Source organism: Salvelinus alpinus, chromosome 30 (assembly GCF_045679555.1).
Source record: "Salvelinus alpinus chromosome 30, SLU_Salpinus.1, whole genome shotgun sequence".
In the NCBI taxonomy this organism is placed as follows: domain Eukaryota; kingdom Metazoa; phylum Chordata; class Actinopteri; order Salmoniformes; family Salmonidae; genus Salvelinus; species Salvelinus alpinus.
Window position 1 is genome coordinate 10924988 of NC_092115.1, and position 120022 is coordinate 11045009.

The 120022-nt window shown below is 43.9% G+C and overlaps 3 protein-coding genes across 5 annotated transcripts in view; 2 read left to right on the top strand and 1 right to left on the bottom strand.

Moving 5' to 3' along the window:
* LOC139560173 (uncharacterized) overlaps positions 1 to 676 on the top strand; it is a 3742-nt gene extending 3066 nt beyond the window's left edge. The window contains exon 10 of the mRNA XM_071376721.1: positions 1 to 676. This exon is cut by the window's left edge and continues 97 nt beyond it. The gene's annotated coding sequence lies outside the window, so the exon portion shown is untranslated.
* Positions 677 to 9187: 8511 nt separating this feature from the next.
* On the top strand, positions 9188 to 44553 carry LOC139559662 (zinc finger CCCH domain-containing protein 13-like). 2 transcript variants are annotated; one of them, XM_071375857.1, is made up of 6 exons: positions 9188 to 10064; positions 22962 to 23254; positions 28925 to 29992; positions 36774 to 38444; positions 39762 to 39859; positions 39981 to 44553. In XM_071375857.1, exons 2-6 carry the CDS (start codon positions 23002 to 23004, stop codon positions 40221 to 40223), a joined length of 3333 nt encoding a protein of 1110 aa, XP_071231958.1. In that variant the 5' UTR covers positions 9188 to 10064; positions 22962 to 23001; the 3' UTR covers positions 40224 to 44553. The 2 variants fall into 2 exon arrangements, with proteins under 2 accessions (XP_071231958.1, XP_071231959.1); XM_071375858.1 differs by lacking the exon at positions 9188 to 10064 and adding an exon at positions 12233 to 13075.
* A 611-nt stretch (positions 44554 to 45164) lies between these two features.
* Positions 45165 to 113389, bottom strand: LOC139559661 (collagen alpha-4(IV) chain-like). 2 transcript variants are annotated; one of them, XM_071375856.1, is made up of 47 exons: positions 113006 to 113389; positions 112213 to 112302; positions 110377 to 110419; positions 107985 to 108056; positions 106915 to 107049; positions 105989 to 106033; positions 102688 to 102804; positions 101083 to 101148; positions 100967 to 100993; positions 99032 to 99094; positions 98793 to 98828; positions 98524 to 98565; positions 96279 to 96359; positions 95936 to 95980; positions 95780 to 95842; positions 94974 to 95018; positions 94419 to 94472; positions 86456 to 86522; positions 83245 to 83352; positions 78515 to 78661; positions 76767 to 76856; positions 76431 to 76591; positions 75831 to 75903; positions 75052 to 75158; positions 74436 to 74619; positions 74192 to 74260; positions 72198 to 72305; positions 70638 to 70856; positions 69083 to 69241; positions 68572 to 68739; positions 66041 to 66190; positions 65605 to 65712; positions 61591 to 61772; positions 61184 to 61247; positions 57921 to 57995; positions 55925 to 56023; positions 55655 to 55765; positions 54675 to 54746; positions 54423 to 54551; positions 53839 to 53946; positions 50570 to 50725; positions 50328 to 50435; positions 50090 to 50233; positions 49889 to 50005; positions 47099 to 47287; positions 46299 to 46582; positions 45165 to 46208 (listed from the first exon to the last, which is right to left on the bottom strand). In XM_071375856.1, exons 2-47 carry the CDS (start codon positions 112257 to 112259, stop codon positions 45948 to 45950), a joined length of 4998 nt encoding a protein of 1665 aa, XP_071231957.1. In that variant the 5' UTR covers positions 112260 to 112302; positions 113006 to 113389; the 3' UTR covers positions 45165 to 45947. The 2 variants fall into 2 exon arrangements, with proteins under 2 accessions (XP_071231957.1, XP_071231956.1); XM_071375855.1 differs by having other exon boundaries at positions 112213 to 112353.
* Positions 113390 to 120022: the final 6633 nt, after the last annotated feature.

Genomic DNA, 120022 nt, shown 5'->3' on the forward strand with positions numbered 1-120022 from the left:
CAACCATGCCCATGCCAGGACCAGGGCCAGAGTTGAAATGACCTTTGGCCTCCTGAAGGCACGCTTTCACTGCCTTCACAAATTAAGGGTCAGCCCTGTTAGGGCATGTGATATTACTGTGGCTTGTGCTGTCCTCCACAATGTGGCCTGCCTGAGGAAGGAGAGGGCCCCCAGAGTGCCACTAGCCATGGACTGGGACAATCCGGCAATCTTCCCTGATGACGACAGTGGTCGGCTGCTGAGGGACCAATATGTGTTGAATTATTTTAGTTAGTATGTGTGCTTTCAATTTTGGTTAAATATGTCCTGCGGTGGCAGAGGAATTTGGGTTTTTTTGGGTTCGTTTTTTGACGAATTTGGCCTCTTATGATGATTGTGCGGTATACTGTGTGTAATACAAGGCTGCAGGGAGGCTACTGCATCCATTCATTTGTCTGTTCAGTTGATGTGTATGGATTTGTCCTGCATTTATTTTAGTGTGCAGACATGCAGGGTGTGTTATATACAGACCTTTGAATGTGTATGTATCATTTTGTATAATATGCTTGGATTCTGTGCTTTCCATCTTGTAGAGTCACTGTGACTTCAGTTTCGAAAGGAGCTGATGGTTTACCTGCTTTGTTTTGTCCTTATTCAATAAAGGAACATAATGTTACACATTGTGTTTTTATATTCATATGGAATGTGTATTTGTTTATATGACAGAGTACTAGGGCCACACTGAAGAAAAAGGATAAAGTCATAAATTTATGAGGCTGGTTCTTTCTGCAGAAAAGCTACATATTGTTTTGATACTTATGACAATGTGATACTTAATATTCTGGCACATCAGCATGTCTTTGTTTATGAAACCATACTGAAGTACAATTTCACGAAATGCCCCACATCTGTCATTTTAACAACTGTCCTCCTTTAAAACAACTGGTTACAATATTATGACTTGTGTTTTTTTCCCCTCTGTGGCCCTAATATTCTATCATTTTATATATAGCCTTATAGTCTATGGGAAACTGTAAATTATCTAATGATAGCAACATCATCTAAAAATCATTTTTTATCCAAAATCATTGAAATTAATGATCACAAACGTTTAAATAATAACAGTGGGTCTAGTTATATGTGATAACAATGTATAGTGAGCAGTGAAATAACTATTGGTTTCCATTTGTGGTGACTGCTGACTGACATTAGGGATGAGATTAAATAGATCCTGGAATTTAGCCTGGCCTGGAGCAGGCTAGCTCCACAGAATAAATCTCCATGGTAATTTATACCATAACATATCCTCCTGCCCCCTATCCATCTTTAGTGCAACCGGATTACGGATCAATTGAGCCAGGATCACCAAGATATCCTGGCTTAATCCCTTATCCTAGTTTTGTGCAACAGGCCCCTGGAATGCTGAGAGTCTTTAGAGTGTTGTTGTTGTGACAGATGGAAGCCCCTGGAATGCTGAGAGTCTTTAGAGTGTTGTTGGTGTGACAGATGGAAGCCCCTGGAATGCTGAGGGTCTTTAGAGTGTTGTTTTTGTGACAGATGGAAGCCCCTGGAATGCTGAGAGTCTTTAGAGTGTTGTTGTTGTGACAGATGGAAGCCCCTGGAATGCTGAGAGTCTTTAGAGTGTTGTTGGCGTGACAGATGGAAACCCCTGGAATGCTGAGGGTCTTTAGAGTGTTGTTGTTGTGACAGATATGTACCATATCATTTTGAGGGGGGTCTGATGCAACAGTAAAGAACAGACATCAAAGATAAAACATAGGCGTACATACAGTATTAACATACATATGGATGATATGTTGACTACAGAATGGACTGCTTTGCCTACAAAGGTCTCTAATGGTTTCCAGGAACTGCCTATGTTAGCAGTATGGTAATGTCCTGGCTCTATGGGTGTGTGTGTATGCACAGCATGTGTGTGAGAAGGAGGTCAACTTTGTGCCTATGTGAATTAATTGGAAATGTGTGTGTGTGAGAGAGAGAGAGGTGTGTGTGTATGCATGCATGTGTGTGAGTATTTTTTTGTGAGTGCCTGTGTGTGTGCATGTGTTCCGGTATTTTTGTGCATGTGTTCCGGTATGTTTGTGCATGTGTTCCGGTATGTTTGTAAGTGTGTTCCGGTATGTTTGTATGTGTGTTCCGGTATGTTTGTGCGTGTGTTCCGGTATGTTTGTGCGTGTGTTCCGGTATGTTTGTGCGTGTGTTCCGGTATGTTTGTGCGTGTGTTCCGGTATGTTTGTGTGTGTGTTCCGGTATGTTTGTGCGTGTGTTCCGGTATGTTTGTGCGTGTGTTCCGGTATGTTTGTGCGTGTGTTCCGGTATGTTTGTGTGTGTGTTCCGGTATGTTTGTGTGTGTGTTCCGGTATGTTTGTGTGTGTGTTCCGGTATGTTTGTGTGTGTGTTCCGGTATGTTTGTGCGTGTGTTCCGGTATGTTTGTGCGTGTGTTCCGGTATGTTTGTGCGTGTGTTCCGGTATGTTTGTGCGTGTGTTCCGGTATGTTTGTGCGTGTGTTCCGGTATGTTTGTGCGTGTGTTCCGGTATGTTTGTGCGTGTGTTCCGGTATGTTTGTGCGTGTGTTCCGATATGTCAGACGTTCTGTGGTCTCCTACACACAAACTATTGACGCTAGTTAAGCAGCCTGACACGTCAGCAGGTTTCCACTACATTTTAATAGTCTTGTGTACAAGACAACTTGTGTACCTTAAATGTACATGCAAGTTGATGTTGACGTGTGATGACTGTTCCAAAGGATTTTGCTTCATTCGTTTTTTTGTTATTTGACTGGCTAATTGTCCTATAGCCACATCATTTGCCAATTAGCAGATCAATATTAGTTTAAATCATTACGTGCTTGGCTGAACTGTAAAAACACTAGAGTACTGTAAATTCAATATTGGGGAAACCCCTGATTAGTTGTCCTAACGAGGTCTACTGTAAATCAATGACCCAAATCAACAATGTGCAATGCTTACCTCCTATAACTTAAATCTACACTTCTGTAAGTACATGAACATCTTTGAAGGAGCACTCCTCAATCTCTATATTCCTCGGTTTTGGTAGGGCGGTGGTGACTACAGAATTCAAATAGCCCTACCTCAGTGGCAGTTACATTGACCAAAACCCTGACCTCAGTTTACAGTAAAACAGTTCATTGTTAGGGGCTCAGTGTAGGCAGAAACATAGATTGAGGAGTGCTCCTTTAAACCAGGACTACGCCATTCACGTTTTCACATCTCAAAACACAGTAGCATCATAAAATCCTCTGTGAACTGTTGTGTGCTGCAACACTGTCATTTGGAAGTAGTTTTGACCCTCACCCCCCAGAATCAGTTGAGTTGCACTAATAGAGTTACACAAAACAGACTGTTCTCTTTAGGCTGCATGCATTGACCTTTCGACCCTAACCCTCCGTCAGTCAGTAAATGGTCCCTGAGGCTGGGGGGGGGAAAGGTCAGGCTGATTCTGGATGAAGCGGCTGGCTTTGTGTCTGTCCAGTCAACCACGTCGCCCACAGAGGGCGACACTGTTAACACGGTTGATATTTCCTTTACAGTAAAAAAACAACAACAGTAAAACAAGCTGGTAGTGACTGACTATTTAGTCGTGAAATCGTTGTCATTTAACTGATGGTAACAGTATTATATAATATGGCATCCTGTACCTAATGAGAGAGCACCTGGGATTCCATTCAAAGTTCTTGATTGTTACTACTCAGTACCAGCCCTCGTGGTGGAAGTGCCATTGAAATACAATTAAGAGTGCTTGTTTGATCATCTAAAATAACATTAAACATTAAATGTTTTTGTTTATGCTTTTAAATGTTAGAGTGATCACCAGTAAAACCTTTCTTGTGAATGACCTCATTACTGACCTCATTACTGAGCGCAAAGTGGATTTCATGTTTTACACTGGAACATGGCTGTCTTCATGGCATACTCTGGACCTGGTTATTACCAAGGGGCTTTCTACTGGGCCCACCCATAACCACAGCAATACTCTGGACCTGGTTATTACCAAGGGGCTTTCTACTGGGCCCACCCATAACCACAGCCATACTCTGGACCTGGTTATTACCAAGGGGCTTTCTACTGGGCCCACCCATAACCACAGACATACTCTGGACCTGGTTATTACCAAGGGGCTTTCTACTGGGCCCACCCATAACCACAGCCATACTCTAGACCTGGTTATTACCAAGGGGCTTTCTACTGGGCCCACCCATAACCACAGCCATACTCTGGACCTGGTTATTACCAAGGAGCTTTCTACTGGGCCCACCCATAACCACAGCAATACTCTGGACCTGGTTATTACCAAGGGGCTTTCTACTGGGCCCACCCATAACCACAGCCATACTCTGGACCTGGTTATTACCAAGGGGCTTTCTACTGGGCCCACCCATAACCACAGCCATACTCTGGACCTGGTTATTACCAAGGGGCTTTCTACTGACATATCCTCTATTGTTGATGTTGCTTAATCTGATCACCACTGGGGATTTATACTACCTTGTTGCCCACAGCACAGGGTAATACTGAACACATTATTAATCAACTCTATTACCTCTGAAGATGCTACAGATTTTATTGAGTGAATGAACAATACCTATTTTGCCTTCGTCTTGTGATGATTTAGTTTTAACTTTAATAGTAAATTAAGGGCAACCATTGATGCCATAGCTCCAATAAAGTTGAAAATGACCACATCCAATCAGAGAGCCCCTTGGAGTGAGGAAACTAATAAAATTGCGGAAGTGGAGAAAGTCAGAGTTGCAGGTCCATTATTATATTCTGAGAGAGCAACTTGACATGTATAACAAGGTAATTATGAATGCCAGACGGGCTCATTGTTCTAACATTAATCAGAGTAATTTGAGAGTGCTCTTCAACCACCATTGATGGCCTGATAAATCCTACCCCTGCAAACCTATGTGAACTTTCCTCCACATCTAAATATGATGAGTTTGCGGCAAATCAGAAACATTAGGCTGGGTATCAGTCAAGACCTGATGAGAAGTTTGATATGTGTCCTAGCCTACCACGTTAATGCACTATGGATTTATTTTCCCTGGTTGACACTGACATGATCAGGAAAGTGATATCACAACTTAAGCCTTCTCGATCCTATCCTCAACACCTTCTTCAAAACAGTTTTTGATAGCATATCTGAAGAAGTGCAAGCTATTGTTAATCACTCCCTGTTCTCAGGCACTTTCCCCACTGCACTAAAACCTGCTATGGTGAAACCCCTTCTAAAGAAAAGTAATCTAGATTATACAGCTTTTAGCAATTTTCGGCCAATCTCCAACCTTCCATTCTTAAGCAAAATCCTGGAGAAATTGGTTTACAAACACCTAAATGATTTTTAATTGCCAACTGTATTTAAGAAAAATTTAAATCTGGTTTTCGTGTCCACCACAGTAGACTTGGTTAAAGTGGTAAATTATCTTACAGCCAAACAGCTTTCTGTCCTTGTACTCTTGGATTTAAGTGCTGCATTCCACACTGTTGACCATGATGTCCTTCTGGACAGACTGGAGAGGTGGGTTGGCCTCTCCGGTCCAGTTCTAAATTGGTGTAGGACCTATTTAACCGGTCAAAAGTTTTTTGTCACCCTTGGTGAACATAACTTAGAGAAAAAACATATCACATGTGGCGTTCCACAAGGTTTGATTTTGGGTCCGATGCTGTTCGGCAGCGCTATCAGAAAGCACAGCATTGATTTTCACTGCTACGTAGACAATACACAACTTTACATTTCTGTGTCACCAGAGGATTTAAATTATTGGATGACTCACTACTTCATCCAGCTAAATCAAGACAAGACTGAGGTACTTATTGTTGGAGCCAAAGCACAGAGAGAGAATCTGGCCGCACATTTTAATTCACGTCAATGAAGACAAAACACCAGGTAAAAAAACTACGTGTCATTTTTTTATTCTGAACTCAATTTTGAATCACACATTAGGAATGTTACAAATAGCTTTTTACCACCTGAGGAACATTTCCAAGGTGTGTCCGTTTCTCTCTCAGGCTGATACAGAGAGACTCATCCATGCTTTTATTACAAGCAGGCTTGACTACTGTAATGCTCTCCTGTCTGGTCTACCCAAGAAAGACATTGGTCAACTGCAAAACATACAGAATGCTGCAGCACGGGTACTGACCAAGACCAGACGGAGAGCACACATTACACCGGTTTTAAGGTCTCTGCACTGACTGCCTGTGAGTTTTAGAATACATTTTAAGATTCTTCTATTGGTTTTTAAATCAATCCATGATTGTGCACCCCAATACATGTCAGACATGCTTTTAAGTTATGTACCCAGTAGGTCCCTCAGGTCCTCTGTCACTGGCCTTTTAACTATCCCAAAGCCTAGGACCAAAAGGCATGGAGAGACAGCCTTTAATTATTATGCCCCCTGCGTCTGGAATAGCCTGCCAGAGAACCTGAGGGGGGCTGAAACTGTGGACATATTTAAAAGAGATGTTAAAACACATCTCTATAGATTTGCTTTTCCTTAGGGTGCATAATTAATTGCCTAGTTAATTAAAGGTAAAATAAATAAAATCTTCAACAGATGATCAGGTCTATATAATTATCAAACGTATATATATTTGTAGTAGAAAGGAAACACACACTCTATGTTTAAGTATCAATACAATTGTAGGCAGAAGTTGGTACAGAGTACAGTATATGATAGCTCTCCCCAGGTTCTGCAAAGTGTCTAAGACATCTTGTAACTTATAGCATCCCCAGTTCCCCTTGCGTGACTTTCCCTGGCAACAACATTTTAATAAATCTAACCTCCCCCTGACAGCAGCAACCATCTTGTCAGCAATTGAAAGCTTAGAAGTGAGTTTGACCGAAACTTGACCTTTCATCACAAGTATAGGGTCATAAGGTGAACGAGTCCAAGCATCTTCTAACAGGTGGCTGTTTTCATCAGGCCTGCGGCAGCCTTGTGTTCTCAGGAAACCAGTCGTATTGTCAGAACCTCAGACAGCCACGGTGGGGCCCAGACAGGAGGAGTATGAGTGTAGCCTTCTGATAGAGTCTGCAGGGCACAACACTCAAAACAGGTGTTAACACACACACACAGAGGTCTCCTAAAGAGGAGACCTTACCGTTTATCATAACACCGTGTATAAACCCTTTAAAAGTTACGAGGCCTCGGTTTAACTCCTTCAGTAGAAAATATTTAAGTTTCTTTATTTTAATTGTTTTTTATTTGTTTTTTTCCTGTGAAGCACATTGCATTGCCTTCCATGTCTGAAATGTGCTGTATAAATAAATCTCTATTTGATTACATCCACTAGTAATAATACGAGTCTGGAGCTATAGGATGTTATTTACAAATGATGTGTTGAGAGAGTAACCAGTGTCATCTGTACCACAAAGTACTTAGCCCTCAAATATGACTGCTTTCTAAGTAGTGCTGGGTACTAAACCATACTGTACCTACAAAAGCTAGTCCCTATATACACATCTTTCCACATTTACTCTGGCTCCTTTTTGTAGGGCTAAAAGGGTACTTAAACTAAACTTACTCTCAACTGCTGACTTACTTTCTCATGTTCTGTATAGATCTTTAACATGCAACCTGGTGCGGCAGGTAGCCTAGTGTTTAGAGTGTTGGGCCAACAACACCTATAAGTAGCCTACTAATGAAAGCAGTCAAAAGGTTGTTGGATCGAATCCCCGAGCTGACAAGATGAAAATCTGTCGTTCTGCCCCTGAACAAGGCAGTTAACCCACTGCTCCCCAGGTGCTGAAGATGTGGATGTCAATTAAGGCAGCCCCCCCCAGCACCTCTCTGATTCAGAGGGGGTTGGGTTAAATGCAGAAGACACATTTCAGTTGAATGTATTCAGTTGTACTAACTCAATTGTAACACTGATCTCTAACTCACTATTGTGACATTTAACCCTGACTCTCTCCCCTACTGCTCCCTACCTGCTCTGCTGTCCCTAATTCACTGCTAATCCAACCTAAATTCCACCACCGCCTGCTTCTGTCAACTCATTTTTGGTCCCGACGCAGTTTCCCTCCACCTCCTTGTTCCTGCAGCCGAGTGTTTAGACCAAGGGAGGGAGAGAGGGGGAAAGTTAGGGGAGGGGCGAGGGGGCGGAGGGTAGGATTGATGAAAACAACAGATCGCTACTCCCCTAATCCCTTTGTGTCCACAGTGTTAATCCAGCCGTACAAGCCCCCTGTACCCGCGCCTCGTACCCAGCCCTCCCACCACACAAACAACTAGATAGTATTCCCTTCGGGAAAGCAATGTCTGATAGTCATACTGTAAACACAGCGCTAGCAGCAGTAGCATCCCATAACAAACACACAACAACACTAACTCTAACTGTTTTGCGTACATTCGTCTGTGTTTCCCCAGGGATGTTTCAGTGTTAACATCGCTTTTTTTTTGTGCAGTGTGCTTAAATTGTTGCATGGTGTGTTCTGTGTGACGGTGTGTTCTGCAAATGTGTTTAGTTTTTTTTTCTGTGCTTTCTGAAATGTTGTCTATGTGCATTTGTTGTTTTTGTTGCGTTTGTGCATACAGAGTTGTTGTTTGGTATGCATGTGTGAACACATGCATGCGAATGTAACTCAGTGAATTCATTGTGCTGTGTTTTTTTGTGTGTATCCCAGTCTTGTTTACAAGCTGAAGGGGGGGTAAAAAGGAGGCTGTGTTTATTGAGGTCACACCCTGGCAATAGTGGAGGAACCGATTTCCCCCCCACCCTCGCCCTCTTCTCCAACCCACCAACCCAGGCTGCTGGTAAGAGAACTCTCCGTGGTGCTGAAAAGAGAAAAACACATTCAGACACACAGTGAGTGCAGTGTGGCCGTATAAAGCAGATAGATGGACAGAAAGACAACAGTGAGGCAGAGGGGATGGAGGGGCAGAAAGATACTAGTAGAGAGAGAGAGAGAGAGAGAGAGTCAGGGAGGCAGAGGGGATGGAGGGGCAGAAAGATACTAGTAGAGAGAGAGAGAGAGAGAGAGAGTCAGGGAGGCAGAGGGGATGGAGGGGCAGAAAGATACTAGTAGAGAGAGAGAGAGAGAGAGAGAGTCAGGGAGGCAGAGGGGATGGGGGGGCAGAAAGATACTAGTAGAGAGAGAGAGAGAGAGAGAGAGAGAGTCAGGGAGGCAGAGGGGATGGAGGGGCAGAAAGATACTAGTAGAGAGAGAGAGAGAGAGAGAGTCAGGGAGGCAGAGGGGATGGAGGGGCAGAAAGATACTAGTAGAGAGAGAGAGAGAGAGAGAGAGAGTCAGGGAGGCAGAGGGGATGGAGGGGCAGAAAGATACTAGTAGAGAGAGAGAGAGTCAGGGAGGCAGGCAGGAGATTTGCTGGGAGGAGGGAAGGTAGAGTAGGCGTGTTCTTTGTGATCCGTGCTCATGAAGCCTGGTCTCATCTGCTGAGTCTAGTGGAGTGGAGTTCTGTGTTGATGAGAGAGACAGTGGAGAGATGCTCCGACTGAACACTCCCTTGACACACACACACACACACACACACACACCGCTCTGCTTCTCAACTACGGATACTAACTGCATCTGAGGGTCACACACAACCGGACAGCCAAGAGTTCATCGGATCGGTTCAGACAGAAACCCACTAGGAGCCGCCGGAGTGTGTGTTCAGTCTGCAGAAAGTGGCTGCATGTCAAAAGGAGTGTGTGATGCTGGTAGGGTCTGTCTATGTGTGTGATGCTGGTAGAGTCTGTCTATGTGTGTGCAGATGAGTGTAAAGCTGGCCCCTGTGTTGGAGTCTAGCATTGTTTGGACAGGGGCCTTGGGTCTCTCTGGCTACCCAGGGGAGGGAGCACTGGCCTGGGCATCCACAGGCCTCGCTATCCCCTGTCACCGCCCTGGCCCTGGAGGACTCCTTTGAGCAAGCCTAACTGTTGGGAGAGTACAATGGCTACTGGGCTTCCCTGTGGATTGAAGTGGCTTTCTGTACACATGCTCCGGGATCTGTCTGAGTTGTTCTGCGGCTCGCACTGGACCCACCTGGAGAACGTTGCTTTGGCCCTCCGCAAGCCAGCAGGGACACAGCTCCACTGTAAGTACCACCACGCATATATTCACACACACACACACACACACACACACATGGGCATGCACACATACATGTATATACACACACCTTTCCCTAGCAGTGCCATTGAGTTAATAGGATTTACCTTTGTTACCTGATCCTCTGTATGACGAGTGCGCCGGCAGTGACATTTTTGACACCGATCGAGAAGATCCCCCTTCTCCCGTGACACCGTTGCCTAGATACGGACATAGTGTGCCACTGTCATTTCTGTTTTGAGAAAATTGCAGCTCGGAGAACCAACAGCTGCAGCCAACAAGAGGAGAGGACGGGAAAGTAAAAAGTGAGAGGTAGTGAGGGAAAGAGGGGATGTGGGTTAGAGTCAGAGCTGCAGAACAACCTTTTAACAGAAGAGACTGAGAGCTTCTCCATCAGATTTATCTGATTTGAAGAGAGGAAAGAAAGAGAAAATATGTGTAAGACCAGAGGAGGACAAACGGCTGCAAGGTTTCACTGAAAAACAATGTGATAAACCAGCTGAGTGCACCGCCTCAGGTTTACAGGGATTACAGAGGCTTAATTCAGCTCCAGTAGTGTTTTGAATCCTGCAAGAGCACTCTGTGCCTGAGCATCAACGATACACTTCAACTATGAGGTACATTTCTGCAGTATTAACTGTAGCGTGTCAGCTACAAGTTGTAATTACATCACTGCCATTTAGATCTGTCTCTTGTCTGTCTGTGACAGTGATTCAAAACTGTGCCCTTTCAAAACGAGTAGTCTCTGTAGCGAACCAGAACCGACTGCTCCACATGCAGTTAAACCCACTCACCCCAACACCGAGGTTATTCCTGGATAGACAGAACCGACTGCTCCACATGCAGTTAAACCCACTCACCCCAACACCGAGGTTATTCCTGGATAGACAGAACCGACTGCTCCACATGCAGTTAAACCCACTGACCCCAACACCGACGCTATTCCTGGATAGACAGAACCGACTGCTCCACATGCAGTTAAACCCACTGACCCCAACACCGAGGTTATTCCTGGATAGACAGAACCGACTGACAATAGAGGTATAGTGATGCAGAAGATGCTGGTCTCTCTGAGTTGGCCATGTAATCTCCATCTGTCTGCTCTCCAACCTCTGACTCTCTCTCACACACACACAAATATATATATATACACATAAACACACAAACACACATACCGGTACACACACACACACACACACACACACACACACACACACACACACACACACACACACACACACACACACACACACACACACACACACACACACACACACACACACACACACACACACACACACACACACACACACACACACACACACATATACAGTATATATATACATACATACACATAAACACACACACATATACATACACATAAACACACATACCGGTACACACACATACCGGTGTACACACACACACACACACACACATACCGGTACACACGCATACCGGTGCACACACACACACACACACCGGTACACACACACATTCACTCCCTCAAACAGCATAGTATACACTCTGCATCTACACACACCTACCGGTACACACACACACATTGAATCCCACAACACATCATTAGATACTCAGTGGTGTGGCTGTAAACAGTTTTATATCAGTGGTGTGTTTGAATGTGGCTATAAACAGTGTTATATTCACTGTCCATTCTCCTCACTTGAGAGCAAGAAATCAAAGGGATCGCAGTTGAACTGACGTCAGGGAAAAGTATTTTTTTCAATGGAGCATTCCAATTCACGCAGCTCGTCTGTGACGCACAAGTGTTTGTGGAGGAATCCTATAAAGAATAATCTTTTAGAGAATCAGATAAAAGCACAAGCCCGATTTATTTGATCAGGAATCGCAGCAGTTCTGCGTGGAAATCCAGGAATGCACATAAATGCAATCAGTACCACAATGCGTGATATCCTGTGTTCATGGTGCATTACCCTAAAGGATTTCTCAGTAATGTTGTTGCCCTAAAGCTACTGGGTCACTCGGTTCTGTGTCACTCGGTTTTCTTCTTTCATCAGTAAGTTCTTGATCAATGGAAGTCCTTTATCAGAGCGTGAGAAAACAGTTAGGACAAAAACCGACTAGTGGACCCCTCCAGAGTTGTTTGTGCGTTTTGAGTGTTTTTACAGGGACAGTGCACATTAATCAACGTTTCAGTAAAAGTGCCGGTTTTAGCCAGTCGGCTCATTTTTAACCGCAGTCCCTGGGTTTGCATTGTACATTTCCCCCCATGCTCCGGGGATAATGAGGAAACTTTGACCAACAACTGCCACAGATACTAACAACCCTTCACAGGCAACGAACCCAGTAGGCCACCAGACACAGCAACCAGAAACCAGACACCAGAAGCGTCACTGAGCCACTATGTCATTAACATTTCTCTATTATGCGTTCCAGAAGGTTGTCGAATCGCTTGTGAAGAATGATGAGCTCCAAACAGGAAGAAACTCTGAGATTTGTCCAGTATGTGGAAGATAGCGGACTAGGAACCTACAGCGGGCTGGTCTCTCAGAACCTGGATGTTGAAGATAGTGGACTAGGAACGTACAGCGGGCTGGTCTCTCAGAACCTGGATGTTGAAGATAGCGGACTAGGAACGTACAGCGGGCTGGTCTCTCAGAACCTGGATGTTGAAGATAGCGGCCTAGGAACCTACAGCGGGCTGGTCTCTCAGAACCTGGATGTGGAAGATAGCGGACTAGGAACCTACAGCGGGCTGGTCTCTCAGAACCTGGATGTTGAAGATAGCGGACTAGGAACGTACAGCGGGCCGGTCTCTCAGAACCTGGATGTTGAAGATAGCGGACTAGGAACCTACAGCGGGCTGGTCTCTCAGAACCTGGATGTTGAAGATAGTGGACTAGGAACCTACAGCGGGCTGGTCTCTCAGAACCTGGCCCACGGCAGGAATGAGAGGAACAGAATTTACCTACAGGAGAAAAAGGACAAGAAGAGAAAACAGGAAGAAGCCATAAAAAGGTAGGAGTCTTAAAATGCATTCATACACCTACAGGACACTTTGAGGAATGATCTTTGAGAAATGATCCACACATACAGACTGGTCATGCTTGTCTATAGATGTGAGATGTTGCGTCATACTCGTGTGAGGTCTTCTCACAATAACGTTCCATGTAACAAAGCATCAGAGACAGACCTGCACCTTATAATACACACCCACACCTCAACACACCAACACACACACACCTATACACACCCACACCTCAACACACACACACCTCAACACACCCACACACACACCTCAACACACCCACACCTCAACACACCCACACCTCAACACACCAACACACACACACCTATACACACCCACACCTCGACACACACACACCTCAACACACCGCATGCTTGTCCAGTTATACCTAGATCCACTAATACATTGCATCCCTGTAAAGTCACAGGTTTAAGTTGTTGTATTGTGGATCTTTTACAATGACATGTAACCCAAGCCTTCGGATTTCCCCTCATTCTGATTTGAAGCGATGGTATGGCTGCGTTGGTCAAATGTCATTATCTGACTTGTTGAGTTGTCATACATACTGCAGAGAGGAAAGAGTGTGTGTAATGTATGTGTTTCTTGTGTGTGTGTGTGTGTGTGTGTGTGTGTGTGTGTGTGTGTGTGTGTGTGTGTGTGTGTGTGTGTGTGTGTGTGTGTGTGTGTGTGTGTGTGTGTGTGTGTTTGTGTGTGTGTGTGTGTGTGTGTGTGTGTGTGTGTGTGTGTGTGTGTGTGTATTAATGGGTTGTGTGTGTGTGTGTCTATGTATCTCTTTGACTATGGCATATTGCCATATGTTGGGGTGCCAGTGGGTCGGCGCAGGCCTCTCTAGGGAGTAGAGTTAGTTTGTCACTTCCTGACTTATTTGGGACTTGTCCTTGGCTAGAGGTTGTCCCTGCCTGCTCTACTTCTGATATGGAGAGTAGTGTTAGGGTAGCCTGGTCTACTTCTGATTCGGAGAGTGGTGTTAGGGTAGCCTGGTCTACTTCTGATATGGAGAGTAGTGTTAGGGTAGCCTGCTCTACTTCTGATATGGAGAGTAGTGTTAGGGTAGCCTGGTCTACTTCTGATATGGAGAGTGGTGTTAGGGTAGCCTGGTCTACTTCTGATATGGAGAGTGGTGTTAGGGTAGCCTGGTCTACTTCTGATATGGAGAGTAGTGTTAGGGTAGCCTGGTCTACTGCTGATTCGGAGAGTGGTGTTAGGGTAGCCTGGTCTACTTCTGATATGGAGAGTGGTGTTAGGGTAGCCTGGTCTACTTCTGATATGGAGAGTGGTGTTAGGGTAGCCTGGTCTACTTCTGATTCGGAGAGTGGTGTTAGGGTAGCCTGGTCTACTGCTGATTCGGAGAGTGGTGTTAGGGTAGCCTGGTCTACTTCTGATATGGAGAGTGGTGTTAGGGTAGCCTGGTCTACTTCTGATATGGAGAGTGGTGTTAGGGTAGCCTGGTCTACTTCTGATTCGGAGAGTGGTGTTAGGGTAGCCTGGTCTACTTCTGATATGGAGAGTAGTGTTAGGGTAGCCTGGTCTACTTCTGATATGGAGAGTGGTGTTAGGGTAGCCTGGTCTACGTCTGATATGGAGAGTGGTGTTAGGGTAGCCTGCTCTACTTCTGATATGGAGAGTGGTGTTAGGGTAGCCTGGTCTCAGGTCTGTTTGTGCCGTCTAGCCATTGGACCAGAGGACTTGGCAAGATAGCAGAAACGGATGACAGCGGCCACAGGAGCACAAACAGATCTGGGACCAGGCTAGAGTTAGGGGGATTGTGATCATAAAATCGATGAATGAGCCCACGGTCACTATTGGATATAAATACACTAAGTGTGTGGTTTGTGTATAGTTGTTTTTAACGTAGGACCTATCAACAGAACTATAGGCAAGGTTACGTGTTAACCGGCTAATGATGGAATGAATATATGTGATCCAAAACTCAAAACCAGCCATACATATTCACTAACTGAAAGTCGGTCATTTCAGTCGTCTGATACATTGTTTAATAAACAGTCCTACAAAACGTTGGAATTAGCATTGGGATAGTCAGTCGTGTCTTGCAAATGTTTTTGTCTTCTTTCGCTCTCTGTCCCGATGAAAGCGAGTCCGAGGAGACCTGAATATGTAGCGGCACCACGTGGGCATCTGCAAGCTCAGCGAATAGGAAGCGGGCGCACAATGTGGGCATCTGCAAGCTCAGCGAATAGGAAGCAGACGCACAATGTGGGCATCTGCAAGCTCAGCGAATAGCAAGCAGACGCACAACGTGGGCATCACGTGGAGACCGCGAGCCTTGGTTGTGTGTCAACAAGTTGGCGCTGTGGAGTCGAAGTGTGTGGTTCGCCCGTGATAGATCATAGCAGACTCAGTGGATATAGTGGCGTCTGCTTGTGTCTGTGTGTGCTTTCTAATGCTACATGCTGACAGTGGAAGGAGAGTTCCTCGACAGATTCCCTTTCTACATGTTGCCAACGTCTCTGCAACATCTGAGAGATATGTTTTCAAAGCTGGAACAGTCATCGCTCATCAGCTGTTGGCATCAATGATGTCTGGTTACCTTGTTATCTTAAACCTTGTAGGGTATTTATTGCTTTCACCTGAGAGCTATACTACAGCGCAAGCTCAGTGAGTTCGCCAGCTAACTTTGATAAATAACCACAAATAACTATTGATTTTCTGGTTCATTAAGAAAGATAAACTTAGATATGTTTTTTTTTGGTTGTTGAGTCAATTAGACCGTACCCATTTCAAGTATATCTTCAATAAATAAATACTAATATTTCAGACTGTTTAGGCATGTTTAGCTGGCTAGCTCGTTGAACCTGCGTTGTAGTGTACCCCACTGGGAAGCTCTGCACATGTTGTTGAGAGTGTTGAGTGTATGCAGTGTCTTAAAGCTTATGGTCATTTAGTCACTTGTTCTGATAGTAAAGCTGACTCCAACTGCAGTTGACTCCTAATAGTATAGAGGAGGTGTCAGCAGTGTCCTTTTTTCTATTCATTATCTGTATACTCACAACACTGTTTATACGAGTATACGTCTAGGAGCAAATTCTATTTGAGCAAGTAATAGTCCACGTTTTCAAGCGCAAAATCCCAAGCTCCTTCAGTCACATGATGAAACTTTGTTTTATGGAATGTAGAACAAACTCGTATAACTTTTCACTCAAAACACATGGCGGCAAAAGTTAACACACCAAACGCGAGTCTGTCATCCTAACTCTGTGTCAATTCCAAGGGAGGTGAAAGTGACATCTAGTGTTTTCCGATATCTCTCTATCCGTCTCTCAGCTCTTGTCAATGTAAAATATGAATACACGGTAGCTAGAGGAAGAATATGAAACGATAGCTGATGATAGCCTTTTTCAAAAGGCCTATTAGTAGGTCAATGAGACAACCCATTTTTACAGTAGCTGATGGAGTGAGAGAGAGAGGCAAAGGGAGAGAGAGAGAGGGGGGGGGAATAGAGAGAGAACGGGAGAGACTGAAAGAGAGGAGAGGGAAGGGGAGAGAAAGGGGGGTAAAGATAGAGAGCGAATGGGAGAGACAGAAAGATAGGAGAGGGAGGGGCAGAGGAAAATAAACCTGTTAGAAGGAGATTAAGTGTGAATTGCTTGCTAGCAGGAGATGTACTCTGCCTGGTGACAGCTGGAACAGCCGCAGGCCAATCAGATCACCACGTCGGTTTGAGTGAGGAGGTTCTTCCTGCATGTACTGCCATCCCATTGGTGTTTTCCTTGTATTTGAAGGAGTAGTTATTCACACACACAGGGATATACACACACAGGGTTGTCGCCGGGCAGTTCTGGTTCTGTGTCAACACTTGAGTCTCTGCTTGAACGCACAATACAACACCAACAAACAAAATAACTGGGTTTGTGTGTGAGGAAAAAGTCTGTGCATATCACTGTGTTTGTTGTCTCACACACACACACACAAACACACACACACACATAAACCCAGTTCTATCATTTGTTGGTGTCGTGTTGTGCGTTCCATGTCCCATAGAGACTCCAGCAGCCTATTTCCACACAACCAGAACTGACCAATGACAACCCTCCATCCAACTGTTCCAAGTGCACCTGTGGTCTGTGGTCCAGCCAATCACTGGTAAATATCCTATATAAAACTCCACCAGTTAAACACCTGACACGCACTACTGTGTTTATATTCATGAGTGTTTTCCTGCAGACAGCTGTGTGTTAGAAGCAGTTTGATTCTTATGACCTATGAATGGTATTATTACCTTATTGTTACCATTTCTACAGAGTATATGAATTAAGTACCACCCTGTTCATGTAAAGCCACATTTCCATATTGCTTTTTTATTTTTTCTAATTCTAATGTTATTACTCAGGTTCATGTTATTACACAGGTTCATGTTATTACATGTTATTACACAGGTTCATGTTATTACACAGGTTCATGTTATTACACAGGTTCATGTTATTACATGTTATTACACAGGTTCATGTTATTACGTAGGTTCATGTTATTACATGTTATTACACAGGTTCATGTTATTACACAGGTTCATGTTATTACGTAGGTTCATGTTATTATGTAGGTTCATGTTATTACGTAGGTTCATGTTATTACGTAGGTTCATGTTATTACATAGGTTCATGTTATTACGTAGGTTCATGTTATTACATAGGTTCATGTTATTATGTAGGTCCATGTTATTACATAGGTCCATGTTATTACATAGGTTCATGTTATTACATAGGTCCATGTTATTACGTAGGTTCATGTTATTACGTAGGTCCATGTTATTACGTAGGTTCATGTTATTACGTAGGTTCATGTTATTACGTAGGTCCATGTTATTATGTAGGTTCATGTTATTACATAGGTTCATGTTATTACGTAGGTTCATGTTATTACGTAGGTCCATGTTATTATGTAGGTTCATGTTATTACGTAGGTTCATGTTATTACGTAGGTTCATGTTATTTCGTAGGTTCATGTTATTACATAGGTTCATGTTATTACATAGGTTCATGTTATTACGTAGGTCCATGTTATTATGTAGGTTCATGTTATTACATAGGTCCATGTTATTACATAGGTCCATGTTATTACATAGGTTCATGTTATTACGTAGGTTCATGTTATTACACAGGTCCATGTTATTATGTAGGTTCATGTTATTACATAGGTTCATGTTATTACGTAGGTTCATGTTATTACATAGGTTAATGTTATTACGTAGGTTCATGTTATTACGTAGGTCCATGTTATTACATAGGTTCATGTTATTATGTAGGTTCATGTTATTACATAGGTCCATGTTATTACATAGGTCCATGTTATTACGTAGGTTCATGTTATTACATAGGTTCATGTTATTACATAGGTCCATGTTATTACGTAGGTTCATGTTATTACGTAGGTCCATGTTATTACGTAGGTTCATGTTATTACATAGGTTCATGTTATTACGTAGGTCCATGTTATTTCGTAGGTTCATGTTATTACATAGGTCCATGTTATTACATAGGTCCATGTTATTACATAGGTTCATGTTATTACGTAGGTTCATGTTATTACACAGGTCCATGTTATTATGTAGGTTCATGTTATTACGTAGGTCCATGTTATTACGTAGGTTCATGTTATTACGTAGGTTCATGTTATTACGTAGGTCCATGTTATTATGTAGGTTCATGTTATTACATAGGTCCATGTTATTACGTAGGTCCATGTTATTACATAGGTTCATGTTATTACGTAGGTCCATGTTATTATGTAGGTTCATGTTATTACATAGGTCCATGTTATTACGTAGGTTCATGTTATTACGTAGGTCCATGTTATTACGTAGGTTCATGTTATTACGTAGGTTCATGTTATTACGTAGGTCCATGTTATTATGTAGGTTCATGTTATTACATAGGTCCATGTTATTACGTAGGTCCATGTTATTACATAGGTTCATGTTATTACGTAGGTCCATGTTATTATGTAGGTTCATGTTATTACATAGGTCCATGTTATTACGTAGGTCCATGTTATTACATAGGTCCATGTTATTACGTAGGTCCATGTTATTACATAGGTTCATGTTATTACGTAGGTTCATGTTATTACGTAGGTTCATGTTATTATGTAGGTTCATGTTATTATGTAGGTAATTATGATCATTTCTGCAGACTTGATTAATTAAAGTGAAAAAGCTAGAACTTGTTACGTGATTTACTACATGGGGAAAACAACAACTCCTGCCATTCAGATACCAGGTTTAGTGTATTTTATGATTTGAAAAAGAACAATACAAAAGTTTGCAAAGAGAGTGTTTTGAAATGTCCACTGTCTGGGACATCAGCTAGAGCAAAGCTCCTCTGGGCACCAGGCTTAAACAGGAATATGAATGTGATTTTTCTTTCTCTTCCTGATCTTGAAAAAAAATGTGAGTTCAATGCCACATCTATCATGGGTATGACTGGCAGCGCTCCACTGTAGTGATTGATGCCCTGAGGTCTTGGGAACCCTCAGGTGTTGTGTGATAGGTTTGATAGCTGGAGGACGGTAGCCGTTATATGTCAATACTCAAGGGAGGTCTGCAGGTTAAGGACTACAGATGGGAGTTTGAGACTTGGGAGTTGTAGTCTCCTGAGTATGTTTGGGGGTGTGCACGTGTGCGTTTGTTATGTGGAGCAGTCCGGAGGCTCGTTTTGTGTCTGGTTTCCGTGGATACCCAGTTGCTAGGCAAAGTTAAGCCTCTGACCAATGACCACCCCCCCCCGCCCAGATCCTGCAGCTGGCTCAGAGTCAGTGGGAGTCAGCAAAGTCTCACACACACCACACCCAAACACCCCCGCACACCCACACCACACCCAAACACCCACTGCAAACCCACAACCACCCATCCAAGCACTTGTGCGCACACATCGTCACTTAAATGTCACAACTGCTTTTTAATTTGGACTAAAGCATTGATTTATTGTATGTCATTACTGGATAAACTCTGGGGACTTAACCCCTCAGGATTGAACTACATGGGGGGTTGAACTCTGAGGGAGTTTGACTTGTACTGAGAAAGATGCACTGAGAAGGAATTACATATTCAACACAGTGTGGACGACGCACAGCAGTTTCAGTGGCCACTATGTGAGTGGGTGTGTGTGTGGGTGTGTGTGTGTGTGTGAATGGGTGTGTGTGTGTGAGTGGGTGTGTGCATATGCAAAAAGGGACATTGTTGTGTTGTTGGAGAGAAAATAGTTGTTCGGCTATTTGTTTTTCTATCGTTCAGTGTAGTGTTGTTTTGTATCTATTGGAAGTGTTGAACAATAAACCTTATTGAACACATTTTCCAATCTGACGATTTAAGAGAAATTAACGAGGTCCAAACGGCCTCGTCATCTCCAAACTGCATTTAAACTAATCCAATTATCTCAGTGACATCTTCTGTTCATTTGCTGGTGATCTTCTAAATAATCCAAAAAAAGAAAAACAAACTATTTTAAATGAAGCTAAAGTCTCCACCATTTGTCAGTAAGAGTCAGAAATGTACTCTGATCTGTCTGGCCAGTACAGTCCTGTGACTGTCAAAAGCCCCACCCTGCCACAACAGCCGCTCTCTTCAGACCAATCATCCATGTTTTTAAAGGGGGATTGATGGAGGCTGGAGTGGGGGACTTCCATCGTGTCTTTGGGTCTCTGGGTTTGGGAGCGCTGAGCTAACCGTGCGCACAGTTAAACACAAATCAATGGTAACCCACAGAGAGATCTTCTCTCGGCTGATTGGCACCAATGTGGTTCTCATTGTTGGTCGCTTCCATCATTTGAGTCTTCACAAAGAGACTAGTGCAAGCAGAAAAACGGACACCCAGACACACACACACACACACACCCAGACACACACACACCCAGACACACACACACACACACACACACACACACACACACACACACACACACACACACACACACACACACACACACACACACACACACACACACACACACACACACACACACACACACCCTGGTAGACTGCTGTGTGCTATTATTTTGGTTCAAGGTCTTGTGAAAGGACAGACTTCCAGAGGTGAGGGAAGGACTGACGTATCGGTGATGTTTGAACTTTTCTTAAGCTCTCTAAAGCTGGAATCCTTCATGGTGAAACAGCCACTTCTGTTAGAGATATTACAAGAACAAAGAAGTTAGTGCAAACAACAAACACAGTGTTTTCCCCTCTGACATCATCGCACATGTGATAGACGAGCCCAATATGTACAGATTGTTGTTTTACCACGCTGCACGACGCTCCTCAGCTCAGCAACTAAAACATTAACCAATATGTACAGATTGTTGTTTTACCACACTGCATGATAAAACAATAACCAATATGTACAGATTGTTGTTTTACCACGCTGCACGACGCTCCTCAGCTCAGCAACTAAAACATTAACCAATATGTACAGATTGTTGTTTTACCACGCTGCACGACGCTCCTCAGCTCAGCAACTAAAACATTAACCAATATGTACAGATTGTTGTTTTACCACGCTGCACGACGCTCCTCAGCTCTGCAACTAAAACAATAACCAATATGTACAGATTGTTGTTTTACCTTGCTGCATGATAAAACAATAACCAATATGTACAGATTGTTGTTTTACCTTGCTGCATGATAAAACAATAACCAATATGTACAGATTGTTGTTTTACCACGCTGCATGATAAAACAATAACGGTGGTGGGGCTACCAGTGGCGCTGTTTCCCCCTACTGCAGATTCCACCTTTAAAGATACATCTTTGTCACAGTAACTAACTACATCTGTTTACTCTTTTGAATGTTATAAAAATAAATAAAGACAGTTACACACTCTATATTTAAGCAATAAGGCCCGAGGAGGTGTGGTATATGGCCAATATACCACGGCTAAGGGCTGTCCAGGCACTCCGCGTTGCGTTGTAAAATAATATACCATAAACCCCCGAGGTGCCTTATTGCTATTATAAACTGATTTACAATGTAATTAGAGCAGTAAAAATACATGTTTTGTCATACAATGTGGTATACGGTCTCATATACCATGGCTGTCAGCCAATCAGCATTGAGGGCTCGAACCACCTGGTTTATAAATATATTTAAAGAAAATAAGAAAAAAAATTGTCCATTAAAATAACATCAAATTGATCAGAAATACAGTGTAGACATTGTTCATGTTGTAAATGACTATTGTAGCTGGACATTTTTTATGGAATATCTACATAGGCGTACAGAGGCCCATTATCAGCAACCATCACTCCTGTGTTCCAATGGCACGTTGCGTTATCTAATCCAAGTTTATAATTTTAAAAGCCTAATTGATCATTAGAAAACCCTTTTGCAATGATGTTAGCACAGCTGAAAACTGTTGTCCTGATTAAAGAAGCAATAAAACTGGCCTTCTTTAGACTAGTTGAGTTTCTGGAGCCGGAAGAAATGGCAGAAGTTTTACGGCGCCCAACCAATTGTGCTATTATGTGTATGATTTTCTTTAAAAACAAGGACTTTTCTAAGTGACCCCAAACCTTTGAATGGTAGTGTATATATAAACTCCCAGTAATTTATTGGGTTAAAACACCAATGTTTCGGCATCACTGTGCCTTCTTCAAGAAGCGTTTATGCCGAAATGTTGGTCCTTCTTCTGACACCACCTGGTATAGAGGTCCTGGATGGCAGGGAGCTCAGCCTCAGTGATGTTCTGGGTCGTACGCACTACCCTCTGTAGCACCTTGCGGTCGGATGCCAAGCAGTTGACATTCCAAGCAGTGATGCAGCCAGTCAAGATGCTGTCAATGGTACAGCCATTCGTCATGTATCATAACAAACATTTCTCTCTCTCTCCCTCTCTCTCTCTCTCTGTCAGGACGGGCGAAGAGGAGGTGACCGAGGAGAAGCACCTGCGTATGGGCTCCATGACCATGCCAGCCCCCCCACAGCTTGCTTGCGGGCCGGGCTTTGCCGTGCGCTCCCAGTCACTACACTCGGTGGGCGGGGGCAGTAACGGCGGTGGAGAGGAGGAGGTGGGCAGCCCCACCTCCCGCAAGCAGCCCCCACCCAAACCCAGGAGGGACCCGGCTACCAAGCTGAGCATTTCCTCTGAGACAGTGGACCACAGCCCCACCTTGGTCTGCAGGGGCTGCAGGGCCAATCCGGATGGTAAGTGTTGAACAACGAGATTAGATACGCAAACATAGCCTGTAACTCAAGTAGCTAGGGGAAGATAGGCCTACTAAACAGCAATGGAAAATGCTACTTAACGCACAACTACGCAAACAAACAAGACCATTATGCAACAGCCAACAATCACGGGAAAATACTACACAACTACAACAAATAATGCTGCGTACCACACAGCTAAGAAAACAAACTACACGACAACACACAACTACTCCAACATTCTACTCAACTACAGAAAAAAACGACCAAATATGCACCGGGAGGTGTACACTGAGTGAACAAAACATTATGAACACCTGCTCTTTCCATGACATAGACTGACCAGGTGAATCCAGGTGAAAGCTGTGATCCCTTATTTTATTTTTTATATTTTTTATTTTACACCCTTTTCTCCCCAATTTTCGTGGTATCCAATCACTAGTAATTTCTATCTTGTCTCATCGCTACAACTCCCGTACGGGCTCGGGAGAGACGAAGGTCGAAAGCCATGCGTCCTCCGAAGCACAACCCAATCAAGCCGCACTGCTTCTTAACACAGCGCGCCTCCAACCCGTGAAACACTGTGCACCTGGCACCCTCGGTGGCCAAAGGGTCTGAATACTTATGTAAATAAGGCATTTCTGTTTTTTTATTTTAATACATTTTCCCAAATTTCTAACAACCTTTTTTGCTTTGTCATTATGGGGTATTGTGTATAGATTGCTCAGGCTTTGTATTTATTTAATCAATTTTAGAATAATGCTGTAACGTAACAAAATGTGGGAAAAGTCAAGGGGTCCGAATACTTTCCGAAGGCACTGTATGCCTAAGGCTGAGACAATAAGAAGACACAATGGCAGAATAAATTCAACCACACCTTTGTTTCATCACAAAACCGGAGAGCAACCCACATGACCTACAGCATGGTCTAACAAGTTAATGTTTCTGACATTTTTGGACCTCAACTATTGATTTAGAACCACATAGAGTCCCAAAGAAAACATTCCAGCACAATTTCAACTTCAACATTTCAACATCATCAAATCACCTCTGCTTAGTCTAATACAGTGACAAGTAAAATATACCAAAAACGATTTAGTCCAATCAACGTAAGCTAAATATGATGCGGCTTTCCATGGTTCTGATGTGTGTGTGTGTGTGTGTGTGTGTGTGTGTGTGTGTGTGTGTGTGTGTGTGTGTAAGTAGAAAAAACATGTTGACTCACTCTACATGTAGAGAAACATCGATGCTATCCTCCTCTCTTTCATGTTGGTGAAACATTCTATGACTCTGTCATACAGTACACACTTTTATTTGTTGTTGTCCTAGGCTACCTGGTTAAAATGCCTGCTCGCTAGCCTGCTCGCTAGCCTAACTTCCTTTCATGGGCAGTATTAGCTAGTTAACATTAGCCTTCTACATCAAGCTACATGTTGAACTTCCATCCTCTCAGTCCCGGGGCACAATTTATGAATTTATGGTTGGATCAGAATCGGCGTTATAGTCATTGGCCAGTACGGAGAATTAAGTAAAACCACAAGGCCAAATCCCTATCTCCATCCATGGCTAATTTAGAAAAGGGACAATTTTTGCTAGCTAGCCACCGGAGGACAACAACACAATAATATGCGAACAATTCAAGTTGTTTCTGTCAATCACGTATTTCTATCGATGCGATGTAATAGGAGTGAAGCCAAATCCAAACTGGCTTCCCTTGACACTTTTTTATGGTGCGCAAGGACCATTCACAATTGAGCTCATTCAGTTTAGCTCATAGATGATTGGGTATTCTTTTATTTTTTTAAATATCAAAGGAGGCCAAATGCTCTCTGTCTTCCCGTGCATTCAATGCTACAGGCGGCAACAATGTCATACTCTTTATGACCAGACAGCATCAGATAGATGGCCTACACATACATAGACAGAGGGGCGCTGTTTTGCTCGCTCTAATGCTTTCTCCAGTGAGATAAATTCATCCTCTTGCGAATTGAAGGAAAATTATGAAACACAGAGAGTTGAAAGATAAATCGTTTGTTCTTGGTACATTTTTGGTGAAGCCTGGCTTCCCTTGGCATCCATGAATACACACCTGGGGGCTGCCTGCAATCATGGGACTGCTGGTTAGCAAGATTTGATTTGGGCCTTCTCCTCTCCACACGGACATGTCGCAGTTCTAGATCCCTCGATGATGTCACAGTGTTAGATCTCTCGATGATGTCGTGTCAAGGATGAGCAGTCCCTAAGTCAAGGTCATTCAGATGTCTCTCACCCCCCACTCCTCATTTTCCTCTGGGATTACACAGTAACACAACCTGACTACTGACTCATTCAGGCTTGAGAAGGTTTGAAAGGTGCGTGCGAAGTGACCGGTCCCATTTGTGACGTGGTGATGAAAGTGAACCACTTGCAAAATGCCTCCCCAGAGTATCTGCGTTCTACAGTATCTGCGTTCTGTGTTCTACAGTATCTGCGTTCTACAGTATCTGCGTTCTGTGTTCTACATTATCTGCGTTCTGTGTTCTACAGTATCTGCATTCTACAGTATCTGCGTTCTGTTTCTACAGTATCTGCGTTCTACAGAATCTGCGTTCTACAGAATCTGTCTTCTACAGTATCTGCGTTCTACAGTATCTGCATTCTACAGTATATGGGTTCTACAGTATCTGCATTCTACAGTATCTGTGTTCTGTGTTCTACAGTATCTGCGTTCTACAGTATCTGTGTTCTACAGTATCTGCGTTCTACAGTATCTGCGTTCTACAGTATCTGTGTTCTGTGTTCTACAGTATCTGCGTTCTACAGTATCTGCGTTCTACAGAATCTGTGTTCTACAGTATCTACGTTCTACAGTATCTGCGTTCTACAGAATCTGTGTTCTACAGTATCTACGTTCTACAGTATCTACGTTCTGCGTTCTACAGTATCTGCATTCTGCAGTATCTACGTTCTACAGTATCTGCTCATCTGTTTTCCTCGTAAGGCTTTTTAAAATCCTGCAAAGACCCTGTTTACATATGGCAAAGGAATTTGCGGTCACATCCGAAGAGATCAGGGTTGGTTTCCTGATAGCTTAGGCTTATGAGTGTTTTAACATGATGCATCTTTCCTACAAACGGACGGAGATGTAAAATACGTTTCCCAAAACACCACGCAGAGAGAACGGTTGCTAAGTGGGTTGTTGGAGCATGTCGATACTGATAGAAAGAAAGGAAGCGCTGCTCTCGGATCAGTTTTCTCCATTCAAATCTTTCCTTAACGTTATAATTATTTCACAATACTGACAACAGATCAGCCCCTAGAGAGAGATTCTCACATACGGCTGCAAATATTGAGGCGGCTTATTCTAATGCTTACCCAATAAAAAACGCACTAATACACCAATTTGGCACACCATTGCACACGTTGTCACACATCATGAAATATGTTGAGACAAATTAGACAGTAGCCTACAAGTAGCAAAATAAACCTCATTTGATTGAACATGAAATGTATTTCAATATGATTGAAATGGGCCTATAGCTTACTGTTTATATTTTAATGCAGTCATCTCAGTTTTAATTTGAACCATCTTTGTTTTATACGTCTCTTGTTTGTATTAATTGCAAAGACATTGGTAACTTTTGTATTTGACTGTCAACTTTGTTCTGATGTTATCGCAGTCACATAGACATGTTTAGCAGAGATCTTCTGTGTATAAAGTGGACAAAAAAAAGCATCTGACGACGCATTTATCTGTTCTACTGGTCTGTGCCGTTAGATTACGAGTGTTTTCAAGTGCAACTTTAATAACGATGATTTTTCGTGAAAAAGCTCAGAGATTTAACGATGCTCCTACGAAGGTTGTAACGATGAACTTAAGCCTTAAAATGCTCTTGGGGAAACTGGGCCCTGATCTTCAAGTCCTGGTGTGAGCCGTTTAGTTTAACTTTTATCCTCACCACGTAGATGAAAGTAATCTTCTCCGCATCTGTTGTGAGGAAAAGTGTAAGAGGACACTGCCAACTGTTACATGTTCACCTGCATTTACTAATAACAGTGGATCTCAAATGAAAACAGAGGAATGAAACGAATGATGGGAGTTGGACACATTGAGGGGGAAAAAAGGATGGTGATAGAAAACGTAAGTAGAAAGTGTAGAGACGAGGTAACGAATGGATGGACATTTGACCATCTCTGATCAGATCCGATTTGTTTTTACTTTATTCAAATAAAATATTACTGGTCACAAAGACATATATTTAGCGGATGTTACTGTGGGCGTAAGGAAATGCTTGTAATGCTGTAAAAGCAGTAGTGTGGCCTTGCGTTTACTGGTTAGGGATGTAAACTAACGGAGCGTAAGCACCTACCTATAAACTCAATCACTGTGCAGCTGTACGCCTATATCATGTAGCGTGTAAACAACAGATACTTTGACAGAACAGAAACCACCTGCTGATCAAGGAAACAACAAGTGCTGCAAAATGATCAAGAAATGAACAGGCTATTGAAAGTAATATAATATAGTAATATAGTCTTAAGGGGCTGTGAGAGACTTAAGGGTGAATATACGGTCGCATTTGACCGCGTTGCAGTTTGACGTGTTGTGACGGTTGGTTAGGGAGTTGCCTTGACTGCCTCAGATTGGAGGGGATCCCCGTGTGCACACAGTTCTTCCCCTGCGCCACGGCAACCATCCCACAGAAACAAGACCCCCGTAGCCCGGCCAATCAGAACGACAGCAGGCAGCGTGTGCCAATGAGGCGGCGGCAACGGTGGCTCTCTAAGGCGTCCAGGCCAATCGCCGTCTGAGTGTGGGGGGTGTCCCTCACCGAGGGGAGGGTTGTTACGTGAGCCAGATTGGGTTCTGAGCGGAGCAGGGGGAGGGACCAGTCAGAGGCAGAATTCATTCAGGAGAAGCGACTGACCTAGATTCCATTTCCCCCAGGATGGAGAGGGGGTGAACACATCCACTACGGGGGAGGGGGAGAGAGAGCCGGGGAGGATGAATTCATCATCAGTGCATGAAACAGATCTCAAGAGCCACCATGCAACCCAGTTAGCATAATGATAGTAATAATAACAAGCCATCCGAGTACAGAGACACAAGTTACACTGAGACGTCTATACACACATTGGACCACAGCTTGCTGAGGTCAAATCTCCTATTGTCACCTCAGGTTGAGATGCATGGCTAAAAAGAGTCTCCCCTTATCGCCTCATTATCCGGTTGAGATGCATGGCATGGTGCTGTGATATAAAGCCCTGTTGCATTGACAAACATGTTTTATCACAGGGAGTGTGCAGCCTGTGTTTTGGTCTTGTTTGCCTGTATGTGTGTATAGTGGAATGCGAGTATATAGTGGTTGGATTAAGGTTGAGGGTGTATTTGAAATATATGAAAGGGATAAATTGTGTGTGTGTGTGTGTGTGTGTGTGTGTGTGTGTGTGTGTGTGTGTGTGTGTGTGTGTGTGTGTGTGTGTGTGTGTGTGTGTGTGTGTGTGTGTGTGTGTGGTGAAGGTCATAGAGGGGAGCCCCTGGGACTGTCTCTGTATGTAGTCATGTATCAAATATATCTGACTCAATGAATGTCGTTCAGCTATTGTGACCTAATGCCATGTAACATTTAGTAATACAACGATGAGGTTTATGCTGATTGGCTGAACGCTTTTTGTTTTCTGTTCCTTCAGCGCCACAAGGCTGCGGCGAAGACTGCAAGAGGGTTCCTCCGCCCAAACCCAGGAGGAACCCCAACACCCAGCTGAGCACCTCCTTCGATGATTCCTGCATCAGGAAGCACATTGGCTCCAAGAGTCACTCCCCCTCTGCCGAGCGCGAGTGCAACCCCTCGCCACCGAGCGACGAGAGCCCCAGCCACCACTCCGACTCGGATGAGCCTGTCTACATCGAGATGGGCGCCAGTGTTGGGGGCGGCGGGCACACAGAGGCACCCAAGAGTGAGGACGAGGAGCCGGGAGAGTCTGTGTACGAGGAGATGAAGTACCCTCTCCTGGATGATATGGACTACTGCTGGGACCCCCCGGGATGCCGCTCTGCCTGCCCCACCCCGGCGCTCCTGGACCCAGAGCCCCTCAACCGCTGCTCCACCCCGCGTAACATCCCCCTCTGCGACATCCCTGCGCCGTTCCCCAACTTGCTCACCCACCGGCCGCCCCTCCTGGTGTTCCCCCCGGCGCCGGCCCAGTGCTCGCCAAACTCGGACGAGTCCCCGCTCACCCCTCTGGATCCCCTGACGAAGCTGTCCATGATGGACAACCCCTGCGCCTACAACAAGTCGCCCACCTCCTCTTCCGAGCCCCCCTTGGCGCACCTCCGCAGGGAGCTGACAGCCACGCCCACCCTGACCGTGTCGGGACGCTCGTCGGCTCCACCCCTGCCCTGCACCCTCTACAAGTCCTCAGCCTCCTCAGCCCACGGCTATCAGCGCAGCCACTCAGCCTGCCCCTCTCCCGTCAGCATGGGCCGCTGCCTCACGCCGCTTAGCCTGATGCGCACACCGCCCTTCGACGCCCCCATGCCCTTCCCGGACAGCGCCTCCACCACGCCCCATGGAAAGGGCTCGCCCCCACAGGACTGCGTGGCTGGGGGCAGACTGCATGGGTCGATGCAGAATGTGTCCACGGGACGCTCACGCACACCGACTAGCCCCCTGGACGAGCTGACCAACCTGTTCACCGCCGGCAGGAACATGATGAAGAAGAACACCGGCGGCAGGAAGTCCAAGGAGCCCAGGGAGAGTGAGTGTCAATCAATCATTCAGTCATTCAATCAGTCAATACATCACATCATCTATTTGTCAATATAGTTACAGAATCAGTCAATACATCACACAATCATCTATTTGTCAATATAGTTACAGAATCAGTCAATACATCACACCATCATCTATTTGTTAATATAGTTACAGAATCAGTCAATACATCACACAATCATCTATTTGTCAATATAGTTACAGAATCAGTCAATACATCACACCATCATCTATTTGTTAATATAGTTACAGAATCAGTCAATACATCACACCATCATCTATTTGTTAATATAGTTACAGAATCAGTCAATACATCACACCATCATCTATTTGTTAATATAGTTACAGAATCAGTCAATACATCACACCATCATCTATTTGTTAATATAGTTACAGAATCAGTCAATAGCTACATAGAGGTGGAGTAACATAATAGTTACTTCATATGTATCCAGTCTGATCCAATATGACTGCCGTGTCGTAACCCACACAGTGTAACATTGACACATTGACTCACAAAATACAGCCATGTTTATTTTTTAATTTATTTAAAATTAGTTGTTAGTGGTCTCATCCACGTCGTATCAACGTAACCCCCTTTTCATCTGGTAAAACAACGTCCAATCCCGCTAAAGTAGGAGATGCTGCTGATAGCAGGCATGCAGGCTATGCCATGGGTGTTTTGTGGCTCTTTGCAAGCATTTCCTCCATTGATACAGATCATATGATTTTAATCTGGCAGGATTAGGGAGTAGAGCGGCCGGCATTAGGACCTCTCAAACCCTGCAGTGGCATTAAGCCACCGCACAGCATTACTGATAAATATGTAAACATCAGGTTTAAACACAGGAAGCCAGTGTGTCCAGTCCAGGACCCAGACAAAATGACATTAATGGTGAATTCAGATAGGTTCCCAACACCGGAGATGAACACATTTCTATATGGCTTCAGAAACGTTTTTTTCCCCTGTTTTATGTCGACCGTCCTATGAGCTGTATTTTCAATCATGAATTCATACTGAATTTGTATGCATAATTCAGCCATTACTTTTCTCCTAATGAACGATCTCTATTGAGACATAGCCTGAAACTTTAATGGGCCTCTAATACAAAGGAATAAAACATGAATTTGTGTTTTAAAACCACGTAGGCTATGCATTGCATATGCACACTGTACTGCAATCCGTAAAGAAGTAACTAATGTGTAGGTATTCAGAATTTACACGTTTGTGTTCCTTAATAATGGGCACAAGAGCAGTGAAGTGTGTGAGTGGGTTTTTATCAGATTGGCAGAAAAGAGCAGCTGATGATTTGGAGAGAGATCTAACATACTGTAGCAACTAGCTCAATAGGGGAATTCCCACCAGTTGAGTGCATTTGAATCCATTTAGTTCAAAAAGGACTGGGCATGTGTCAATCAATCTGCACTTAACTCCCAGAGCTTCATAGCAACCATCAACTCCAAACCAGTCATAGCAACAGAAGGAGCCTCTCTTATTTCCCTCCCTGTGAGGAAGTGGGCCAATCACAGTGCAGGTCACGCCCGGCTTCCAACTGATCTTGTGCAAGGCAGTGGGCTCCTGAGAGACAGCCAAGGCTTTTACACCTGATCAAAGAGTTATATTCCTCTGTTGGCCCAATCAGCTAGTAGAGATTTAACCAATCAGGGAAACATCTTCACAGTCACCAATCAGGAGAGAGAAAGAACAGTTGCTGACTTCTATGACAGTTGCTTGACTTCCTGGAATTATACCACAATCTTCTCTGACTGTTGGAAATCTTAGTGGTTGTGGCAAATGTTTGCATCTTGCCTTTTATGCAATTTATGTGTATTTCTTTGGCTTGTGGAAAAATGTATGCCTATGTAGTAATGTCTGATTGATGCATGGTTCTGATTTGTCCTTTAGCCCCATATGGCTCATAAACCATGTTTACTCACACTATGTAATGCCGGGCAATGCTGTGAAGTCTACAGTTCTTTTAAATCTTATTCGTTTCTATTGTAGCACCTGCGTCCAGCCAGCCTATTGGGGCTCACGTAATGGCAGGTCCGCTGAGCAACGTTCTATGATTGGTCACGTGCAGGCATCCTCTTTCTATCCGGGAGGATAGACGATAGGAACACAGCTGGCTAGCATGACCCACTTTTCCCCTGGTTCGTCACCTCTACGAGACCGTAACAACCAGCACGCGCTGGTGACAGGCAGGCCTTGTGATATTGGACTTCTGTGAAAGCAGTAATGCACCAAAGCGCTCTGCTGGGAATCAACGATGCATGTTCTTTTTTGATTTTTTTTTGCAGAGATTGACCAATGTCTTTTATGGAAGGCAGATGTTAGTCTCTGTAGGCTGTTGCCTTTTGGTTGTCAAAACGTCGAGGAACGCTCTCTGACTTCTAACGTCCTTTACATAGTTTACAAATCTGGACAGAAGAACAGTGCTGCCCATAGACATTTTGGGAATGAGAGATCTAAACGAGAGAGAGAACATTACAATCATCATATAGGCCCACTTTCACCAAATTCGACAGATTAAGGGTTGCGCCACATCGCACCGAATGTGGATCGCTTAAAGATCGTCTGCCGATTTTTATTCGAACTGTGTTAAAGGGACATTTCTAAAATGTTCCAATTTCATATTCATCATCAATGTCATCAACGTTCCATCTAAACTGCGCGTGTGCGCACCACCTCCACGACTGACGCGCAGACACAAGCGATTGAACTTCACTTGAGTTCTCCCCATTAGTTTGCACTTTATAGAATCAACATTATATCACACCCTTTTCAATGCAACAAACCAAAACAAATCTAACTTTGCAAGATTGAGTCTGTGATTTTGTTGTAGGCAGAGCCAGAGCGCAACGGAGTAGAATTCTATTGGTGGAGGTAGTCCACGAGCGGTCGTTCAATTACCCACGAATGAATGAACTGCGCATGTGCCCATTTGTTGACATTCTTTTCTAGTTAGCGAGTTATTTGCCCAGTTAGAGATACCGCTTTCCTACAAGAGCACAAAACGTCTAGGCTATATTTCAAGCAGTCTTTGAAAAACCAGTCAGGTAAAAAGCTTATGTTTTAATTAAAGGGGCAGTGTTGTATTTTGATACAGGCTTGAATATGCAAATAAGCGAATAGGCAGAGGGGTAGCCTACAGTGTCTAATTCTCTGTATGGTAATACTAATAAATACTATTTTCTAAAGTGGTTTCTTGCATCATACAATACAATGCAATTTACAGTCACCTATTTGACCCATGGTGTTAAAGACCAAGTCAAAAATAATGAATTAATATCAAGCCCTTCATAATGTAAAAATTGTATTAAAAGTCTCATGCAATGTAGGTCTGCATTAAACACCACACATATGCCACTGTAGGCTATATCATAGAAATCACAATCTATTTCCATGTGAAAATTGTATGGGATTTGCTCCATTGGTTTTGTTGGTATAGGCCTGCATTATGCTCAAATAGCCACAATAGTATATTGGCTACTATCTAAAACTGTAAGGGTACAGCCTCAGTGTTCACTGTGTTCATTGTTCTTTCTATCAGCATGTTAAATGTGCAACCAGAGGGGAAAAAAACTCTGGACCACCTTTACTCCACACACAGAGACGCATACAAAGCTCTCCCCCGCCCTCCATTTGGCAAATCTGACCATAATTCTATCTTCCAGATTCCTGCTTACAAGCAAAAGATTTAAGCAGGAAGCACCAGTGACTCGGTCTATAAAAAAGTGGTCAGACGAAGCAGATGCTAAGCTACAGGACTGTTTTGCTAGCACAGACTGGAATATGTTCTGGGATTCTAATGGCATTGAGGACTACACCACATCAGTCATTGGCCTCATCAATAAGTGCATCGACGACGTCGTCCCCACAGTGACCGTACGTACATACCCCAACCAGAAGACATGGATTACAGGCAACATCCGCACTGAGCTGAAGGCTAGAGCTGCCGCTTTCAAGGAGCTGGACTCTATATCCCGCTATGCCCTCAGACGAACCATCAAACAGGCAAAGCGTCAATACAGGACTAAGATCGAATCGTACTACACCGGCTCTGACGCTCGTCGGATGTGGCAGGGCTTGCAAACCATTGCAGACTACAAAGGCAAGCACAGCCGAGACCTGCCCAGTGACACGAGCCTACCAGACGAGCTAAACTATTTCTATGCTTGCTTCGAGGCAAATAACACTGAAACATGCATGAGAGCACCAGCTGTTCCGGACGACTGTGTGAACACGCTCTCCGCAGCCGATGTGAGTAAGAGCTTTAAACAGGACAACATTCACAAGGTCGCAGGGCCAGATGGATTACCAGGACGTGTACTGCGAGCATGCACTGACCAACTGGCAAGTGTCTTCACTGACATTTTTAATCTCTCCCTGTCCGAGTCTGTAATACCAACATGTTTCAAGTAGACCACCATAGTGCCTGTGCCACAGAACACTAAGGTAACCTGCCTAAATGACTACCGACTCGTAGCACTCACATCTGTAGCCATAAAGTGCTTTGAAAGGCTGGTCTTTGCTTACATCAACACCATTATCCCAGAAACCCTAGACCCACTCCAATTTGCATACCGCCCCAACAGATCCACAGATGATGCAATCTCTATTGTACTCCACACTACCCTTTCCCACCTGGACAAAAGGAACACCTACAGTATGTGAGAATGCTATTCTTTGACTATAGCTCAGAGTTCAACACCATAGTGCCCTCAAAGCTCATCAATAAGCTAAGGACCCTGGGACTAAACACCTCCCTCTGCAACTGGATCCTGAACAACCTGATGGGCCGCCCCCAGGTGGTAAGGGTAGGTAGCAACACATCTGCCACGCTTATCCTCAACACGGGGGCCCCTCAGGGGTGTGTGCTCAGTCCCCTCCTGTACTCCCTGTTCACTCATGACTGCACGGCCAGGCAAGACTCCAACACCAGCATTAAGTTTGCCGATGACACAACAATGGTAGACCTGATCACCGACAACGACGAGACAGCCTATAGGGAGTAGGTCAGAGACCTGGACGTGTGGTGCAAGGACAACAACCTCTCTCTCAACATGATCAAGACAAAGGAAATGATTGTGGACTACAGGAAAAAGAGGACCGAGCACGCCCCCATTCTCATCGATGGGGCTGCAGTGGAGCAGGTTGAGAGCTTCAAGTTCCTTGGTGTCCACATCACCAACAAACTAACATGGTCCAAGCACACCAAAACAGTTGTGAAGAGGGCACGACAAAACCTATTCCCCCTCAGGAGACTGAAAAGATTTGGCAAGGGTCCTCAGATCCTCAAAAGGTTCTACAACTGCATCATTGAGAGCATCCTGACTGGTTGCATCATTGCTTGGTAGGGCAACTGCTCGGCCATCCGACCGCAAGGCACTACAGAGGGTAGTGCGAACCGCCCAGTTCATCACTGTGACCAAGTTTCCTGCCATCCAGGACCTCTATACCAGGCGGTGTCAGAGGAAGGCCCGAAAAATTGTAAAAGACTCCAGCCACCCTAGCCATAGACTGTTCTCTCTGCTACTGCACAGCAAGCGGTACCAGAGCACCGCCAAGTCTAGGTCCAAGAGGCTTCTAAACAGCTTCTACCCCAAAGACATAAGACTCCTGAACAGCTAATCAAATGGCCACCCAGACTATTTGCATTGCCTCCGCCTCTTTTACACCGCTGCTACTCTCTGTTATTATCATCTATGCATAGTCACTTTAATAACTCTACCTTCATGTATATATTACCTCAACTAAGCGGTGCCCCTGCACATTGACTCTGTATCGGTACCCCCCTGTATATAGTCTCGCTATTGTTATTTTATTGCTGCTCTCTTTTCTTTTCTTTGTTATTCTTATCCGTATTTTTTTAAACTGAATTGTTGGTTAGGGGCTTGTAAGTAAGCATTTCACTGTAAGGTCTACAACCTGTTGTATTCAACGCATGTGACTGACAAAATTTGATTTGATTTGAAATGCGCACCGGAAGTTGCACAAATTTCTCACAACGTTCAAGGTTCCGCTCAAGTCCTAAAATTTGCTCAGTGCCCCAAAAAAATGGAATCTCCAGCACCACCCCAATATCAACATATGTGAAAATGGCAAGTTTCTATGTTTTGTAGTAAAAAAGATAGAGAAAGACAAGTGTTTCCAATGACATCATCAACCAATTAGGAGGCAATTAGTAGGCAATGCCTCCTCATAATTGGTTAAAAATCACACGACTCACAACAATGTCATTGGAAGCACTTATCTATCTCTATATTTTATACTACAGAACATAGAAACCCACCATTTTCACATATGTTGATGTTGGGGTTGGAGCTAGGGATGATGAATATGAAGTTTAAACATTTTGAAATGTCCCTTTTTTAAAGTACTTTCAGCCAGCAAATGCTATTGGTGTGTCTGAGCCCTAACACAGAGAGAAGACATTGAAATAAGAATGTATTCAAAGTGGTTACTGCGCCTTTACCTAACCATTTGATAATAGCATCTATGCAAATCACATCCTGGATGTCTCCATGGCAACTGTGGAACGAAACAGCGTTATATCCCAGCATACCCATAGTTCATAGCTCCCACAGCACATGGGTCACACCAAGTGGCCGTATAGCGGTAGTGCAGTATAAATACATAGATATTACAGATGTACTTAAATTTTTCCTCTTCTTTATGGTATATAGGCTATGTTTACTAGTTATTTTTGTGTGGACATAACTTGGTATTTTTCGGTACGTTGACTGTTTGTCCTCTGTTACAGCCGAATCCAAGAGTAAGTCTCACAGTGAGTCAAAACGTGATGGCAAGGAGCGGCACAGTCACAAGGAGTCCAAACGGGAGAGGAAGGATCGTAGCAAAGAGTCTTCTTCTCACTTACGCAACACCAAGGACAGGAGCTGTAGCAGCGTGGAGCCGCTGCCCAGGCGATATAGCAGAGACCGGGGTTGTAACAGTGTGGAGCCGCTGCCCAGGCGATATAGCAGAGACCGGGGTTGTAACAGTGTGGAGCCCTTGCCTATGAAAATGGACAGTAAAGGCAGAGGATGTAAAAGTGTGGAACTCCCGCCTGTCAGACGGGACAGCAAAGACAGAAGTGTCCACGGCATGGAGCCGTTACTACAACTGGACAACAAAGACTCTCCCCGGAATGATGTGGAGTCCAGACATGACAGCAAAGACTCTCCCCGGAATGGTGTGGAGTCCAGACATGACAGCAAAGACTCTCCCCGGAATGGTGCGGAGTCCAGAAATGACAGCAAAGACTCTCCCCGGAATGGTGTGGAGTCCAGACATGACAGCAAAGACTCTCCCCGGAATGGTGTGGAGTCCAGACATGACAGCAAAGACTCTCCCCGGAATGGTGTGGAGTCCAGACATGACAGCAAAGACTCTCCCCTGAATGGTGTGGAGTCCAGACATGACAGCAAAGACTCTCCCCGGAATGGTGTGGAGTCCAGACATGACAGCAAAGACTCTCCCCGGAATGGTGTGGAGTCCAGACATGACAGCAAAGACTCTCCCCGGAATGGTGTGGAGTCCAGACATGACAGCAAAGACTCTCCCCGGAATGGTGTGGAGTCCAGACATGACAGCAAAGACTCTCCCCTGAATGGTGTGGAGTCCAGACATGACAGCAAAGAAAGGCTCAGCCACCAGAACCCACCGGAACTTCTACCCAGGCAAGATAGCAAAGACCGAACCAGGAACGGAATGGATTCGAGACATGACAACAAAGAACGAATGGATCAGCCACCAGAACTTCTACCCAGGCAAGATAGCAAAGACCGAACCAGGAACGGAATTGATTTGAGACATGACAGCAAAGTACGAATGGATCAGCCACCAGAGCTCCTACCAAGGCAAGATAGCAAAGACCGAACCAGGAACGGAATGGATTCGAGACAAGACAGCAACGAACGAATGGACCAGCCACCAGAGCTCCTACCCAGACAAAAAAGCAAAGATTCACCCAGAAATGGCCTTGAGTGCAGACGTAATAGCAAAGACAGAGACAGGGAGAGCTACGGCCTAGAGTCTAGACATGAGGGCAAAGAACGAAGTTACAATGGAATGGAGCCCTCTACCTTACCCCGACAGGAAATCAAAGAGTCAGACAGAAATGGCCTTGAAGCCAGGCGTGACAGCAAGGACAGAAACTGCAATGGCTCAGAGCTGCCCCCCCAGCGCGACAGCTACGGCAAGAGTGCCAATGGGGTAGATCTTAGGTGCGTCAATAAAGACCGGGTTGGCCATAGCTCAGAGGCCTTGCCCAGGCGTGATGTCAGAGATAGGGGGACCTATAGCGTGGAGCAATCAAAAGCACAAGCGAGGAACGGTGTATCAGGGCAACAACAATCATCGACTGCCACACCAACTCGGCATGGGAGACCTGCTGGCAGTCCGCCAATGGTGTTTGGAAGTGGCAATACAGGTGAGGATAGCCTAAATGAAATTGCAATCCTTCAATACAACCAGACAGACACCATGAAGTGACTATGGTAAATTATTTGCAGACGCTAAACATGTCCTCATCATGCACAATAATCTGCAAAGTTTACTGAGATGCTATACTGTTGATTGCAATTTAACATGCCATTTACCGAGAGCCAGTAGTCTATCCATAATTTTAAAAAACATTTTAAGTGAGCATTCTCTGACTGGGTTGGGTAACTAACATGTATATAACCAAGGTAGTAAGGTTCACACTGGGCAAAAACTGGTTGAATCAACGGTGTTTCCACGTCATTTCCTCACAAAAAAAAATCTATGAATCAACTTGGAAAATTGATTGGATTTGCAAAAAGTTATCAATTTAAGGGAATTTCGTATTTTTTTCCCACACAACTTTTAACCTAAATCCAATGTTGATTTCCCATTTAAATAGTTGACAACTCAATCAAATGTAAATCAAAAATGTGCCCAGTGGGTTATTATTGATTTTTGAAGTTATTGGCATAAAATAAACTTGCTGAAGTAAATTAAATATTTAGGCCTACTAGCTGAAGAAAACCATCCACACATCAGTTTAGCAAGTGTTTGTTAGTTTGGGCAGGCCGGATTGTAGAATCTCATTGCTTTGACGGAATATAGGTTTTCAGCAATAGGTAAATTGGCTATTGAAATTGGTAGCTAAGTTAAGTTAACTATTCAGCGACCCACTGTCGAAGTTAGTTTAAGCAAAGTTGTGAGGACTATGTGTAGCCTTCTGAGTACTATGTGTAGCCTTCTGAGTGAGCTTGTTAGCTAGCTAGCTAGACATTGATAATAGGATATTTCATATTCTACCAGTAAAGTTATAAAGAATAAATAAAAGTGTACACTTTATACATGAAATAAGCAACATACCTAGGCTACTTCACCAACTGTGCTCATCAAGTTGCAGTCTAAAACTCTATTTTTTTTCTATGGTTTTGGTGGGAAGATAATCACACTGTGCACACCCTTCACCAGGTGCAGGTGCTTTTTGAAACATTGTATAGCCGAAAAAAGCTAGTAGCTTAGGCTACATAACATAAAAGTAAATGCGATTCCAAGCGTTATCTTATAGACAAGACAGAAAAACATGGTGAGAGAACAATATTTATTCTGGTCTTAAAAGATGGCAACGGGTATCAATGCACGTGGTGGGTTTGAGATTGTGTTTAGGCTCACAACTGTGTGTTGTTTCACCGTAACCTTTTGTTGTATGTAAACCATTAAAAGAGTGAGCTCAATTAATTAATTGAAATGCATTTGTCCCTCTTTGTAGAGCTGAAACCAGCACTTACGAAGTATGGCCACTCCTCCTCTGGCCCAGTTACACCCTCTCCTTTAGGGACCCCACAGAGGCAAGCATCAGAGGCACAGGTAAGTCGATGAGATAGGCCCCTCCTGCAGACCTGGATGAATATAGATTTAGTTTTCTTTCATTCTTGAGATGTGCTTTACTTTCCCTGGTTGCTTACCGCTCCACTCCGCTTTTCCCCAGGCGTCCCAGATGCCGTGGAAGTGTGGGGACAGCACCATGCTGGAGCAGATCGAGAGGAAACGCTCCCTGTGCATGGAGATCCGCTCCAGGCAGCGGCCAGACAGGAACCCCCCGGACAGGAACCTCTGTAAGCAGGACAGCATGCCTACCCTCCCCATCTGGGGGAAGAGCAACGGGGCCAAAAAGATCCGACCTCCCCCCTACCCAACACAAACCACCGTGTTCTGGGACACAGCCATCTGACAATAACCCGCTTGGCCTCACGCCCATCCTCCTTCTGAACTCTGTGCCTACTGATTGGCCTTCTCCACATCAGAGGTGTCAGGGGCAGCCAATAAGAGCAGGGGGGGGATCGCTGATGTCAAAGGACAATGGTGGTTACCATAGCAATATTTCTGCTTGTTCAGGTTGACATTTTTCTTATCATCACCAGTGATATTTGATATTTTTCTATTTCATGTGACTTCGTATGAATAGATATTTTCTAAACAAAAAGCTATGAAGCAGCAAAAAACGATGTAGTTGTAGATCAATCCGATGTAGTTTTTTAAATGTTTTTTTTGTATTTAACATTTTAAAGCATAGTCTTTCAAGCATAATTCTTTATGCCAAATGCTCAATTCATTTCCAATGCTAGACGTACTTTTTTGAATGGAGAATATTCTGACAGTCAACACGCTGTCACTGTTGTAGGTTGAGGAGTTCAGTTGACATACAATACAGTACCAGTCAAAAGTTTGAACACACCTACTCATTCAAATGTTTTTCTTTAATTCTTACAATTTTCTAGGTTGTAGAATAATAGTGAAGACATCAAAACTATGAAATAACACATATGGAATAAGGTAGTAACCAAAAAAGTATTTTATATTTGAGATTCTTCAAAGTAGCCACCCTTTGCCTTGATGACAGCTTTGCACACTCTTGGCATTCACTCAACCATCTTCACCTGGAATGCTTTTCCAATAGTCTTGAAGGAGTTCCCGCATATGCTGATCACATATTGGCTGCTTTTCCTTCACTTTGCATTCCAACTCATCCCAAACCATCTCAATTGGTTTGAGGTCAGGTGATTGTGGAGACCAGATCATCTGATGCAGCACTCCATCACTCTACTTCTTGGTCAAATAGCCCTTACACAGCCTGGAGGTGTGTTGGGTCATTGTCCTGTTGAAAAACAAATGATAGTCCCACTAAGCGCAAACCAGATGGGATAGCGTATTGCTGCAGAATGCCATGCTAGCCATGCTGGTTAAGTGTGCCTTGAATTCTAAATAAATCACTGACAGTGTCACCAGCAAAGCACCATCACACCTTCTCCATGCTTCACGGTGGGAAGCACACATGCAGAGATCATCCGTTCACCTACTCTGCGTCTCACAAAGACACAGCAGTTGGAACCAAAAATCCCAAATTCAGACTCATCAGACGTAAGGACAGATTTCCACCGGTCTAATGTCCATTGCTAGTGTTTCTTGGCCCAAGCAAGTCTCTTCTTCTTATTGGTGTCCTTTAGCAGTGGTTTCTTTGCAGCAATTCGACCATGAAGGCCTGATTCAAGCAGTCTCCTCTGAACAGTTGATGTTGAGATGCATCTGTTACTTGAACTCTGTAAAGCATTTATTTGGGCTGTAATCTGAGGTGCAGTTAATTGCCGATTTCTGAGGCTGGTAATGAACTTATCCGCTGCAGCAGAGGTAACTCTGGGTCTTCCTTTCCTGTGGCGGTCCTCATGAGAGTCAGTTTCATCATAGCGCTTGATGGTTTTTGCGACAGCACTTGAAGAAACTTTCAAAGTTCTTGAACTTTTCCGGATTGACTGACTTTCATGTCTTAAAGTAATGATTGACTGTCATTTCTCTTTGCTTATCTGAGCTGTTCTTGCCATAATATGGACTTGGACTTTTACCAAATAGGGCTATCTTCTGTATACCACCCAAACCTGATCACAATACAACTGATTGGCTCAAACGCATTAAGAAGGAAAGAAATTCCACAAATTTACTTTTAACAAGGCACACCTGTTAATTGAAATACATTCCAGGTGACTACCTCATGAAGCTGGTTGAGAGAATGCCAAGAGTGTGCAAAGATGTCATCAAGGCAAAGGGTGGCTACTTTGAAGAATCTCAACTATATTTGGATTTGTTTAACACTTTTTTGGTTACTACATGATTCCATATGTGTTATTTCATAGTTGTTTTTCATAGTAGAAAAACCCTTGAATGAGTAGGTGTGTCCAAACTTTTGACTGGTACTATAGGTTTCTATCTGAGCCATAAATGTTGATCTAAATTCCTGGCTCTGGTTGCCATGGGCCAATGTGTTCTAGAATGTATAATACTTAGTTCCAGAACAGGTCAGGAATCTTGTGCCTCAGTTTGTAAGTTCACTAGCTGTGTAGTCAGTCAGAGCCTTTGATGAGGATTAATTAGTGATGAGATGGGTTTGCTGGCATGTAGTACACAAGTGACAATTTTCGATGACATTACACGACATTATCAGCCGGAACAATGATCGCCTGAGATTTTAGACAAATACGTATACTTACATCAGAATATGTGTATATTATGCACTTGCTTGAGAAATATATTTGGAAAATATGCTTATATATTTTTTTGTGAGTAGTAGAGCTGTGCCATGTAATGCGTTTTCATTGGTTGGCTGAGTGGTATGGTCGCGGATGATTGGCTGTCTGTGACATGCCGTCACCCATGACTGGCTGTCTGTGACGCATTACCCCCTGTGATTGTCGGCTGCTTGGTGGCATCCATTTTAGGCATCAGATGATAAGGACCTATAGCGTGGCCGCAGCTCTGCCCAAGTATTAAGAACATAGAACAAGGGTTGCACAAGGACCTACAGATCAAGACTTGTTAATAATTAAAAACTGCACTACCCATAACACTCAATTAGGCTGTATCCATGACCACCTGCCTTTCCTCTATCTCAACCTCCTGCATCGTCTGCAGTGATTCTTTTTAGTACGTAAGAAATGCAATGTCTGCATATAAAAAAAAAAATCTGAATCCCCCTCTGATCTCCTTTTCCTGTCTTGTCCATAGACCTTGCCTGGCTACCCAGACTCCTTGCTCTGGCCAAAAGCTACATTAGTTTCTTCTCCACAATGAGTCTGGATCTGAGTACCCCCCCCCCCCCCCCCCCGACAATTTATAGAATGGAAATCCGTTCTTGACCATCTGATTGGTCCCAGAAACCAATGGGTTGGGCCACAGCCAAAACACACGTGGGTAAAGCGACATTTGACAACTTGTCATTGGCTTTGATACTCTGATTGGTTAGAGATGATCCAATTGCTGATGACTGTTTTGTACGACACCCCTCATTTTGACGTCACCACAAACGACTTCAATGATGTCAGTCTCAGACTGAAGTATGTAGAGATAAATTCAGTTTGAGTCGTCAGGCAAGCATAGACCAGCATGCACCTGAAGTCAAGGGGAGTCAGGAGTTGCCTCTAACTGCTGGTCCAGTGCCATCTTTTTTAATGATCTCCTAATGGTTAAGGTTAGGATTTGGGTAATCTGACCCCAGATCTGTGTTGCGGGCAACTTCTACATGAATCACTTTGAGGATATTTAAGGTGCAATGCACTGTAGTGATGTTGGGCATTGAAATGGGTTCGAGACCCAAATCTGTCCATCCATTGGCAGACATGAGCAGCAGGCCAATAGGAATGGAGGAAAGGAAACCTAGGAGTAGCATGAACAACCTAACTGGTTAAACCAGTGCAGTACCCCTTCCATTGAGAAATCAACACGGCGGTCCGCGCCAAGTCCCTTATACCTGTGCGTGTGTGTTAGTGTGTGCCGAGCTACACTGTATGCAGGTCAACTCAAATGATTGTTTTAAAAACATGAACATGAACAAGTCCGAAATGTATAACGATGTTTAACTATCTTTTTTTTTGTGTGTGTAAATAATGTGCAGTGTGAAAGCTAGAGAAAGAACACAGCACTGACTGTGCTCTTCATTCTAAAAACATGTTTGAGAAAGAAGTACTGTATGCTGATTGGTTCTGTTGTCGAGATAAATAAATATTACCTTCGTCTCACTGTGGAAGAGCTGGGAGTCCCGGTGAAATATGTGATTGTGCTTTTGGTCTTTACATTTTACTCTGATTTACTTGGATACATATATGGTTTTCGATAAGAGTAACCTTAAAAAAAAGTTTATGGAAAAGGTCCCTGTAAATGATGACATGATACACAAGGATTTTTTCATTGTGGATAAAACTTTTAAAAGAATAAAGACATTTGCGTATCTGCAATACAAACATGGCAGAGCTCAATTTGATAAGAAATGCAAAACAATAACAGCACGACTGTAATAATCAGCACCAACATCAACATAATTGATATTCACACCACGACACAAGAAACTAAATTAAACTATTTCATTTGTCATCACATTTTACACAACTGAAAACCGGTATATAAAACAGTTATGATGTATGAAAAAAATGGAACCAGTGCATTTCAAAGCTGTAATAGCTGTAGTGTAAATGATACATTATAAACAGGGGAGGTCCTGGATGCTGATTGGCTGAAACAGCATTCCAGCTGTGCGTATATCAGACAATATACCACTGCGTTGACACAAAAATACTTCTTACTGACAAAAATAGAACAGTAAACACGTTTTTTTTAATAGCAATAAGGCACCTTGGGGGTTTGTGGTATATGGCCAATATATATCCAAGAACAGCCCTTAGCCGTGGTATATTGGCCATATACCACACCCCTCACGCCTTATTGCTTAATTCTAACATTATGACATGGATATTGATACAACAATACTAGATCATTGGTTATTTTAACTACACATGTTAAGATTATTCTGATTAAGGCACACTGTCTTTTGGCCTGTAGTCTTTGTGGGAGTGAATAGCTGGTTTTCCAATGATGAGCGCTCTCTGAGTAATCCAGTGTGTTCACATGGCTTACTCCTTTCCCACTGTGTCCCCTGTCACTTCCTGGTCTGTGAGGTGCTCAGTGCAGGTTGATCAGTGCTGAACCATTGTACCAATAGATGGGTTAGCGGACGTCACGAAAACAATGAGCAAGCTTTAAAATGGGCCAGAACGCTGTGTGTCGTTCTGGTTCTGGACGGCCAAATACTGTAGCTAGCAACAATGACAAAAAGGCTGCCAGGTGGGGAATCGTAGGTGGCTCGTTATTTATCTTGTTCTTGATGTCTTGTTTTGAGGTGTTTTGATTGTCACGTCGATGCTAATATGGCTCAAATTCGCTAGCTAACCAATAACTAACGTATTTGAGAGACAACAAGTGCACATTGAGCACATTCATTTACGTTTTCAATAAACACTGGAGATGAAATATAGTTTCCATGTTGTCAACCATCTAAGCCAACCACGTCTGTTTTGCCCCATAGTTGCACACGCGTCGGTTTTGTTGCTAAACAACCAACCCGTCTATGACCTGGCCAATGGCCTCCATCAGGAAGTCAGTTAAAGGGATAGTTCAGCAAAATGACATCATCCTCCACACTTGATAGATGTTTCCTTCCCTTGAAAGTGGCCTATGGACTAGTATAGACTGCAATCCACACTATGGTTTCGTTAAACTAGCCACCATAGTCAAAATGGTAAATGGTAGATAATGATTGTATGTATTCCTGACAAGTTCACAAGTGGGACTGGGCGCTGACAGGGCTAGCATAGCATAGCATTGGGACAGTGATGTAGTGGGGTCACGGGTAGTTTGGTAATCATATTATGAGGCAACTTGACTTATGGATGAAATAGGAGGTGACGTGGCCTGGGGTGGTCTAGTGGTCTGGAGCCGCTGGCCACTGCCAGTATGGATTGAAATCTGTCCTACTGCCTGTTCAGAACACGCTCTTCTCCGTCAATCCAATAAACATACAAAATTACCAACAAACAAAAACTATTTAAGAAAAGAAATAGGAGGTGACATAAGGTGTTCAGCCCTTGGTGCACACGTGGCAACGGCTGGCCTGCTGGCGCTGTTGATCGGCGGCCTTCAACACGCTAGGGACGGGGCCGTGGCCAAACTGCTCGTCCAGGGAAACGTGGGTCAGCCAGAAGCTGTAGACATTGGCGAAGTAGTGGCATGTGCCCCGCGGGCCCTGGCACTCCACGAAGGGCTGGGCACGGAAGTCTTGCAGGCAGCTGCCGGATGAGGTCAGAGATTGGCCGCCACCATCGTCGCCCGCTCCAGAGTGCTGGAGAGACGAGAGGATAGTGTGAGCGATATACAGTCATATACACACACACACACAGAGATCCCCCCCCCACCACCACCACACACTCACCATGAGGAAGGAGTAGCCAGCCCACAGACTCCTCCACCCAGGGGGGCAGGTGGGGGCGATATAATCCTGGCTGTGCACTGCCACAGCGGGCGAGGGTGTCTCACACACGACACAGCGGCTGATATGGGCGCGGATGTCGTGGCCCGACACGGGCATCATGGGCACGGCAGCGGTGGTGGAAAGCCAGTAGGACTTGTCGTTGCGGCTGGCGTAGTCACAGGTACCTGTGTTGCAGTAGGAGAAGGGCATGGTGCTGAAGATACGCAGACATGAGCCGGCCTGGCCTGGGGGGAGGAGAGAGAAAGAGGGACGGGTGGGGGGAGAGGAGAGAGAAGGCGGGGAGAGAGAGAAGGGCGGGGGGAGAGAGAGACAGAAGGGCAGGGGGAGAGAGAGAAAAAAGGGCAGAGCAAGAGAGAAGGGCGGGGGGAGGAGAGAGAGAGTTGTGTACATGTGAATCAGGGTTGACAGACCTGAACACATTGATGAGCTGACACAAAATGGAGATACCTTATTAGTCAGTATCCTCTCTCACCCCCATACACACACACAAACACACACACACACACACACACACACACACACACACACACACACACACTACCTCTACCCACCCCTCCACCCTCAGCCCATCCCTTCACACCCCTACACTTGGCCCACCCCTCCACACCTCGGCCCACCCCTCCACACCCTCGGCCCACTTCTCCACACCCCTCCACACCTCGGCCCACCCCTCCAACCCCCTACACTCGGCCCACACCCTCGGCCCACCCCTCCACACCCATCTAGGGGTTCGTACGTACCCAGGTCCTGTGTGTGTGTCCTCTCCTGCCCCTCCAGGTAGAACAGGCTGTAGCCGGTCCACAGGGGGCTGCTGCCCTCGGGACACACAGGGACCTCTACCGACTGGCTGTGGATCACCAGCAGGAAGCCTGAACTCACAGAGCCAGTGGAACCGGGGTAGCCACGATCACCCTGAGAACCCGGAGGACCTGTGAGGAGGAGGAGTATACAGTGGGGAGAACAAGTATTTGATACACTGCCGATTTTGCAGGTTTTCCTACTTACAAAGCATGTAGAGGTCTGTAATTTTTATCATAGGTACACTTCAACTGTGAGAGACGGAATCTAAAACAAAAATACAGAAAATCACATTGTATGATTTTTAAATAATTTATTTGCATTTTATTGCATGACATAAGTATTTGATCACCTACCAACCAGTAAGAATTCCGGCTCTCACAGACCTGTTAGTTTTTCTTTAAGAAGCCCTCCTGTTCTCCACTCATTACCTGTATTAACTGCACCTGTTTGAACTCGTTACCTGTATAAAAGACACCTGTCCACACACAATCAAACAGATTCCAACCTCTCCACAATGGCCAAGACCAGAGAGCTGTGTAAGGACATCAGGGATAAAATTGTAGACCTGCACAAGGCTGGGATGGGCTACAGGACAATAGGCAAGCAGCTTGGTGAGAAGGAAACAACTGTTGGCGCAATTATTAGAAAATGGAAGAAGTTCAAGATGACGGTCAATCACCCTCGGTCTGGGGCTCCATGCAAGATTTCACCTTGTGGGGCATCAATGATCATGAGGAAGGTGAGGGATCAGCCCAGAACTACACGGCAGGACCTGGTCAATGACCTGAAGAGAGCTGGGACCACAGTCTCAAAGAAAACCATTAGTAACACACTACGCCGTCATGGATTAAAATCCTGCAGCGCACGCAAGGTCCCCCTGCTTAACCCAGTGCATGTCCAGGCCTGTCTGAAGTTTGCCAATGACCATCTGGATGATCCAGAGGAGGAATGGGAGAAGGTCATGTGGTCTGATGAGACAAAAATAGAGCTTTTTGGTCTAACTCCACTCGCCGTGTTTGGAGGAAGAAGAAGTATGAGTACAACCCCAAGAACACCATCCCAACCGTGAAGCATGGAGGTGGAAACATCATTCTTTGGGGATGCTTTTCTGCAAAGGGGACAGGACGACTGCACCGTATTGAGGGGAGGATGGATGGGGCCATGTATCGCGAGATCTTGGCCAACAACCTCCTTCCCTCAGTAAGAGCATTGAAGATGGGTCGTGGCTGGGTCTTCCAGCATGACAACGACACGAAGCACACAGCCATGGCAACTAAGGAGTGGCTCCGTAAGAAGCATCTCAAGGTCCTGGAGTGGCCTAGCCAGTCTCCAGACCTGAACCCAATAGAAAATCTAGTGGTCTGGAGCCGCTGGCCACTGCCAGTATGGATTGAAATCTGTCCTACTGCCTGTTCAGAACACGCTCTTCTCCGTCAATCCAATAAACATACAAAATTACCAACAAACAAAAACTATTTAAGAAAAGAAATAGGAGGTGACATAAGGTGTTCAGCCCTTGGTGCACACGTGGCAACGGCTGGCCTGCTGGCGCTGTTGATCGGCGGCCTTCAACACGCTAGGGACGGGGCCGTGGCCAAACTGCTCGTCCAGGGAAACGTGGGTCAGCCAGAAGCTGTAGACATTGGCGAAGTAGTGGCATGTGCCCCGCGGGCCCTGGCACTCCACGAAGGGCTGGAGTGCCAGGAATGGGAGAAGGTCATGTGGTCTGATGAGACAAAAATAGAGCTTTTTGGTCTAACTCCACTCGCCGTGTTTGGAGGAAGAAGAAGTATGAGTACAACCCCAAGAACACCATCCCAACCGTGAAGCATGGAGGTGGAAACATCATTCTTTGGGGATGCTTTTCTGCAAAGGGGACAGGACGACTGCACCGTATTGAGGGGAGGATGGATGGGGCCATGTATCGCGAGATCTTGGCCAACAACCTCCTTCCCTCAGTAAGAGCATTGAAGATGGGTCGTGGCTGGGTCTTCCAGCATGACAACGACACGAAGCACACAGCCATGGCAACTAAGGAGTGGCTCCGTAAGAAGCATCTCAAGGTCCTGGAGTGGCCTAGCCAGTCTCCAGACCTGAACCCAATAGAAAATCTTTGGAGGGAGCTGAAAGTCCGTATTGCCCAGCGACAGCCCCGAAACCTGAAGGATCTGGAGAAGATCTGTAGGGAGGAGTGGGCCAAAATCCCTGCTGCAGTGTGTGCAAACCTAGTCAAGAACTACAGGAAACGTATGATCTCTGTAATTGCAAACAAAGGTTTCTGTACCAAATATTAAGTTCTGCTTTTCTGATGTATCAAATACTTATGTCATGCAATAAAATGCAAATTAATTACTTAAAAATCATACAATGTGATTTTCTGGATTTTTGTTTTAGATTCCGTCTCTCATAGTTGAAGTGTACCTATGATAAAAATTACAGACCTCTACATGCTTTGTAAGTAGGAAAACCTGCAAAATCGGCAGTGTATCAAATACTTGTTCTCCCCACTGTATGTGTTTACACCGAAAGACTAATGTATACACGTCAGATACGAGGTTAGTATATTGCATTATGTTGAGGTGCACGGTGAGATGGCTTACTTCTGTTACTATTTGTTATATATTCTGTCTCTGTGTGTGTGTGTGTGTGTGTGTGTGTGTGTGTGTGTGTGTGTGTGTGTGTGTGTGTGTGTGTGTGTATGTGTGCGTGTACACTGTGTGTGTCTTTACCCTGATGTCCCACAAAACCTTGCTGTCCATGATCGCCTGGGTCTCCTAAAGATCCAGGTGGACCTGGAGGTCCGTTTCTCCCTGGGGGCCCTCGTGACCCAGCCGGGCCCTTAGGACCTAGAGAGAATGACACACAAAACACCACCATCAGTCAGTGTGAAAATAACACACATACACATCATGTTTCTGTAGGTCACTTACCGTGAGGCCCAGGGTTCCCACGAGGCCCAGCCTTTCCCGGGTTCCCATTTGGACCTGATGGACCTGAGGGGCCATGGATCCCACGGTGGGGTTCCTGAGTGGTAAAGACATCATCCAAAACCTGACCGGGCAGGCCTTTGGGACCTGCAGGGGGATACAGAGGAACCTCATTGTCAGAAGAACAGGACAGGCTAAACAGATAGAATTATCTGAGTTCTCTATTGGTCTCAGTCCTCACCTGCATCCCCAGGTCTGCCTTTGTCACCTTTGGGCCCCAGGAGGCCGTAGGCGCCTGGACGACCTCTTATTCCGTTGGAGCCCATGTGACCCACAGGGCCTCTGGCACCTATCAGAAAATAACATTAGGCACCAAACAGAGAAAACAGACTGCATCAGGGAGGGACTACCTCGACCATTTTTGTTATCCCATTTTAAATGTTTTACAGTTTTCTGTTTCGGAGTTGTGTGTTATGTGGTTACCTTTGGGTCCTTGTGATCCTGAGTAGTCTGTTGGCCCTAGGGGTCCTGGGGGGCCTCTCTGTCCTTTATGGCCATTGGGCCCTGGTGGCCCTTGGGGGCCTGGGTCTCCTGGAGATGGCTCTGCAGTACCAGCAGGACCCGGTTCACCGGGTAGTCCTGAAAACACTCAAATACTGAGACAAGAAAAACACATAGAAACACCTGACACCTGGTACACACTGACATCTGACACCATAAATGCAATTTATTTTTCTAAGTAGGGGATGGCTGCCGTCTACTTGGCTCTTAACCAACTATGATATTTTGTTTATTTTTTTCGCGTTGTTCGTAACTTGTTTTGTACATAATGTTGTTAATACCGTATCTTATGACAGCAAAGAGCTTCTGGACATCGGAACTATGATTACTCACCTCAAATTGGACAAATATTTTTTCTTCAAATGAGTCAAACGGAAGGGATATACTACAGACACCCGACTAGGCCCAGATCCCTGTGATTCGCTGGAGAAGGAAACTGAGATTTAGTGGGAAAAGATCAGGGTGCCTTGTGAGGATCAGGCGACGAGTGGCTAATCTGCCTTTGCCTTCTGTCCTGCTAGCTAACGTTCAATCGCTGTAAAATAAATGGGATGAACTGAAAGCACGTATATCCTACCAACGGGACATTAAAAACGAATATCTTGTGCTTCACCGAGTCGTGGCTGAACGACGACATTAAAAATATACAGCTGGCGGGTTATACACTCTATAGGCAGGATAGAACAGCAGCCTCTGGTAAGACACGGGGCGGGGGCCTATGCATATATGTAAACAACAGCTGGTGCACGATATCTAAGGAAGTCTCGAGGTTTTGCTCGCCCGAGGTAGAGTATCTCATGATAAGTTGTAGACTACACTGTCTACTTAGGGAGTTTATCTGTATTTTTCATAGCTATCTATATACCACCACAGACTGATGCTGGCACTAAGACCGCACTCAATGAGCTGTATACCTCCATAAGCAAACAGGAAAATGCTCATCCAGAGGCGGCGATCCTAGTGGCCGGGGACTTTAATGCAGGGAAGCTTAAATCAGTTTTACCTCATTTCCATCAGCATGTTAAATGTGCCACCAGAGGGAAAAAAATTCTAGACCACCTTTACTCCACACACAGAGACGCGTACAAAGCTCTCCCTCGCCCTCCATTTGGCAAATAATTCTATCCTCCTGATTCCTGCTTACAAGCAAAAGATTTAAGCAGGAAGCACCAGTGACTCGGTCTATAAAAAAGTGGTCAGACGAAGCAGATGCTAAACTACAGGACTGTTTTGCTAGCACAGACTGGAATATGTTCCCGAATTCTTCCGATGCCATTGAGGAGTACACCACATCAGTCACTGGCTTTATCAATAAGTGCATCGAGGACATTGTCCCCACAGTGACTGTACGTACATACCCCAACCAGAAGCCATGGATCACAGGCAACATCCGCACTGAGCTAAAGGGTAGAGCTGCCGCTTTCAAGGAGCGGGACTCTAACACGGAAGCTTATAAGAAATCCCGCTATGTCCTCCGACGAACCATCAAATAGGCAAAGCGTCAATACAGGACTAAGATCGAATCATACTACACCGCCTCCGATGCTCGTCAGATGTGGCAGGGCTTGCAAACTATTACAGACTACAAAGGGAAGCACAGCCAAGAGCTGCCCAGTGATACGAGCCTACCAGACGAGCTAAACTACTTCTATGCTCGCTTCGTGGCAAGTAACAAACATGCATGAAAGCACCAGCTGTTCTGGACGACTGTGTGATCATGCTCTCCGTAGCCGATGTAAGACCTTTAAACAGGTCAACATTCACAAGGCCGCAGGGCCAGATGGATTACCAGGACGTGTACTGCGAGCATGCGCTGACCAACTGGCAAGTGTCTTCACTGACATTTACAACCTCTCCCTGACCGAGTCTGTAATACCAACATGTTTCAAGCAGACCACCAACAGTTTTGCTTCCGTCCCTCTCCTCGCCCCACCCTTGGCTCGAACCAGGGACCCTCTGCACACATCAACTGCCTCCCACGAAGCATCGTTACCTATCGCTCCACAAAAGCCGCGGCCCTTGCAGAGCAAGGGGAACAACTACTTCAAGGTCTCAGAGCGAGTGACGTCACCAATTGAAACGCTATTAGCGCTCACCCCGCTAACTAGCTAGTCATTTCACACTGGTTACACAAGGACAACAACCTCTCCCTCAACATGATCAAGACAAAAGGAGATGATTGTGGACTACAGGAAAAGGAGGAATGAGCATGCCCCCATTCTCATCGTTGAAGCTGCAGTGGAGCAGGTTGAGAGCTTCAAGTTCCCTGGCGTCCATCACCAACAAACTAACATGGTCCAAGTACACCAAGACAGTTGTGAAGAGGGCTCGACAAAACCAATTCCCCCTCAGGAGACTGAAAAGATTTGGCATGGGTCCTCAGATCCTCAAAAGGTTTTACAGCTGCACCATCGAGAGCATCCTGACTGGTTGCATCACTGCCTGGTATGGGAAGTTCTCGGCCTCCGACTGCAAGGCACTACAGAGGGTAGTGCGAACGGCCCAGTACATCACCGGGGCCAAGCTTCCTGCCATCCAGGACCTCTATACCAGGCGGTGTCAGAGGAAGGCCCGAAAAATTGTAAAAGACTCCAGCCACCCTAGCCATAGACTGTTCTCTCTGCTACCGCACAGCAAGCGGTACCGGAGCGCCAAGTCTAGGTCCAAGATGCTTCTAAACAGCTTCTAACCCCAAGCCATAAAACTCCTGAACAGCTAATCAAATGGATACCCAGTCTATTTGCATTGCCCCACCCCCCTTTTCTACGCTGCTGCTACTCTCTGTTATTATCTATGCATAGTCACTTTCATAACTCTACCTACATGTACATTACCTCAATTACCTCGACACCGGTCCCCTGCACATTGACTCTGTACCGGTAGCCCCGCTATTGTTATTTACTGCTGCTCTTTAATTATTTGTTATTCTTATCTCTTACTTTTTTTCTTGTATTTTCTAAAAACTGCATTGTTGGTTATTAAGGGCTTGTAAGTAAGCATTTCATTATTCGGCACGTGACAAATAAAATTTGATTTGGTACACACTGACAGACTGTTTGACATCTGACACCTGGTGCACAATGACAGACATCTGACACTTGATACACACTGATAGACTAATAGACAGAGATATATACAGATACAGACAGACACAGATACAGACAGACAGACACACATGCACCCACACACACCTGGAGGTCCATGAATGCCTTGGTATCCTGGCTCTCCGTTGGGTCCTCTGTGACATTCTGTGCACTCTCCACCTGAACCACCAGGCTCACCAGTGACTCCTTTTGGTCCTGGGTGACATTACACATTCAATCAACCGTACAGGAGTCATACAGTAGCTAACTTCATGTCAACACCCCATCCACTCAACACTCACATGTACCCCACTCCACCGGGGAACTACGCAGTAATGACACACAATGTACTGTATCTACTGTATAGAAACTTAAAAAGAAAATCACACAGTTAAAATGGTTTTGTTTTTAATACATTTGGAAAAAAAATCAAAAAACCTGTTTTTGCTTTGTCATTATGGGGTATGTGTAGATTCATACATTTTTGAATAAATCTGTAATGTAACAAAATGTGAAAAAAAAGTCCAGGGGTCTGAATACTTTCCGAATGCACTGTATATAAACTTAAAATAAAATCGCACACCAACCTTTTGCTACATTCTGACGCATGATGGTCTCTTACATGGCATATCAATCCATGCAATTACTATCTTGAAAAGCACGTTTTCACTCATGACTGATACAAACATTACCTTGGTAGCCTGGAGGGCCCCTTAGGCCTTTAGGTCCGGGGTAAGAAGTTCCCGGGGGTCCCTGGGAGCCTGTGTGACCTTTGAATCCGGGGAACCCAGATGGCCCTGGTGGGCCCAACACATCTGGTCCTGAGAGAGTGAGATGTGACACATAAGGACTACTGGTACCTGCTTCTATTAGTAACATACTTTACCTGGATTTAGATTTCTATTCAGAGACAGTTACTTATTGATAAGTGTTTGTAATCTCACCTCTTGCTCCCTTCTCTCCTTTCTGGCCTTGTAGCCCGTTCAGACCATGCAAACCTGGGGGTCCTGAGAAACCTGTGGAGAAATTCACATCAAGTCAATCCCATATACATCAAAATGCAACTACACATGGGGACAAAGATCGTACTTTTTGGAGAAATGTCCTCTCGTCTGATGAAACAAAAATAGAACTGTTTGGCCATAATAACCATCGTTATGTTTGGAGGAAAAAGGGGGAAGCTTGCAAGCCGAAGAACACCATCCCAACCATGAAGCATGGGGGGTGGCAGCATCATGTTGTGGGGGTGCTTTGCTACAGGAGGGACTGGTGCACTTCAAAATAGATAACATCATGAAGGAGGAAAATGATGTGGATATATTGAAGCAACATCTCAAGACATCAGTCAGGAAGTTAAAGCTTGGTCACAAATGGGTCTTCCAAATGGACAATGTCCCCAAGCATACTTCCAAAGTTGTGGAAAATGGCTTAAGGACAACAAAGTCAAGGTATTGGAGTGGCCATCACAAAGCCCTGACCTCATCCTATAGAAAATGTATGGGCAGAACTGACAAAGCGTGTGCGAGCAAGGAGGCCTACAAACCTGACTCAGTTACACCAGCTCTGTCAGGAGGAATGGGACAAAATTCACCCAACTTATTGTGGGAAGCTTGTGGAAGGCTACCTGAAACGTTTAACCCAAGTTAAACAATTTAAAGGCAATGCTACCAAATACTAATTGAGTGTATGTAAACTTCTGACCTACTGGGAATGTGATGAAAGAAATAAAAGCTGAAATAAATCATTCTCTCTACTATTATTCTGACATTTCACATTCTTAAAATAAAGTGGTGATCCTAACTGACCTAAGACAGGGGATTTTTATTAAGATTAAATGTCAGGAATTGGGAAAAACTGAGTTTAAATGTATTTGGTTAAGGAGTATGTAAACTTCCGACTTCAACTGTAGGTTGGGTCTTAGTACCTGTAGGACCGGGCAGTCCAGGATTGCCCTTGGGTCCTTGACCTCCGAGAATTCCTCCGGGAGGCCCTGGGGAGCCTGGACGACCCGGCGGACCTGAGGGACCAGGGAAACCTGCACACACACACAAACTTTAGAATCTAATGAATCTAAATGCTTACATATGTAGACACTAAACAAGGACATATACATAAATGAAATGTCTTGTACCCTTTCCTAAGGAGAAAATATGAAATGAGTGACATACAGAAAGGGACTTTAGAGGTCCATTACCTGGGCCACCCAGTGGGCCTCTGGCTCCGTGGACACCAGGCTGTCCTGGTGATCCTCTGGGTCCTGGGCCCCCTGGATCTCCTGGGTCCCCCTTTGAATCTATAGAGGGTGAAAAAGATCAATTAGGGTTGCAGATTTCTAGTCACTTTCCCAGAAATTCCGGTTGGGAGGTTCCCAGAATCAGGAGGAAATAAGAAGGAAATCTGTAATCCTCAAACAAGGATTTCTGGGAAAACTTAACGGAATTTTGCAACCCTAGTACCAATCACACCTGCACATACCTTCTAGGAGTGTGAATCACTCCCCAACACAAACCTTTTTGGAAGTGAACACAAATACAGAAAACAGCAGCAGCCTGACTGACTGACTGACTGACTGAGAGCAGCAGCCTGACTGACTGACTGACTGAGAGCAGCAGCCTGCCTGACTGACTGACTGACTGACTGACTGACTGACTGACTGAGAGCAGCAGCCTGACTGACTGACTGACTGACTGAGAGCAGCAGCCTGACTGACTGACTGACTGACTGACTGACTGACTGACTGGGAACAACAGCAGCAGACTGCCTGACTGACTGACTGACTGACTGAGAACAGCAGCAGCAGCAGCCTGACTGACTGACTGACTGGGAACAGCAGCCTGACTGACTGACTGGGAACAGCAGCCTGACTGACTGACTGACTGACTGACTGACTGACTGACTGACTGACTGACTGAGAACAACAGCAGCAAATTGACTGACAACAACAGCAGCGGATTGGAAAGAGTTAAGAGCTGACCTGGGAAGGCACCTCATCTTCCCCCAGGACATTGTCAGCACAACATTCAGACCAGACCTGCCAGTCTGGTCAAGGAGCACCAACATCTAAATGGCCATGCTAATGACTCCACGGGAGAAAAGCATTAAGGAAGCGTATGAAAGGAAGCTGTTGACGTGCCAGACACTCGTGGATGAATGCACTGACAAGGGATGGAAGGCCAAGTGTCTACCAGTAGAAGGACACTAAGGATTCTATGAGTAAAGGGAGCACAGCGTTAGAAGATCTGTTGCATAGCTAGGCAGGAGGCAGAGAGGGCATGGTAATGGCTGGAGGAGCAGTTGGCAAGCCACCTGGCTCAGATGGGATCAACCCGATCGGCGCACCCTTCAGAAGGTGTAGTGAGCAGTGCCAAAACACCTAATGCATTGGGGACCTCACCTGAGCATAAGCCCTTTTGCAGCTATCCTCTGTTTGCAGGTAAAGTATGGCAAGCTAGCCATAGCATATTCAGTTAATATCTCTGAATATCATATGTGACCTGAAGTTACTCCTATTCTAATGACTCAGCATCACACTCTGGATAAGAGCAGTACCAGGATCAGGATCATGGGAGAACATAAACACAAATGAATAGACAGGAGAGATATGGTCATGATACATACATAGCACACAGTTCTGTCATGCTGCACTCTTAGAAAGGGTTCCAAAAGGGTTCTTCGGCTGTCCCCATAGGAGAACCCTTTTTGGTTCCAGGGAGAACCCTTTTTGGTTCCAGGGAGAACCCTTTTTGGTTCCAGGGAGAACACTTTTTGGTTCCAGGGAGAACACTTTTTGGTCCTACGTGGAAAGGGTTCTACATAGAACCAAAAATGGTTCTTCAAAGGGTTGTCCTATGGGGACAGTCGAATAACCCTTTTAGGTTCTAGATAGCATAGTTTTTCTAAGAGTGTACTGTGCACTGATGTGACTTCTAGACTGTACGGGCCAGAATCCCCATTGGAAGTGAGTGTTTATTTAGTTACTTTTTTGTCTGGTAGGTCCGGGAGTCCTAAACATCCTGTATCCTGTTGTCATCATCTCAAAACTGTAATAGCGTTGTTTGTGATTGTTCACTCCGTTGGAAATGTGTCCAAATGTAGTGCCCTTAGATACTCTGGCTCTAGCCAAGAGGAGTGTAGAGCTCTGTATGGGGAATAAGGCGCCATGTTGTAAGTAGACGTTGTATTGTGATCACCTATGGTTCTGCTTTCTCCTGGAGGACCCGGTGGTCCAGGTAGTCCTGGTTGCCCTATGGAGTCTCCTGGGTCACCTGCAGAATAGGGTCAGGGTTTGAGTTTCAGTTGCTCATGACGGCAGGATACAGAGAAGATATCAGTCGTAATTACAGCACTTTCACTCTGATAATAACCCACGTTTTGTAATCCTCTCCTCCTGTTCCTCTATGACCTCCCCTTTCTCTCCTCCTGTCCCTTTATGACCTCCCCTTCCTCTCCTCCTGTCCCTTTATGACCTCCCCTTCCTCTCCTCCTGTCCCTTTATGACCTCCCCTTCCTCTCCTCCTGTCCCTTTATGACCTCCCCTTCCTCTCCTCCTGTCCCTTTATGACCTCCCCTTCCTCTCCTCCTGTCCCTTTATGACCTCCCCTTCCTCTCCTCCTGTCCCTTTATGACCTCCCCTTCTTCTCCTCCTGTCCCTTTATGACCTCCCCTTCCTCTCCTCCTGTCCCTTTATGACCTCCCCTTCCTCTCCTCCTGTCCCTTTATGACCTCCCCTTTCTCTCCTCCTGTCCCTTTATGACCTCCCCTTCCTCTCCTCCTGTCCCTTTATGACCTCCCCTTCCTCTCCTCCTGTCCCTTTATGACCTCCCCTTCCTCTCCTCCTGTCCCTTTATGACCTCCCCTTCCTCTCCTCCTGTCCCTTTATGACCTGCCCTTCCTCTCCTCCTGTCCCTTTATGACCTCCCCTTCCTCTCCTCCTGTCCCTTTATGACCTGCCCTTCCTCTCCTCCTGTCCCTTTATGACCTGCCCTTCCTCTCCTCCTGTCCCTTTATGACCTCCCCTTTCTCTCCTCCTGTTCCTTTATGACCTCCCCTTCCTCTCCTCCTGTCCCTTTATGACCTCCCCTTCCTCTCCTCCTGTCCCTTTATGACCTGCCCTTCCTCTCCTCCTGTCCCTTTATGACCTGCCCTTCCTCTCCTCCTGTCCCTTTATGACCTCCCCTTCCTCTCCTCCTGTCCCTTTATGACCTGCCCTTCCTCTCCTCCTGTCCCTTTATGACCTCCCCTTTCTCTCCTCCTGTTCCTTTATGACCTCCCCTTCCTCTCCTCCTGTCCCTTTATGACCTGCCCTTCCTCTCCTCCTGTCCCTTTATGACCTGCCCTTCCTCTCCTCCTGTCCCTTTATGACCTTCCCTTCCTCTCCTCCTGTCCCTTTATGACCTGCCCTTCCTCTCCTCCTGTCCCTTTATGACCTCCCCTTTCTCTCCTCCTGTTCCTTTATGACCTCCCCTTCCTCTCCTCCTGTCCCTTTATGACCTCCCCTTCCTCTCCTCCTGTCCCTTTATGACCTCCCCTTTCTCTCCTCCTGTTCCTTTATGACCTCCCCTTCCTCTCCTCCTGTCCCTTTATGACCTCCCCTTCCTCTCCTCCTGTCCCTTTATGACCTCCCCTTCCTCTCCTCCTGTCCCTTTATGACCTCCCCTTCCTCTCCTCCTGTCCCTTTATGACCTCCCCTTCCTCTCCTCCTGTCCCTTTATGACCTCCCCTTCCTCTCCTCCTGTCCCTTTATGACCTCCCCTTCCTCTCCTCCTGTCCCTTTATGACCTCCCCTTCCTCTCCTCCTGTCCCTTTATGACCTCCCCCTCCTGTCCCTTTATGACCTCCCCTTCCTCTCCTCCTGTCCCTTTATGACCTCCCCTTCCTCTCCTCCTGTCCCTTTATGACCTGCCCTTTCTCTCCTCCTGTCCCTTTATGACCTGCCCTTCCTCTCCTCCTGTCCCTTTATGACCTGCCCTTTCTCTCCTCCTGTCCCTTTATGACCTCCCCTTCCTCTCCTCCTGTTCCTTTATGACCTGCCCTTCCTCTCCTCCTGTCCCTTTATGACCTGCCCTTCCTCTCCTCCTGTCCCTCTATGACCTCCCCTTCCTCTCCTCCTGTCCCTTTATGACCTGCCCTTCCTCTCCTCCTGTCCCTCTATGACCTCCCCTTCCTCTCCTCCTGTCCCTTTATGACCTGCCCTTCCTCTCCTCCTGTCCCTCTATGACCTCCCCTTCCTCTCCTCCTGTCCCTTTATGACCTGCCCTTCCTCTCCTCCTGTCCCTTTATGACCTCCCCTTCCTCTCCTCCTGTCCCTTTATGACCTGCCCTTCCTCTCCTCCTGTCCCTCTATGACCTCCCCTTCCTCTCCTCCTGTCCCTTTATGACCTGCCCTTCCTCTCCTCCTGTCCCTTTATGACCTCCCCTTCCTCTCCTCCTGTTCCTTTATGACCTGCCCTTCCTCTCCTCCTGTCCCTTTATGACCTCCCCTTCCTCTCCTCCTGTCCCTTTATGACCTCCCCTTCCTCTCCTCCTGTCCCTTTATGACCTCCCCTTCCTCTCCTCCTGTCCCTTTATGACCTGCCCTTCCTCTCCTCCTGTCCCTTTATGACCTCCCCTTCCTCTCCTCCTGTTCCTTTATGACCTGCCCTTCCTCTCCTCCTGTCCCTTTATGACCTCCCCTTCCTCTCCTCCTGTCCCTTTATGACCTCCCCTTCCTCTCCTCCTGTCCCTTTATGACCTCCCCTTCCTCTCCTCCTGTCCCTTTATGACCTGCCCTTTCTCTCCTCCTGTCCCTTTATGACCTCCCCTTCCTCTCCTCCTGTTCCTTTATGACCTGCCCTTTCTCTCCTCCTGTCCCTTTATGACCTGCCCTTTCTCTCCTCCTGTCCCTTTATGACCTCCCCTTTCTCTCCTCCTGTCCCTTTATGACCTGCCCTTTCTCTCCTCCTGTCCCTTTATGACCTCCCCTTCTTCTCCTCCTGTCCCTCTATGAACTCCCCTTCCTCTCCTCCTGTCCCTTTATGACCTGCCCTTTCTCTCCTCCTGTCCCTCTATGACCTCCCCTTCCTCTCTTCCTGTCCCTTTATGACCTCCCCTTCCTCTCCTCCTGTCCCTTTATGACCTGCCCTTCCTCTCCTCCTGTCCCTTTATGACCTCCCCTTCCTCTCCTCCTGTCCCTTTATGACCTCCCCTTCCTCTCGTCCTGTGCCTTTATGACCCCCCCTTCCTCTCGTCCTGTGCCTTTATGACCTGCCCTTTCTCTCCTCCTGTCCCTTTATGACCTGCCCTTCCTCTCCTCCTGTCCCTTTATGACCTCCCCTTCCTCTCCTCCTGTCCCTTTATGACCTCCCCTTCCTCTCGTCCTGTGCCTTTATGACCCCCCCTTCCTCTCGTCCTGTGCCTTTAAGATCCCCTTATCCTTATCACGTTTGTGTGTATTTTCTGTTGTCTCTCTACTCACCCTTTAAGCCTGTCACTCCTGGAAGGCCTGGGTTCCCAGGAGGTCCCGTGTGCCCAGGGTCCCCCTGCAAGGGGGACAAACCAACAGTCACTGGCATAGCAACATACAGTAACACCCACTGGCATAGCAACACACAGTAACACCCACACACCAAGATACTCACACATAAACATCCTGTGTCTTAACAAAGACATCTGTTCTTACATTACTTCCAAGACCACTAACTTGGGATGGAATATATTCTCAGTTTAATTACACAGACATACTGCACCTCATTTATCAATCTTGAGTGGCATTCATTTGTCTGGAAACCATTCATAATAGCAATTTTTACCAAAGTTTTAGTAGTTGAATGAGGTAAACAAAGAACATCTAAGATGTAGTGATGAGTATCAGTAATGAAGTACCTTATCACCGACTGGTCCAGGGAAACCAACTATACCACTCAAGCCTTTAGCTCCTCGAGGTCCGGGGGGTCCGGGGAGACCAGGTCTGCCAGGTTGTCCTGGGAGCCCTTTCTCATATCCAGGGGGACCATCCTGTCCATTCCCCCCTGGTTTACCTGGTGACCCACTTGAGCCCTTGGAACCTGGGAAGAAAGAACAGTGCATTGTTTATCCATGTATTATCAGAGAATCAATAATACAGTCTCACTGTCTTCCACCTGCTAAAATACAGTCTCACCGTCTTCCACCTGCTAAAATACAGTCTCACCGTCTTCCACCTGCTAAAATACAGTCTCACCGTCTTCCACCTGCTAAAATACAGTCTCACTGTCTTCCACCTGCTAAAATACAGTCTCACCGTCTTCAACCTGCTAAAATACAGTCTCACCGTCTTCCACCTGCTAAAATACAGTCTCACTGTCTTCCACCTGCTAAAATACAGTCTCACCGTCTTCCACCTGCTAAAATACAGTCTCACCGTCTTCCACCTGCTAAAATACAGTCTCACCGTCTTCCACCTGCTAAAATACAGTCTCACTGTCTTCCACCTGCTAAAATACAGTCTCACTGTCTTCCACCTGCTAAAATACAGTCTCATTGTCTTCCACCTGCTAAAATACAGTCTCACTGTCTTCCACCTGCTAAAATACAGTCTCACTGTCTTCCACCTGCTAAAATACAGTCTCACCGTCTTCCACCTGCTAAAATACAGTCTCACTGTCTTCCACCTGCTAAAATACAGTCTCACGGTCTACCCCCTGCTAAAATACGGTCCCACCGTCTACCACCTGCTAAAATAAAGTCCCACCGTCTACCCCCTGCTAAAATACAGTCTCACCGTCTACCACCTGCTAAAATAAAGTCCCACCGTCTACCCCCTGCTAAAATAAAATCCCACCGTCTTCCACCTGCTAAAATACAGTCTCACCGTCTTCCACCTGCTAAAATACAGTCTCACTGTCTTCCACCTGCTAAAATACAGTCTCACTGTCTTCCACCTGCTAAAATACAGTCTCACTGTCTTCCACCTGCTAAAATACAGTCTCACCGTCTTCCACCTGCTAAAATACAGTCTCACCGTCTTCCACCTGCTAAAATACAGTCTCACCGTCTTCCACCTGCTAAAATACAGTCTCACTGTCTTCCACCTGCTAAAATACAGTCTCACTGTCTTCCACCTGCTAAAATACAGTCTCATTGTCTTCCACCTGCTAAAATACAGTCTCACTGTCTTCCACCTGCTAAAATACAGTCTCACTGTCTTCCACCTGCTAAAATACAGTCTCACCGTCTTCCACCTGCTAAAATACAGTCTCACTGTCTTCCACCTGCTAAAATACAGTCTCACGGTCTACCCCCTGCTAAAATACGGTCCCACCGTCTACCACCTGCTAAAATAAAGTCTCACCGTCTACCCCCTGCTAAAATACAGTCTCACCGTCTACCACCTGCTAAAATAAAGTCCCACCGTCTACCCCCTGCTAAAATACAGTCTCACTGTCTTCCACCTGCTAAAATACAGTCTCACCGTCTTCCACCTGCTAAAATACAGTCTCACTGTCTTCCACCTGCTAAAATACAGTCTCACGGTCTACCCCCTGCTAAAATACGGTCCCACCGTCTACCACCTGCTAAAATAAAGTCCCACCGTCTACCCCCTGCTAAAATACAGTCTCACCGTCTTCCACCTGCTAAAATACAGTCTCACCGTCTTCCACCTGCTAAAATACAGTCTCACTGTCTTCCACCTGCTAAAATACAGTCTCACCGTCTTCCACCTGCTAAAATACAGTCTCACCGTCTTCCACCTGCTAAAATACAGTCTCACCGTCTTCCACCTGCTAAAATACAGTCTCACTGTCTTCCACCTGCTAAAATACAGTCTCACTGTCTTCCACCTGCTAAAATACAGTCTCATTGTCTTCCACCTGCTAAAATACAGTCTCACTGTCTTCCACCTGCTAAAATACAGTCTCACTGTCTTCCACCTGCTAAAATACAGTCTCACCGTCTTCCACCTGCTAAAATACAGTCTCACTGTCTTCCACCTGCTAAAATACAGTCTCACGGTCTACCCCCTGCTAAAATACGGTCCCACCGTCTACCACCTGCTAAAATAAAGTCCCACCGTCTACCCCCTGCTAAAATACAGTCTCACCGTCTACCACCTGCTAAAATAAAGTCCCACCGTCTACCCCCTGCTAAAATAAAATCCCACCGTCTTCCACCTGCTAAAATACAGTCTCACCGTCTTCCACCTGCTAAAATACAGTCTCATTGTCTTCCACCTGCTAAAATACAGTCTCACCGTCTACCCCCTGCTAAAATACAGTCTCACTGTCTTCCACCTGCTAAAATACAGTCTCACTGTCTTCCACCTGCTAAAATACAGTCTCACCGTCTTCCACCTGCTAAAATACAGTCTCACCGTCTTCCACCTGCTAAAATACAGTCTCACTGTCTTCCACCTGCTAAAATACAGTCTCATTGTCTTCCACCTGCTAAAATACAGTCTCACTGTCTTCCACCTGCTAAAATACAGTCTCACTGTCTTCCACCTGCTAAAATACAGTCTCACCGTCTTCCACCTGCTAAAATACAGTCTCACTGTCTTCCACCTGCTAAAATACAGTCTCACTGTCTTCCACCTGCTAAAATACAGTCTCACTGTCTTCCACCTGCTAAAATACAGTCTCACTGTCTTCCACCTGCTAAAATACAGTCTCACCGTCTTCCACCTGCTAAAATACAGTCTCACCGTCTTCCACCTGCTAAAATACAGTCTCACCGTCTTCCACCTGCTAAAATACAGTCTCACCGTCTTCCACCTGCTAAAATACAGTCTCACTGTCTTCCACCTGCTAAAATACAGTCTCACTGTCTTCCACTTGCTAAAATACAGTCTCACCGTCTTCCACCTGCTAAAATACAGTCTCACTGTCTTCCACCTGCTAAAATACAGTCTCACCGTCTACCCCCTGCTAAAATACAGTCTCACTGTCTTCCACCTGCTAAAATACAGTCTCACCGTCTTCCACCTGCTAAAATACAGTCTCACCGTCTTCCACCTGCTAAAATACAGTCTCACCGTCTTCCACCTGCTAAAATACAGTCTCACTGTCTTCCACCTGCTAAAATACAGTCTCATTGTCTTCCACCTGCTAAAATACAGTCTCACTGTCTTCCACCTGCTAAAATACAGTCTCACTGTCTTCCACCTGCTAAAATACAGTCTCACCGTCTTCCACCTGCTAAAATACAGTCTCACCGTCTTCCACCTGCTAAAATACAGTCTCACTGTCTTCCACCTGCTAAAATACAGTCTCACTGTCTTCCACCTGCTAAAATACAGTCTCACTGTCTTCCACCTGCTAAAATACAGTCTCACCGTCTTCCACCTGCTAAAATACAGTCTCACCGTCTTCCACCTGCTAAAATACAGTCTCACCGTCTTCCACCTGCTAAAATACAGTCTCACTGTCTTCCACCTGCTAAAATACAGTCTCACTGTCTTCCACCTGCTAAAATACAGTCTCACTGTCTTCCACCTGCTAAAACAAAGTCTCACTGTCTTCCACCTGCTAAAATACAGTCTCACTGTCTTCCACCTGCTAAAATACAGTCTCACCGTCTTCCACCTGCTAAAACAAAGTCCCGCTGTCTACCCCCTGCTAAAATACGGTCCCACCGTCTACCACCTGCTAAAATACAGTCCCACCGTCTACCACCTGCTAAAATACAGTCTCACTGTCTTCAACCTGCTAAAATACAGTCCCACCATCTACCACCTGCATCCTCTTATTTTAATTTGAAGTATTTTTCTAAATAAAACCCCTAGTCCAACATCTATTACCAAAGCAGAACTTATATGGAACTCAAAAGGGTTCTACTTGGAACCAAAACGGGTTCTTCAAAGGGTTTTCCTATGGGGACATCTAAGAGTGTGCAGACGGGGTATTGTTGTGTTTCTCTCACCTCTGGCTCCAGTGAAGCCGTCCTCTCCTGGTGGTCCTTCAGAGCCCTTCTGTCCTTTAATGGTTATGACTCCTACTGGTCCAGGACTTCCGGGGGGACCTCTATGACCTGGGGACATTCTACACTGTCAACATGTAATATACTGAACAATATAATATACTACACTATGTGTACATATAAGTACAACATATATAATACTGTTAATGCAACAACAACGGGTGATATAGCGTTCTATGCAGAAACAGTCTACGATGAGGGACAGCACACTGAAAATGTAATGTTGTGTAAAGTATGCACAGAGAGGAAATCATGCACATAGTCATGAAGATAGATAGGATACTGTAAACAATAGATAAACACAATACTGGGTATCTATTTCATTCTATGGATGCTGCAAAGTGCATACATTATAATGTACAGTATATTCACTTTGTACCTTTGGCTCCTTTGTACCCCTGGTCTCCATCCTGACCGTCACGTCCTGTAAAACCCCTTTCCCCTTGCCTCCCTCGGGATCCTGGGTTTCCAGGCCGACCCGGTGTACCAGGAACAGCCGATCCATCTCTACCAGGATATCCCCTGGGCCCTGGGAAAGATGACATCATTGGGAAGAGTTAGATAGTCCATTGGCTGGGTCATGTTCATTAGGGCACCACATGAAAATGTTTTAAAATATTTTGCAATGGAAAAACAATTTGTGTTTCTTATTGGTGCCTAATGAACACGGTCCTGGTATATTTTGTACTCCAAATGGGATACCAGGGTTGTGAATGTCTATTTTGCAAGCTATCTATTTTGAGGCAGGCGATACCCAAAACATGGCATCCATATTTATATATCCTTATCCCAATTCAAATGAAATAGTTGTGCGAACAGAGAATCACGTAAATGTCATAACACTACAATGCCTTTGGAAAGTATTCAGACCGTTGACTTTTTCCACAATTTGTTACGTTACAGCCTTATTCTAAAATGTATTAAATAAATACAAAGCCTGAGCAATCTACACACAATACCCCATAATGACATCACAATACCTCATAATGACATCACAATACCCCATACTGACATCACAATACCCCATAATGACATCACAATACCCCATAATGACATCACAATACCCCATAATGACATCACAATACCTCATAATGACAAAGTGAAAAAAGGTTGTTAGAAATTTGGGCAAATCTATTCAAATTAATAAACAGAAATACCTTATATACATAAGTATTCAGACCCTTTGCTATAAGACTGTTGCGCTCAGGTGCATCCTGTTTCCATTGATCATCCTTGAGATGTTTCTACAACTTCATTGGAGTCCACCTGTGGTAAATTCAATTGATTGGACATGATTTGGAAAGGCACACACCTGTCTATATAAGGTCCCACAGTTGAAAGTGCATGTCAGAGCAAAAACCAAGCCATGAGGTCGAAGGAATTGTCTGTAGGGCTCTGAGACAGAATTGTGTCGAGGCACAGATCTGGGGAAGGATACGAAAAACATTCTGCCGCATTGAACCAGTGGTGTAAAGTACTTAAGTAAACATACTTTAAAGTACTACTTAAGTGTTTTTGGGGGGTATCTGTACTTTACTATTTATATTTTTGACAACTTTTACTTCACTACATTCCTAAAGAAAATAATGTACTTTTTACTCCATACATTTTCCCTGACACCCAAAAGTACTTGTTGCATTTTGAATGCTTAGCAGGACAGGAAAATGGTCCAATTCACGCACATCAAGATAACATCCCTGGTCATCCCTACTGCCTATGATCTGGTAGACTCAGTAAACATACATGCTTCATTTGTAAATGATGTCTGAGTGTTGGAGTGTGCCCCAGGCTATCTGTAAATTTTGTTTGGTTTGCTTAATATAATGAAAGTGAAATGATGTATACTTGTACTTTTACTTTTGATACTTAAGTATATTTAAAACCAAATACTTTTAGACTTTTACTCAAGGAGTATTTTACTGGGTGACTTTCACTTTTACTTGAGTCATTTTCATTTAAAAGGTATCTTTTATTTTACTCAAGTATGAAAATTGGTTACTTTTTCCACCATTTCCAAGAACACAGTGGCCTCCATCATTCTTAAATGGAAGAAGTTTGGAACCACCAAGACTCTTCATAGGGCTGGCCGCCCGGCCAAACTGAGCAATCGGGGGAGAAGGGCCTTGGTCAGGGAGGTGAACAAGAACCCGATGGTCACTCAGCTCTGGAGTTCCTCTGTGGACATGGGAGAACCTTCCAGAAGGACAACCATCTCTGCAGCACTCCACAAATCAGGCCTTTATGGTAGAGTGGCCGGACGGAAGCCACTCTTAAGTAAAAGGCACATGACAGCGCGCTTGGAGTTTGCCAAAAGGCACCTAAAGACTCTCAGACCACGAGAAACAAGATTATCTGGTCTGATGAAACCAAGATTGAACTACTTCAACAAAGTACTGAGTAACTGAGTAAAGGGTCTGAATACTTATGTAAATGTTATAGTTCAGTTTTTTTTAAATAGATGAATTAGCAACAAAAAAATCCCATCTGTTTTTGCTTTGTCATTATGGGGTATTGTGTGTAGATTGATGAGGGAAAAAAACTATTTTATCAATTTTAGAATAAGGCTGTAGCGTATCAAAATGTGGAAAAAGCCAGTGAGTCTGAATACTTTCCGAAGGCACTGTATTTTAGTCAACCGGGTGGATTTGCTTGCGTGTGTGCTGAGACAAGCTGGAAACAAAAATAGTTTCTGTTTATTAAATATGTAATACAATAGTAAAAGTAACCAGCATATTATTCGACATTGCCTGTTGCTGTGGTATGTTCAGATGATAATAATAACCATCATCATCAAAATTTGAATTAATAGTGATAATAATAATAATATTGATAATAATAATATTGATTTAAAAATAAAAAATAAATGATAAAAATATTGATATTAATAATAATAAATGGGACCTGGCTCACCTTTGGTCCCTGTTACACCAGGGAAGCCCGGGTCACCTGGTGACCCACTGAAACCCTTGGCACCAACGGGGCCCGGGGGACCTGGAGGCCCGGGGATCCCTGCTGGTCCCTTCACTCCACGTCCAGGAGGACCCATCACACCCTTATGTCCTTTATCACCACGGAAACCTAACAAGACACACCACTAAATGACTGAAAGTAGTACATGTCTTTTTAACTAAATGTGAGGTGGAGGACTGTTCAGAGCATATTGTACAGTGGGAAGCTCTGTGCAGTGAGCATTTTATATTTATGTAGTGCTTATGAATACTTTATCGATGCCATATTAATCTTTTATAATTTATAGTTCCCTTAAAGTGTGACTGTTAAAATGACCATGGAAAGATGACATGCTCTGGGGATAGTTCCAAAACCTAATTGATTCCAAATATGGGCCCTGATTTTAGCGGTGTGTCAAACAGATCAAACATGAAAAGAACTGTACCATGTGGTGGCTATTTTAGATCCTCACCCGATGGGCCCCTGACTCCTGGTGGTCCTGAGGCTCCCGGTGGGCCAACAGATCCTTTCTCTCTACATTCTATTGGCCCTGGAGGACCGCTCGGTCCTGGGTCCCCAGTGTCTCCTTCTGACCCCTTGTAACCCACACCTCCATACGGGCCTGGTCCCCCTGTTATGAAATCACCATATGGTTAGAGATGCAATGAGCCCCATCTTAGAGTCACCAAGAACAATGAAAGATTGTAAAGCATTCTTGGCATTCTCTCAACTAGCTTCACGAGGTAGTCACCTGGAATGCATTTCAATTAACAGGTGTGCCTTGTTAAAAGTTAATTTGTGGAATTTCTTTCCTTCTTAATGCATTTGAGCCAATCAGTTGTGACAAGGTAGGGGTGGTATACAGAAGATAGTCGTATTTGGTAAAAGACGAAACTACTACTAAAGGACATCAATAAGAAGAAGAGACTTTCTTGGGCCAAGAAACACGACCCGGCCAAGCTGTCCCTCATACCATCATGTTCACCTAATCAACCCCAGCTTACAATTGGCTCATTCATCCCCCTCCTCTCCCCTGTAACTATTCCCCAGGTCGTTGCTGTAAATGAGAACGTGTTCTCAGTCAATTTACCTGGTAAAATAACGGTAAAAAAATGAATAAATAAAAGACCGGTGGAAATCTGTCCTTTGGTTAGATGAGCCCAAATTTGAGATCTTTGGTTCCAACTGACGTGTCTTTATGAGACGCAGAGTAGGTGAACAGATGATCTCCACATGTGTGGTTCCCACCGTGAAGCATGGAGGAGGAGGTGTGATGGTGTTAGGGTGCTTTGCTGGTGACACTGTCAGTGATTTATTTAGAATTCAAGGCATCACAGTATTCTGCAGCAATACGCCATCCCATCTGGTTTGCATTTAGTGGGACTATCATTTGTTTTTCAACAGGACAATGATCCAAAACCCACCTCCAGCCTGTGTAAGGGCTATTTGACCAAAAAGGAGAGTTATGAAGTGCTGTATCAGATGACCTGGCCTCCACAATCACCCAACCTCAACCCAATTGAGATGGTTTGGGATAGGTTGGACCGCAGAGCAAAGGAAAAGCAGCCAACAAGTACTCAGCATATGTGGGAACTCCTTTAAGACTTGTGGAAAAGCATTCCAGGTGAAGCTGGTTGAGAGAATGCCAAGAGTGTGCAAAGCTGTCATCAAGGCAAAGGGTGGCTACTTTGAAGAATCTCAAATATAAAATATATTTTGATTTGTTTAACACTTTTTTGGTTACTACATGATTCCATATGTGTTATTTCATAGTTTTGATGTCTTCACTATTATTCTACAATGTAGAAAATAGTAAAAATAAAGAAAAATCCTGGAATGAGTAGGTGTGTCCAAACTTTTGACTGGTACTGTACATATACAGTAACAGTGTCTGGTGGGCCAATGCAATGTTCTTCCAATGTCCACTGCTCTATAATGGTCTCTCTTTCACTGTGTTGACTACTAGATGTTATGACAGTGAAATATTGTGTGTGTGTGTGTGTGTATTAACAGTGAGTTAGATGCACCTGGAGGCCCAGGGATGCCTGGCAAACCAGGACCTCCCTTGGGTCCCAGTAACCCAGGTAGTCCAGGTGGACCCATGGGACCAGGTCCGGTGTTGAAGGTGTCTCCTGGAGGTCCCGGCCAGCCTGGAGAGCCTGGTGGTCCAGGGAGTCCTGGTGGTCCGTCCAGGTTGATTCCAGGTTGACCAGGGTCACCATTATCTCCAACACATCCTTGGTGTCCTGATTGGGAAGAGGGATCCAGACATGAACCATCTAACTACTCACACTAACTACAAACACTAACTACAAACACTAACTACAAACCACCAACCAGTCCCTTAATTTATTCAGTCATAACCATTATAACCCATTTTAATTTTAAAATTATATCTATTTACTGTGTAAATATTACAGGCCCGAGGAATGACCACGGTCAAGTTTTGTGTCTCTATTCTGTATCAGCTGGATTATCACTGCTGAGGTAGGAGTAGCACTGGATTAGCACTGCTGAGGTAGGAGTTTTACTGGATTAGCACTGCTGAGGAAGGAGTTTTACTGGATTAGCACTGCTAAAGAAGGAGTTTTACTGGATTAGCACTGCTGAGGAAGGAGTTTTACTGGATTAGCACTGCTAAAGAAGGAGTTTTACTGGATTAGCACTGCTGAGGTAGGAGTTTTACTGGATTAGCACTGCTGAGGTAGGCATTTTACTGGATTAGCACTGTTGAGGTAGGAGTTTTACTGGATTAGCACTGCTGAGGAAGGAGTTTTACTGGATTAGCACTGCTGAGGTAGGAGTTTTACTGGATTAGCACTGCTGAGGAAGGAGTTTTACTGGATTAGCACTGCTGAGGTAGGAGTTTTACTGCATTAGCACTGCTGAGGAAGGAGTTTTACTGGATTAGCACTGCTGAGGAAGGAGTTTTACTGGATTAGCACTGCTGAGGTAGGAGTTTTACTGGATTAGCACTGCTGAGGTAGGAGTTTTACTGGATTAGCACTGCTGAGGAAGGAGTTTTACTGGATTAGCACTGCTGAGGTAGGAGTTTTACTGGATTAGCACTGCTGAGGTAGTAGTTTTACTGGATTAGCACTGCTGAGGAAGGAGTTTTACTGGATTAGCACTGCTGAGGAAGAAGTAGCACTGCCCTCTACTGGACGTATAGCGGAACCTAGCCAGGTCCAATCCATTTCATAAAGATAGAATGCAACGCTGGTTTGATTTTACTTGAGCCTTACAAATGAACCCACTGACCAACAAACACACCAACCACCAACCACCGCTAATCCAGTAAAACTCCTTCCTCAACTCTGTCTATTAATGACATAAAAGCTCATTTACAAAATAAACCCAGAACGCAATGTCATTCATTTGGAATGGATAACATCGCTGGCCCAATTGCGCGCCGCCCCATGGGTCTCCCGGTCACGGCCGGCTGCGGCAGAGCCTGGACCCGAACCAGGATCTCTAGTGGCACAGCTAGCACTGCAATGCAGGGCCTTAGACCACTGCGCCACTCAGGAGGCCACACGTACAAATGATTAACACTTATGTGATGATTCCTTCCAAACAGTCATTACCTGGTGGTCCAGTTCCTCCATCTGTCCCGTCATCTCCTCTCATGCCTTGAGGTCCAAGGGAACCTGTGGGACCTGGGAAACCAAGTGGTCCTGGTGGCCCAGGATTCCCTGGGGAGGGTCAATCAGAACAGGTTGATCAGTCAGTGGCAATCAATCTATCCCCTGTCAATCAATATATCAACACTGTCAATCAATCTGTCAATCAATCTATCACCACTGTCAATCAATATATCCCCTGTCAATCAATCTATCACCACTGGCAATCAATATATCAACTGTTAATCAATCTATCACCTATTAATCATATTTCAGACTCCCAAAGCATGCTAAGAAAGCCTAGAAAAACACACACACACACACACACACACAATCTTTAACAGTGTCAGTATGTACAGTTGAAGTTGGAAGTTTACATACACCTTAGCCAAATACATTTAAACTCAGTTTTTCACAATTCCTGACATTTAATCCGAGTAAAAATTCCCTGTTTTAGGTCAGTTAGGATCACCACTTTATTTTAAGAATGTGAAATGTCAGAATAATAGTAGAGAGAATGATTTATTTCAGCTTTTATTGCTTTCATCACATTCCCAGTGGGTCAGAAGTTTACATACACTCAATTCATATTTGGTAACATTGCCTTTAATTGTTTAACTTGGGTCAAACATTTCGGGTAGCCTTCCACAAGCTTCCCACAATAATTGGGTGAATTTTGGCCCTTTCCTCCTGACAGAGCTCGTGTAACTGAGTCAGGCTTGTAGGCCTCCTTGCTCGCACACGGTTTGTCAGTTCTGCCCACAACTTTTCTATAGGATGAGGTCAGGGCTTTGTGATGGCCACTCCAAAACCTTGACTTTGTTGTCCTTAAGCCATTTTCCACAACTTTGGAAGTATGCTTGGGGTCATTGTCCATTTGGAAGACCCATTTGTGACCAAGCTTTAACTTCCTGACTGATGTCTTGAGATGTTGCTTCAATATATCCACATAATTTTCCTCCCTCATGATGTTATCTATTTTGAAGTGCACCAGTCCCTCCTGTAGCAAAGCACCCCCACAACATGATGCTGCCACCCCCATGCTTCACGGTTGGGATGGTGTTCTTCGGCTTGCAAGCATCCCCCTTTTTCTTCCAAACATAACGATGGTCATTATGGCCAAGTAGTTCTATTTTTGTTTCATCAGACCAGAGGACATTTCTCCAAAAAGTACGATCTTTGTCCCCATGTGCAGTTGCAAACCATAATCTGTCTTTTTATGGCGGTTTTGGAGCAGTGGCTTCTTCCTTGCTGAGTGGCCTTTCAGGTTATGTCGATATAGGACTCGTTTTACTGTGGATATAGATACTTTTGTACCTGTTTCCTCCAGCATCTTCACAAGGTCCTTTGCTGTTGTTCTGGGATTGACCTGTACTTTTCGCACGAAAGTACGATCATCTCTAGGAGACAGAACGCGTCTCCTTCCTGAGCGGTATGACGGCTGCGTGGTCCCATGGTATTTATACTTGCGTACTATTGTTTGTACAGATGAACTTGGTACCTTCAGGCGTTTGGAAATTGCTTCCAAGGATGAACCAGACTTGTGGAGGTCCACAATTTTTTTTCTGAGGTCTTGGCTGATTTCTTTTGATTTTCCCATGATGTCAAGCAAAGAGACACTATGTTTGAAGCTAGGTCTTGAAATACATCCACAGGTACACCTCCAATTGAATCAAATTATATCAATTAGCATATCAGAAGCTTCTAAAGCCATGACATCATTTTCTGGAATTTTCCAAGCTGTTTAAATGCACAGTGAACTTAGTGTATGTAAACTTCTGACCCACTGGAATTGTGATACAGTGAACTGTAAGTGAAATAATCTGTCTGTAAACAATTTTAGAATAAGGCTGTAGTGTATCAAAATGTGTAAAAAGCCTGGGTCTGAATACTTTCCGGGTTTTAATGACTCCAACCTAAGTGTATGTAAACTTCCGACTTCAACTGTAGTTGCTCACCTGGGAGCCCAAGTAGACCCTTTAAGCCAGGTAGGCCAGGGTTGTAAGGGCCACAGGGCAGAACCTCGCCTGGTGATACAAAGAAAAAGGTTTCCCGTCAGTAAAATAGATTTGAACTGAACTTGATTTGGCATGATTAATTAGATCGATTCCATTTTGTTTCACTAAATATTAAATGACAATGTTAACCTAAGACCATTACCACTGAGGAAGATTTTCATTCAGGCGTTTCACTCGGTCCTACCTAGAGGTCCACGTTGTCCAGTTTGTCCAGGGGGTCCTGGGAGGCCCACGTCCCCTGGGGGCCCTTGGTGGCCATGATGGCCTGGAGCACCAGGGCCTGGGGGGCCCGGTCTGCCTGGGGGGCCTTCAGGACCATGGAGCCCTGGGTAGCCTTTGTCACCTACCGAGCTCCCGTAACCGTCACCCTGACGGATGGCAAGGCATGACATGAAGAGGGCGAAGTTGTCCCTTACAGGCTGATCTAAGGTCAGTTTTGTGTTTCCCTACTAATGATTCAGGTTGGGACTTGGGGAGGGCAAGCTGATCCTAGATCTGTACCTAGTGGAAGCCCGGAGCAGAAATCGTACACTGTGACAACACAGACAGACTGCAGATGCACTAATCCGCTGGGAACACACTGGTTGAATCAACGTTGTTTCCACGTCATTTCAATGAAATTACATTGAACCAACGTGGAATAGACGTTGAAATGACGTCTGTGCCCAGTGGGAATTGACTGTTATCCCAATATTATAGTGCAGAAATGTAGGAAATGATCGTAATGTCCCCCCACATTTCAAATCAAAATGACCCTGGGAGGAATAATGTTCCTCTGACAGACTAACCCACTAACTCACCGGGGGTCCGGGGTCTCCCACAGCGCCAGGGAAGCCATCGGATCCTGGCCGACCGGCGGCCCCAAACGGTCCGTTGGGGCCATTGAAGCCAGGGTCACCCTTCGCACCTGTCAATTAAAATGTCCAAAACAACAAGTTATGTAATGTCAAATGTATTACACCAAAATACTAAAGGCAATGTTATGAAGAGGTTTGAGGGGTCATTTAAAGTGCATTTTACATTTCTTGTAATTTGACAAACGTCATTTCAAACCAGCATGGGTTAAAATATACAGCACTGACATGTTTTCCTCTGTGGCTCAGTTGGAAAAGTATGACACAAGGTACGGGTTCAATTCCCACAGGGATCACATACACATACTAAAATAACTCACTGTCCTGTCAGTGGTATATATTGTGTGTGGTGCTCTGTAGAGACTCGTAACGACTCGATCAGATCGACAGCGTCATTGCTGCAGTCAGACTTCCATCACTATGTAATCCAACATGTTTACTGGTTATGTGTGTGTGTAAGTAAGGTTCAACATTCACCTTCTGCCAACCTTTCTGTAAAGTCCACACATACAGTTTGATGCATACTTGGATAAATCCAACGCATGCACCAACCAGAATGCACTGCAACTGCCTCTACAATGCAATGCTGCAAGGCAAACGCAGCGTTCCATTGGAAATGAATGTATTTCTGGTGTACCAAAACGCAATGACGCTGATGGTCTGATCGAGGCGTAAGAGATTTTCTTACGTTGCCCATTCTAATCTGGATCACATCTTCCACTCACCTTTATAGTTGATCACATAGGACTCTCCCTTCTGTCCCTTCACTCCATTGTAACCAGGCCTGCCTGGGTTTCCCTACAGGGGGAAGCATGTCCAGACAACATCACTGTAACCTGCCTGGGTTGCCCTACAGTCCAGACCACATCACTGTAACCTGCCTGGGTTGCCCTACAGTCCAGACAACATCACTGTAACCTGCCTGGGTTGCCCTACAGTCCAGACAACATCACTGTAACCTGCCTGGGTTGCCCTACAGTCCAGACAACATCACTGTAACCTGCCTGGGTTGACCTGGAAGGGTTAGCACAGGTGACCAGGAAGGGTTAGCACAGGTTATAGAGCATAGAGTTTATACCATCCCACAGGAATCATAGATTACTCCTCTGCATATTGGAATATCCTGTATTGTTTCATATGCAAGAAATAGGAACATCACCCAAAGATATATCTACGTTTGGAAAGCCGATTCTGTGGACACGTCATGAACTACTCTCAACCTGTTACAGTGGCGTCTTATAGGGAGTCGCCATTACACTTTGCAATACGTTTTATGAAAGGGTTTATAATTAGTTTCTATGTTCTACATTATGGGTTAGCCTTACTTGGGATCCTTGTGAGCCAGGGTCCCCATTATATCCATGGTCACCTTTCTCTCCGCTGTGCCCTGGCAGCCCGTCATACCCTATGGGTCCGCGGGGGCCCGGAGGACCTGGGATCCCTCTGTGACCATTCTCGTACGTACACTCACACTCACCGTTGTAGCCTGAAGGACAGACGCAGACATGGCTGACTTCCAACCGGCTGTGATTGGAAGTCTCATAGGGTGGCGCACAATTGGCCCGGGGTAGGCCTTAATTTTAAAATAAAAATGTGTTCTTAACTGACGTGCCTAGTTTAAATAAAGGTTAAATACATAAAAATAAATAAAGGTCACTCGCCTTTTTCTCCTTTGTATCCCATTAATCCTGGATATCCGGTATCGCCATCATCTCCTCGTACACCCGGCTCACCAGGAACACAATAAATGCCTACAAGACATGATTGGCAACCCCCCCCCCCCCAAAAATGTATAATTAAAAACATAACTCCACTGATCATCAGTGCCAGTTATATCAGCGACTTTAGAAAATGGACTAACAACCTGAAACTTTGCATTATGTCAGACCAACATCTAGTCTGCGTTCCAAACAGCCCTATTCCATACATAGAGCATTACTATGTACCCTCTGGGCCTTCTGGTTAAAAGCAGTGCACTATACGAGAAATAGGATGCTTTTTGGGACGCTGACCTAAGCAGTATTTGAAATATATTGACAGTTTAATTAAGCAATAAGGTCCGAGAGTGTGTGGTATATGGCCAATACGCCACGGCTAAGGGCTGTTCTTAGGCACGACGCAACGGACCAAAAGGCTCCCTAACAGCTTCCACCACCAAGCCATATGTCACGTTCTGACCTTTATTTCCTTTGTTTTGTCTTTATTTAGTATGGTCACGGCGTGAGTTGGGGTGGGCAGTCTATGTTTGTATTTCTATGTTTTCCTATTTCTGTGTTTGGCCTGATATGGTTCTCAATCAGAGGCAGGTGTTTTGTGTTGTCTCTGATTGGGAACCATATTTAGGTAGCCTGTTTTGTGTTGGGTTTTGTGGGTGGTTGTCTTCAGTCTTCGTGTGTCTGCACCAGATAGAACTGTTTAGTTTATGTTCACCTTTATTGTTTTGTATTTCTTAGTGTTCAGTTTATGTTTGATAATAAACGCGATGGACACTTACCACGCTGCGCATTGGTCCTATGATCCTTCTAACTTCTCCTCCTCAGACGAGGAGGAAGACGACAGCCGTTACACCATAAGACTGCTGAACCAATGATAAAATGGCCACCGGACTATTACATTGACTCCACCCCCCCACCTATTTGTTTTGTACACTGCTGCTCCTCGCTGTTTATTATCTATGCATAATCACTTCACCCCTACCTACATGTACAAATTACCTCTAACCTGTACCCCCGCACACTGACTCGGTTCCGGTACCCCCTGTATATAGCCTCATTATTGTTATGTTACTTTTAATTATTTTTTACTTTAGTTTATGAGGTAAATATTTTCTTAACTCTTCTTGAACTGCACTGTTGGTTAAGGGCTTGTAAGTAAGCATTTCACGGTAAGGTCTACACTTGTTGTATTCGGCGCATGTGACAAATAAAGTTTGATTTGATATGAGTCCCTGGATACAGCCCTTAGCCGTGATATATTGGCAAATATACCACAAACCCCCGAGGTGCCTTATTGCTATTATAAACCGGTAACCAACGTAATTAGAGCAGTAAAAATAAATGTTTTGTCATACCCGTGGTATACGGTCTGATATACCACGACTGTCAGCCAATCAGGATTCAGGGCTCGAACCAGACAGTTTATCACAATCAATATACAATGACACCACGCTTACCTCCACATCCTAACAGAATTCCAGTAATTATACAGCGTCGAAACACAGCGATGATGTAAGGGAAAACGTACACCATGTCAGTAAAAGTTCCCAGTATACCTTGCATTTACGCTAGAACGTGCATCATTTAAGTTCCAATGACTGCATGAAAAGGGCAGATCATATCTAAATCATGGACAGTGGCTAGAGAGAGCTTGTGGTGTGACTCCATACGGTCTGGTATTGTGTGGTTCCTACCTGGACGGCCTCTGACCCCCTTGGCTCCGGGACGCCCTCTTTCCCCTGGTTGTCCTGGTATTGGCTCTATAGTGTAGTACCTGCCTGGCTCCCCCTTTAAACCCTTAGGACCAGGGAGACCGGGGTAATCTAGCTGCCCTGGTTGACCTGGACAATGAAAAGGAGAGACAAGGGGTCAGGGGTTGAGGGGTGTAAGGTGATGGAATGAATGAGAAAGACAATAGTGAGTGGTGCATGGTAGCAGAGCTTACGGGTAATACAGTGCTGTAATACAGTGCTACAGTGCTGTAATACAGTGCTGTGATACAGTGCTACAGTGCTGTGATACAGTGCTACAGTGCTGTGATACAGTGCTACAGTGCTGTAATACAGTGCTACAGTGCTGTAATACAGTGCTACAGTGCTGTAATACAGTGCTGTAATACAGTGCTACAGTGCTGTAATACAGTGCTACAGTGCTGTAATACAGTGCTACAGTGCTGTAATACAGTGCTGTAATACAGTGCTACAGTGCTGTAATACAATGCTACAGTGCTGTAATATAGTGCTACAGTGCTGTAATACAGTGCTACAGTGCTGTAATACAGTGCTGTAATACAGTGCTACAGTGCTGTAATACAGTGCTACAGTGCTGTGAAAAAGTGCTACAGTGCTGTGATACAGTGCTACAGTGCTGTAATACAGTGCTAAAGTGCTGTGCTACAGTGCTGTAATACAGTTCTACAGTGCTGTAATACAGTGCTGTGATACAGTGCTACAGTGCTGTAATACAGTGCTGTGATACAGTGCTACAGTGCTGTAATACAGTGCTGTGATACAGTGCTACAGTGCTGTAATACAGTGCTGTGATACAGTGCTACAGTGCTGTAATACAGTGCTGTAATACAGTGCTACAGTGCTGTGATACAGTGCTACAGTGCTGTGATACAGTGCTACAGTGCTGTAATACAGTGCTACAGTGCTGTGAGAAAGTGCTACAGTGCTGTGATACAGTGCTACAGTGCTGTAATACAGTGCTACAATGCTGTGCTACAGTGCTGTAATACAGTGCTACAGTGCTGTAATACAGTGCTACAGTGCTGTAATACAGTGCTGTAATACAGTGCTGTAATACAGTGCTGTAATACAGTGCTACAGTGCTGTAATACAGTGCTATGATACAGTGCTACAGTGCTGTAATACAGTGCTGTGATACAGTGCTACAGTGCTGTAATACAGTGCTGTGATACAGTGCTACAGTGCTGTAATACAGTGCTGTGATACAGTGTTACAGTGCTGTAATACAGTGCTACAGTGCTGTAATACAGTGCTGTAATACAGTGCTACAGTGCTGTAATACAGTGCTGTGATACAGTGCTACAGTGCTGTAATACAGTGCTGTGATACAGTGCTACAGTGCTGTAATACAGTGCTACAGTGCTGTGATACAGTGCTACAGTGCTGTGATACAGTGCTACAGTGCTGTGATACAGTGCTACAGTGCTGTGAAAAAGTGCTACAGTGCTGTGATACAGTGCTACAGTGCTGTAATACAGTCCTGTAATACAGTGCTACAGTGCTGTAATACAGTGCTACAGTGCTGTAATACAGTGCTACAGTGCTGTGATACAGTGCTACAGTGCTGTGATACAGTGCTACAGTGCTGTGATACAGTGCTACAGTGCTGTAATACAGTGCTACAGTGCTGTGAAAAAGTGCTACAGTGCTGTGATACAGTGCTGTAATACAGTGCTACAGTGCTGTGCTACAGTGCTGTAATACAGTGCTACAGTGCTGTAATACAGTGCTACAGTGCTGTAATACAGTGCTGTAATACAGTGCTACAGTGCTGTAATACAGTGCTGTAATACAGTGCTGTAATACAGTGCTGTAATACAGTGCTACAGTGCTGTAATACAGTGCTGTGAAACAGTGCTACAGTGCTGTAATACAGTGCTGTGATACAGTGCTACAGTGCTGTAATACAGTGCTGTAATACAGTGCTGTGATACAGTGCTACAGTGCTGTAATACAGTGCTGTAATACAGTGCTACAGTGCTGTAATACAGTGCTGTGATACAGTGCTACAGTGCTGTGATACAGTGCTACAGTGCTGTGATACAGTGCTACAGTGCTGTGATACAGTGCTACAGTGCTGTAATACAGTCCTGTAATACAGTGCTACAGTGCTGTAATACAGTGCTACAGTGCTGTAATACAGTGCTACAGTGCTACAGTGCTGTGATACAGTGCTACAGTGCTGTAATACAGTGCTACAGTGCTGTAATACAGTGCTACAGTGCTGTAATACAGTGCTACAGTGCTGTGAAAAAGTGCTACAGTGCTGTAATACAGTGCTGTAATACAGTGCTACAGTGATGTAATACAGTGCTACAGTGCTGTAATACAGTGCTACAGTGCTGTAATACAGTGCTGTAATACAGTGCTGTAATACAGTGCTGTGCTACAGTGCTGTAATACAGTGCTGTGATACAGTGCTACAGTGCTGTAATACAGTGCTGTAATACAGTGCTGTGATACAGTGCTACAGTGCTGTAATACAGTGCTGTGATACAGTGCTACAGTGCTGTAATACAGTGCTGTGATACAGTGCTACAGTGCTGTAATACAGTGCTGTGATACAGTGCTACATTGCTGTAATACAGTGCTGTGATACAGTGCTACAGTGCTGTAATACAGTGCTGTAATACAGTGCTACAGTGCTGTAATACAGTGCTACAGTGCTACAGTGCTGTAATACAGTGCTGTAATACAGTGCTACAGTGCTGTAATACAGTGCTGTGATACAGTGCTACAGTGCTGTAATACAGTGCTACAGTGCTGTGATACAGTGCTACAGTGCTGTGATACAGTGCTACAGTGCTGTAATACAGTGCTACAGTGCTGTAATACAGTGCTACAGTGCTGTAATACAGTGGTGTGGAAAAAGTATTGGCCCCCTTTCTAATTTCCTCTACTTTTGCATATTGTTTTATACTGAATGTTTTCAGATCTTCAACCAAAACCTAATATTAGACAAAGGAAACCTGAGTGAAGAAATAATACAACTACATACTTATTTAATTTATTTCATTAACAAAGTTATGCAACACCCAATGCCCCTATGTGGAAAAAGTATTTGCCCTCTTACACTGACTGGTTTTGCCACATTTAGCAGTAATGACTCCAACCAAATGCTTCCTGTAGTTGTTGATCAGTCTCTCACGTTGCTGTGGAGGAATTTTGGCCCACTCTTCCATGCAGAACTGCTTTAGCTCAGCGACATGTGTGGGTTTTCAAGCATGAACGGCTCGTTTCAAGTCCTGCCACAACATCTCAATTGGTATTAGGTCTGGACTTTGACTTGGCTGTTCCAAAACTTCAAATTTGTTGCCATTTTCATGTAAACTTGTGTTTTACTATCTTTTTTTACTGTTGTTTTTATTTCTTTACTTATCTATTGTTCACTTAATACCTTTTTTGCACTGTTGGCTAGAGCCTGTAAGTAAGCATTTCACTTGTAAGGTTTACACCTGTTGTATTCGGCGCACGTGACGGATGATCTGACATTCCACCACGCTTGACCGTTGGTATGAGGTTTTTTCTGTGGAATGCAGTGTTTGGTTTTCGCCAGGCATAATGGGACACGTGTCGTTCAAAAAGTTATACTTTTGAATCATCTGTCCATAGAACATTCTTCCAAGAGTCTTGATGATCATCCAGGTGGTTTTTGGCAAACTTGAGTAAACAAAACTTGAGTAAACAAAACCAAACCCTGCATTCCACAGTAAGAACCTCATACCAACGTTCAAGCATGGTGGTGGTAGTGTGATGGTTTGGGGATGCTTTGCTGCCTCAGGACCTGAACGACTTGTCTTAATAGAAGGAACCATCAGAGAATTCTACAGGAGAATGTCAGTCCATCCGTCTGTGAGCTGAAGCTGAAGCGCAGCTGGGTCATGCAGCAAGACAATGATCCAAAACACACAATCAAGTCTACATAAAAAAAGCAACACATTTGAAGTTTTGGAATGGCCTAGTCAAAGTCCAGACCTAATCCCAATTAAGATGTGGCAGGACTTGAAACAAGCAGGTCATGCTTGAAAACCAAACAAATGTTTCTGAGTTAAAGAAGTTCTGCATGGCGATGAGAGAGACTGATCAACAACTACAGGAATCTTTTGGTTGCAGTCATTGCAGCTGAAGGTGGCAGAACCAGTTACTGAGTGTAAGGGGGTAATTACTTTTTCACACAGGGGAATTGGGTGTTGCATAACTTTGTTAATTAAATAAATAAAAAGGGTATCACATTTTTGGAGGTTATTTGTAAACTCAGGTTCCCTTTATCTAATATTAGGTTTTGGTTGAAGATCTGACAACATTCAGTATCAAAAATATGCAAAAATAGAGAAAATCAGAAAGGGGGCAAATACTTTTTCACAGCTCTGTATGTCTAAGAGCACAAGTTAGAACAGCTGTGCTCTTATTGTGTACAAATATGAGCAGTGTCTACTATAGTAGGACAGGAAGTGAATGGATAGAAAGGCAGGTTGACAGAAGACTGACCCTAGGCCCCAATAATCCGTCCCAAAGTGACTCTTGTTTACTTCCGTTCATGGATTAAAAAGGAAGAGGCTGGTATAAGGAATTGGTGGAAGGACAATTAGGAAACAGGACCAGAAAAGACAGAACATTTAGAAAAATAAGGGGATAGGATATATTATATATCATAAAGACGGTGAAATGTTGACCTGTGGAGTTTAATATCCCTGGTGGTCCCGGAGGTCCATTAATGCCCATCTCTCCAATGTCTCCTGGTGCTCCCCTTGGACCTTGGGGGCCGGGTTCACCAGGGTAACCTGCAATACAGTGGATACAGAGTCTGTTTCTTATTTTACCATGATTCAGATCTCATGCGCTGTTATGTTTTCTTCGTACAGGTAATTTCCTAATCATAAATCTCACATTGTCTTGGATCAGGTTTCTCTGGATTAAACAAAAAAAGGTTAAAGAAATAAACATAACAAACAACATAAATAAACTCTATGGGTCCATATTTGAGAACATTAGAAAAAACTTTCTTTGGTCTCAAAATGTGCGTTAGACAATTCAAATCGTTGATGTAGTTGCAGGTGATAAAATGCTACGTTAGTTTTCCCCATTACACAACCTGGCACATTTAGCCCTATGTCATTCTGACCAGGTGACAGTGATTAGGTTCAGTAAGAAATTCCTTATCAACTTATCAAAAGATCTTAGACTTTATATCCACCTACCAATGGCACTTCTTAAAATAGGTCAATTTGTCAACCAGCGGGATATTTTAAGCATCCAAATTCAAGGTTTACTTGGTCTGTAAAAGTGCAGCGTACCAATAATACATTGTCACATTTTCACATATGACAAAAGCAAGTGTTTTTGCTTATCCGTTTCACACACATCCAGAAAAAAGGATAAAGGAGTAGAAGTGCCTTAACCGCCTCACCGGGTAAGTGAAAAAACGATAAGAGTAGTGGTATTTCACCGGCGGCCGAGGCCTCCCACTTATTCTACACCTCTCATGTTTCTTCACAGTGCCAGACTAGAGTCAACCTCAACAGGTTCTTCTTTCCCCGCTGATTCTGCTTAAGGTCTTGTCCAATAGTTACCATCGCTGTCAGGTGGCATATACACACTGTTCACTGCTGGTCCTCGATGCTTGATTCAAATAACGCATATGATTCTAATAATGCATATAAAACTGTGGTTTTTGAAGTGGGGGAGGGAGACATAATTATTATTATTGTAAAAAAAAATATCCAATCGGATAAACACTCCAAACAGCCTACCCGACCGCTCTGAGGCGTCCGCATGGTCCTAAAGTACAGCGTTTCCCTATTTGTGTCACATTCCAATGACAAAACTGTGGGGGAACAAAAATGCAATTTCAGAATGTGGGGGGACATGTTGCGCCCACGCATGTTTGGACACACCTACTCATTCAAGGGATTTTCTTAATGTTTTACTATTTTCTAAATTGTATAATAATAGTGTAGAAATCGAAACTATGAAATAACACATATAGAATCATGTAGTAACCAAAAAAGTGTTAAACAAATCAAAATATATTTTATATTTCAGATTCTTCAAAGTAGCCACCCTTTGCCTTAATGACAGCTTTGCACACTCTTGGCATTCTCTCAACCAGCTTCATGAGGTAGTCACCTGGAATGCATTTGAATTACCAGGTGTGCCTTGTGAATTTGTGGAATTTCTTTCCTTCTTAATGTGTTTGTGCCAATCAGTTGTGTTGTGACAAGGTAGTGGTGGTATACAGAAGATAGCCCTGTTTGGTAAAAGACCAAGTCCATATTATGGCAAGAACAACTCAAATAAGCAAAGAGAAACGACAGTCCATCATTACTTTAAGACATTTAGGTCAGAACATTGAACGTTTCCTCAAGTCGCAAAAACAGTCAAGCGCTATGATGAAACTGGCTCTCATGAGGACCGCCACAGGAAAGGATGACCCAGAGTTACCTCTGCTGCAGAGGATAAGTTCATTAGAGTTACCAGCCTCAGAAATAGCAGCCCAAATAAATGCTTCACAGAGTTCAAGTAACAGACACATCTCAACATCAACTGTTCAGAAGAGACTGCTTGAAATCAGGCCTTAATGGTTGAATTGCTGCAAAGAAACCACTACTAAAAGGACACCAATAAGAAGAAGAGACTTGCTTGGGCCAAGAAACACGAGCAATGGACATTAGACCGGTGGAAATCTGTCCTTTGGTCTGATGAGTCCAAATGTGATCTTTTTGGTTCCAACCGCCATGTCTTTATGAGATGCAGAGTAGGTGAACAGATGATCTCCACATGTGTGGTTCCCACCGTGAAGCATGGAGGAGCAGGTGTGATGGTGTGGGGGTGCTTTGCTGGTGACACTGTCAGTGATTTATTTAGACTTCAAGGCACACTTAACCAGCATGGCTACCACAGCATTCTGCAGCGATACACCATCCAATCTGGTTTGCGCTTATTGGGACTATCATTTGTTTTTCAACAGGACAATGACCCAGCACACCTCGAGCTGTGTAAGGGCTATTTGACCAAGAGGGAGAGTGATGGACCATAAACTGAAGGAAAATCAGCCAACAAGTGCTCAGCATATGTGGGATCTCCTTCAAGACTGTTGTAAAAGCATTCCAGGTGAAGCTGATTGAGAGAATGCCAAGGGTGTACAAAGTTGTCATCAAGGCAAAGGGTAGTTATTTGAAGAATCTACACTTTTTTGGTTATTACGTGATTCCATATATGTTATTTCAGAGTTTTGATGTCCTCACTATTATTCCACAGTGTAAAAAATAGTAAAAATAAAGAAAAACCCTGGAATGAGTAGGTGTGTCCAAACCTTTGACTGGTACTTTATGGGTCGGTCTGTAAGAAGGTCTCCAACAATAAGTTCCTCATTAAATGTGTTCGTAATGTTCAGTTACAAGGTTTTGGCTGCACTTCTCTCTTCTATTCTCAACACAATAAAATGTAATTCTACATTTCAAAGGAAAAAATATATATCTCACCTGGGATTCAAACTTTCCGCAAACGGCGAAAACTACCAGGAGCCAGGCTACACTGAGCTATTCGTCCAGTTTAAATGTTGTGCGTTTTAGTAACTTTGACTAGTAGATGGTGCCGTTTGACTTTGTTAAGGATGCTTTAATGGAAAAGTGATCGATCACATCCAACAACAATACGTCAACATTTGTAATTGGCCGATACAGAATTAGTTACCGGACATAAATCACTGCCAGCTGGTCAGGTTAGCATAGGGCTAAATGTGACATGTTATCTAATGGGAACAACTAACATGTAGCATTGTATCACGTGCAACTACATCAATGATTTTAAATGGCCGTTTTTGAGGTTTAAACTTTTTCTAGTGTTCTTAAGTATGGACCTCGTATAACTGAGCTGTCCTCTAACCTGCTACAGTGTAATTGTGGTATATTTGGCTCGACGGTCCTCTGAAGCCTTTGTCTCCTGGGAAGCCCTGCGAGGATACAGAGAGAGAGGTTATTACCTAATGATAATAATAAAGCATTCATTTACACTGGCCTGCGGGGCAACATAGGAGATCATCACTCATAAATATGGCCAGGAGTTTTTCCTGGACAGATCATATGGTCAGGAAACACTCCCTGTGCTACTCATTATCTGGGTTGGCATCGATTTCAATTCAAGAGATTAATTTAAATTCCAGTTGCTAGATCTGTGGCCCTGAATTAAAGAAGTGTAGTACACGGAAGAGTACAAGAGTTCATGCAAGAGTCTCTCTAAAATGTTTTATTATGTCAATTCAATGGCCATCTTTTGAGTCCATCTTTGTCCATAGCCAATTTTATGTCTAGCGATGATGTCACAGTTACAGGCGCGACAGGCATGACATCACAAAGGGGTTGGCAAGGAGAGAAAGCTTTGGGGACAGAAAGTAGAGCAACCTTAAGTTTAGTAGACCTTATTACAAATGCCGCCATTGTTTTGCTTTTGTTAAACAATATATATATAAACTTGAAAAATGACCTTTTTAGAGTAAGCACTCAAAATATATTTAAAAAAATGACTGAGACAAGAATATGATAACCACAAGGAGGCAGTTGAAGGGCTGGTTTACAGTAAACTGTTGTGAAAAAGTGAGTGGGCTCTTTAAAAAATATCTGTCACCCTAGGTCCTAGATGAAGAACACCAAAACAGAATTCTCTTGCTCATCTACATAGTAGATGATGCTAAAACTTGCCTCCCTGTACGCTAGCTAGTTAAAAGTGGGCCTTGACTTCGCCCAGTTCTCTGTCCGTTTCCTGCCCCTACTGTATTTTGATATTTTATTCCGGATCCCCATTAGTTTCTGCCAATCAACAGCTACTCTTCCTGGGATCCAATAAAACAATACATAACACCCTATTACACACTACTCTACCATAACATATCTACAATACAACATTTATAATACAGCAAAATAATCATATTAAAATGTATGTGTGTGTAGAGTGCATGTGTTAGCATGTGTTTGTGAATGCTGTATGTGTGCCTGTGTGAATGCTGTGTGAATGCTGTGTGTGTGTCTGTGTGAATGCTGTGTGTGTGCCTGTGTGAATGCTGTGTGTGTGCTGTGTGAATGCTGTGTGTGTGCTGTGTGAATGCTGTGTGTGTGCTGTGTGTGTGCCTGTGTGAATGCTGTATGTGTGCTGTGTGAATGCTGTGTGTGTGCCTGTGTGAATGCTGTATGTGTGCATGTGTGAATGCTGTGTGAATGCTGTGTGTGTGCCTGTGTGAATGCTGTGTGTGTGCCTGTGTGAATGCTGTGTGAATGCTGTGTGTGTGCATGTGTGAGTGCTGTGTGAATGCTGTGTGTGTGCTGTGTGAATGCTGCGTGTGTGCTTTTGTGAATGCTGTATGTGTGCTGTGTGAATGCTGTGTGTGTGCCTGTGTGAATGCTGTGTGTGTGCCTGTGTGAATGCTGTATGTGTGCATGTGTGAATGCTGTGTGAATGCTGTGTGTGTGCCTGTGTGAATGCTGTGTGTGTGCCTGTGTGAATGCTGTGTGAATGCTGTGTGTGTGCATGTGTGAGTGCTGTGTGAATGCTGTGTGTGTGCTGTGTGAATGCTGCGTGTGTGCTTTTGTGAATGCTGTATGTGTGCTGTGTGAATGCTGTGTGTGTGCCTGTGTGAATGCTGTGTGTGTGCCTGTGTGAATGCTGTATGTGTGCATGTGTGAATGCTGTGTGAATGCTGTGTGTGTGCCTGTGTGAATGCTGTGTGTGTGCTGTGTGAATGCTGCGTGTGTGCTGTGTGAATGCTGTATGTGTGCTGTGTGAATGCTGTGTGTGTGCCTGTGTGAATGCTGTATGTGTGCTGTGTGAATGCTGTGTGTGTGCTGTGTGAATGCTGTGTGTGTTCTGTGTGAATGCTGTGTGTGTTCTGTGTGAATGCTGTGTGAATGCTGTGTGTGTAGTGTAGTTTTATCTGTTTTATAAATCTGATTTTACTGCTTGACTGAGTTACTTGATGTGGAATAGAGTTCCATGTAGTCATGGCTCTATGTAGTACTGTGTGTTTCCCGTAGTCTGTTCTGTAATGTGAAGAGACCCCTGGTGGCATGTTTTGTGTGGTATGTATGGGTGTCTGAGCTGTGCGCTAGACGCTTAAACAGACAGCTCTGTGATTTCAACATGTCAATACCTCTCACAAAGACAAGTAGTGATGCAGTCAATATCTCCTCCACCCTCAACCAGGAGAGATTGACATGCATATTATTAATGTTGGCTCTCTGTGTACATCCAAGGGCCAGTCGTGCTGCCCTGTTCTGAGCTAATTCTAATTTGCCTATGTCCCTCTTTGTGGCACCTGACCACACGACTGGACCGTAGTCCAGGTGTGATAAAACTAGGGCCTGTAGGACCTTGTTGACAGCGCTAGGTGGGTTGAGGGAGGTGGGTTGAGGGAGAAAGAAAAAAAAACAAGACATAGGAACGTGGCCAGAGAGGCAACGCAGGAATCCTGTCAAATATTCCTCACAGAACTAAGATGAGTGGAAGAGGTGAAGAGGAAGAGGGTGGAGAGAGTTGAAAACACACTTTGAGAGAGCAGAAGATGACATTCCAGAGGAAAATGTGGAGAAAACACCATGTCCTTTTCATCCAACCAGTGTGTAGGTTTGATAAGAATAAGGATTAAAAAAAAGATATGATGGTCCCACTGTCAGAGGAGAGAAGAGCCAGGAAAAGCAGAGCAGAGAATCAAAACATACACAATACCAAATCAACCGCTTAGTCCCGATCCCTTGGACACTTATTTAGATCTAAAAAGATTGGGTAGGCAATTAGATATGGCAATAGCTCCACCTTGACTACAGACAGGCTAGGTGGAGTTTTTGCAATAGTGGTTACACTAATTCAATCTTTTCAGACTGTGGTCTGGCTCCGGATCCAGAACGCGGTTAATACGGACCCCCACCCCAGTCGGGCTTTCAATGTAATGCGGTTTAGAATTGTAATAGTAGAATAGACAAGGTGCCATTTTGAAAATGACAGACCTTGGAGCGCTTTTTATAACCTGTCAGAAATGTCCAGTTGATCAACTATCCCATGTTATCTAGATACTGTTAGGTACGTTAGGCTAACCAGCTATCTACATTTTGTAGTTACCGTGAACAGATCCCGTTTACCAGGGGCCTTTACCAGGGGCCCCATTTATTTTGTTGAGTCACTCAGGTATCATATGAACACACATTTGGCAAAATGTGGAAAATTGCAGGAAATTTGCTTAAAAACTGCAAAATGTTCATTCCGCCACAAGAGAGGTGTGAACAGTTTGGTGTCGCATGGGTCGCGAGGTGGAGGTTGGTTACTACGGCGACAAAGACAATATCCATCCGGACCTTTGCCACCTAGGACATTTGTGTGACCGGAACTTCTCAAATAGTGGCTGAGTACCCTTGGTTTAGGGGGTAGAGGCTAGGGATCAATTTGGGTTTGGGCTATATAGCGGCATGAGAGGTGTTGGGTTTGCGCTAGACATAGCGTTTTCCTTGATGGCCAAAAAGCTCAATTTTAGTCTCATCTGACCAGAGTACCTTCTTCCATATGTTTGGGGAGTCTCCCACATGCCTTTTGGCAAACACCAAATGCTTATTTTTTTATTTAAGCAATGGCTTTTTTCTGGCCACTCTTCCGTAAAGCCCAGCTCTGTGGAATGTACAGCTTAAAGTGGTTCTATGGACAGATACTCCAATCTCCGCTGTGGAGTTTTGCAGCTCCTTCAGTGTTATCTTTGGTCTCTTTGTTGCCTCTCTGATTAATGCCCTCCTTGCCTGGTCCGTGAGTTTTGGTGGGCGGCCCGCTCTTGGCAGGTTTGTTGTGGTGCCATATTCTTTCCATTTTTTAATAATGGATTTAATGGTGCTCCGTGGGATGTTCAAAGTTTCTGATATTTTTTTATAACCCAACACTGATCTGTACTTCTCCACAACTTTGTCCCTGACCCGTTTGAAGAGCTCCTTGGTCTTCATGGTGCCGCTTGCTTGGTGGTGCCGCTTGCTTGGTGGTGTTGCAGACTCTGGGGCCATTCAGAACAGGTATATACAGTGGGGAGAACAAGTATTTGATACACTGCCGATTTTGCAGGTTTTCCTACTTACAAAGCATGTAGAGGTCTGTAATTTTTATCATAGGTACACTTCAACTGTGAGAGACGGAATCTAAAACAAAAATCCAGAAAATCACATTGTATGATTTTTAAGTAATTAATTTGCATTTTATTGCATGACATAAGTATTTGATCACCTACCAACCAGTAAGAATTCCGGCTCTCACAGACCTGTTAGTTTTTCTTTAAGAAGCCCTCCTGTTCTCCACTCATTACCTGTATTAACTGCACCTGTTTGAACTCGTTACCTGTATAAAAGACACCTGTCCACACACTCAATCAAACAGACTCCAACCTCTCCACAATGGCCAAGACCAGAGAGCTGTATAAGGACATCAGGGATAAAATTGTAGACATGCAACAGGCTGGGATGGGCTACAGGACAATAGGCAAGCAGCTTGGTGAGAAGGCAACAACTGTTGGCGCAATTATTAGAAAATGGAAGAAGTTCAAGATGACGGTCAATCACCCTCGGTCTGGGGCTCCATGCAAGATCTCACCTCGTGGGGCATCAATGATCATGAGGAAGGTGAGTTATCAGCCCAGAACTACACGGCAGGACCTGGTCAATGACCTGGAGAGAGCTGGGACCACAGTCTCAAAGAAAACCATTAGTAACACACTACACCGTCATGGATTAAAATCCTGCAGCGCACGCAAGGTCCACCTGCTCAAGCCAGCGCATGTCCAGGCCCGTCTGAAGTTTGCCAATGACCATCTGGATGATCCAGAGGAGGAATGGGAGAAGGTCATGTGGTCTGATGAGACAAAAATAGAGCTTTTTGGTCTAAACTCCACTCGCCGTGTTTGGAGGAAGAAGAAGGATGAGTACAACCCCAAGAACACCATCCCAACCGTGAAGCATGGAGGTGGAAACATCATTCTTTGGGGATGCTTTTCTGCAAAGGGTACAGGATGACTGCACCGTATTGAGGGGAGGATGGATGGGGCCATGTATCGCGAGATCTTGGCCAACAACCTCCTTCCCTCAGTAAGAGCATTGAAGATGGGTCGTGGCTGGGTCTTCCAGCATGACAACGACCCGAAACACACAGCCAGGGCAACTAAGGAGTGGCGCCGTAAGAAGCATCTCAAGGTCCTGGAGTGGCCTAGCCAGTCTCCAGACCTGAACCCAATAGAAAATCTTTGGAGGGAGCTGAAAGTCCGTATTGCCCAGCGACAGCCCCGAAACCTGAAGGATCTGGAGAAGATCTGTATGGAGGAGTGGGCCAAAATCCCTGCTGCAGTGTGTGCAAACCTGGTCAAGAACTACAGGAAACGTATGATCTCTGTAATTGCAAACAAAGGTTTCTGTACCAAATATTAAGATCTGCTTTTCTGATGTATCAAATACTTATGTCATGCAATAAAATGCAAATTAATTACTTAAAAATCATACAATGTGATTTTCTGGATTTTTGTTTTAGATTCCGTCTCTCATAGTTGAAGTGTACCCATGATAGAAATTACAGACCTCTACATGCTTTGTAAGTAGGAAAACCTGCAAAATCGGCAGTGTATCAAATACTTGTTCTCCCCACTGTATATACACTGAGATCATGTGACACTTAGATTGCACACAGGTAGACTTTGACTAATTATGAGACTTCTGAAGGTAATTGGTTGCACCAGATCTTATTTAGGGGCTTCATAGCAAAAGGGGTGAATACATATGCACGCACCACTTTTCCGTTAGTTATTTTTTTCATTTCAATTCACCAATTTGGACTATTTTGTGTATGTCCATTACATGAAATCCAAATTACAGGTTGTAATGCAACAAGATAGGAAAAACGCCAAGGGGGATGAATACTTTTGCAAGGCACTGTATTTGGACTGCAATTTCTGAGGCTGGTAACTTATCCTCTGCAGCAGAGGTAACTCTGGCTCTCCCTTTCCTGTGGCGGTCCTCATGAGAGCCAGTTTCATCAGGGCGCTTGACGGTTTTTGCGACTGCACTTGAAGAAACTTTAAAAGTTCTTGAAATATTCTGGATCGACTGACCTTCATGTATTAAAGTAATGATGGACTGTCATTTCTCTTTTCTTATTTTAGCTGTTCTTGCCATAATATGGACTTGGTCTTTTACCAAATACGGCTATCTTCTGTATACCACCCCTACCTTGTCACAACACAACTATTTGGCTCAAACGCATTAAGGAATGAAATTCCAGAAATTAACTTTTAACAAGGCACACCTGTTAATTGAAATTCCAGGTGACTAGGTGAAGCTGGTTGAGAGAATGCCAAGAGTGTGTAAAGCTGTCATCATGGCAAAGGGTGGCTAATTTGAAGAATCTAAAATATATTTTGGTTACTACATGATTCCGTATGTGTTATTTCATAGTTTTGAGGTCTTCACTATTATTCTACAATGTAGAAAATAGTAAAAATAAAGAAGAACCCTGGAATGAGTAGGTGTGTTCAACCTTTTGACTGGTAATATATATATATATATATTTTTTTAAATCTCATATAAATGTAACCTTAATTTATTTATTGAACCATAAAACACCCCATTTAAGAAAAGCTGTTGAGTTTCTGGCTTGGTTACAGTGGCCACAAACCAGGCTTTGTTTATGTGCCAAGTTAGATGCACTATTGTAAAGTGGTTGTTCCACTGGATATCATAAGGTGAATGCACCAATTTGTAAGTCGCTCTGGATAAGAGCGTCTGCTAAATGACTTAAATGTAAATGTAAGTTTAGATGATGGATCCTGATGTATCCGCTTTCTGGTTTTGTCTGTTGTTTCAGCATTCAGCCACAAGAGGGCAGACAAAGTACAGACCCAAACCAAGATGGCAAGAAAATCTATACAGATGTAGGATATTAATTTGAGCCAGTTTGCTACAGCAGGAAAATAATTCTGCAGCTACAGGAAATTTTAATTATTATGTGGATTAAATGTGTTCTGTTGCCTCAACACTTGACACTACTTGATAAGAGTTATTATAGTTGGTGGGTGTTCATGGACTCAAATTGAAATTAATTTTAAAGAAGTCACACCCATAGAGCTCACTCCACAATTAAATCTGAATACTGAAAGCTATAAAGCCTGGGTAATAAAATACAGTATCTCCAGAATTTGTCCCTTTCTGGGCCAACTGAAATAATCGAGTTGAGCCCACCCAACCTACTGATAATACACAGATACTGTCTGGTTCTGGTTGAGCCCAACCTGCTGATAATAGACAGATACTGTCTGGTTCTGGTTGAGCCCAGCTGGCTGATAATAGACAGATACTGTCTGGTTCTGGTTGAGCCCAACCTGCTGATAATAGACAGATACTGTCTGGTTCTGGTTGAGCCCAGCTGGCTGATAATAGACAGATACTGTCTGGTTCTGATTGAGCCCAACCTGCTGATAATAGACAGATACTGTCTGGTTCTGGTTGAGCACAACCTACTGATAATACACAGATACTGTCTGGTTCTGGTTGAGCCCAGCTGGCTGATAATAGACAGATACTGTCTGGTTCTGGTTGAGCACAACCTGCTGATAATACACAGATACTGTCTGGTTCTGGTTGAGCCCAGCTGGCTGATAATAGACAGATACTGTCTGGTTCTGGTTGAGCCCAGCTGGCTGATAATAGACAGATACTGTCTGGTTCTGGTTGAGCCCAACCTGCTGATAATAGACAGATACTGTCTGGTTCTGGTTGAGCCCAGCTGGCTGATAATAGACAGATACTGTCTGGTTCTGGTCAAGCCCAACCTGCTGGTTCTGGGTTCAGCTCACCGTTGGTCCTGTCCTGCCGATCAGACCAGGAAACCCTTGGTCTCCAGGATAGCCCTGAATGAAAGGAGAACAACTACATTAATAGCATACAGTATAGAAGTCAACATTCACAGAAAGGACAATATTTAGACATTCACATCAAAACTACAATTCCTGTGCCTGAGCCTGGTCTAGCCTGCAATGTCGCCACTTGCAGCACTTGTACTACACCCTCAGCTCGTTACAAATCCTAATTCCATCGCTACTCTACAGCTTCATCCCTCACTGTCTCCCCTCTCGTTGCCTACTGTGCCTATCTGAATAAAGTGAAAATAAATGTATTCTCGTTAAAATTACAATTCCTTCTCCTCCTTTAGTTTCCTAAAATAAATGTATTTAAAATCTGACAACAGACCAAACTATAGTAAACTAAATCAAATCAGTTTCCTTCAGATGCCTTTCATGCAATATCACTGCAGATCCATTGGTAGTTAAACATAGCAAAGCAATATTTTGGAGAGTAATTATTCCACACAACATTGACGAGACTAAACTAAGGGGATGGAGAAGTCCCACCTGTGGTCCAGGCGTTCCAGGCAGGCCGGCAGCTCCAATGTAACCCTTGGACAGAGAAGATAAGAGACAAAAAATTTAAAAAATGACAACTAATCAAGTAATATGGAAGACAACAACAGATGACTACATAATAACAAGGAGGACGGCTTTATGACATCAAATCACAACAGTACAGTGTTCCTACCCGAGGACCAGGAGGACGGCTTTATGACATCAAATCACAACAGTACAGTGTTCCTACCTCGAGGACCAGGACGGCTTTATGACATCAGATCACAACAGTACAGTGTTCCTACCCGAGGACCAGGAGGACGGCTTTATGACATCAAATCACAACAGTACAGTGTTCCTACCCGAGGACCAGGAGGACGGCTTTATGACATCAGATCACAACAGTACAGTGTTCCTACCCGAGGACCAGGAGGACGGCTTTATGACATCAGATCACAACAGTATAGTGTTCCTACCCGAGGACCAGGACGGCTTTATGACATCAAATCACAACAGTACAGTGTTCCTACCCGAGGACCAGGAGGACGGCTTTATGACATCAAATCACAACAGTACAGTGTTCCAACCCGAGGACCAGGAGAACGGCTTTATGACATCAGATCACAATAGTACAGTGTTCCTACCCGAGGACCAGGAGGACGGCTTTATGACATCAAATCACAACAGTACAGTGTTCCTACCCGAGGACCAGGAGGACGGCTTTATGACATCAGATCACAACAGTACAGTGTTCCTACCTGAGGACCAGGAGGACGGCTTTATGACATCAGATCACAACAGTACAGTGTTCCTACCCGAGGACCAGGAAAGCCACGGATTCCAGTTTCTCCCTTGAGTCCTTCATAGGATTTTTCTCCCTGTAAGGAGAGTTATAGTTCAAACACATGTAATACGCAAACGCACAAACGCACAAACCACACACACACACGAGCATGCACACACAAACTCACAGTTATGCCTCTGGGTCCACATGGTCCAGGAACCCCTTTATCCCCCTTAAACAGACAAAAACAACATCAGAGTTAATCGTGGTCGACGAAAGCCAACTCTGTTACAGCAAGCCAATTATGGGTTAACTCATTCATTGCTTTGGACTTCAAGAAGAATATTGCAGTCTATATTTTGAGTCCTAATGCTCCAAACTATAAAATTAAATTTCTTGGTTCCCACTGATGGTTTAGCATCAATTGTTACAACCCTTGGTAGACATATAGTCCACGTGTTTCCTTGCACTATGAAGTACAGAGAAAGTCCATAATGTTCCCATAGAGGTAGTCGCGCTATGTAGGGTACCTTGCCTCCTTTGGGGTAGAAAAGGTCTGGAGGCTCGACGATCTCCTCAGGCCCCGGAGGCCCTGGTTGACCCTGGTCCCCCTGAGAGACAGCAGGAGGAGTAGAGCGATAATATTATCCATGTTGGCATGGAGAGACGGAGATGATTAGGAAAGCAAAGGCTAGCTTTTTCAAACAGAAATTCGCATCCTGTAGCACAAACTCCAAAAAGTTCTGGGACACTGTAAAGTCCATGGAGAATAAGAGCACCTCCTCCCAGCTGCCCACTGCACTGAGGCTAGGAAACACTGTCACCACCGATAAATCCACGATAATTGTGAATTTCAATAAGCATTTTTCTACGGCTGGCCATGCATTCCACCTGGCTACCCCTACCCCGGTCACAGCTCTGCACCCCCCACAGCAACTTGCCCAAGCCTCCCCCATTTCTCCTTCACCCAAATACAGATAGCTGATGTTCTGAGAGTGCTGCAAAATCTGGACCACTACAAACCAGCTGGGCTAGACAATCTGGACCCTCTCTTTCTAAAATTATCCGCCGCAAATTGTTGCAACCCCTATTACTAGTCTGTTCAACCTCTCGTATCGTCTGAGATCCCCAAAGATTGGAAAGCTGCCATGGTCATCCCCCTCTTCAAAGGAGGAGACACTCTAGATCCAAACTGTTACAGACCTATATTTATCCTACATTGCCTTTCTAAAGGTCTTCGAAAGCCAAGTTAACAAACAGATCACCGACCATTTCGAATCCCACCGTACCTTATCCGCTATGCAATCTGGTTTCCGAGCTGATCATGGGTGCACCTCAGCCACGCTTAAGGTCCTAAACGATATCATAACCACCATCGATAAAAGGCAATACTGTGCAGCCGTACTCGTCAACCTGGTCAAGGCTTTCGACTCTGTCAATCACCACATTCTTATCGGCAGACTCAACAGCTTTGGTTTCTCAAATGACTGCCTCGCCTGGTTCATCAACTACTTCTCAGACAGAGTTCAGTGTGTCAAATCGGAGGGCCTGTTGTCCGGACCTCTGGCAGTCTCTATGGGGGTGCCACAGGGTTCAATTCTCAGGCTGACTCTTTTCTCTGTATACATCAATGATGTTGCTCTTGCTGCTGGTGATTCTCTGATCCACCTCTACGCAGACGACACCATTCTGTATACTTCTGGCCCTTCCTTGGACACTGTTAACAAACCTCCAGACGAGCTTCAATACCATACAACTCTCCTTCCATGGCTTCCAACTGCTCTTAAATGCAAGTAAAACTAAATGCACGCTCTTCAACCGATCGCTGCCCGCACCTGCCCGCCCGTCCAGCATCACTACTCTGGACGGTTCTGACATAGAATATGTGGACAACTACAAATACCTAGGTGTCTGGTTAGACTGTAAACTCTCCTTCCAGACTCACATTTAGCATCTCCAATCCAAAATTAAATCTAGAATCAGCTTCCTATTTCGTAACAAAGCATCCTTCACTCATACTGCCAAACATATCCTCGTAAAACTGACTATTCTACCGATCCTTGACTTCGGCGATGTAATTTCCAAAATAGCCTCCAACACTCTACTCAGCAAATTGGATGCAGTCTATCACAGTGAAATCCGTTTTGTCACCAAAGCCCAATATACTACCCACCACTGCGACCATGTATGCTCTCGTTGGCTGGCCCTCGCTTCATATTCTTGCCAAACCCACTGGCTCCAGCTGTCAGAGCAGCTCACAGATCACTGCACCTGTACATAGCCCATCTGTAAATAGCCCATCCAATAAATAGGCCGTAGTGGTAAAGTAATTACAATCTATCACTCCAGTGTTTAACCTCATCCCCATACTGTATTTATTTATTTATCTTGCTCCTTTGCACCCCAGTATCTCTAATTGCACATTCATCTTCTGCACATCTATCACTCCAGTGTTTAATTGCTAAATTGTAATTACTTCACCACTACGGCCTATTTATTGCCTTACCTCCCTAATCTTACCTCATTTGCACACACTGTATATAGATGTTTCTATTGTGTTATTGACTGTACATTTGTTTATTCCATGTGTAACTCTGTGTTGTTGTTTGTGTCGCACTGCTTTGCTTTATTTTGGCCAGGTCGCAGTTGTAAATGAGAATTTGTTCTCAACTGGCTTACCTGGTTAAATAAAGGTGAAATAAAAAAAATAAGTAAAAATGATTACACAGCAAACTCCTGCAAAACACACACTCACACACTAGCATAGCTACTTACCTCATCACCTTTAATGCCGGGCAGTGATCTGCCAGTGTCACCCTGAAACACAAACACGTTTGTAAGTGTGTGTGTGTGTGTGTGTGTGTGTGTGTGTGTGTGTGTGTGTGTGTGTGTGTGTGTGTGTGTGTGTGTGTGTGTGTGTGTGTGTGTGTGTGTGTGTGTGTGTGTGTGTGTGTGTGTGTGTGTGTGTGTGTGTGTGTGTGTGTGTGTGTGTGTGTGTGTGTGTGTGTGTGTGTGTGTGTGTGTGTGTGTGTGCGCCCACTCACTGGTCCTCCTCTAGCCCCGGGTGGACCGTCTGGACCCTAGATGAAAGAGAGAGAAATATCTTAACACATAGCTTAACATGTATACACATACTGTTCACCACTATATAATCTCATTAACTACATACAGTACTGTAAGACATACAGGTCACACAAAAACAAAAGATATACATGTTTCACATCACAGAATCGTCTGTATTCAATAGTAAAGACAATGATTACAAAAAAGCCCTATTGCTCACATTATTTCCATTAGGTCCAGCAGGGCCTGTGTGACCCTTGGGTCCCGCATGGCCAGGTGATCCCTGGAGGAAAAACATGACAGAGCACAGGGTCGTGTTCATTAGGCACAAAATAGAAGAAAACCCCTCTGAAGGGATGTTAAACAGACAGGTACTATCTGTACTTGTCGTCCAATAAGAAACACCCATTTTCCTTTAACTAAATATTTTTTGCTGCGGTGTGCCCTACTGAACATGACCCAGATCTTGTTGGCATACATTTGTTTTTTTTTTTACTTCTAATTGATGAGTCAAAAGGCAATACATGAGTGTGTTAGAGTTAAATGTTGTGAAACACAACTGCTACTACAACTTATATCCTTGTTTTACTCATGTAAATTGACTGAGAACATATTCTCTTTTACAGAAACAACCTGGTGGAAGAGTTACAGTGGGGGAGGAGAAATACTAGTACTATCAAAGTTTTACAGAGTAACTATGTCTGAACATCTACAGTGCCTTCAGAAAGTATTCACACCCCTTGACTTTTTCCCACGTTTAGTTGTGTTACAAAGTGGGATTAAAATTGATTTAATTGTCATTTTTAGTCAACCATCTACACAACATACTCGGGTAATGTCAAATTTGAAGAAAAATGCAATATTTTTTTAATTAATAGAAAATAGAACACTAATATATCTTGATTATATAAGTATTTAACCCCCTGAGTCAATACATGTTAGAATCACCTTTGGCAGTGATTACAGCTGTGATTCTTTCTGGGTAAATCCCTAAGAGCTTTACACACCTGGATTGTACAATATTTGCACATTATTATTTTAAGAAATTGTCAAGTTGGTTGTTGATCATTGCTAGACAATCATTTTCAAGTCTTGCCATATATTTTCAAGTCAAAACTGTAACTTGGCCACTCAGTTACATTCAATGTTGTCTAGGTAAGCAACTCCACTGTATACAGTATTTGACCTTGTGTTCTAGGTTATTGTCCTACTGAAAGGTGAATGTCTTATTGCAAACAGGATGCGTGTTTTGGAATATTGTTATTCTGTACAGGCTTCCTTCTTTTCACTCTGTCATTTAGGTTAGTATTGTGGAGTAACTACAATGTTGTTGATCCATCCTCAGTTATCTCCTATCACAGCCATTCAACTCTGTAACTGTTTTTAAAATCCCCATTGGTGTCATGGTGAAATCCCTGAGCAGTTTCCTTCCTCTCCGGCAACGGAGTAAGAATGGGTGCCTGTATCTTTGTAGTGACTGGGTGTATTGATACACCATCCAAAGTGTAAAAATAATAACTTCACCATGCTCAAAGGGACATTCAATGTCTGCTTTTTTTTTTTTTTTTACCCATGTACCAATAGGTGCATTCTGTGCGACCCATAGGAAAACCTCCCTGGTCTTTGTGCTTGAATCTGTGCTTGAAATTCACTGCTCAATTTAGGGACCTTAATTGTATGTGTGGGGTACAGAGATGGGGTATTCACTTAAACATCATGTTAAACACTATTATTGCACACAAGTTGAGTCCATGCAACTTATTACGTGACTTGTTAACCACATTTTCACTCCTGAACTTATTTTGGCTTGTCATAACAGAAGGGTTGAATACTTATCGACTCAAGACATTTCAGTTTTACATTTTTTATTAATATGTAAACATTTCTAAAAACGTAATTCCACTTTGACATTATGGGGTATTTTGTAGATCAGTGACATAAAAATCTCAATTTAATCAAATTTTAAATTCAAGCAAGTAACACAGTAAAATGTGGAAAAAGTCAAGGGGTGTGAATACTTTGAAGACACTGTACCTGTCATCTTCTCCCATCTCTGGAGTTCAAAGCTGCCGTAGCTGTAGACCCCCGTCACTGTGGTAACGTGTTTACGGGTGGTGTTCTAAGAGTGTGATAGTGAAAACGATGAAACACTTACAGATCTTCCAGGAGGCCCAGGGTCGCCCTGTCAAATAGCAACAAGTCAAAGTTTGTGTAATATAACGCACATATCTGTACACAGACACACACACACACACAGCAAAGATTACTCACAGGAAGGCCAGGTACAGATACATCGTAGACAGGCTCCCCTTTTGTTCCTTTGGGACCGAAATATCCCTGAAGGAAAGTCAAAACGATAGGTTAGGAGATATCCCTGAAGGAAAGTCTAAACGATAGGTTAGGAGATATCCCTGAAGGAAAGTCTAAACGATAGATTAGGAGATATCCCTGAAGGAAAGTCAAAACGATAGGTTTGGAGATATCCCTGAAGGAAAGTCTAAACGATAGGTTTGGAGATATCCCTGAAGGAAAGTCTAAACGATAGGTTAGGAGATATCCCTGAAGGAAAGTCAAAACGATAGGTTAGGAGATATCCCTGAAGGAAAGTCTAAACGATAGATTAGGAGATATCCCTGAAGGAAAGTCAAAACGATAGGTTTGGAGATATCCCTGAAGGAAAGTCTAAACGATAGGTTTGGAGATATCCCTGAAGGAAAGTCTAAACGATAGGTTTGGAGATATCCCTGAAGGAAAGTCTAAACGATAGGTTAGGAGATATCCCTGAAGGAAAGTCAAAACGATAGGTTTGGAGATATCCCTGAAGGAAAGTCTAAACGATAGGTTAGGAGATATCCCTGAAGGAAAGTCAAAACGATAGGTTTGGAGATATCCCTGAAGGAAAGTCAAAACGATAGGTTTGGAGATATCCCTGAAGGAAAGTCAAAACGATAGATTTGGAGATATCCCTGAAGGAAAGTCAAAACGATAGGTTAGGAGATATCCCTGAAGGAAAGTCAAAACAATTTAGCTGATAAAGCATTCTGCTTGTGCGACTCCATCCCCTGACACACAAGATGTGTAAATGAAACCTGTCAATGTCTTCCACAGTGTATGAGACTCCTGTCAGAATGTTAGCTAGCTACATGAAGGAAACACGACATTCACATGCTGTACATACATCATGAAGTTATATTCTATTCTATGGTATTTCTCTTGTTCGGGAACAATTGAGGGGTGAAGGGCTTCAAAGGGAGTTGGGTGAAGGTAAAGACCATATCATGTCTACCCTATCTCTAGACTGGAGGTGGGTGAAGGTAAAGACCATATCATGTGTACCCTATCTCCAGACTGGAGGTGGGTGAAGGTAAAGACCATATCATGTCTACCCTATCTCTAGACTGGAGGTGGGTGAAGGTAGACCATATGATGCCTACCCTATCTCTAGACTGGAGGTGGGTGAAGGTAAAGACCATATCATGTTTACCCTATCTCCAGACTGGAGGTGGGTGAAGGTAAAGACCATATCATGTGTACCCTATCTCCAGACTGGAGGTGGGTGAAGGTAAAGACCATATCATGTCTACCCTATCTCTAGACTGGAGGTGGGTGAAGGTAGACCATATGATGCCTACCCTATCTCTAGACTGGAGGTGGGTGAAGGTAAAGACCATATCATGTTTACCCTATCTCCAGACTGGAGGTGGGTGAAGGTAAAGACCATATCATGTTTACCCTATCTCCAGACTGGAGGTGGGTGAAGGTAAAGACCATATCATGTCTACCCTATCTCTAGACTGGAGTTGGGTGAAGGTAGACCATATCATGTCTACCCTATCTCCAGACTGGAGGTGTGGTTACTAATAGGAGTCCCCTCACCCTGGGTCCAGAGAATCCGTCCGTGCCATGAACACCGGGGATCCCCATCTGTCCCCTGGTCCCGTTACAGCCGTCTAGCCCCAGCAGACCAGGATTCCCCCCAGCACCAACGTGACCCTGAAACCACACATCGACAGGCCCGAGAACCACACAGTTATGGAAAGATACTCAGAGTACACCCTGTAAACACCATGAACACCACGCCGCCATGTTGTGTATAAGCGCTAGAAATGTATAAGCGCTAGAAATGCGCTAGAAATGTTTATTAGTAACTTCATTACATGAAGTCTGTTTCATTTTCTCTTTATAAATAAAAACATGTGTCTTTTTAATGTTCTTTACTAGGGTTAGCTGGCCTTTTAGTTGTAATATATTTCATAAATATGTAACCACTAAAAGGCCATAAGAGTTCAGTAAACTCTAATATCAATCACAGCCTTTCTGGACGATTTAAAGTAACTTTCCAGTGTTTACAGATCTCTATGAAATATGACCTATAGTTAACCTATAATACAATATGAGTGAAATACCTTTCGTTCCAAAACGTTTCAATTAAGTATGTTAAAAATAAGCTTTTCTCTGTGTTGGAATGGTGTGGGTATACTTCAACAACAGAATGGTGTGGGCGTATACCGGTCATTAAAAAAAATTCATGAGAGTAGACCGCTGATTGGCCAGCGTGTTCTATGAGGAAATACCAAATCTGTTTGAGATACAAGTTTGAGGTGTTTTTAAAAAAAAATGTGTTTTATGCTTTTAAAATATAGGACAAGTCAACATTATGAGTTGCCAGAATATGAACTTTTAAAAAGTTAGATTTTCACTGAACAGTTACTTTAATACTTATAACCAATATAACATATAAGTACGAAAAGTACAAAAATGTATGCACTCCCTCTGGATAAGAGCATCTGCTAAATTGCTAAAATGCTAATTGTAAATAAGCCTTATAATAAGATGTAATAAGGGCTTATAAATGGTTACAAGTAATAGAGTAGGGTTCCCCAACTAGCGGCCCTTGCGCCACATTTTGTTGGCGCACGGGCCACCAGTTTTCCATACACACCCCAAAAAATATACACAATGTACAATGTAGAAAAAAGTTAAAAATAAAGAAAAACTCTGGAATTGTCACGCCCTGACCTTAGAGAGCCTTTTTATTTCTCTATTTAGTTAGGTCAGGGTGTGATTTGGGTGGGCATTCTAGTTTGTCTATTTCTTTGTTGGCCGGGTATGGTTCCCAATCAGAGGCAGCTGACTATCGTTGTCTCTGATTGGGGATCATACTTAGGCAGCCCTTTTTCCCACCTTCAGTTGTAGGATCTTGTTTTTGTAGAGTTGCTGTATAGCCTGCAGAACTTTACGTTCGTTTTGTATTTTGTTGGTTTTTGGTGTTCATTTTAAATAAAAGTAAGATGTTCGCCTACCACGCTGCACCTTGGTCTCATTCCAACAACGGACGTAACAGGAATGAGTAGGTGTGTCCAAACGTTTGATCGTATATACAGTAATATATATATATTACATACAAACACATACACACAGTGCCAGTCAAAAAGGGAAACACTTTACTCATTCAGGGTTTTTCACAATCAGTTGTGTTGTGACAAGGTAGGGGTGGTATACAGAAGATAGTCGTATTTTGTAAAAGACAAAGTCCATATTATGGCAAGAACAGCTCAAATAAGCAAAGAGAAACGACAGTCCATCATTACTTCAAGACATGAAGGTCAGTCAATACGGAACATGTCAAGAACTTTGAAAGTTTCTTCAAGTGCAGTTGAAAAACCATCAAGCGCTATGATGAAACTGGCTCTCATGAGGACTGCCACAGGAATGGAAGACCCAGAGTTACCTCTGCTGCAGAGAATGTTCAGAGGAGACTGCGTGAATCAGGCCTTCATGGTCGAATTGCTGCAAAGAAACCACTACTAAAGGATAGCAATGAACATTTGACCTGTGGAAATCTGTCCTTTTGTCTGGTGAGTCCAAATTGGAGATTTTGGGTTCCAACCGCCATGTCTTTGTTAGACGCAGAGTAGCTGAACGGATGATCTCTGCATATGTGGTTCCCACCGTGAAGCATGGAGGAGGAGGTGTTATGGTGCTTTGCTGGTAACACTGTCAGTGATTTATTTAAAATTCAAGGCACACTTAACCAGCATGGCTACCACAGCATTCTGCAGCAATACTCCATCCCATTTGGTTTGCGCTTAGTGGGATTATCAATTGTTTTTTAACAGAACAATGACCCAACACATCTTCAGGCTGTGTAAGGGCTATTTGACCAAGAAGGAGAGTGATGGAGTGCTGCAACAGATGACCTGGCCTCCACAATCACCCAATCTCAAACCAATTGAGATGGTTTGGAATGAGTTGGACTGCAGAGTGAAGGAAAAGCATCCAACAAGTGCTCAGCATATGTGGCAACTCCTTCAAGACTGTTGGAAAATCATTCCTCATGAAGCTGGTTGAGAGAATGCCAAGAGTGTGCAAAGCTGTCATCAAGGCAAAGGGTGGCTGCTTTGAAGAATCTCAAATATCAAAAATATTTTGATTTGTTCAACACCGTTTTGGTTACTACATGATTCCATATGTGTTATTTCATAGTTTTGATGTCTTCACTATTTTTTTGAAAATAGTACAAATAAAGAAAAACGATGAATGAGTAGGTGTGTCCAAACGTTTGACTGGTACTGTATATAATTATTATTATTATTATTACTATTATTATTATTATTATTGGACATAAAAGACCAGCAAATCAGCTCCAAGTGATTTTAATTTTGGAAATCTGTTCCAAGGTATTCCCACAGATATATGTGATTGTATACCAATGTAAGCAAGGTTTGAAATGATTATGTTTTAATCAAATATTATATCTGTTTGAGCTTCTTGTGGTCAGTTTGCAGTCTACAAATAATGTTTTATATCTTCCAGTCCCCTGACCATCTGCGCAAGGAAAAAAAATATACAATTCCATTGCAGAACGGCACTGCAGGCTACACTACTGTAGATTTGTGGGGGAGGACTGCAATTGTTTCTGTCTCGTTAGGCAAACAGAACGGCCAGGACTGGGCCTGTGTGTGTGAACTAGCGTGTGCTAGTGTGTGTTTACATGGGTGTGTGTGTGTTGCCTCAACTGTACAAATATCCACTGTGTGTATCTATGTTGTTTTAGGAAACCTTCGAGGCATGCTCTCTTCATGCTCTCTTCTCTTCTAATCTCCCATATATATATGTGATAATAATAAAATACTCAGATGACAAATTATGAGGATGCCGATGGTGATTTACTTACATTGACACCATGGATACCAGGAAATCCTGGGTGGCCAGTCTGACCCTGAAATACAAAACAAGGTGGCATCAAACTGTCCACTGTTAAAAACAGGTAGAGAACAGACTCTCACTCTGCATATCTGTCTCTCATACAGACAGACAGACTCTCACTCTGCATATCTGTTTCTCATACAGACAGACTCGCACTCTGCATATCTGTTTCTCATACAGACAGACTCTCACTCTGCATATCTGTCTCTCATACAGACAGACTCTCACTCTGCATATCTGTTTCTCATACAGACAGACTCGCACTCTGCATATCTGTTTCTCATACAGACAGACTCTCACTCTGCATATCTGTTTCTCATACAGACAGACTCTCACTCTGCATATCTGTCTCTCATACAGACAGACTCTCACTCTGCATATCTGTCTCTCATACAGACAGACTCTCACTCTGCATATCTGTCTCTCATACAGACAGACTCTCACTCTGCATATCTGTCTCTCATACAGACAGACTCTCACTCTGCATATCTGTCTCTCATACAGACAGAATCTCACTCTGCATATCTGTCTCTCATACAGACAGACTCTCACTCTGCATATCTGTCTCTCATACAGACAAACTCTCACTCTGCATATCTGTTTCTCATACAGACAGACTCGCACTCTGCATATCTGTTTCTCATACAGACAGACTCTCACTCTGCATATCTGTTTCTCATACAGACAGACTCTCACTCTGCATATCTGTTTCTCATACAGACAGACTCACTCTGCATATCTGTCTCTTATACACTGATATAGCCGCACTCATCAAGTGAAGTCACATCAACCCAAGGTAAGACAGGCAGAGACAGAGACAACATAGAAAGACAACTACACAAACAAAGAGAAAGACAGACCAACACACAAACAAAGTCACACCCAGACACTCACCCTTTCCCCTTTTTTTCCATCTAGCCCAGGTGGTCCCTCGAAGCCCCTCCTCCCCTTCTCTCCGTGAGGCCCTGCGGAGCCCCTGATACCATCTGGGCCCTGTGGCCCCTGCTCCCCCAGCTTCCCTGGGGCCCCCTGGAGAGGAAAAGAGAGCTCAAGTAGTAACAATGTGATTTACACAGCACACACTTCTGATCTGGATGTAGTAGTCCTCAATATCCCATTAGCCCGTTGAGCTAAAGCCTAGGCCTTAGCTATGAGAACTAACACAAGAATTCAGGTCTGGAAAACAAGGACATGTACATACTGTCTAGGGCACTGCATCGCAGTGCTAGCTGCGCCACCAGAGTCTCTGGGTTCGCGCCCAGGCTGGGCTGGGTTCGCGCCCAGGCTCTGTCGCAGCCGGCCGCAACCGGGAGATCCGTGGGGCGACGCACAATTGGCATAGCGTCGTCCGGGTTAGGGAGGGTTTGGCCGGTAGGGAGGGTTTGGCCGGAATGGATATCCTTGTCTCAGTATGTAAAAAAAATGTAATAAAATGTATGCACTCTACTGTAAGTCGCTCTGGATAAGAGCGTCTGCTCTTGGCCGGTAGGGATATCCTTGTCTCAGTATGTAAAAATGTAATAAAATGTATGCACTCTACTGTAAGTCGCTCTGGATAAGAGCGTCTGCTAAATGACTAAAATGTAAAATGTAAGCTGAAAATGTGTTGAATCCCTGCTACTGCACTGAGCACAATATTACCCTTTTCCCTTTCCACCAGGTAAATCTATCAATTCATCTGCAGCTTCTAGTCATTCCTTTACACGTCTTGTATTTACAAACAGTGTGCAGACATCACTTTCTTATCGAGTTTCTCATCAAACCTATACATTCATTTGTACCACCGTATCATACATAATAGGCTACTGTACATGTCTGAGCACTAGCTCAAAGTGGTCTCTGTATAAAACACTAGAATGTCGGACTCAGGTCTGTCTGTGAGGTTCCTTGGGCTTTGGGGTCATGGTTGCAGTGGTGAACTGTGGGGGGTCCGGTGGAGCGAGGTGAGAATTGAAAAGTCGTACCCGGGCTCCCTTGGCGGGGAGACAGCTGCACACTGAGCAGTCTCTGCCGTCACACGTGCCCAGCGTCTCTCCCTGAAAAACACATATCACACACACACAGATCAATGAGACGTTGCCACACTGTGACAGCCATGAAGATTGACCAATGAGACGTTGCCACACTGTGACAGCCATGAAGATTGATCAATGAGGCATTGCCACACTATGACAGCCATGAAGATTGACCAATGAGGCATTTAAGAGATCAGTTAGAGGGACAGACTAGTGATGGGCACCAACATGGATAATTCAACATGATATTGATATGAGCAAGGCATAATACGGTTTCACCTTCCTTTTAACCTACACTATTATGTATAAAGCATGCATGACTGTTCCTGCATGCACAAAACCCTCTCACAGACCTTTTCAATAGACTCTCAACTCAGCATACTTCATTGCCTGCTGATGGGGCATCAACAGTAGATGGGCTTCCCATTGTATTCAAACTTGTTGGGTAGGTTTTAGGCTCCCAGATCATTCACATCTGGCCTAATGGGCAACCAGTTGTCTGGACTTCACAGAGACATGGAAGCTAACAGAAAAGTGAACATTTACACAATTGCAATGTTGTTGATTTCAAACATTGCAAGTGGGGTAATCTGAGGTAAAAAGTGTTTCCGATATATATTTCGACATGATTTTGATATCAAATGGAAAAAATGCTACTGATTTCCATAAATCGGTGCCCAATCCTTAGTGTGAACTGTGAAACTTTGCATGTTTTATGACAGAAGACCCTAAAGATGCAAATTGAATTTCATCGATTTGCTTTGACTACTTTCAACCATAGTGTCAAACACAAGTTGTGTGGGCTACACACGGTCGTGTTCATCAAACTAGGCCATCCTTCATAGACCCACAAGAAAGTAAAAAGTATATACCGTATGTGCTTGTGTTGTCAGTGCGTTTGAAGGTTTCTGTGTGAGAAAGGTATTTCACAGCCTGTGTGTTGTTTTTTAATCAACTAACTGCTTTCTGTCTCCTTCTTCGTAGCTTGTGTTGAAAGCCAGTTGCACAAACACCGAGCAATGTTTTTTTTAGGGTTCCTAAATATTTGGATTTTTATGTTATTAGGCAGGAAGGGCTCCCCACTACACATTTGGCAATAAAACAGAGCTTCAATCCCTGTGTGAACTCTTAAACCAGACTCACATTTAACAGTTTAATTCATTAATGATTTTAATACCGTGGATGTGGACCAAGTCTGTAGAGGACGGGGGTTTTGGTTTTGTTTACACGGAGTGCAACCATACAAATGTTGAGGGCGTAGGGGAATTCCATTCAGATTATATTGCCCTAGATCAATATTCCCCAAAAACTGTCAGTACCAGGATGTTAGCTAGGGGTACAAAAATAGGTAGGTAAATGTTGGATGCCAGTGAAAATCACGAGCAGCAGCTCACTGGGAACACACTGGTTGAATCAATGTTGTTTCCAAGTCATTCCAATGAAATGATGTTGAACCAACATGGAATACACGTTGCATTGACATCTGTGCCCAGTGGGCGGTGACATAAACGCTAATGCAAACAACACTTACTTGTCTTAAGTACAGTAGGGGCAATATTTTCCTGTCGGAAAAACAGCTGAGCTGTGAACTAACGTACGTTCTAAACAACGGGAGTTTCGAAACTGGACGTCACGATTGCATTGCATGTGGATGTGTGTATCATGCTGTGACTAAAACAATGCAGAGAAAAATTTGATTTTTCCTGTGTTTTATATTTCCACACTATACTATACTATAGTGTACAACTATATACTGTACAATTGTGAAAATTATGATAATGCCCTTTTCGTGTAAGAGCTGTTTGATAAGACTGCCTGAAATCTCTGCCTGTTTTGGCGGAATAGTTTTGGCCTGCCTGGTGACCAGGCAGTAAATTAGTTAATTAACCAATGAGAAAGTGAGTTCCAAACCTCTCTGCAAATAAAAGCTAGTTTTCCGTTTTCCCCTCCCCACTCAGAACACTCCCAGACAGTCCTAGCAAAATTAACATAGTTTACCCTCCACTACAAACCTTGTACGGCACCATGTGGGGGGGGGGGGGGGGTTCACAGTGTGCAATACTGAACACGGACGAGGACAGACCAAACTACTGACACACCGCATAATCACTCTGACTGAAACAGGTGGACTTGAGGTCAAGGCAGAAATTCCACAGTTGATGGATGTAAGTTTATCTTAGTTCTAAACAACTACATTCCAACAGTGAAGCCAAAACAAACCCTTATGAGGTCAGCAAAGTTTAGATAAAGAGAGTAAAGCTGATGCTAGATCTGTTTCTGTGGGAAACTTCTACCATTTGAAACTGCTGTACAGATGAGGTTAAATATTACTTCTACTTACAGCATTGACCCTCTGTTCAGAGATGTGCAGCAGGACGATCCACCTGTAATTTCACAAAGTGTTACAGTAAACCTCCATTCATCAAAATCACATGGCTGGGAGGCCTCTTAACTCCTATGTTTTGTTTGGCGTCTCTGCAAGCTGGCATCCCCCCATCCAGGTGACCTGCAGCCTCAGAGAAGTGGACCACTCGGTGTGTGTGTTTAAGTTCTTTGTGTGTGTGTGTGTGTGTGTGTGTGTGTGTGTGTGTGTGTGTGTGTGTGTGTGTGTGTGTGTGTGTGTGTGTGTGTGTGTGTGTGTGTGTGTGTGTGTGTGTGTGTGTGTGTACACATGTTACATGTGCCTCTACGCACATGTTTTTTGTGTGGGTTGAGATTGAGAATGGGTTGAGAATCTAAAAGTAAACGTGCACGCCAACTGTTTGTCACAAGGCATTTCATCAATTTACACTGGTGTGTCTAGTCTAGGCTATAACATGCCCCATAAACTACTTCAGACAGGAATTGTCATCCATTGCTGTTTGAGGCCTAATGCACAGATATAGGACCTTCATTTAATCACAATGTTGTTGCAGGAAATGCATCAGCCCCTACAAAAATGTCCATTAATTAACATCCTACATCTGTATAGTGTTGTCAAGTGGGAAGGCACTGTCTTGGTCTGAACATGTGGGTCTGAACATGTGGGTCTGAACATGTGTGATATCATACATGTACAGCGCTGTGAAAAAAACAATTTGCCCCCTTCCTGATTTCTTATTTTTTTGCACATTTGTCACACTTAAATGTTTCAGATCATTAAAACAAATTTTAATATTACACAAAGATAACCCAAGTAAACACAAAATGCAGTTTAAGTGATGATTTTATTTATTAAGGGAAGAAAGCTATCCGAACCTTCATGGCCCTATGTGAGTGACAAAGTAATTGCCCCCCCTTGTTAAATCATGAATTTACTGTGGTTAATCACATTTTTTGGGAAAGCTGAGTTCAATTTCACTAGCCACACCCAGGCCTGATTACTGCCAGACCTGTTGAATCAAGAAATCACTTAAATAAAACCTGTCTGACAAAGTGAAGTAGGCCAAAAGATCTCAAAAAGCAAGACATCATGCCGCGATCCAAAGAAATTCAGGAACAGATGAGAAACAAAGTAATTGACATCTATCAGTCTGGAAAGGGTTAAAGCCATTTCTAAATTGAGGTTATTATAGGTTAATTCAGGTTCACTGAACGTATGCCTGAATCTGTCAAGGTGTGTGTGTTGAGCATCTTTCCCTGTGCACGTCCCTTCATATTATTGTATCCATAGGTATCAAATCCTTCCCACGTTAAAAGTGGCATATGATGTCATACTTTCTAACTATTGCTGTTCCAGAACGTCAATCTAGGCTTCCAGGTCTTCTATTTTAACACGTGGATCCTACTGCTGCCACCAAGTGTTAAGATAGAAGAACACATTACTCGCAACTTCTCCACTGCAAAAAAATGCTTTCTGGTAGTAAGTGGGTGCTATGCGTCTGCTGCATGTACAGTACAAACCGTAGCAGGGATGCTCCCATGAGCCCTTAACTATTATGGGTCAGGGACAACAGTTTGTGTCACAGTGCAAGGTTAAGCTAGCTACAACTAGCCATCTACCTCTAATAAACATCCCCAAGCCAAGCCATTAGACCTGGGAGCTAAGCTGACACGAGTCTTCAGGTCTCGCAAGGCAAGAGTAGTTCACCAAACCACCTCTGGTATGATTCACCCCCTTTGATACCCTTCTCTTCTCTGTAGAAAACCCATCAATGAATATAATATATAAATTATGTGCTGAGGCAGGAGGACTCACCAGATAGGCAGAGAACAGAAGGTCACCCAGCAAGCGAAGGGACTCATTGGTCACTCCTTCAGATGACTCCACCCACTTAAGTGCTGCACCCTGTGATAGGTTAGGGTCACGTCAAACTGGTCAAGCTACTGAAGGCTACACCTGCCAAGCACATACAACATAACATACCAACTAAACATACATGTAGAGTTCACACATTTAAACGTGCAATAGTAGACCTACAGGTTTGAGCCTGGGTTGTTCTAAGATGTGGTAGTGGGTCTATCAACTTTATTGAGCTGTGAATCTGCATTGACATAATGATCACAGTCTACAATGTCATTTTGAAGGCAGACTGCAGACAGCATTACACGACTAGAACCAACAAACTGAAAAATAATAGGTAAAGACAAAAGCAAGACTGGAAATAGATTAATTTAGACAATAAACAACACTTGAAAATCTGATTGAAAATCTGACTGAAAACACTCTGCATGACGCTATCAGTTGCACAATGAAAATTAGTCTTCAGCAATGGAAAGGTCTATAGACTTATGTTTACAGGTTGTCAAATGTTAAATTGAAGCTGTCATTACACAACTTTTCAAAATACACTATTTTCTCATTCTTAAATAGTAACTTTACAGTTCTCATTGGCTTACTGGCTTGAAACTTCATGCACACAATCCGTTTTTCATTGAAAGGTCCACACATACACCAATGTTCTTAAAATCTTTTAGTAGGCAATATAACCTAATATTCATAGGCTACATTTCTTAAGATTGATGAAAATGTTACGTTTTTAAGAACTCACCTTATTCGTGTGTTGACTCCGTCCTCAACTCAACGGTTCCTCCGCATCCACAATAGTATATGAGTGAATATTGTAGAGCGATATGCCTTGGCTCTCGCGACTCGTTATCATTGTATGATAACACCTGCTGCCGATGCAAGCGAGGCAAAGAGAGGTCTTGAAAGATGACTGGCCATCTAGAGGAGAATATCTAGGCTAGACCGCCCCCCACTTCACAACCTGGGCTGTCCAAAAACGAAACCCTGACTTGCTAACTCACTTCACTAACTACAGTGAAGCGTCTACATTTTTAGCAACCATTTCAAAGTTTTGCTTCAGTTTGAGAGGTTCATTGTCGTTAAATCAGATCAAAGCTGAGCACAAGGGTCGTTTTGCGCCTTTGAAGACGATGACAGATGACGCTAGATGACCGACCGGGTCCTTGTATTGTCCTTCCATTGGGACGACGTTGAAAAACGGAAAACGGTTCGTTTTTCGTTTCTGAATTTGGAAATCGGAAATCGGAAATTTTTCTCATTCATCATCTCACAATTGGGCATGGAATATGGGAAAACAAATAACAACAACATCTATTACATTTTTCAATTTTAATTTTGCATTTTGCTCATACCTGGAAGTACAGGCCCCCTCATTGAATATTCACAGGGATTAGGAGATATGTTTAGAGTCTAGGTTGGTAGCACAAATAAAGGATGAAACTGTGTGTGTGACAGGAAGATGAAAATACTCATGTTAACTAAGATGCAGAATATATCATGAAGTTAGCATGGCAATAGGACAAACTCAACAACAACCGAACAAAGTTGTCTTGCACTAGCTGGCTAGATAGCACTGGCTGTCTACTGCTGTGTGTGTGTGTGTGTGTGTGTGTGTGTGTGTGTGTGTGTGTGTGTGTGTGTGTGTGTGTGTGTGTGTGTGTGTGTGTGTGTGTGTGTGTGTGTGTGTGTGTGTGTGTGTGCGTGCGTGTGTGTGTGTGTGTGTGTTCCGAAACTTTTTTGTACAGTTAAGGTGTTGACTTGACAGGGCTGAATCCGGATTTGAGGCCCGGTCGAGGATACGCCACGAATTTGTTACAATATCCTTCCATGGTTGGTTTCATAGAGCCTACCCTTTAACTGCCCTTTAACTGCCCTACCCTTTAACTGCCCTTAATTGACCAATTGTTTTCTACAACTTCTGAGTCCGTTGGAGAGGATCAGCATGAACAAAGTGAGGCGTAGAATCACAGATCTACAAATAGTAATCCCTAACCAATAATAGGCGTTGTGTGATTAAGATTAGAAGAACTACGCCTCCCCTGGTTTATGCGAGCCCCCCAAAAACACACACGCACAACCAGACATTGATTGATTGAACGGAGACAGCTTGTGTCAATTAAAGAACATTTCCTGGGATTTTCTACCTACAACAAACCTAGTGGATCATGCTGGAAATACCAGTAAAAATAAACTGCAAAAAAAAAGCAAGGCCCATATCCTGGGTCAAGTCTCAAATATGGCTGAATTGTTGTGCATGTACAGAATACCCTTGTGTTGTACACTTTTTCATCCACTAGATGGCAGTAATGTGCTACCACCTCCACTGAAAGTTGACAGATGTATGGAGTCCATTGTTTCCGCTGTTTCAAAGGGTAACGTGAGCATAAAGCCCCGTTGGTTTTTGGTTAAGAGTAAAACAAAGTAAATCACCACAATCCCAGTGCTAATTTCAAAGTAGTAAATCTTACTTGTTTGTCACTGGTCGTGAAATTGAGCCATATTTATTTTTACACATTTGCCACTTCAATACCAAAATGATTTTGCTGCTCCCACAGGATATCTTAATGATCAACGTGTACACCACTGAAAGTAGAGACTGTGTTTAAAAGCTCTCGTAGGGTGTTTGACATAATTTTGGTGGGTGCTATGCTGGACCAAAGGTTCCATGGCCATGATAATTCTGAATGAGAATGTCATGGTAATTTTAGTGCCAAGTTGGACAAGAATTTGCCCCACTATGGCTCTGTCCCTGCCTACACCTACTCAGTGTAATATTTATGTTTCTGCTAATGGATTTAGGGATGGTTTCCCAGACATTGATTGAGCCTAGTCCTAGACTAAAAATCAAGATCAATAGAAAGTGCTTTATAGTCTAGGACTAGGCATAATCTGTATCAAGGAAACCATCCCGTTAGTGTACCACAGGTACCATTTCCTTTCATCTAGTTTAGAGGTCGACCGATTATGATTTTTCAACGCCGGATACGATACCGATTATTGGAGTGCCAAAAAAAAGCCGATACCGATTAATCGGACGATTTTTTATTTTTATTTGTAATAATGACAATTACAACAATACTAAATGAACACTTATTTTAACTTAATATAATACATCAATAAAATCAATTTAGCCTCAAATAAATAATGGAACATGTTCAATTTGGTTTAAATAATGCAAAAACAAAGTGTTGGAGAAGAAAGTAAAAGTGCAATATGTGCCATGTAAGAAAGCTAACGTTTAAGTTCCTTGCTCAGAACATGAGAACATATGAAAGCTGGTGGTTCCTTTTAACATGAGTCTTCAATATTCCCAGGTAAGAAGTTTTAGGTTGTAGTTATTATAGGAATTATAGGACTATTTCTCTCTATACGATTTGTATTTCATATACCTTTGACTATTGGATGTTCTTATAGGCACTTTAGTATTGCCAGTGTAACAGTATAGCTTCCATCCCTCTCCTCGCTCTGGGCTCGAACCAGGAACACAACGACAACAGCCACCCTCGAAGCAGCGTTACCCATGCAGAGCAAGGGGAATAACTACTCCAAGTCTCAGAGCCAGTGACATTTGAAACGCTATTAGCGCGCACCCCGCTAACTAGCTAGCCATTTCACATCGGTTACACCAGCCTAACCTCGGGAGTTGATAGGCTTGAAGCACAGCGAAGGAAGGCAGGAAAGTGCTGTTTGAATGAATGCTTATGAGCCTACTGCTGCCTACCACCGCTCAGTCAGACTGCTTTATCAAATCATAGACTTAGTTATAACATAATAACACACAGAAATACGAGCCTTAGGTCATTAATATGGTCGAATACGGAAACTATAATCTCAAAAACAAGACGTTTATTCTTTCAGTTAAATATGGAACCGTTCCGTATTTTATCTAACGGGTGGCATCCATAAGTCTAAATATTCCTGTTACATTGCACAACCTTCAATGTTCTGTCATAATTACGTAAAATTCTTGCAAATTGGGCGGCCCAAACTGTTGCATATACACTGACTCTGCGTGCAATGAACGCAAGAGAAGTGACACAATTTCACCTGGTTAATATTGCCTGCTAACCTGGATTTATTTTAGCTAAATATGCAGGTTTAAAAATATATACTTCTGTGTATTGATTTTAAGAAAGGCATTGATGTTTATGGTTAGGTACACATTGGAGCAACGATACGCACCACATCGATTATATGCAACGCAGGACACGCAAGATAAACTAGTAATATCATCAACCATGTGTAGTTAACTAGTGATTATGATTGATTGATTGATTGTTTTTTATAAGATAAGTTTAATGCTAGCTAGCAACTTACCTTGGCTTCTACTGCATTCGTGTAATAGGCAGGCTCCTCGTGGAGTGCAATGTAATCAGGTGGTTAGAGCGTTGGACTAGTTAACTGTAAGGTTGCAAGATTGAATCCCCCGAGCTGACAAGGTAAAAATCTGTCGTTCTGCCCCTGAACGAGGCAGTTAACCCACCGTTCCTAGGCCGTCATTGAAAATAAGAATGTGTTCTTAACTGACTTGCCTAGTTAAATAAAGATTAAATAAAGGTGTAAAAAATAAAAAAATAAAAGAATCGGCCAAATCGGTGTCCAAAAATAACGATTTCCGATTGTTATGAAAACTTGAAATCGCCACTAATTAATCGGCCATTCCGATTAATTGGTCGACCTCTAATCTAGTTGATTTCTAGACATGACCTGGTGCAACAGAAATATAAACGCAACTTGTAAAGTGTTGGTCCCATGTTTCATGAGTTGAAATAGAATGCACAAAAATCTTATTTCTCTAAAATGTGGGCACAAATTTGTTTACATCCCTTTTAGTGAGCATATTTCCTTTGCCAAGATAATCCATTCACCTAACAGGTGTGGCATATCAAGAAGCTGAATAAACAGTATGATCATTACACAGGTGCACCTTGTTCTGGCGACAATAAAAGGCCATTCTAAAATGTGCAGTTTTGTCGCACAACACAATGCCACAAATGTCTCAAATTTTGGGGGATCGTGCAATTGGCATGCTGAATGCAGAAATGTCCACCAGAGCTGTTGCCAGAGAATGTAATGTTAATTTCTCTACCGTAAGCCGCCTCCAACTTCGTTTTAGAGAATTTGGCAGTAAGTCCAACTGGCCTCACAACCGCAGACCACGCCAGCCCAAGACCCCCACATCCGACTTCTTCACCTGTGGGATCGTCTTAAACCAGCCACCCGGACAGCTGATGTAACTGTGGGTTTGCACAACCAAAGAATTTCTATACAAACTGTCAGGAACCGTCTCAGGGAAGCGTGAGCGTGATCGTCATCTGATGCCGCAGACTAGTAGGTTTGGGCCTTTTGACTATGAATCTCTTTCACGGTAACTAGGCTTCTCCAAAACTGTGCTCTGATGCCGCTGATGGTCATTAGTAGCCTACCGTCCTCCCCTTAGTTTTGATGGCCTATATTAAAAAGAGATGGATCCCATCAGCTTTCTATAGGCTAGGCCTACTATGTTTATTTCTCAACTTTCCCAATATTAGGCACATTGCTTCGATTTACAACAGGAGTAGCCTACCTGGCTGGCATGAAAAAGCGTCCTCCATTCACTATTTAAGTGCATAAGGATGACTTATTTTCTCCCCTTGTTCTGACAGGTGCATGATAATGGTCCACTTTAAATCAAAACAAATTTCACACATACACTAACTACTGTTCAAAAGTTTGGGGTCACTTAGAAATGTCCTTGTTTTTTAAAGAAAAGCACATTTTTTGTTCATTAAAATAACATAAAATTGATCAGAAATACAGTGTATACATTGTTAATGTTGTAAATGACTATTGTACCTGGAAACGGCAGATTTTTTTATGGAATATCTACATAGGCGTACAGAGGCCTATTATCAGCAACCATCACTCCTGTGTCCCAATGGCACGCTGTGTTATCTAATCCAAGTTTATAATTTTAAAAGGCTAATTGATCATTAGAAAACCCTTTTGCAATTATGTTAGCACAGCTGAAAACTGTTGTCCTGATTAAAGAAGCAATAAAGCTGGCCTTCTTTAGACTAGTTGAGTATCTGGAGCATCAGCATTTGTGGGTTCGATTACAGGCTCAAAATGGCCAGAAACAAAGCACTTTCTTCTGAAACTCGTCAGTCTATTCTTGTTCTGAGAAATTAAGGCTATTCCATGCGAGAAATTGCCAAGAAACTGAAGATCTCATACAATGCTGTGTACTTCTCCCTTCACAGAACAGCACAAACCAGAATAGAAAGAGGAGTAGGAGGCCCCGGTGCACAACTGAGCAAGAGGACAAGTACATTAGAGTGTCTAGTTTTAGAAACAGATGCCTCACAAGTCTGGCAGCGTCATTAAATAGTACCCGCAAAACACCAGTCTCGATGTCAACAGTGAAGAGGCAACTCCGGGATGCTGGCCTTCTAGGCAGAGTTCCTCTGTCCAGTGTCTGTGTTCTTTTGCCCATCTTAATCTTTTCTTTTTATTGGCCAGTCTGAGATATGGCTTTTTCTTATATGAGTTCTGTTATACTCACAGACATCATTCAAACAGTTTTAGAAACTTCAGAGTGTTTTATATCCAATAGTAATAATAATATACATATATTAGCATCTGGGACAGAGTAGGAGGCAGTTCACTCTGGGCACGCTATTCATCCAAACTAAAAATGCTGCCCCCTATCCCTACCTCGCGCACCCACCGCTATTTCAGTGGATACAGCTGGAAAACTGCAAGGCAATCCCATTGTGTGCCACTCGGGAGCCATGACCAATATGAACAATATATAGCTCTGGAGACTACTGCAAAATGATCCGTTTCTCTGGTTGTACTATTTATAGGTATGTGTTTGGGTAAAATTAACTTTTTTTTTTTTTAATTCTTTAAGTATATTTCACAACAAATACTTTTAGACTTTTACTCAAGTTGTATTTTGCTGGGTGACTTTCACTTGAGTCACACACACACACACACACACACACACACACACACACACACACACACACACACACACACACACACACACACACACACACACACACACACACACACACATCAGCACTGACAATAGCTTAATTGAATACTGTTGTATGTGTAAACAATAGACGAGTTAGGTATGCAAAATAACAGATAGGTTACCATTTACAGTAGCTGTAGTTAATCATTACGCAGCCAATAAGCACCATCGAGCTAAGTTAACTACAGAAAGTAATGGAGAAATATCACCTTTCTGCAGCAGGTAGCTCTGTCCTGGCAGCTTCATCTTGTAGCATGTTGAGGGACTTTCTTATGTCCACTAGCTAGTATAACTATAGCCAGTAGCCAGTTAGGGATAGCTAGCGAGCCAACTAGCTAGTCAGTAGCCAGCTTGCTAGCTAGTCAGCAGTAGCCAGCCAGTGCTAGCTAGCCAGCCAGTGCTAGCCGACTTTGTTCAGTTGTTGTTGAGTTTGTTCTATTGCCATGCTAACTTCATGCTAAGTTCTGCATTTTAGCTAACACTAGTAATTTTATCATCCTGTCACACTCACACCAAAGATTTGTATAACTAACCCAAGATGTGCACGTTTGCAATAACTCAATTCGCCCTTGCACTCCTTCTAAACAACACAATGCAAAGGGTAAAGTCTACAAAACTTAGTCCACTCCCTTCATAACATATTCTTGTTTTGGGAACAGAAAACTGTACTGAGATCAAATGTTTCATCGATGAGAAAATGTGTAGAATGTCGGCCCAGTTCCATCTCGCTCCATA

Excerpts from the sequence above, each read along its gene's own strand:
- LOC139559661 (XM_071375856.1), bottom strand. The coding sequence starts at position 112,259 with ATGAGTCCCTTCGCTTGCTGGGTGACCTTCTGTTCTCTGCCTATCTG. Across the intron at positions 94,473-94,973 it reads CTGGAACGCCTGGACCACAG|GGCTATCCTGGAGACCAAGG; the intron begins GTGGGACTTCTC and ends CCTTTCATTCAG. Across the intron at positions 74,261-74,435 it reads TGGACAACGTGGACCTCTAG|GCGAGGTTCTGCCCTGTGGC; the intron begins GTAGGACCGAGT and ends TTGTATCACCAG.
- LOC139559662 (XM_071375858.1), top strand. The coding sequence starts at position 12,519 with ATGATGAGCTCCAAACAGGAAGAAACTCTGAGATTTGTCCAGTATGTG. Across the intron at positions 23,255-28,924 it reads CTGCAGGGCCAATCCGGATG|CGCCACAAGGCTGCGGCGAA; the intron begins GTAAGTGTTGAA and ends CTGTTCCTTCAG. Across the intron at positions 39,860-39,980 it reads GGCAAGCATCAGAGGCACAG|GCGTCCCAGATGCCGTGGAA; the intron begins GTAAGTCGATGA and ends GCTTTTCCCCAG.